The sequence below is a fragment of the Myotis myotis genome, unplaced genomic scaffold (genome assembly GCF_014108235.1).
Source record: "Myotis myotis isolate mMyoMyo1 unplaced genomic scaffold, mMyoMyo1.p scaffold_m19_p_17, whole genome shotgun sequence".
NCBI lineage: Eukaryota > Metazoa > Chordata > Mammalia > Chiroptera > Vespertilionidae > Myotis > Myotis myotis.
In genome coordinates this window covers 31,905,720-32,042,565 of record NW_023416321.1, presented here as the reverse complement: position 1 = coordinate 32,042,565, position 136,846 = coordinate 31,905,720, and the positions used below count along the sequence as shown (strand labels likewise).

General features: G+C 50.6%; 10 protein-coding genes and 2 pseudogenes across 17 annotated transcripts in view; 7 read left to right on the top strand and 5 right to left on the bottom strand.

Annotated features, from left to right (window-relative positions):
* Nucleotides 1-30,063, bottom strand: part of SLC13A2 (solute carrier family 13 member 2) — a 38,846-nt gene extending 8,783 nt beyond the window's left edge. Inside the window, exon 1 of one of the 2 annotated variants that reach the window (XM_036342030.1) lies at nt 29,918-30,063. Coding sequence is in view for 1 of the 2 variants with exons in the window: in XM_036342029.1 (XP_036197922.1) it covers nt 18,467-18,568 (102 nt within the window). In the remaining variant the exon portion in view is untranslated. Of the gene's footprint in view, nt 1-18,466; nt 18,569-29,917 lie in introns of those variants that run through there. The other variant, XM_036342029.1, reaches the window with a different exon arrangement.
* Nucleotides 24,215-24,485, top strand: LOC118672380 (annotated as a pseudogene).
* Nucleotides 30,064-46,835: 16,772 nt separating the features above from the next.
* On the top strand, nt 46,836-47,417 carry LOC118671480 (annotated as a pseudogene).
* A 7,208-nt stretch (nt 47,418-54,625) lies between these two features.
* On the top strand, nt 54,626-61,721 carry SLC46A1 (solute carrier family 46 member 1). 2 transcript variants are annotated; one of them, XM_036340795.1, is made up of 5 exons: nt 54,627-54,920; nt 55,324-56,176; nt 58,546-58,629; nt 60,410-60,566; nt 61,109-61,721. In XM_036340795.1, the coding sequence occupies exons 1-5, from the start codon at nt 54,684-54,686 to the stop codon at nt 61,164-61,166; spliced, it is 1,389 nt and encodes a 462-aa protein (XP_036196688.1). In that variant the 5' UTR covers nt 54,627-54,683; the 3' UTR covers nt 61,167-61,721. The 2 variants fall into 2 exon arrangements, with proteins under 2 accessions (XP_036196689.1, XP_036196688.1); XM_036340796.1 differs by lacking the exon at nt 58,546-58,629 and having other exon boundaries at nt 54,626-54,920.
* Nucleotides 61,722-61,730: 9 nt separating this feature from the next.
* On the bottom strand, nt 61,731-81,366 carry SARM1 (sterile alpha and TIR motif containing 1). Its single transcript, XM_036340794.1, has 9 exons — nt 80,543-81,366; nt 73,795-74,413; nt 71,686-71,898; nt 71,286-71,377; nt 70,942-71,177; nt 68,598-68,700; nt 68,332-68,521; nt 65,155-65,276; nt 61,731-65,068 (listed from the first exon to the last, which is right to left on the bottom strand). The coding sequence occupies exons 1-9, from the start codon at nt 81,010-81,012 to the stop codon at nt 64,939-64,941; spliced, it is 2,175 nt and encodes a 724-aa protein (XP_036196687.1). The 5' UTR covers nt 81,013-81,366; the 3' UTR covers nt 61,731-64,938.
* A 1,326-nt stretch (nt 81,367-82,692) lies between these two features.
* VTN (vitronectin) lies at nt 82,693-85,657 on the top strand. Its single transcript, XM_036341972.1, has 8 exons — nt 82,693-82,861; nt 82,955-83,074; nt 83,150-83,488; nt 83,568-83,707; nt 83,971-84,127; nt 84,293-84,445; nt 84,890-85,231; nt 85,460-85,657. The coding sequence occupies exons 1-8, from the start codon at nt 82,798-82,800 to the stop codon at nt 85,570-85,572; spliced, it is 1,428 nt and encodes a 475-aa protein (XP_036197865.1). The 5' UTR covers nt 82,693-82,797; the 3' UTR covers nt 85,573-85,657.
* A 133-nt stretch (nt 85,658-85,790) lies between these two features.
* Nucleotides 85,791-88,880, top strand: SEBOX (SEBOX homeobox). The gene is made up of 3 exons (XM_036341974.1): nt 85,791-87,301; nt 87,463-87,623; nt 87,787-88,880. The coding sequence occupies exons 1-3, from the start codon at nt 86,971-86,973 to the stop codon at nt 88,165-88,167; spliced, it is 873 nt and encodes a 290-aa protein (XP_036197867.1). The 5' UTR covers nt 85,791-86,970; the 3' UTR covers nt 88,168-88,880.
* Nucleotides 88,881-89,974: 1,094 nt separating this feature from the next.
* On the bottom strand, nt 89,975-94,847 carry TMEM199 (transmembrane protein 199). 2 transcript variants are annotated; one of them, XM_036341799.1, is made up of 6 exons: nt 94,610-94,847; nt 93,285-93,358; nt 92,889-92,978; nt 92,334-92,376; nt 92,009-92,121; nt 89,975-91,154 (listed from the first exon to the last, which is right to left on the bottom strand). In XM_036341799.1, exons 1-6 carry the CDS (start codon nt 94,818-94,820, stop codon nt 91,059-91,061), a joined length of 627 nt encoding a protein of 208 aa, XP_036197692.1. In that variant the 5' UTR covers nt 94,821-94,847; the 3' UTR covers nt 89,975-91,058. The 2 variants fall into 2 exon arrangements, with proteins under 2 accessions (XP_036197692.1, XP_036197693.1); XM_036341800.1 differs by having other exon boundaries at nt 89,975-90,751.
* A 110-nt stretch (nt 94,848-94,957) lies between these two features.
* Nucleotides 94,958-106,187, top strand: POLDIP2 (DNA polymerase delta interacting protein 2). The gene is made up of 11 exons (XM_036340674.1): nt 94,958-95,194; nt 96,539-96,620; nt 97,953-98,050; nt 99,471-99,567; nt 99,735-99,810; nt 100,044-100,151; nt 102,120-102,256; nt 103,278-103,304; nt 103,503-103,628; nt 104,861-104,940; nt 105,711-106,187. The coding sequence occupies exons 1-11, from the start codon at nt 95,037-95,039 to the stop codon at nt 105,823-105,825; spliced, it is 1,104 nt and encodes a 367-aa protein (XP_036196567.1). The 5' UTR covers nt 94,958-95,036; the 3' UTR covers nt 105,826-106,187.
* Nucleotides 106,188-106,916: 729 nt separating this feature from the next.
* TNFAIP1 (TNF alpha induced protein 1) lies at nt 106,917-117,282 on the bottom strand. Of its 2 annotated transcripts, none has more exons than XM_036340675.1 (7): nt 117,112-117,282; nt 113,601-113,917; nt 112,829-112,998; nt 112,073-112,162; nt 111,935-111,987; nt 110,937-111,159; nt 106,917-109,508 (listed from the first exon to the last, which is right to left on the bottom strand). In XM_036340675.1, exons 2-7 carry the CDS (start codon nt 113,803-113,805, stop codon nt 109,272-109,274), a joined length of 978 nt encoding a protein of 325 aa, XP_036196568.1. In that variant the 5' UTR covers nt 113,806-113,917; nt 117,112-117,282; the 3' UTR covers nt 106,917-109,271. The 2 variants fall into 2 exon arrangements, with proteins under 2 accessions (XP_036196568.1, XP_036196569.1); XM_036340676.1 differs by having other exon boundaries at nt 110,937-111,132; nt 117,112-117,278.
* Nucleotides 117,283-117,668: 386 nt separating this feature from the next.
* On the top strand, nt 117,669-124,222 carry IFT20 (intraflagellar transport 20). 4 transcript variants are annotated; one of them, XM_036340681.1, is made up of 6 exons: nt 117,669-117,825; nt 121,149-121,184; nt 121,344-121,472; nt 122,656-122,741; nt 123,332-123,435; nt 123,857-124,222. In XM_036340681.1, the coding sequence occupies exons 3-6, from the start codon at nt 121,346-121,348 to the stop codon at nt 123,936-123,938; spliced, it is 399 nt and encodes a 132-aa protein (XP_036196574.1). In that variant the 5' UTR covers nt 117,669-117,825; nt 121,149-121,184; nt 121,344-121,345; the 3' UTR covers nt 123,939-124,222. The 4 variants fall into 4 exon arrangements, with proteins under 4 accessions (XP_036196574.1, XP_036196573.1, XP_036196572.1 ...); XM_036340680.1 differs by having other exon boundaries at nt 121,008-121,184; XM_036340679.1 differs by having other exon boundaries at nt 120,952-121,184.
* TMEM97 (transmembrane protein 97) lies at nt 124,205-136,469 on the bottom strand. Its single transcript, XM_036340677.1, has 3 exons — nt 136,229-136,469; nt 126,404-126,548; nt 124,205-125,605 (listed from the first exon to the last, which is right to left on the bottom strand). Exons 1-3 carry the CDS (start codon nt 136,355-136,357, stop codon nt 125,346-125,348), a joined length of 534 nt encoding a protein of 177 aa, XP_036196570.1. The 5' UTR covers nt 136,358-136,469; the 3' UTR covers nt 124,205-125,345.
* Nucleotides 136,470-136,846: the final 377 nt, after the last annotated feature.

The window sequence follows — 136,846 nt, the reverse complement described above, 5'->3', positions numbered from 1 at the left end:
TGCACAAGCCCTGACCTGGGCCCCAGGCCAGGGAGGAGCCTGCAATCAAGGTATGTGCATTTGACCAGAATCGAGCCCAGGACCCTTTGGTCTGCAGAGTGATGCTCTATCCACTGAGCCAAACTGGCTAGGGTGAGCAAATCTATTCTGAATAAACGAATCATTGGAGAGTTTGGGGAATGGCTGAGCGTTTCCTTCCTAGCTATCCTGGCATGATCACTGCACTGCACAGCTCTAGGAGACGCCATTCACGTTTTATAGAACATATGAGAGGTCCTCCTATCCCTGCTTTGTGCAGGGAATTGTGGGGTAAACCCTGAGTCATAAGAGTGACTCTTTGGGTACCAGAGGCTCTCCTTTCTGTGACAAGGCCTCCAAGTCTAGAGAGGCCTGGCCTCAGGCCTGGAGCAGGAATGGAAGTCAGTCAACTCCTAATATCAGCGCCATTCCCCCCCCCCCCCCCCCCCCCCTCCCCCCCGCAACACACACACACTCATTGACAGAGCCTCTTTGCAGGGCTGGCAGGGAAGGCGGGGGAATCATTAGCCAGAAGGAAGCCTGCGGAAGCGGGGTGCAGAGAACGGTGCCCACATCCCAGCCTCCTCAGGGGCACCTGCCAATTCTTTGTTTGCCAAAGGGAAGGGAGTGTATGCTGGGGCTAGGGGGCCTCTCCTCTCTTTCCTGTCTCAGTTGCCCTGCCCTCATGTTTTCTCCACCTGCTACAGGCTGCGCTCACCCCTTTGTACCTCATGCCCTAGTACCCTGAAGCTTGGGCTTGGGGTGGGCCCCGGAGGGGAAGAAGAAGCTCCGATGTATGGAGCAGTTTTTAGGAGCTGGTTGTTTTATGGTGTTGCATAAACTCAAACAGCCGTTAGGGTGGGTGTGGTGGTCCCGTTAGAGATGAGCTTGAGAGGGCAAGTGGCTTGCTCAGGCCGCAGAGCCAGGGAGTGGCAGAGGCAGCACGGGACCCAGGCCAGGTGCCCGGACTGTGTAGCTCCAAGAGTTCTCCCATCGTCTACATACTTGGCGCTCCCGGAGTGGTACTGCACTCGGCCCTGCTGGAGAGCCACGTCTGTCCAACTGATGCCAGGCTCAGTTCCTTTCCAATAAACCGCCACCACCGCTCCTTACCCCAGACAAGGACTCCTGGGCTCCAGGGGTGGGGCCACCTTGACCCTTGACCAGAGACCCACTCCTCCCCCAGAGACCCGCTCCTCCCCCAGCAGGAGGCTGATTCTGCTGAAGCTGCAGTTTTCTCGACCATTTTTTCATCTGCAAAGATTGTCCTGGCCAGTTACTCATCCTCCCCTGGGGCTAAGGGCAGGCCAGCCCCTCTGGTCCCTGGCGACCCCAAGGAGGGGGGCTGGGGCGGACCCTTACTGCCGAATCAGAAGAAAGCTCTGCTAATCGCGACAGCAGAAGAACGCAGAGGACTACTTTGTGCCAATCACTGTGCTGTGCTTCAGATGTGTTGTTGTTAATCCTTTAGAAAGAAACTAATATTATGGAGAGGGAGAGACAGAAGCATCGATGTGAGAGACACATCAATTGGCTGCCTCCCGCACACGTCTGACCAGGGCCGGGGATAGGCCTGCAACCGAGGTACATGCCCTTGACCAGAATCGAACCCACCCGGGACCCTGCAGTCCACAAGCCGCAGCTCTATCCACTGAGCCAAACCAGCTAGGGCTCTTGCGATGTTTTTTAATCGCATTTAGTTGCTCTGTGAGGTAATGGCTATTGTTCCCATTTCACAGATAACAAACAAAAGCACAAATACATTAAGTAAATGTCTCAAAGTCACACAAGTAAGTGGAGAAGCCAGGCCACCTGGTTCTTGAGCCCCAGCTTTTACCTTCTACCCTTGATTCCTTGCATTTGAGGGGTGTCCCCAGCTTCAGGCTTGCTGTGGCCACTGGGGTGCATCAGGCCCTATGTACGGTGGGGCCTGCCGTTTCCTGTTGCCTGGCTCTGGGCAAGTTCCCTCACTTCTGAGAACCCATTTCCGCGCTCCAAAGGGAGCTGTTAATAGTCAAACCAGCCCCTGTGAGCTCCGGTGTGTTCAATCTATGGCTCCCTTACCCCATTACAACGTCTCTGTGTCCCTCTCCATGTCTGTCTATCTGTCTATGGACCAAAACCCAAAACTGGTTTCACAGTTCCATCCAGGAGCCTTCCTTGGCCAGGGGGCTGTGGCTCCGGGTCCGCCTCCCACCTTCCTGGGGAGTCTGTCCAGCTGTTGCCTCAGGACTTGCTGACCTGTCCCTCCTGGTTCATGGGGTTCTCCACTGGGGCGTGGAATTCCAAAAATCCGTCAAGTCCAATCAGAAAACAAGTTCACTTTTCTGCTAACATCTAACTGAGGTTGTGAACGTAGGCAACAAGACCGTACAACTGTGAATGGCGCGATCGGTGATTTCGTCCCAGATGTTTGACTGTGGCTGTTAGCTACAGATACCCACACAAATCAGTTGCCACAGTTATCTCAAAGTGGCGTTGACATCCATCACTACTTTGAAATTATGGTGGTTATGACACCAACACTAGATCTTACTCCATGCATTCATGAAGAAGCACCTAAATTTCTGAATTGCAATGAATTATTTTCATATTGTGATAACTGGATTTCAAAAGCATTGCTTTCCTTTGTAACCCTGCACATTTTTATTTTGTGCATTTCAGAGCAATCTTCTGAGAAGGGCCCACAGTTGTCTCCAGACAACCAAAGGCAGTCATGGCTCAGAAATGGGTTAGAGGAGAACCAAGATGGCGGCATAGGTTAATGCCGGAGTTTGCTGCCTTGAACAACTACTTCAAAAGTGAAACTAAAAGACGGAACAAACATCACCCAGAACCACAGGAACGCTGGCTGAGTGGAAGTCCTACAACTAGGAGGAAAGAGAAACGCATACGGACACCCAGAGGAGGCGCAGTGCTGAAGTCAAATTCTGAGGTGCGGAGCGGGCCGGCGGCGGAGGGCACGGTTGGCGTTTTCAATCGGGAGGGTGTCGCAGACTCTGAGCTCCAGATACAGGCGAGTCTTTAGGGACCCAGACTCAAACGGGAGAAGCGGGACTGTCTGGCTTCGGTCAGAGCGAGTGCAGCTTTCTCTCCGAGCTTTGCAGCGGGTGCTGGGACTCAGAGAGGCAGAGCCCCTGTGGACAGGACTGAGAGCCGCCATAACTGCTCTCTCCGGCCCACCCTGTTGATCCTGTGCGACCCGCCCCGCCCAAGCCCTGCACAGAGGCATTTGCCGGATAGCCTCAGGCAAAGGCTAGATTAGCACCTCCCTAGAGGACAGAAGTTCTCTCACTGCTGACACAGCTGATTCTCATAGCCACTTGGCCTGGTGGTCAAACCCTCCCTGGTATTAACTACAACAATCAAGGTTTAACTATAAGACTGCGAACAAAGACCACTAGGGGGTGCACCAAGGAAGCATAACAAAATGCGGAGACAAAGAAACAGGACAAAATTGTCAAAGGAAGATATAGAGTTCAGAACCACACTTTTAAGGTCTCTCAAGAACTGTTTAGAAGCTGCCGATAAACTTAATGAGATCTACAAGAAAACTAATGAGACCCTCGATGTTATATTGGGGAACCAACTAGAAATTAAGCATACACGGACTGAAATAACGAATATTATACAGACTCCCGACAGCAGACCAGAGGAGCGCAAGAATCAAGTCAATGATTTGAAATGCGAGGAAGCAAAAAACACCCAACCAGAAAAGCAAAATGAAAAAAGAATCCAAAAATGCGAGGATAGTGTAAGGAGCCTCTGGGACAGCTTCAAGCGTACCAACATCAGAATTATAGGGGTGCCAGAAGATGAGAGAGAGCAAGATATTGAAAACCTATTTGAAGAAATAATGACAGAAAACTTCCCCCACCTGGTGAAAGAAATGGACTTACAGGTCCAAGAAGCGCGGAGAACCCCAAACAAAAGGAATCCAAAGAGGACCACACCAAGACACATCATAATTAAAATGCCAAGAGCAAAAGATAAAGAGAGAATCTTAAAAACAGCAAGAGAAAGAAACTCAGTTACCTACAAGGGAATACCCATACGACTGTCAGCTGATTTCTCAACAGAAACTTTGCAGGCCAGAAGGGAGTGGCAAGAAATATTCAAAGTGATGAATACTAAGAACCTACAACCATGATTACTTTATCCAGCAAAGCTATCATTCAGAATTGAAGGTCAGATAAAGAGCTTCACAGACAAGGAAAAGCTAAAGGAGTTCATCACCACCAAACCAGGATTATATGAAATGCTGAAAGGTATCCTTTAAGAAAAGGAAGAGGAAGAAAAGGTAAAGATACAAATTATGAACAACAAATATGCATCTATCAACAAGTGAATCTAAGAATCAAGTGAATAAATAATCTGATGAACAGAATGAACTGGTGATTATAATAGAATCAGGGACATAGAAAGGGAATGGACTGACTATTCCTGGGGGGGAAAGGGGTGTGGGAGTTGCGGGAAGAGACTGGACAAAAATCGTGCACCTATGGATGAGGACAGTGGGTGGGGAGTGAGGGCGGAGGGTGGGGCGGGAACTGGGAGAAGGGGAGTTTTGGGGGGGAAAAAAGAGGAACAAATGTAATAATCTGAACAATAAAGATTTAATTAAAAAAAAAAAAAGAAAGAAATGCGTTAGAATCCCCAAGGAGAGAGAAAGAAAATAATTACCTCGTACTAACCCCTGTGGTCTCCCTGAATCACCTTGGGAGTTCTCTAAACTTCCAGGCCCACCTCTGTGTGAGAGGGCGCAGGGGTCTCTGCAAGTCCCAGCAATGTAGAGGTGAGGCAGAGGCGAGCTGGAGTGGAGGTTACAGTGTCCTGCAGAGCACGGGGGGTGCTTTACATACATTTTCTCTAATTTCATTTTTAAAAAAAATATTTTCATTGATTTCAGAGAGAAAGGGAGAGAGAGAGCGAGAGAGAAACATCAATGATGAGAGAGAATCATTGATCCGGCTGCCTCCTGCACACCCTCTACTGGGGATCGAGCCTGTAACCCGGGCATGTGCCCTTGACCAGAATAGAACCTGGGACTCTTCAGTCCAGAGGCCGACGCTCTATCCACTGAGCCAAACCAGCTAGGGCTCATGTCACTCTCACATCTCCATGAGGCAGTGGTTCTCGTTACTCATTGAGAAGTGAGGAAACTGAAACTCAGGGAGTCCAGCACTGCCTTGTTGACATTTACTGGTTGAACCTTGGAGCACTTGGGTTTGAGGTCAGAGAGCTGTTTGTGTGCTGAGCCAGGTGCCAGCCCCTTGGGTACCCACCGAGGAGAGCGCCCTGGGGATCCTTTTCCCTGGGTCCCACATGTGTCCTATGTCAAGTGCCGGGAGCCGGTCCATCCTTGCTGTTTCAAGGGACCTGGCATATATGGCATACTGTTCTTAATATGTTTGCTCACCTTCTTGGCACTATGTGTTTTAACCAAGGTCACCTCTCTGAGAAAGGTTGTTTCCCCAGGTAGGGATTTTCCCCTGAAGTTAGGGAGGGAATAAAACCCCTTAACTAAGTGCCAGGCGGGTAATTAATCATTTTAACTACGAACAATCATGCTTAAGCTACATAATCTTTACTCCCTGGAATGGAGATAAGAAACGCCGTAACTTTTGGAATAGAGGTTGATAGGATTGGAATCAACTGGTATAAATACAGATGTAACAAGACAACAGGACACAGAACCTAGACACAGAACCTAGAGACAGGAGAACTTTGCTGGAGAGAACATGGCAAAAGTTCCTGGACAGAAACTGGCCACAGAACCTAGAGACAGAACCTAGCGAGAGAACCTGGCTGAAGAACCTAGAGACAGAACCTGGCTACAGAACCTGGATAGAACATGGCAAGAGAACCTGACTAGAACCTGGTGACTGAACCTGGCTGGAGAACCTGGACAGAACCTGGCTGGAGAACCTGGCTGGAGAACCTACAGAACCTGGCAAGAGAACCCAACCATGCTGATCAACTGAACGCTGCCTCTGTGTCATTCCTTCTTTGCCGACTCCGACCACACCTTTGGGGACCCCTGGACCCGCTAGGGTTGGACCCCAGCAGCCAAGGTCACTATCCACACCTTAGAAGTGAGAATGTGGGGATCAAACCTGTTCATCAGACACTCATTCAATAAACACCAGCCCCCCTAGGCCTCCAATCCTGCTGGGTCGATGCCTCGGATGCCCCCCATTACTCCTCTCCAGCTCTGGGCCACCAACCTGGTCCAAGCCTCAGCATCTCTCACCGGGATCCCAGCAGTAGCCTCCTGTTCACCCCCTAGTTTCCCCTCTGGCCCTTGACATCTTCTCCTGCTGTGGTCAGAGTGATCTTGAGGTGCAAATCTGTTTAATCCACTGTCAACCTCCCACCCAACATGCACACACTCACCTCGAAGCAGCTCACATCCCTTCAGGGTTTCCTGCTGCCCTGAGGAGAAGTTCAGGGCTAGTCTGTGCCTCTCCTCCTTGTTCTTTCTGCTGCAGCCGCACTGGCCCTCTCCCAGCTCCTCAAATGCTTCACTCTCCCTGTGGCCACAGGGCCTGGGCACATACTTTCCGCTCTTCCCGCCCATCTTTGCCCAGCTGATGTCTACTCGGCGTTGAAATCTCAAATATTTCTTTTGCGGGAAGCCTCTATGGCTTCCAGGCCGGGGTATAGTCACCATATCTTTACGCCCTAAGCCCCCGTACATCCTCTGCCTAGCACTCATCACCGTCTGTAATGAGACATTCAGTTTCATGAATTTCTGGATTACTGTCAATCTTTGTCCTCAGATCATACACTCCAGGGAACAGGGTCCACGTCTGCTTCTGCTCCCCCGGGAGGGTGTCTGGCATCCAGTTGGAGTTGACACTCCGAGTGAATGCGTGTTGGACACTAGAGGTACAGACATGAGTCAGGCCCAGCCCTGGCCCTCGGGGAGTCTGAGTGTGAGCTGGCCCATAGGCCTGCCCTGCAAAGCCAACAGTGGACAGAAGAAATAGACCCTCCCGCCCAACATACACACCCTAACCTCAAAGCCGTTTGTATCCCTTCAGAGTTTCCCGCTGGACATTTAGTTTCACGAACTTCTTGATTACTGTCCAGAAATGTCTACTCAGAGGGCTGGCGGCTTGCTTCTTTTGCAAAGGGAAGCACAGGTCAGAGTTCAGAAAACCTGCGTACCCAAAACCAGCTTTACTGCTGTGTGTCCTTGGGCAGGTTACTTAACTCCTCTCAGCATTTTTTTTTTTTTTTGATAAGCGACACTGAGCATTCCCAGCTGTACACACAAGTATCGCTTTTATGAGGTTTCCTTATGAACAAATCAGAGAAACACCCACTTTGCTGGGTTATTATAAGAATGAGGGATGTGAATAGGTAGCTATACGCTGTAAAGGCCTGTGGATGGCAGTGAGCAGGTGGCAGGGTTGGCACTGGGACAGAAAAGTGTTCTTGGGCTTCTGGGAAATCAGGGTGAATGCAAGAGGTACACATGAAGATGAAGGTGCCAGGGAATCCAGGGCAGACTCTGGACCCTAGGTGTGGGCCAGGTGTGGGATATGCGGGCATTGCGGCCTTTACCCATTACGGGGACAGAGCGATCTGTGGCTGTTGGGCAGCAGCAAATATGCCCACAGTCTCAGAGGTGTCACAACTTATTTCTCCTGGTGATTGAAGGTTAACCTGGGGGGTGGGGATGGGCTAGCACAGAGCGGGCTACTCCCTCTGCCCCTCTGCCCCTCTGCCCCTGGCAAGTAGGGATGCTGCTGGCAGCAAGCACTTCTGGGTCTAGGGAGTGAGGCGAGGCATTGGGTGGCAGCCTGCCAAGCATCCTTGCAAAGGAGAGACCAGAGAGTGAGATCGTAGGAGAAGGGGCCCCTTCCCTGAGCCTCCCTCCTTCTAGGCTGAGGAAGGCTTCCAGAGAGGAGACACTGAGGGGTACTGAGGGATGAATAAGAGTTTAGTGGGTGGGGGAAAGGTGTTGGGGTGAGGAAGTAAGCAAAAAGGGAACAGAACGAGGCATAAAGGATCAAGATGAATTCTCGGAAGGGCATAATGCCTGGGAAGATCCTTGCCTGCCCTGGGAGGGATCAAGGACTTTATCAAGAAGATGGGGTGGAAAAGGGAGGCCCTGAAGGGTTTTAAGCAGAGGGAGTGACATGGTGGGGGTAGTGTTTCTATTAAAAGATTAAACTGATGCTACCATATGTGATCTAAAAAATATGTGTACAAATATATATATATATAATCTTAGAATCATGTTTTTAAATGCATTAAATAAAATGCATACTGCCCTGGCCAGCGTGGCTCATTTGGTTTGAGTGCTGTCCCGTGCACCGAAAAGTTGTAGGTTCGATCCTGGTTGGGGCACCTACGGGAGACAACCGATCAGTGTCTCTCTCCCTCTCCCTTTCTATCTCTAAAAAACAAATTTAAAAAATAAATAATACACATAGGATTATAAAAAAAACCAACTATCTTGAAATACAGTGATTAAAATATGAAAAAGTGGGTAAGGTCGTGATAGATGCGAATTTTTCCTCGTTAATAAGACCAGCACTGGCTAACAGCAATTGCGAAGTCAGGATGGACATAAACAATATTTCAAGGTACTGGCAACAGCTCTAGTGTGATGTAAAAATATGTGTGATTTCTACTTTGCTGGTGGCAAAGTCAAAACTGTCCTTACACTATTGTGGTGTGTCGTCTACATTCATAACAGAAGCAAATGCTACCTTTCCTTTAGCGGTATGGACAATGAGATGTCATTTTTGCCATCCAAGTCCACAGATAGCCTGAGTTGCGCCCACAGATCCCCATGGGTGCGAAGTCCCTGCTCTGGAGCACAGACACCATGCTGGTCGCCAGAACTGCCCTAGGAAGGGCACTGGGCAGAGGTGGGAGGGGGCCTCTCCTTCACTGTTTGTGTGCTTTGAATTTAGCATGACGTGCATGTATCACTAAATCAATCAATCATGGAAATAAGGCGTTCACACCTGCTAAGCGTGGCAGATGGATCCGAAGACACAGGCTGGAGGCAGGGAGGCCACAGGAGGTAGTGCTAGGGACCCAGTGGGGAGATGACAGGGCCTCAGAGCAGGTCATGGCAATGGAGATGGAGAAAGAGGATGGACGCTAGAGATGTTAGGAGGTGGAAGACAAAGGGTTTGGGTGGTGGCTGAAGAGTCGGGTAGGAGGAATGGAGGAGGATACTCCCAGGGGCCTGTCTTGGGCGTCCGAATGACAGTGACCACAAGGAGAGAAGCCAGGCTGAAGAGACTTGCGGGGGGAGGTACAGAGTGGGCTAGGGGTGTGTGGTACCCTTTCTAGGAATAACAAGCCCTTGCCAAATGCCTAAAACTGCTGGGAGACTGATATACAAAGGGAACAATGGCCAGTCCACATATAAAATTGCAACCTCTGCAGGAACCAGCCCAGGCAGCCGAACCATAGCCTCGATAGCAGTTGGCCCCAGTCAGGACTGGCTCAATGACCACCAGCTTCCCTCATTTTTTTTTTTTTACTTTTTTTTTTTAATTAAATCTTTATTGTTCAGGTTATTACAGTTGTTCCTCTTTTTTCCCCCCCATAGCTCTCCTCCACCCAGTTCCCACCCCACCCTCTGCCCTTACCCCTCCCACTGTCCTCATCCATAGGTGTATGATTTTTGTCCAGTTATCTTCTTGCACCGCCACACCCCTTTCCCCCCAAGAATTGCCAGTCCACTCCCTTTCTATGCCCCTGGTTCTATTATATTCACCAGTTTACTCTGTTCATCAGATTTTTTATTCACTTGATTTTTATTTTTATTTATTTATTTATTTATTTATTTTTAATTAAATCTTTATTGTTCAGATTATTACAGTTGTTCCTCTTTTTCCCCCCATAGCTCCCCTCCACCCAGTTCCCACCCCACCCTCCGCCCTCACTCCCCACCCACTGTCCTCATCCATAGGTGCACAATTTTTGTCCAGTCTCTTCCCGCATCCCCCACACCCCTTTCCCCCCCAAGAATAGTCAGTCCACTCCCTTTCTATGCCCCTGATTCTATTATAATCAACCAGTTTATTCTGTTCATCAGATTATTTATTCACTTGATTTTTAGATTTACTTGTTGATAGATGTGTATTTGTTGTTCATAGTTTGAATCTTTATCTTTTTCTTCTTCTTTCTCTTCTTAAAGGATACCTTTCAGCATTTCATATAATACTGGTTTGGTGGTGATGAACTCCTTTAGCTTTTTCTTATCTGTGAAGCTCTTTATCTGACCTTCAATTCTGAATGATAGCTTTGCTGGATAAAGTAATCTTGGTTGTAGGTTCTTGGTATTCATCACTTTGAATATTTCTTGCCACTCCCTTCTGGCCTGCATAGTTTCTGTTGAGAAATCAGCTGACAGTCGTATGGGTACTCTCTTATAGGTAACTGACTGTTTTTCTCTTGCTGCTTTTAAGATTCTCTCTTTGTCTTTTGCTCTTGGCATTTTAATTATGATGTGTCTTGGTGTGGTCCTCTTTGGATTCCTTTTGTTTGGGGTTCTCTGCGCTTCCTGGACTTGTAAGTCTATTTCTTTCATCAGGTAGGGGAAGTTTTCTGTCATTATTTCTTCAAATAGGTTTTCAATATCTTGCTCTCTCTCATCTTCTGGCACCCCTATAATTCGGATGTTGGTGCACTTGAAGTTGTCCCAGAGGCTCCTTACACTATCTTCATATTTTTGGATTCTTTTTTCTTTTTGCTTTTCTGGTTGAGTATTTTTTGCTTCTTTGTATTTCAAATCTTTGACTTGATTCTTGCAATCCTCTTGTCTGCTGTTGGATCTCTGTATATTATTCTTTATTTCAGTCAGTGTATGCTTAATTTCTAGTTGGTCTTTTTTCATATCCTCCAGGTCCCACTAAATTTATTGGCGGTTTCTAGAAAATTCTTGAAAAACCTTATAACCGTGGTTTTGAACTCTATATCCATAGTTTTCTTTCCTCCATTTCTGTCATTTGTGACCTGTTTCTTTGTCTCCGCATTTTTTACGCTTCCCTGCGTTGGTAGAGTGGCTTTCTGTGCTAGGTGTCCTCTAGGGCCCAGTGGCTCAGCCTCCCCAATTACCTGAGGTGGACACTCTTGGTGCACCCCTTTGTGGACTTTGTACACAGTCTTGTTGTAGTTAAGCCTTGATTGTTGTAGTTATCACTGAGAGGAATTGACCTCCAGGACAATTGGCTGTGAGAATCAGCTGTATCTACAGTGGGAGAACTTCTGTGCTGAAGACACCCTTCTGGGGCAACACTTGCTTCATTGGGGCTTTGGTGCTCACTGAGTCTGCCCCCTGAGTGTGTCCCTTATGGATCTGAGGAGTTGTAATCTGGATGTTCCCACTCTGACCACTGGGTACACTGGCTCTTGGATCTAAGGAGGTGCTAATTTAGCCTCTACCTGAGGCTACCCAGCAGGAGCTACAAAGAGATATGCAGATTCCCCTTCCTTGTTTGGGGTTTGGAGGTGCCCAAATGAGGCCCAGCTGTGAAGCAATGCAAGCTGCTGTGGGGCCTTGGGCCTTCTCTTGGAAGTTCTGGGTCTGTCTGGCCTAGCTGCAATTTGTTAGGTAATTTTCAGGTTGCAAAGGGCCAGGGCATTCATATGCAAAGGCCTCTGCTGCAGCCTGGGTGGGGTGGGGTCTCAGGGAATCAACAGGGCGGAGCAAGCAGCTATGGCTGATCCTCAGCCCTGCCCTAAGGGGCCCCGAGTCTCAATGTCCCGGTAATCGGTAATCGCTGCAAGCACCTCTGAGAGAAAGCCGCCCTCGAGTTCAGAGTTCTGTCCGCTGCCAGACAGTCCAGTTTCTCCTCGTATGAGTCTGGGTCCCCAGAGACTCACCCGGAACTGGAGTTCAGAGCAGTCAGGGGCTTGTGACTCCCTCCTGATTCAGAAAGACAGCCGTGTCCTCAGTTGCCAGCCCTTGCAGCGTCCGCCTCCGTACCTCTGCACTTTACTTCCATACCTCCTCTGAGTTTCAGTGTGCTTTTCTCTTTTCTTTTAGTTGTAGAATTTCCACTCAGCCATCCTTCCTGTAGTTCTGGATGATGTCTGTTTTGTCTTTTAGTTGTATTTTTGAATTTGTTGTGGGAGGCAGCAATTTCCGGTGTTTACCTATGCTGCCATCTTGGTTTCTCCAGCTTCCCTCATTTTTGCCCTCCACTCTCTACCCCGACTTCCAACTCAGGGCCAACCAGTGAAAGCCAAATATGCTCCCCTAACCAATTATATAGGATGCCCTGCTTCTAGTTAGCAGCGCCCCCCCCCCGCCCCCCCGCCCCGGCTTTCCCCTGCCAATGCCTCTAATCAGGGAACACCTGGGGCCTTCCCCTTTTCCATCCCAAAGTGTCCCCAGCCCCTGCCTGCCTTTGAGACTCTGCCAAAAGCAAGTGATGGTGGCTGACTCCCTTCCTATTCTTTGCCTGATCTCATTCGGGTTGTCTTGTCTATCCCTGCACCTTAATGTTTATGAATTTGTTGCATCATCTTCTGCTCTAAGAGGCCAAAGGGAAGCAATGGGTTTCTGAGGGTCAGAGAAAACAGAAGTGGGGAGAGTCCCGACCTCACAGTTTGAGCTGGCGCCAGGCCTGCCTATGTCCACTAAAGAGCCAAACAGCAGGCAGGAGTGATGATGAGTGAAGTGTTCCCACCCTCCTCTGTGCGTTGAGCCTCACGACAGCCCTGCGCCTCCCTGCTGGATTACATCCAGGAAACTGTACAGTTGCAGATTCTTCCTGGCCTTCACTTAGCAGGTGCCAAAAAGCTTGCACACCATTTGGTAATCTGGGGACAAAGTTCAAGTTGGGGAACCTTTTCTCTCTATTCCAGGGATTCCCCTGGCCCTGGAAGCCGACTTCTTCTAATTCTACTCCCATGTACCCCAGAAGCCATAAGATTCGACTGTGCAGAGTCCCAGTGCTGCTCGGGGTCACATTTAGGGACCACAACTCACCTTTCTGGTGGGAGTGACCAGAGACACCCGCCTTCCGTTTCATAGGAATCACCGAGGCCCACAGTGGCTTATTTGAACAAAAGAAATCATCGATGGAAAAGAAGTCAGGCATCTGCACAGGGCCTGAGACTAATTGTATATTCCAGGGACTAGACATTCAGACAAGAGGCCAAGGGCACAGGGAGTCGTCCAAGTGCCAGATGCTCTCTGCATTCAGGTTATCGCATTTCATCCTGACACTAGACCCTTCGGGGTGAGAGGCTTGGGTAAGGTCACACGGCTGTACATGCTACCGAGTGGATTTCGACCCACAGCTGCCTGGCTCCCAAATCTCTGCCTTGTTCCCTGGACTCTGCCTTCTCAACCAAGAGCCAGGAAGTTTCTAAAGATAGCGGCAGGTCCCAGAAGTGAGGTCCAAATTCCTCGTACAGTCTTCATGCCCACAGTGAATCACCTGAGTCCTGAGTCTATCTCTGGGTTTCAGGAATAGCTTGCAGGAAGGGCATTTTAGTTACACAGGTTTCTAAGTGTATGTAGGTGGGCACACATACTGGTCTTAGGAGTACAGGTGATTCAGATTAAGGAATTCCACCTATTGTTCTCACCGTAAATACAATGTAGATTTTAGCTAAGCTCTGTCCTGGCAGACACTGTGCCACTGGGAGACTGTTCTTAGGCCCCCTTGGGTCCTGGGAGGCATTTGTATTTTTTTAAAAAATATATTTTATTGATTTTTTCAGAGAGGAAGGGAGAGAGAGAGAGAGTTAGAAACATCGACGAGAGAGAAACATCGATCAGCCGCCTCCCGCACACCCCCGACTGGGGATGTGCCCACAACCAAGGCACATGCCCTTGACCGGAATCGAACCCGGGACCCTTCAGTCCGCAGGCCGATGCTCTATCCACTGAGCCAAACCAGTCAGGGCACAGTTGTATTTTTTATTTGAATTTAGCTGATTGATCCCTGAGCAAATATTTACCCTTCATACGTAAAACTCTCACTCCTTCCCCTAGCCTTGGAAGGCTGCCATAGGCTGACCTCTTCCCACCTCTCTAACCTGAACTTAAGCCATCTTCTCCTCACTGAGGCCCCATCCCACAGTGGCCCTGTTTATCCCTCCACCTTCCAAGTTCAGCCCTGGCCTCAGGCCTTGGCACATGTGTTCGGCCTGGACAGCTTTTTGCCCAGAGCAGTGCTTGGCTGGCTTTTCCTTGCCATTCTGGTCCTAATGTAAATATCACCACCCAGGAGGCCTTCCTGGACCATCCCATCTACAGCAGTCCCTCCAGAAGCCACAGTCACTGCCTGCTGCATGGTTTTCACAGCATGGACAGTATATGCTTTCTGTGTGTCTCTCCACCCACACCCCCCAAACCTAAACAGTGCCTGTCACACAGTATGTGTTCCTTAGGAAGTAAATGAATGGATGGATGGATGAATGAATGAATGAATGAATGGATGAATGAATGAATGAATGGATGGATGGATGGATATAAGGTTTCTGGCAGACTGATGATGCTTCTTCACTCTGCTTGTAGGGTTGGGAGAGTAGTGAGAAGGCCTCAGGCCCCACGGTCCCCCATCTGCTGGGGACCACCAGATGGCGAGCATTTCAAGGATTCTGTAGCTATTCCGTTAACACACCTACTAGTTCCAGCCCCTACACCTTGTTCCTGCAGTCCCTTCACCTGGCCTTCCCTTTATAGATGCCCCTGACTGTTGGAAACTCACTCAGTCTTCAAGGCCCCAGTTCAAATGTCACCTGCCTTGATTCTCCCGTGTCTCAGTTGGAAGGATGTTCTCTCTCCTCTGAGCCCCTGCAGCCTCTGGCTTTACCTCTGTGTAACCACATGCTCCTCTACACTGAGAGCAACTGCAGAAGGTCTGTGTTCCTTTCTGGTAGCCTGCAGCACAGAGCGGGAGCTCAACAGGCATCCAGGCTGATCAACAGAGGAAGGTTTGGCTGACAGCTGGATGGACGTGAGGGTAGATGGCTCAGGACATGAGTCACAGCAGGGCCATCACCCTGCATCCCTGGACAGTCTCAGAGACCCCAATATCAGGTTCCAGTCCAGGCTGCGCCTTTTTCTAGCTGGGACTTTAGGCAAATCACGTTACTACTCTGGGCCCAAATTTGCATGTCTGTAAAATGGAACTAATAGTAGTAACTTCACAGTAACTCAGAGGTTATTTTGAGAAATAAAAGGATTAGTGCTTTGAGAAATAAATGGCACAATGACTAGCATACAAAAAAACCCTCACTAGATACTAACTGTTATTATATGGACACAAGTCTGAGACTAGTGTGGAACTCCTTCCCATGCCAGAGGCCAGGGGCATGGAGGTAAGCTTGGGCCTCACCACAGAGAGCAGGGTGCAGCAGGAATTCAGGACAGGGCCCTCTTTGTCCACATTCATTCATTCATTCGTTTGACAGTTACTTGTTGAGCACCTAGTATGTGCCAGGCACTGGGGATTCTGTATGGAAAAAGACAAAGTCCCTGTCCTCATGAAGCCTGCATTCTAGTATAGGAAATCAGAGAATAAATAAAAAATAAGCAAATGCATCATTTCAGACAGTGAAAGTCCTGTAAGTAAAATCGCAGCACTTTGTAATAAAGAGTGACTGGGTGTGGTCCCAGAAGGCTTTCCTGAGGAGGTGGATTTAAGCTGAAACCTAAGGAATGAGAAGGGGGCATCTGGGAGAAGAACATTCCAGGCAGGGAGATGAGCAAGTTGAGGAGCAGAGAGAAAGCTGGTGGGGCTGGCGCAGAGTGGACAGGAGGTAGGGCATCGGGCATGGGGACCAAGAGGTCTGCAGGGGTGGAGCCCAGGGACTCGGGGCTGCCATGGGAGGTTTGGATGTTAAGTTTGATGGGATGCCTGTAAGCGGTTGTAAGCAGGGTAGTGATGACCTTATGTTTTGAAAAGACCCGGCGGTGGAGTGAAGAATGGTCTTGGGAAGGATAAGGATAAGGTGAGAAACGATGGTGACCCAAATGACAGAGAAGGCAGTGGGAAGTGATCGCATTCAAAGTGTTTTTGAGTCCACAGGACCTGCTGGTGCATGTGACAAGGACAGAAAGTGAGGAACCAGGAATGGCTTCAAGGTAGATGTTTGACTCTATATTGATGAGTAAGACTGCAGGATGAGCCAAGTGGGAAAGATGGGGCACGAGGGCTTTGTGTTGGACGTGTAAAGCGTGTGCTGCTCAAGAGAGAATATTCAGGTGCAAGTGTCTAGTGTGGGTTGGGTAACACAAGTTTCGAGGTTAGGGCTGGGGTTACAGGTTGGGGAATCGTCAGCATGAAGTCGCTTTTTAAAGCAGGAGACAGCGAGAGATCACCTGGGGGAGAGTATGTGAATAGGGAGGGGGAGCCAGGAGAATCAGGAGAAGGTGTCACCAAAGGCAAAAGAGGAGAGCATTGCAAAGAGGGGTGCCCAGCTGTGACAACTGCTGCTGGGGGGTGGAGGAGGGCGAGCATGGACAGGGCTTTGGTGCCGTGGAAGCTGATGGGGCCCTGACAAGAGCTCTCTGGGTGGGTAGTCTTGGAGACTGGAGCTGTCTGAGGGGAGACCTGTGCCCTGCAGACAGTCTCTGAGGCCTTCTCTGTGAGAGAGGGAAGACATATGTGGAGGGAGGCATATGTGGAGGGGATGTGGGGCCCAACGAGGGTTTGCTTGTTTTTTGTTCTTTTCAAAATATATTTTTAAATTGATTTCAGAGAGGAAGGGAGAGGGAACATAGAAACGTCAATGATGAGAGAGAAGCATTGATTGGCTACCTCCTGCAGGCCCCACACTAGGGATCAAGTCCACAACCCAGGTATGTGCCCTGACCGGGAATCGAATCACAACCTTCTGATTCATAGGTCGACGCTCAACCACTGAGCCACGCCGGCCGGAGGTTTGCTTGTTTTTTAAGATGTGAGATACTACAGCACGTGTGTATGCTAATGGGAGAGATCAGGCAGAGAAGGGGAACTCGAGGTAGGAGGGAGATAGGGTAATTACATGAGCAAGGTCCTTGAGGAGCTGGCCTCCCTAGATAGGACTGGGACAGTTAGGACAGGGAGGCAGCAGGGCTGAGTGCAGCACAAGGAAGACAGAGGCTCCTGCCTCGTTGCACTCCCATCAGGAAGCCTGGCTTCTAGTACTGACCCAGGCTTTCCTGTGTGACCCTGGGCAAGTTACCGAATCTTTCTGGGCTGTGCTTTCCTGGGGGTAAAGTGAGAATCCCAGTGCCTGTCTGTCCTCTCTCCCGGGGTTTGCACATGTGGCCCAGCCTGTCTGAAAACCCGTCTGACGGATTCCCAGTACAGAGATGCCACTGACTTTGGCCTGAGACCAAGGTCATCTCAAAGGTCAGCCAAGCCTTGTCGCTTAGCAAGTGTCAGGGGCCCAGGGGTTGTGCCCTTTTATCCCCAGTCTCTCACCCCTTTGGAACAGCAGGAATAAAAAGCCTGCCTCGCCCAGCTGCCGTGGCTCAATGATTGAGCATCCACATATGAACCAGGAAGTCACAGTTCGATTCCTGGTCAGGGCACATGCCCGGGTTGCAGGCTCGATCCCCGGTAGGGGGTGCGCAGGAGGCAGCCAATCAATGATTCCCTCTCATCATTGATGTTCTATCCCTGCCTCAACGTCCCTATCTGTGACCAAAAGGAAGCCAGTGGCTCAGTGGGCAGTCCTGGGGCTGTTGTCTCAGCCTCCAGGAGGCAGTGGGTAGAGAGAAGATAACACAGGCTTTGGATCTAGATCACACCCCAGCTCTGCCACTTTTTAATTGTGTGACCTGCCAGAGGGAAAGATTTACTGTGACGCTTGAGTTCTAGGCCCTTGTCCCCAAGCGCTGTGCTAATTTTAGGTTTATAATTCTGTGTTCTTTTACTTATAAGAGACCCCCCCCCCCAAGTGCATAATATCTGGGGTGGGGGGAGGCAGGGAGCAGTGGCACCTCCCCCTCCACCCAGAGTGTCTATGATGCCCATTGGCAAGGCCCCACCCCTCCTCCTCAGCAGACTTAGCCCTTAGGATCACAGGTGAGGGCCTTCTCTCTCTGTTTATGTTCTTAATGGAACACACTGCCTGAGGCCAGCTTCATCCCACGCCCTTTCCATCCCCTCCAGCAGCTAATCCTGCTCATTAGCCACTAAACTTAGTCCAGGGCAGTGTGGGCACATAGTAGGCAGACAAGCCCATCTGCTTCCACTTGCATCTTTCTTACTGAACTGGCTTCCTGGCTCCCAAGGGAGTAGATGCCAAATGCACCTAAGCAATTCACCTTGGGCCCGTACTCCTGGGTGCCAAGCAAAAGCCCCCTTTGACCTTTTAACCCTCATCCCTTGGGAGGACCAGGAGATTATAGCTTCACTTCCAGGCTAGGAGCGTCAGTAGGTTATGCTGGTCTTAAGGATCCCCAGCCCTGGCCCAAACAGTCCCTCTCCTGCCCCCAAGAACCCCAAGTCCTTACCTTGGTGGGGATGAGGAGGGGCAGAGGCAACAGGATAATGGGCAGGAGGTATACAAACAGGTAGAAGCGATAGGCCCACAGGCCCTGCCAGCAGGTGGCCATGGTGTGGACCCTGGAGTGCTGCTGGAGCCACCGTCTCTCTGGAATCCAGGCAACTGAAGGACTGACTGAGCAGGTAGCCAGCTGGGGCAGGCTTATATAAAGCCCGTGGACTGTTAACCATTGACCCACCCTGGCAGTCAGAGTGTTTTTGGAGTCCGGGGGTGAGAGTAAGGAGGAGGGACTTGCAAGAGGTATAAAGATCAGGAAGACTTTGCAAGGAAGGGGAGGAGGGTGAGATCAAGGAGTAAAAGCTTCAAGTTCTTTCAAGGAGTGAGGCCCAGAGTTAACCCCTTCTGTGTGTGCTGGCTGGGAAGGGCTGCTGGGAGGAGCTGGGGAAGGAAGGGTGCCTGGGAGGTTGCTGAGCTGGCCTCCAGAGGGCAAGTCCCCGAGCTGCCTCCCCAGCCCAACCTTTCCTTCCTCCTTCTATTCCTCAAAGCCAGGTTCTCTAGAACTGTGTGTATCCAGGGCCAAGGGTAGGGCAGCATTCCTCTAGAGCGGCCCTGCCCTCTAGGAGTTTCCAGTCTAAGACTGTGGGACACCCAGGCCCGCAGCAAGCCTTCCTCTTCCTTCCAGGTGTCTAGGAAACCACGGGCCCTGACTGTCGCTTACTCACTTTGTGATGTTGAGCCACTGACTTAACTTCTCAGAATAGCCACTTCCTTGTTCTACTGTAATATCTTCCTATTCTGAGGTTCAAATTAGATAAGTTATGGTGTGTTGAGCCTTGATATGTGGTAGGTATACAACAAAGGTTAGGGTTGTGTTGTTGTTTTTAAGGGTTTTCCCTAAATTGCCATGGAAGACCAGCAAAGATTGTCTCATATTTTGGAAATAATCTCTCCATTTATTCATCATCCATCCATCCATCCACCAAACAAGTAGTTTGGTGCTGATTATATATTTAGCCCCTGTGGACGAAAGGGGCCACATGCTGACCTGACAAGCTCAGGGGAGGCCTGCATGGTGGTCTTGCAAACTCAGAGACCTAAAGTAACCACAAAGGATGGTCTGAAATTAAACTTTAACTAAAAGCAGTTATGGCGGGCAGTTACGTCCTAGGCCAGTATCTTCACTGACAAGATCAACCTTTACCTTAACTGAGCCTATCTGTCTATCTTTTTGCATCTATGATAACATACCCTTGAAATGTCTGGGTAACTTGTAACTTCCCTTTTTCTGGAGCCCCTGGGTCACAACCAAATGTGCTGGGTGCCAGGACAGAGACCACAAATTCCTTCATTATCATGTTCATTGATCCTGCACCCACCTAAGTGTGTGTCCATCATTTTACTTTTTATCCAATCCCAGGGGTTTCCCTGCTTTGCTTTATCCCTCCTCCTTAGTCTGCCACCAATGAATTTCATGTAACCCACCTACGTCCCTCCTTTGATTGCAAATGTATAAATACAGATGTAACCCCGCCATTCTCAGAGCGTTATCTCAATTCATTGAGGTTCTGCTTCCTGGCATATGTCGACAGTTTGGCTCAAATAAACTCACAAAAGTTCTTTACAGGTTTCAGTGGTTTTTACGTTAACACCCCATTCAGTGCTAAAATGCTGCTGATAGCGTTAACATTTGTTCAGCATTTAGTACACAGTGGTTAGTGTGCCGTTGGCATTTACTCGGTAAAACCACACCATGAGTTCAGTGTTACTATTCCATTTTATGGGTTGGGAAACTGAGGCCCCGGGATGCAGAGACAGCCAGAATTCAAGCACAGCGATGCGTCGTTTAACATCGGGGATGCGTTCAGAGAAGTGTGTTGTTAGGCAATTTTGTCATTGTGTGAACATCATGGAGGTACTTACACAAACCTGGCTGGTCTAGTACAAGCTATAGCTCCTCAGCTACACACCTGGACAGCATGTTACTGTACTGAATACCACAGGCAATTGCAATGCCTTGTGCTGTGATGTTACAATGGCTATGGCATCACTAGGAGACAGGGAATTTTCAGCTCCATTATAATCTATAATCTATGGGACCACTGTTATATGTGTGGTCTGTTGTTGATGGAAACATCTTTTTTGCTGTTGTTATTAATCCTCACCTGAGAATATTTTTCCCATTGATTTTTAGAGAGAGTGAAAGGGAGGGAAAGAGGGAAGAGAAGAGAGTGGGTGGGGGTGGGGGGGTGGGGGGGGAGAAACATCAATCTGAGAGAGACACATTGATTGGTTTACTCCTGCACACACTGGGACCAGGGCCAGGGATTGAACTTGCAACCCAGGTATATGACCTTGACCGGAATCAAACCCATGACCCTTTGGTATATGGGCCGTTGCTCTAACCATTTAGCAACACCAGCCAGGGCTTGATGGAAACCTCTTTAAGCAGCGCATGACTGTGCTTTATGAGTGCCCTGGGTGGTCCAAACCAGTGCCTGAACTCCAGGCGGAAGGAGAGTACTGGGAATGCGGAGCAAGGGCTCCTGGAGAAGGTGGCAGCTAAGCTAAAACTTGAAAGTTGAGCCTAATTTGGCCATAAGGTGATGGAGGAAGGATCCCAAGCAGGTGGAGGAGTGAAACAGGCCTGGAGGATAGGGTGTGTGTGGGGTGTGTGTGTGTGTGTGTGTGTGTGTGTGTGTGTGTGTGTTGGAGGTGACGGTTGGGGGTTGGAAGGAATTGCCGGTTGTCTTTCAAGCCAGAGCCTCTGCCTCTTGGTACCTTCACCCCTCCCCACCCCCAATACTGCACTCAGTAGAAGCTCAATCCATGTTTCTGTGGATTATCAGAGTGGGATGATGTGTGTGCCAGGACAAGAAGGCAGAGTGCCAGAGCAAACGCTTCAGGAAGTAAACAAAGCGTGGAAGCCTGGTGACGTTCAGGGAACAGGAGCTTCGGTGTGGCTGAAATGTGCGTTTGTGGGGGACAGGACTGAGAGCTGATCACCACATCTCCAGGTTACGCAATGACCTGGGCTGTGATGCCAGTGAGATCTGGAGCCACCCAGGTCTGTGTGAGAGACATGCAATGCCTTCTGCAGGGTGAGCAGAGAGCTATGGGGAGATCCAGGTGGCAGGACTCCTGGCACCAGGCTGGGTGGGAAGCCACAGTGAGATAGGAAGGACTGGCCACCCCCATGCCCCAATTCAGGCTGTGGCCTCTCAACTCCCATGCCACCTACCAGCCACCCGCTAGGGGCAAAGGTGAGGAGGAGTCAGGAGGCACAGGGATAGACAATGGGTTTCAGAAACCCAAGACAATACCCAGTTCTGTTTCACCCTGGACAAGGCCTCTCCCATGGCCTGAGGCTTTGGAGAAGCACTGAGGGGAGCATGGCTGGGCCTCCCCAGAGGAACAACATCCACTCTCTGTCTAATCTGCATCCCAATTCCCCCAACTCTACACCAACCTGTGGTGCAGGCTCCCAGCAATGCAGCTACTTGCCCAGGGTCGCACAGCTTGTGGGTAACGGGGAAAACCCAGATTCACATCCAAGACTGTCCATGCTCTTTGCCTAGCTTTCCCTGGGCTCCTGTGATGGCAAAACTTGGTGTTTCCACATTAGATGGCTACTCTTTTAAAAAAAATTGATTTCTTTACAGAGAGGAAGGGAGAGAGTTAGAAACATCGATGAGAGAGAAACATCTATCAGCTACCTCCTGCACACTCCCTACTAGGGATGTGCCCGCAACCCAGGTACATGCCCTTGACCAGAATCGAACCTGGGATCCTTCAGTCCGCAGGCCGACGCTCTATCCACTGAGCCAAACCGGTTAGGGCTGGATGGCTACTCTTTTACTAAGACACCATCCCCGCTCCCCAGCTTTGCTTCTACAGCCCCCTTCGGTCATAGGCTCTTGGGACCCTGGCTGATCCTCTTTTGAGGACCAATGTTGGGGTGCTATCACATCCCCAGCAGCAGGTGCAGTCGATGATGACTTCCTAGCAGAAGCCGTGTCCTGAGGCCGGTGGGAGGTCGCCAGCCGTCACAGAGCTTTTCCCTTGCCAGTCACAGCCAGGGCCCCACTCTGCCAGACCCTGTTCAGTGCTCCTGTCGGCCTCACCCGCTCTTCTTTCAATTAACCCTGCAAATAACCGTTCCTTTTGTCATGGCTCCTATTGGACTGTGAGCAACACGTGGCAGGTGCTGAGATCGTCCTTCTTCAGCCTTGCTTGGGGTCTTTCCTGTGCCAGGTCTCTGCACTATCTCAGGGAGGAGTCATAACCAGGAAACACCTACTGTGCACTTTGACCATTGACCCTCCTGGAGAGAGCCACCGAGAGCAGCCGAGAAAGTACTAGGGAGAGAGATGTTCCCAGCTTCCAAGAACCGGCTTATCCTCAGAAGCAGGTGGTAGATAAACTAGAGATAGAGCCGGGACTGAGGCCCAAAGGTAGCTTTTAGGAAGTTCAGACCTGGACACATGAGACAGGCATCAGAGAGAGGCTCCCAAGGCAACCGGGTGGAGCAGGCTTGGCCTGGAGCCCACAGGGGCACAGCCCAAGTGGTCCTGGAAAGACGAGAGGATTGGCCATAGCAGGGAGCAGGAATGAATTGTGAGAGCGGGGATTGACCTGCCCAGCCTAGAGGAGAGAAGACGGGGTGTAGGGCTGGCTGTGAAATCTTGATTGAAGAAGAGGGCAGGAATGTTCTCATGCACAGAGGGCCACAGGGAGCAGGGCGAGGGAGGCACCCTGAGGCTGTTTACCAGGACACCTCCACCCCCTCCCCAGGGTGAACGGTGAAAGGTGATGCATTCCCCAGCACCCGAAGCGCCCTTCTTGGGTGGCTACCTTGCCCTGAGACCGTAGGGAGAGGTGGAAAGGGGTCCCACACGGAGCAGGAGGGCGGGCATCTTGCTCACAGCTCTGAGAATGCTGGACCCAGAATCTGACTGCAGGGTTCCTGACTGCTCCCCGCCTCTGACACTGCCTTTCCAGTTGGGCCCACCCATTTTGTCTCATACCCCCCTCAGCACCTTGGAAGGTGCTCCATAGGTGCTTAAACGACCCCTACAAGACCCTCTCCTTGCCTTCCTCTTTTGCCTCAGCTCTCACCATTCCTGCCTCGATTCAACCGTGTTCAGATCCTCACCTGGCCCTGCATTGTCTAAAATCTCTAGGAGGTGGCCATGCTCCTGCTTCCTCTTGACATGCTTTCCCTGCCCCCCTTTCCCCACTTGATTGGTTAAGTCTTGCTTATCTTTCAAGTCAGCCTAAGACTGAACTTCCTTCGTGAGCTCTCATCACAGACTAACTCAGGCTGCCTGCTAAGTGTCCTATACAGCCACAGCACATATCACACCGCATTTCTCTCTCCTGATAACCTGCCCATACCCCCACCAGACTATCAGTTCCATTGGGACACAGTCTGTCTATATGAATGTCTGTATGCACTTTTCAGCCTCGAGTTGATACCCAACAAAAATGTGTTGAAAGAATGGATGGATGGATGGATGGATGGATGGATGGATGGGTGGATGGGTGGATGGGTGGGATGCCCATATGAAAATGTATAAAGTCCACATCAGAGAGTCTCCTTCCAGCATGTTCTGGAGCTGGTCCCTGGTTCTTCAGCTAGGACAGATGAGGGCCATTGATCAGGTAACAAGGCAAAGAAGTGAATAGGGAGGGGGGAGTGCTTCTGGAGAGGAGCGAGGTGACCTGACTGCCACAGGAATCTGTGGCGACAGCAGCCATGGGGGCGCACCTGGCCAGGCGCTACCTGGGTGATTCCTCAGGGAAGCCAGACCCCCTGCGGATGCCCGCCTTCCCACCCATGGCTCCCCCGGGTACAAGGAGTGCGAGATGGTGGCCACGCAGCAGCAGATGCACGATGCACAGCTGGTGGTTCAGCAGCGAGACTACTGTGCCCACTACCTTATCCTGCTGCTCAAATGCAAGCACGACAGCTTCTCCAACTTCCTGGCCTGCAGCACGACTGGGGCTTCTGCGAGCACCTCGACTAGGTGATGCTCAAGTGGAAGGAGCAGCGGGAGCAGAGGGAGGTGGATCTGGCCAGAAACCAGGGGTCCAGCCAGTGGCCATGTTGTGGGGTCCGCCCGCCACCCTGGAACGAGTGGAGAAATAGAAGCCTCCCGCCCTTAGGCCCCTCCCCCAAAGAAGAGAAGTGAATAGGTTTTCCCCACCATCAAGACTGAAGAGGAGATAGGGAGTAACCCTTCCCGAGGTGGCCCTGCCCATCTGCCTTGGCTGCTGGGGCTCTGCAGGGATCCAGCCAACGCTCTGATGCTGGCCATGAAGACTTGGAGGAACTGGGGACATACTTGTTGCTGGTAATGCAGGGAGGGGGTTCTCGGGCTGACTGTATCTACATCAAGTGGCTGCATCCCGCACTGGCCCGACCAGGGCCAGGGATCAAACCTGCAAATCAGGTACATACTCTTGACTGGGAATCAAACCTGAGACCCTTCAGGGTGCGGGCTGACACTCTAACCCAGGGATGGGCAAACTTTTTGACTTGAGGGCCACAATGGGTTCTTAAACTGGACCGGAGGGCCGGAACAAAAGCATGGATGGAGTGTTTGTGTGAACTAATATAAATTCAAAGTAAACATCATTACATAAAAGGGTACGGTCTTTTTTTGTTTGTTTGTTTTATTCATTTCAAACGGGCCGGATCTGACCCGCGGGCCGTAGTTTGCCCACGGCTGCTCTAACCACGGAGTCACACGGGCCAGGGTGATAAACCTTCCATTTTGTATAACTGTTTGGAGCACAGATGAGATGCTGCCTAATGCATGAATTACTTAATAAAGCCAATTAGATCTTCAAATTCACTCCATTGAATTTTGTTCTTTAACAGATGTGGTGGCAGCATTGAGACCAAAGTAAACTTCTGATGGTTTTGGGGGACAAGAAACATAAGCATGGCCCCCCACAAGCCCCACTATCTTTCTCTCCGTTTCCTAGGGCTGCCGATAAGCCCCTCTAGGTTTGCGCTCCATCCTGTCTTGTGTTCAAGCTCCCGATTTGAATGACTTGCCTTTCCAGGGCAGGTAAGCTTGAGCTGGCAGGTGGTTCTGCCCAGAGCAAGCCCCTAGACAGGCAGGTTAGTAAGAAGCTAGAAAAATTCCTTGGCAAGTGGAACTGGGAAACAGACAGATAGTTAAACAAGGCCAAGCAACTTACAGCCAGCTTATAAATCACAGTCTTATCTTCCCGAACCAAGGACACATAGGAGCAAATGGTTTACACATTCCAGACCGTGCCAGGGGCAGACCCACCTTGGTCCCGGGTCTTTTCTGGTGACAAGACCACAATTTCCCGGTGGAAAACCCCAGGCCTGAGCTCTGTCCTTGGATTCCACGATGGGAACTGCTGACGCTTCAGTCCGCAATCCCCAAATGTTTGGAGTCAGCCCCCAGATTCCACGCTGAGAACTGTTGGTGGCAGCTGCAGTTCTCCATTTATTTTGAAATCAGTCCACAATCCTCATTCCTTGGGATTTTTTGGTTCAATACTTTTCCCCATTCAAGGTTCCATGGGAATTGGTGGTGGTTCCCAGCCGGAGTAGACTGGGTCCAACTTAAGAACTGAACTGGGTTCAATTTAAGAACCAGACTGGGTCCAGGATTGGACTAGGTCTGATTTGAGCTGTACTGGGTCCAGCAGGAGGTCTCAGGTGAATATTAAGAAACAGGATCCGCCCAGCCGGTGTAGCTCAGTGGTTGAGAGTTGACCTATGAATCAGGAGGTTGCCAGTTGATTCCCTGTCAGGGCACATTCTTGGGTTGTGGGCTCGATCCCCAGTGGGAGTCATGCAGGAGGCAGCCAATCAATGATTCTCTCTCATCATTGATGTTTCTCTCTCTTTCCCTCTCCCCCTCTCCCTTCCTCTCTGAAATCAATAAATCAAAGGAAGGAAGGAAGGAAGGAAGGAAGGAAGGAAGGAAGGAAGGAAGGAAGGAAGGAAGGAAGGAAGGAAGGGAGAGAGAGAGAGAGAGAGAGAGAGAGAGAGAGAGAGAGAGAGAGAGAGAAAGAAAGGAAGAAAGGAAGGAAGAAAGAAAGAAAGGTATTTTTTTTAAGAAAGGTCTTTTATATCTAAAGAACCAAGTGTGCCACCTTCTAGCATACTTGCTTATTTTATGTTTAAGAACCACAGTCCTAGAAGCTGCGGATATTTGCAAAGGAGGCAAAATCTTGCTGGACACAGCATAGAGTTGGCAATGTCCATTGCGAGGAGTATTCCAGTTAATCAAAATCATTTAAAAACTGCACTTAGCCCTAACCAGTTGCTCAGTGGTTAGAGTGTCAGCCCTTCGACTAAAGGGTCTCAGGTTCGATTCTGGTCAAGGGCATGTTGCAGGTTCCATCCCTAGTCCTGGTCAGGGTGCATGCGGGAGGCAACCAGTCAATGTTTCTCTCTCACACATCAATGTTTCTCTCTCTCTCTGTCTCCCCCATCCCTTCCACTCTCCCTAAAACCAACGGGGAAAAAATATCCTCAGGTGAAGAGTAACAAAAAATAAATAAAATAAAAACTGCATTTGAATGTAACAGTTTCCAAACTGAGCAAACAGAATGATATACTTATTTTAATTCACATGCAGAAGCTTACAAAAGCCTTTAGTATTCCAAAAGAGCTTTACTAAGAGTCATTACAAAAGGCTAATGAAAAATTAAAGAGGTATCTAAGATAAATAATAGGATAGATGTGATTCCTACTGCTCCTTATCCCTTACTTTCTTTAAAAAAAAAAAAAAGATTTTTTAAAATTGATTTTTAGAGAGAGAGAAAGAGAGGGAGAGAGAGAAACATGGATGTGAGAGTGAAATATCGATCGGCCCCCTCCCAGGGGTTGAGCCCTGACCGGGAATCAAACCAGGAACATTTTGGTGCACAGGATGCCGCCCAACCAACTAAGCCACACGAGCCAGGGCTACCCCTTACTTTTCTCCTAAGGACTCACATTTCACTAATTCTGCTTTTCCACTCTGAAGAGACTACTAGACAGTTACTGTTTAAAATAAAACTCCCTGAAGTTGAGGATGAACCCCTTCAGGTATCTTTTATCCCTGAGTCAAACACTAAGGTCGGTAGTTTAAGAATTTCCTAAACCTAGGGAGAAACCCCAAAAGTTTTTTGAAGACTTTATTAAATGTCTAGATCATTTCCAAATAAGGAAGAAAAAAATTGGAATGTTAATTATAAAACTCAAGGTTATCTACTTTTAGTTTCTTAGTGCAGAATTGGGTCTACTAGCAAACATGTTTTATGCCACACTGAGAAATTTTCTATGATAAAGCACGTTTCTATGCATGATAAAAAGTATGTATATGTTTGCAAAAGCACAGATTGCTAATATAAAAGACAGTTCATAATTGTTTATTTCTTAGTTTTCATTAAAATCGAGGTTTTTAAGGGTTAAAAATTACACTGTATGGAATTAAAACTACTAGAATAACAAGGAAACAACTTTGAATGTAAAGAAGTGTTTTCAGTAAAAGAAGATATAAGAAATGGAAATACATTTTTTTTTTTTTTTTTGGTTAGGAAAAAGGAAATAAATGTGTCCTAGACAGAGGCAAAATAGAAGAGGAAAAACAGGACAAGATCTAAATGTAAGAGAGATATTAAATTAATTGGGCTCGTTTGGTGTGATAACCACCCTTGCCACTGCCTTCCCTCCATCCTGGCCTAAAAGCAATCCTTCCTTTTCTTTTGTTAATATTCTGTTGACCCATCTTTCTTCCTGTAAAAATCTTCCATTTTGTATGACCTCTTGGAGCACCCTTCTAGGTGCTGCCCAATTCATGAATCGCTTAATAAATTAGATCTTCAAATATACTCATTTGAATGTTGTTGTTCTTTAAGTTTTATTTGTTTATTTTATTGGGAAACCAATGTAGCAAACCTAGGCTTATTGAAAATGAAATCAGTAACTAAGGCTGCAGTAAATTTGGTTCTTTAACAGTATCAAACAGACCTGGGTGTGAACGCTGACTTTGTAAGCTTGGTGCCTACATGACCTTGGACAGAGCACCTCTCTGAACTTCAGTTCTGTCTCTGTAAAGTAGAGAAGAAACGGAAAATGGAGCCAGAAGGGAGGACTCGAACGCACCTTACAGAATTGTTGGAAGAACTAGAAACAGCGCAAAGGGCCCACCCTGGGTGGCACTCAATAAAAGGGAGTCATTGTTATTTCTTGTTGGCCAGCAGCTGGGTGGGTACAGCCCTCCTTCAGGTTTCCTTGAGTCTCAGAATCAATAAACCAGTGTGCCCTCTGGGGATTCAGCTTCAGTTTATTTGCCCAAGGGATCATTAGTTGTGACAAATGTGGGCAGGACTCTGCCTGACCAAGCAACGTTTCCCTCTTGTCACGTGGACTGACCTTGAAGGCTGGGAGGTGGGGAGTGGGCCCTGCCTGGGAGGAAGCAAGGAGGCACGTGTTTGGAGCGCACAGAGCCTTTTGCAGAAGAGCTTTCACTGATGACAGCAAGATTTAATCAGATTGTCTTGGGTGTGGGCGTGGTGATAAGGCTAGTAGAGTGGCCCCAGTGCTTGTTTGGATTATGGAACTCTCTGACTAGGAGAGCAGCTGGAAGGCTGCCCAGAAGAGGGACGCCCTCCTAGTCCTTCTCGGGACAAAGGGTCCTCCCCTCCTGCCACTCCTTGAAGCCGAGGAGCAACTTCCAAGAGGTTTGAGGAGGGAGGAGGGGCTGGGGTTCTGGCCTCAGCTTCCCATCTGAGCTCTGCCCTTCACCAGCTGTGCCACCAGATCTGGGTCTTTCTGAATCTCAGAAATAGAATGAGCGTGAGAAAAACCCATGAGGAAGGATTGGGGTGAGGGTTGTGTCAGAGGATATAGGGTGCACAGGAGGTCCTGGGACAAAGGTTGGTTTCCTCCTTCTCCCTTTCCTCATAAACTGCTGGTTCCTACTCAGCTCTTAACCCTCCACACGTGGGTGCAGGTGTGCACCCCTCCTGGCTAAACCTCCTCAGGGCACCGCACGCCCCCACTCCCACAAGGCCGAACGGAGACTTGACTTCTGTAATAGGCTGCCCGCCTCCGTTTCCATTCCACAAACACTCTTCCCCATCACCCACGACCAGATTATGCCCGCCACCCTTGCCTGACATTATGGCCCGTCTTGACCAGAATACTTTCAGGACATACCGGTTACTCTGCTTTTTAGTACAAACTGTACTTCTGGTGGTAACATTTGTCCCGGCCCGTTCTCACTGGACTGTGAGAGCCTGAGGAGCAGAGTGGGGATCTGATTCGCCATCTTGGTTGGTAGCTCAGTGTGTAACCCAGTGCTCTTCTCTCTTCTTAGAGAGGAGGTCTGAAAGTGATGGCTGACAGACAATATATGACTGACAGATGGACTCACTGGGTTCCCTTATCCAGCACCCAGCACTCCCCCCGTATACTCACCCATTTCCTTCAACAAGATGCCGAAGTGTTGTAGGCAGCGGGAAAGGCACTGAGTGGTAGACCCGCGGGGTCAGACTGGACTGGGTTCAGCAACCTCGGTACTTGGGTTCTGGCTAGGGAAGAATTCAGAGCCGATCTAGCTGAGTCCTAAGGGTTTTAAGGGTGGGAATGTTAGAGGAGGTCCCAAGGGAAGATCTCAATAGAATATTCATCAGTTTTCCCGGTGTGTCCTTGCAAGGTTGTGGTCTCCACGGATTGATTGGCTGGCAACCTCGGCACTTGGCACCAGTTACACACTGAACTACCAACCACCCACACTGATTGACTGGCTGGGTCCCACAGCCTCAACCCAGGTCTGCACGCTTCCTACATTGCAATTTTCATCCACACTCTATTTATTCAATAGAGCTGGTCCTGAGGGCAAGCACGGGATTGCTGGTCTGGTTTTACTGCTTTTCTGGTTCTGGAGCTGAAATTCAATTAAGGCATAGATATTATCTCTAGGGAGGAAAGGTCAGGGGGTGCATATGCTAGGGGAGGAAAGGTCACCCTGGGGGGGCGAGGTCCCACCCTGCAATTGTCCGTTGCTAGGCACCTGGGGTCTTCCACCGTGGTGACCTTCCGTACCTGGCCCATAGTCTTTGCTCTTCTCATGTCTGTCTAACTGCCTACCACAAAAGCAGCGCCCCTTACCATTTAATTTGCAAAGCATACAGGTCTCTAGGGTGGGTGGGGACGTCCTCCCTCTGTGTATATCCCCAACTTGGACACTCTTCACACTCTAGATCAGTGGTTCTCAGCCTTCCTAATGCCCTGACCCTTTAATACAGTTTCTCATGTTGTGGTGACCCCCAATTTCACTGTTACAAATTGAACATAATTAAAGCATAGTGAGTAATCACAAAAACAATATGTAATTATATATGTGTTTTCCGATGGTCTTAGGCGACCCCTGCGAAAGGGTCGTTCGATCCCCAGAGGGGTCGCGACCCACAGGTTGAGAACCGCTGCTCTAGATGGATGTGTGCCCTTCAGGGATCAGAGGAAGATATCCTGACAGTTCAGATCACAGGTTTCCGGAATAACAGAGCTGGAAGGGAGGCTGGGGATTATCCAGGTCAATTTTCTCATTTCGTGCTGAGGAAACTGAGGCTCCTCAGAGAAACTAAGAGACTTTCCAAAGGTCATACACATTTGGCGCTCCCTGGGCTAGAACACAGGTGGTTTTCACTCCAAGTGTTCAGCAACATTAACCCCTAGAGTGCCGGGGATCGCGGTCGTGCTCCTCCTGTCTTTCACCAAAAGTGCCGGGAGCGCTATCAAAGCTTCGAAATGGCGTCCAGTTCTAAGTCTGCTTTTCTTAGTGATGATGATATTGCTGACTATGTCAATGTAGTAAAGGTTTCCTTAAGTTTTTGAATATGTAACGTCATTTACTTGCGATTCATAATTTTTTTCCTAAACTGCTGTAAAAATCAGCAAAAATGCCTTGGCAATTTTACCATAGTTCCTAGGATATTGGTTGGCACTCAAAGGGTTAATGAGTCCCCACTGTGGGCCAAGCCCTAGCTAAGCATTTTCACATTCGTTCTTACATTTAATCCTTACTGCACTGCCTGAGGTGGCCATTATCATAATAGAACGGAGGGGCAAACTTGGGGGTCAGAAAAGGGAAATGACTGGTCCAAGACCTCACAGTTAGTAAGTGGCTGAGATAGAACTTGGACCTAGAACCTAGATCCTTCAACTGTCAACTCAGCTTTTCACCAAGCCTGTAGTCCCTTCTCGGCACAGATGATGGGAAGGGGCCAGAACAATGAACTTCTGGAAGAATATGGCCCTCCTTGGCATACTATGCAAATCAGGCCTCGCAGTCCTCAGGAATGCTGCCCAGCAGCTGGGTATAGTTGAGAGGAGGCCGAGTTCCTGACAAGCAGGGTTTCCTGCTAGCAGCTGGGTCCCACAGCCTCAGCCCAGGTCTGCACACTTCCTCCAATGCAAATATCATCCACACTCAGTCCTGGGTGAGTACTTTTACCTCTTGTGGGCCTTGATTTCCTGGTCTCAAATGGGATGCTGATGATGATGATCCACATGAAGGTTATTTTCCTGAAACATCACTTCGTGGAGGCCAAGGCTCCATTTATATACCTTTAGTTCCCACATACCTCATAATAACAACAGTTTTTTGTTGTTTTTTAAAAAATATATTTTATTGATTTTTTTACAGAGAAGGGAGAGGGATAGGGAGAAACATCGATGAGAGAGAAACATCGATCAGCTGCCTCCTGCACACTCCCCACTGGGGATGTGCCTGCAACTAAGGTACATGCCCTTGACTGGAATCGAACCCGGGACCCTTCAGTCCACAGGCCGACGCTCTATCCACTGAGCCAAACTGGTTAGGGCAACAACAACAGTTTTGAGTTGTTATTAAGCACCTAGAACATTCTGGAACTTAATCACATCTTTACAGCATCTCATCTTATAAAAAAGGAAAGGGAAGCACAGAGAAGAGAAGCCGCCTAGTAAAGGGCAGGGCTGCGATTTAATCTCAGGATGATCCAATTTCAAATCCAGGGCTCTTTCCATGACATCATGCCATTCTTGTTCTTTACTATTCAAAGTCCTTCCTCCATTACCTGCCTGAACTTCCCTTTCCAATCCCAGCTTCATCCACATAGGCCTACTCACTAGTCCCATTAATGTTTCCCCATATCTCCAATGGCCTAGATCAGTGGTCGGCAAACTGCGGCTCACAAGCCACATGCGGCTCTTTGGCCCCTTGAGTGTGGCTCTTCCACAAAATACCGACTTCTGCTCATGGGCCACAAAGTTTCAATCGCACTGTACGTGCGCGCCCGCACGTGGTATTTGGTCAGTCGCAGGCAAACTGGGATGGCTGGTCACCCTACTGGCCTGGCAGCCAGCAGGCTGTGTTCCATGCTGAACATAAACAATTTCACGGAAGATCAATATTAGATGATGTTGTGCCGCGCCAACACAGCCAGGTTCGCTGAGCCTGAGAGGGCACGGTGAAGGATTAAGAAAAGACAGACAAGAGAAGAAAGCTGGGTCTGGGTGGGACGCTGCCCTCTCTGATGGAGAGGCAGTGCCATGGCCTGCAAGTCAGGTCTTTATTTTATAGCCAGATTCCACAAGGCAAAGTAACGTTGTGGTTACAACGTTCTCGTGGGTTTCCAATCTACTCAATTACATGCCCCTGACCAAGCTTTGTTTACTTGCTGCACCTCCCGCAGCCTGTGTCACTCAGCCACGTGGGAACACAGGTTCGGACCATAAGGTCAAGCTGACAACTGTAGCCTTTGGCTATAATTGTGCTGGGACTTGCACGTGGCTTTGCCACGAGAGGATCGTGTCCTCTCACTAGTCCCAGGCTTGAACCTGTCCAAACGCTCTAGCCGCTCTCCACATGATGTCGCTCTGTGACCATGATAGAATAAGTCAAAAATAAGGACAGCCACGCTCCCCTCACCGCATCATTGATCAGCTGCCTCCTGCACGCCCCACACTGGGGATCGAGCCCGTAACCCAGGCATGTGCTCTGACCGGGAATCGAACCATGACCTCCTGTTTCATAGGTTGACGCTCAACCACTGAGCCAAGCCAGCCAGGCTTCCTTTGCTTCTTGACAGCGTTCAGCCCAGAACAAAGTTTTGCTTCCTTAAGCACTCTCCAAAACTGCCCAGCACAGTCTCAAATCCTGCAGCAAGCCCAGCCTGTCTCTTACTGAGATGTCCCCCCCAGTTCCCCATGGTGAGCGTGGCCCTGCTGCAGTGAGTAAATAAACCAACGGTGATGTCAGGTGTGCCCCTGGTGCTATTTAGGTCCTGAGCTTTTTCACTGAGAGTCTAGCCAAATCTCAAGTGGGGAGAATGTAAAAAATTCAACTTTTCGTTGCCCAACAAATACCTGCTGAGCACTTACAATGTGCCAGGCACTGTGCTGGGGCATGGGAGCAAACCCATCCCTTGTCCTCATGGAGTTTACAGTGGGTGAGTGAGATAGACTATTTAACAAAGACAAAAATAACTACACCATTAAAGACCATGCCAAATGCTAGGATTCACCTTTAGTGGGTCAGGGGATATTTAACAGCACCTAACCCAGCCCTGCCAATCAAAGAAGTACCCCATTCAAATCTGGATTCTCCAGGCCTGGCCTTGCAGCCTTCCAAAGGGCCTCAGGTTGTTAAAGTTCTACCTGCAACCCCAGATTTGCTTGGGGTTGGAGGCATAATGAGTTAGAAATTTCCTTTCTCTTCTCAAGTTTCCTCCCTAAAATTAGTTTATCGGTGCCCAGTTGGTAATTCCCATCTGAGGAGGAGTTCCAGGTCCTTGTAGCACCTGGAGATTGGGAAGCGAGTCTCTGGTGAGGTGAACCCTGCTGGGTGTGTGTGTTGGGGGGGAGGGGCGGGAGGGGCTACCACAGGGCCAAGGACCCAAGCACTTTTCAACAGTCTATGAAAACGCTTGAGATCTGAAAATAAACTCACAGTGACACCAACATAAAAAATCAAAATTACAAAATAAAATCAACAACTTAAATGTTTTCTCAAAAAGTGAATGGTCACCCTGGCCGGTGTGGCTCAGATGGTTGTAGCGATATCCCATTCACAGAAAGGTGGCGGGTTTGATTTCGGTCAGGGCACATAACCAGGTTGTGGGTTTGATCCCCTGTCAGGGTGCAAAGGGAAGATGGCTGATAGATGTTTCTCTCTCACATCAATGTTTCTCTATCTCCCTTCCTCTCTCTCTCTCTCTCTCTCTCTCAAAAAAAAAATCTATTAAAAAAAGTGAACTGTATGGCAACTCAATTCAATGTGCAAACTTTATTTATGGGGGATGGATGTCTGTAAGCTGCCTGAGCTGGGCTGGCAGGACTCCATGGGTCACTTCTTCCAGGTGTTGTGTTCCCCTCCAAGAGGAGACTTGCTTGAGCTCCAGGAGTAGCTGCAGGTTAGAAGGGTGGGTCCTGGTATAAGATAAGATCCCTGGGACATGCTGTCACCCCATATATCTCTGAGTCACTTCGCAGAGGCAGTGGCCTTCATAGGATTTCCGCCTAGGGCCGCTTAGGGTGTGGTGGGGTGTGGTGGGGCATGGTGGAGAGGCCAGGGCAGCCTCCCCACCTGACACACGTGAGAGAAGTGCCTGAGGGGAGGAGACTTGCCTGCCCTCCATGCCTGCCCCAACCAGGACTTTCCTGAGCAAAGGCGTGAGCTCTCTCCTGGCTATGAATGGACTTGTGCTGCCCCAACTATACTGGTAGGCATCTGTGGCTACGGAGTTGTCTTGGGTTCCTTCTTTATATCCCACCATTAGTCTGTTTTGTCCTGGTCTTATTCTTCATTTTTAGCCTATGACATATTCTTATAAGCCCTCTAGGTTCTTTTTAAACAATAAAGAAACTCGGGATTTAATCTGTACTTACTAACAAATATTTAAAATTCTTTAAGGCTAAAGACTATAAACAAAGCTGACATATTGACTGGCTGGGAGAAAAATACATGGGACATCTATAGCAAACACAAGTTTTACATAAAAAATACTTAAAACTACAAATCACTAAGAAAAAGGCCAAGCCCTAGCTGGTTTGGCTCAGTGATAGAGTGTCGGCCTGTGGACTGAAGGGTCCCAGGGTCTATTCCCGGTCAGGGCACATGCCTGGGGTGCGGGCTCGATCCCTAGTGTGGGGCGTGCAGGAGGCAGCCAATCAATGATTCTCTCTCATCATTGATGTTTCTATCTCTCTCTCTCCCTCTCCCTTCCTCTCTGAAATCAATAAAAATATATATATATTTTTTTAAAAAAGGCCAAAATGTCCAACAGGAAAAGGATTTGGCCCAGCCGGTATGGCTCAGTGGTTGAGCATGGACCTATGAACCAATAGGTGTGGGTTTGATTCCTGGTCAGGGCACTTGCCCCTGTTGTGGGCTTGATCCCCAGTAGGGGGCATGCAAGAGGCAGCCAATCAATGATTCTCTCTCATCATTGATTTTCTCTCCCTCATCCTTACTCTCTGAAATCAATAAAAATATATTTAAAAAGAAGAAAAAGAATGAAAGAAGAAAGGATTTGAATAAGTAATTTGCAGAAGAAAGCAAATGACCAACAAACATGAGAAACTACTGAATTTCAGCATCAAATAGTCAAGTAAAGCATTCTTTACCCAACAGATTACAAATTTTTTTTTAAAGAATTAGTGTGACACCTTGGCCAGGTAGCTCAGTTGGTTAGAGCATCGTCCCCTTAGGCCAGTGATGGCGAACCTATGACACGCATGTCAGAGGTGACACACGAACTCATTTTTTTGGTTGATTTTTCTTTGTTAAATGGCATTTAAATATATAAAATAAATATCAAAAATATAAGTCTTTGTTTTACTATGGTTGCAAATATCAAAAAATTTCTATATGTGACACGGCACCAGAGTTAAGTTAGGGTTTTTCAAAATGCTGGCACGCCGAGCTCAAAAGGTTCGCCATCACTGCCTTAGGCCAAGGTAGTGGGTTTGATCTTCAGTCAGGGCACATCTGAGAAGCAACCAATTAATGCATAAATAAGTGGAACAACAAATCAATGTTCCTCTCTCTCTTTCTCTCCTTCCCTCTCTTTCTCTAAAATCAGTAATAGTAATAAAAATAAAAAAAGAATTAGTGAGTTGCCTGCAGGTAGATGTTGGGACGTGGGGGTGGGGTGCATCCTTTCCCTATCGCAAGGGCCTGGTTTCAGAGCTGGGCTCCACTGCCCGGGAGCACCTTACTTCCCCCATCAGTAGGGTCAGGTGCACCGAGGGCAGGGGATGGGGATGACCAAGCACAGAAGGACTTTGGGGGCCAGGACCCACTTGGCCTTCTGCGGGGGCCAGCAGGTTCCAGACCACGGGCAAGAGATGGGGGCTAGTAACTGTTTCGGCCCTTTTGAGGTCTGAGGAAAGGTGCATCCCAGCAGGGACCCAGCACTCCTGGGAGGATGGTGCGCATCTTGGCCAGTGGGGAAATCATGCAGGATGACGGTCCCCCTGCCCCACCGCGCGGTAGCACCCCTCGGCAGAGCTTGCTCAATAGGGGCCATGGTGCCCCCCTCAGGGGTCCTGGTCTCCGGAAGCAGCAGCAGCAGCGGGGAGCCAGGCTAGGTGCTGCTCAGTCCCCCTTCAATGACCTCAACCCGCAGCTGGTAAACATGGGCTTCCCCCAGTGGCATCGCGGACACCAGGCCTGGAGCCGGTGACCTCCATCCTGCTCCTCTTCTGCTCATGATGCTCGGCTGGTGGGCCTCCTCTACCTGGTGTCCCACCTGAGTCAGTGGTGACCTCTGCTGGGGGGCAGGCGCGGGGAGAGGGAGTTGCCAGGCCTCGGTGTGAGAGCAGGCACATGGGGAGGGGAACCTCGTGGTGGCCTGAAGGTGTGCTCAGAGAGCGCTGTTTCCACGCTGTGTTAAGCTTGATGCAGAGGGAGCCTCTAGTCCAGTAGTCCCAGAGTATCGGGTGGGTGGATCCCCTCCCGCCCTTGAGATGTTTTTTGGGCAGTATCGGGCCTGCATTAAGCACAACGAGCAAGAAAAGGATTCCCTCCCATCCTCTGGCAGTCCTCTTATGCCAGAAGACAGGCTCGGCTTGGCGCCGAGACGTTCTCATGCCTCTGGAGCCCGTGCTGATTTCCCCTGTGACCAGGGAGCAGGCCGTGGGCTTAGGGCCGGCGGGAAAAGTTTCCAGACTTTTATAGCCCTGTTTTTCTTGGCTACCTTTTATTTGTGACAGGTGGTATTGGCATTCTATTTATTGCTGTGGTGTTTTCAATGCATAAATTTAGTAAACATGGAAAAAATAATGTTTGGGAACATCTTATTCTATCTGTTTCAAATTTAGTGAGAGTGGGGTGAGATGGGCTAATTTTAAAGTGTGAGTATAAATTTGTACAACTTTTCTGGAAACCGTTTGTTGCCGACGGGTTTGGTCAGTGTAAAATAATTTAGGTCAGTGGTTGAGCATCGACCCGTGCACCAAGAGGTCTCTAATTCGAGTCCATTCAGGGGTCAGGGCACATGGTCAATTCACAGCAAGGGGATGCGGGAGGCAGCCTATTCAGCGGTTCTCAACCTGTGGGTCGCGACCCCTTTGGCGGTCGAAAGACCCTTTCACAGGGGTCGCCTAAGACCATCCTGCATATCAGATATTTACATTACGATTCCTAACAGTAGCAACATTACAGTTATGAAGTAGCAACAAAAATAATTTTATGGTTGGGTGACAACATGAGGAACTGTACTTAAAGGGCCAGAAGGTTGAGAACCACCGCTATAGATCAGTGGTTCTCAACCTTGGCTGCACATTAGAATCACCTGGGAATCTTTTTAAAATCCTGATTTCTGGGCCTCATCCTCCGGAAATTCTGTTTCTTTGTTACTAATGTTGTGGCCCCACCCCATAACAAAGAAACAGAATTTCCGGAGGATGAGGCCCAGAAATCAGGATTTTTTTAAAAAATATATTTTATTGATTTTTTACAGAGAGGACGGGAGAGGGATAGAGAGTCAGAAACATCGATGAGAGAGAAACATCGATCAGCTGCCTCCTGCACACCCCCCACTGGGGATGTGCTGGCAACCAAAGCACATGCCCTTGACTGGAATCGAACCCGGGACCCTTCAGTCTCCAGGCCGATGCTCTATCCACTGAGCCAAACCGATCAGGGCCAGAAATCAGGATTTTAAAAAGATTCCCGCCGAAACCGGTTTGGCTCAGTGGATAGAGCGTCGGCCTGCGGACTGAAAGGTCCCAGGTTCGATTCCGGTCAAGGGCATGTACCTGGGTTGCGGGCACATCCCCAGTGGGAGATGTGCAGGAGGCAGCTGATCGATGTTTCTAACTCTCTATCTCTCTCTCCCTTCCTCTCTGTAAAAAAAATCAATAAAATATATTTAAAAAAAAAAAAAAAGATTCCCAGGTGATTCTAATGTGCAGCCAAGGCTGAGAACCACTGATCTAGATGCTGATGTTTCTCTCTCATCGAAGTTTCTACCTCTCTCTCCCTCCTCCTTCCTCTCTCTCTAAAATCAGTAAAAACATATTTTAAAAAAAGAATTTAGACCAGGGACACTGACAAAAGCAAAGGTAGATTGATTGAGGCCCTGCAGAGGGTGAGAACACTGAGATAGCTTCCCAGGTTCTGCACCCAGAATGCGGACTTAGGGGTTTGTATTCCCTGGGATACAGCAGTTGCTGGGGTTAAGCAATCGGGGTGTAGGTTGGCTGGCTTTTTCCTTTTTTAGAACACAGTATACGGAAACTGATACCCGGCGTATGTCAGCAGAACCAAGTGTCCTGGCATTGTACAGCACTTATTATGGGGCGCAGGACTTTCCCAACTAGGTTTGAGTTTGTCTTTGGGGTTTGTGGCTTGGCTTTCTTTTTTTTTTCTTTCTTCTTTTTTTAAAAAATTTCTTTATTGCCCTGACCGGTTTGGCTCAATGGATAAAGCGTCGGCCTGCGGACTCAAGGGTCCCAGGTTTGATTCCAGTCAAGGGCATGTACCTTGGTTGCGGGCACATACCCATTTGGGAGTGTGCAGGAGGCAGCTGATCGATGTTTCTCTCTCATCGATGTTTCTAACTCTCTATCCCTCTCCCTTCTTCTCTGTGAAAAATCAATAAAATATATTTTTTTAAAAAAAATTTCTTTATTGATTAAAGTATTACATCTGTGTCCTTATCCCCCCCATTACCCCCCCCCCCCCCCCCACACACACACACACTTACTTTAGATCTGAAAAACAAACTTAAAGGAAGTCCGGGTAGCCCTAGCCGGTTTGGCTCAGTGATAGAGCGTCGGCCCGCGGACTGAAGGGTCCCAGGTTCAGTTCCGGTCAAGGGCACGTATGTTGGTTGCGGGCTCGATCCCTGGCCCTGGTCAGGGTGTGGGGAAGGCAACCAATCCATGTGTCTCTCTCACATCGGTGTTTTTTTCTTTCTGTCTCTTCCCCTCCCTTCCACTTTCTCTAAAAATAAATTAATGGAAAAATATCCTCTGGTGAGGATTAACAACAATAAAGAATAAATAAAAAGAAGAAGTCAGGGTAGTTACTGGACCATTGTTTTATAGCTACCTATTAATAACTGCCTTAGTCCCAGCAGGGCATAACTCGATGGAGCAATTTGTTCCGGTAGGACTTGACTCAATTGAGCAATTTTGGGGAACATATTATTTTGTCTGTTTCAAATTTAGCAGCAACCATCCTAATTTTCAATGCAAATCCCTTTGACTCAGCAATCTTCCTTCTACGAAATTTATTCAAATGTCCAAACACTTTTATACAGGACATTCATAGTGATGACATATATAGGTTATGAAATATCCATATAATGAAATATTATGCAGCCATTAAAAAGAATTACCTATGCCGAACCGGTTTGGCTCAGTGGATGGCGTGTCGGCCTGCGGACTCAAGGGTCCCAGGTTCGATTCCGGTCAAGGGCATGTACCTTGGTTGCGGGCACATCCCCAGTGGGGGGTGTGCAGGAGGCAGCTGATCGATCTCTCTCATCGATGTTTCTAACTCTCTGTCCCTCTCCTTTCCTCTCTGTAAAAAATCAATAAAATATATTTAAAAAAAAGAAAAAAAAAACAAAACGAATTACCTATATGCCCCGGCTGGTGTGGTTCAGTTGTTTGGCGTCAACCTATGAACCAGGAGGTTACGGGTTGATTCCTGGTCGTTTTGTCCAATGTTGTTCCGTTGTAATGATAAGAAAAAAAAATTATTCATATATATATACTAGAGGCCTGGTGCACGAAATAGAGTCAGAAACATCGATGAGAGAGAAACATCGATCAGCCGCCTCCTGCACACCCCCCACTGGGGATGTGCCCGCAACCCAGGCACATGCCCTTGACTGGGAATCGAACCCGAGACCCTTCAGTCCAAGCGCTGACACTCTAAGCACTGAGCAAACTGGCCAGGGCTCAGCTGACAGTCTTTATGTCGTGTCTTGGTGTGGGGCCTCTGGGTTCATCTTGTTTGGGACTTCCTGCGCTCCCTGGACTTGTATGTCGATTTCCTTCCCAAAGAGCCAGGCCACTTCCCACATTGTGGCTCCTTTTGTTTTAGAGATCTCAGGTTGATTTCAATAACTGACCATCTAGGCCGCTTGTTTTCTTCTATTTTCTCTACTCTCACTTTAAATTCCTGCTTTCACTTTTTTTTTTTTAATATATTTTTATTGATTAAGATATTACATATGTGTCCTTGTCCCCACGTTACCCTCTACCCCCCACCCCCCCACCCCCGCTCATGCCCTCACCCCCCCGGTGTCCATGTCCATTGGTTAGGCCTATATGCTTGCATATAAGTCCTTTGGTTGATCTTTCCCCCTTACCCCCACCCTCCCCTACCTTCCCTCCAAGTCCTGACAGTCCAATCAATGCCTCTCCGTCTCTGGATCAGTCCTTGTTCATCAGCTTATGTTGTTCATTATATTCCACAAATGAGTGAGATCCTGTGGTATTTATCCGCTCTCCAGTTCCATCCATGCTGTAGCAAATGGTAAGAGTTCCTTTTTCTTCTTCCTCTTCTTAAAGAATACCTTTCAGCATTTCATATAATGCTGGTTTGGTGGTGATGAACTCCTTTAGCTTTTTCTTATCCGGGAAGCTCTTTATCTGACCTTCTATTCTGAATGATAGCTTTGCTGGATAAAGTAATCTTGGTTGCAGGTTCTTGCTATTCATCACTTTGAATATTTCTTGCCAGTCTCTTCTGGCCTGCATGGTTTCTGTTGAGAAATCAGCTGACAGTCGTATGGGTACTCCCTTGTAGGTAACTGACTGTCTTTCTCTTGCTGCTTTTAAGATTCTCTCTTTATCTTTTGCTCTTGGCATTTTAATTATGATGTGTCTTGGTGTGGTCCTCCTTGGATTCCTTTTGTTTGGGGTTCTCTGCGCTTCCTGGACTTGTAAGTCCATTTCTTTCACCAGGTAGGGGAAGTTTTCTGTCATTATTTCTTCAAAAAGGTTTTCAATATCTTGCCCTCTCTCTCCTTCTGGTACCCCTATAATTCTGATGTTGGTACGCTTGAAGTTGTCCCAGAGGTTCCTTACACTATCTTCATATTTTTGGAATCTCTTTTCTTTTTTCTTTTTCGGTTGGGTATTTTTTGTTTCTTTGTATTTCAAATCTTTGACTTGATTCTTGGGATCCTCTTTTCTGCTGCTGGATCTCTGTAAATTATTCTTTATTTCAGTCAGTGTATGCTTAATTTCTAGTTGGTCCTTTTTCATGTCCTCCATGGTCTCCCTATACTTATTGAGGGATTCATTAAATTTATCGGCGGTTTCCATAAAATTCTTGAAAAACCTTATAACCGTGGCCTTAAACTCTATATCCAATCGTTTGCTTTCCTCCATTTCTGCCATTTGTGACCTGTTTCTTTGTCTCCACATTTTGGTTGCTTCCCTGTGTTGATAGAGTGGCTTTGTGTGCTAGGTGTCCTGTAGGGCCCAGTAGCTCAGCCTCCCCAGTTACCTGAGGTGGACACTCTTGGTGCACCCCCTCGTGGGCTTTGTGCACAGTCTTGTTGTAGCTATGCCTTGGTTGTTGTAGGATCACTGGGAGGAATTGACCTCCAGGGCAATTGGCAGCGAGAATCAGCTGCCCTGATGATGCTCAGCTGTGTAGCAATGCAAGCCGCTGTGGGGCCTGGGCCTTCTCTTGGAAGCTCTGAGTCTATCTGGCCCGGCTGCGGTTAGGTAATTACAGGTTGCAAATGGCCGGTGCATTCATATGCAAAAGCCTCTGCCGCAGCCTGGGTGGGGCGGGGTCTCAAGGAATCAAAGGGCTGAGAAAGCAGCTATGGCGGAGCCTCAGCCCTGCCCTAAGGAGTCGCGGGTCCCAGTGTCCCGGCAATGACTGCAAGCACCTCTGAGGGAAAGCTGCTCTCAAGCTCGCCCGCTGCCAGACAGTCCAGTATTTCCCCGTATGAGCCCTGGGTCCCCAGAGACTTCCCGGAACCGGATTTCAGAGCCGTCGGGAGCTTGTGTCTCCCTCCGGATTCAAAAAGACAGCCGCGTCCTCAGGTGCCAGACCCTTTCCGCGCGCGCGCGAGCCCCCGTACTTCTGCACGCCACCTCCGCAGCTCCTCCCGCTCGCAGTGTGCTTTTCTCTCCTTCTAGTTGTAGAATTTACACTCAGCCAGCCCTCCTGTAGCTCTGGATGATGTCCACCTTGTGTTTTTGATGCATTTATCGATTGTTGTGGGAAGCAGAAATTTCCCGGTGTTTATGCCGCCATCTTAGTTTCTCCCCTGCTTTCACTTTTAAATTCACCAATAAAGAGTAAGCCTGCAAAAACCTCAGACCCCTTGCCCGAGCTGGTTTGGTTCAGTGGATAGAGCGTTGGCCTGCGAACTGGAAGGTCCTGGGTAAGATTGTGGTCAAGGGCACATACCGGCTTGCGAGCTCAATCCCCAGTAGGGGGCGTGCAGGAGGCACCCAATCTATGATTTTCTCTCATCATTGATGTTTCTTTCGTTCTCTCCCTTTCCCTTCCTCTCTGAAATCAATAAAAATATATTAAAAACAAAACAAACACACAAAAACCCAGACCCACACTTTCGACCCTAATAAAAGCAGAAACCCAGGCCTGTGCACTTTCTCTTTACCTGTGACCTTGCTGCATGGCTCCAGGTGTGCTGTGTAATTTCCAGGTCCTGTAAATAATAAACCTTGATTTTTTTTCAAAGTTTCTTTATGGTTATTGCTGAGGTGCATCTTGCAATCATAATAAGAATCACAAGGGCTGGTCCAGCCAATAACATGGGTTATTAATAGGCTGAGACCAGCACAAAACACTTTGGCTTAGTCGCAGGATTGCATGATTGCCCTTGCAATTAACTGAGGGGAATGCCCTTTACCTGCAACTTGCTTACTAACCACCTAACTCGGGTGGATAGCGCCGTCAGGGGAAGGAGCACAGCTTGCTGGCGGGGTCTGTTTCACTTTCATATATCGCCTCCGTCTGTATTGCCTGTAGTATCCAGCCCTAAAGCCATGGTTTCACCCTAGCTGGTTTGGCTCAGTGGATAGAGCGTCGGCCTGCAGACTAAAGGGCCCCGGGTTCAATTCCAGTCAAGGGCACATGCCTGGGTTTTGGGCTCGAGCCCCAGTAGGGGGATGTGCAGAAGGCAGCCGATCAATGATTCTCTCTCATCATGGATGTGTCTATCTCCCTCTTCCTCTCCCTTCCTTTCTGGAATCAATAAAATATATTTTTTAAAAATTAAAAATAAAGTCATGGTTTCCATAATAATCCAACGACCTCCCCAGAGCAGCGTAATCAAGGCCATGTGTCCTAATGAGAAGAATAGACCCCTAGTTATATGACTATTCATGAGGGTAAATGTCATTCACACCTCAAGGCTAAGGAGAGCGAAGGACCTGGAATGCATGGCCAGGCTAGTGTCACCGCCCAAGTAGAGGCTCTGGGCTAAAGACACAAGGGAAAGCTTGCAGCAGGAGAGGAGGATGGTGACCGCTGTACTCAGATTACGTGTCCCAATCAGGAAGAGTGAAATAGCCTTGCAACTAGAAACCAATGGCACCACCCTCTGGCACAAACTGGTTCAGTGGGTGCAGCCATTTTCCCAGGAAGCCTCCCCCAGCCCTACCCCCCACTCGTTGTTCATGGGGTCCCTGCCTCTTGTAGCTGTGGGGTGTCTGGGCCTGCCCCTGTAAGATGGAGGTGTCCACAGGTCTGAGTTAATGTTGTTAAGTGTTTAATACAGTAACTCCCCTCCTCCTCCTCTTCTCTTTGCAAATGACATCTAGCCTGTCTTCTGGGAATGCCTACTCCATGGGGGCTGCAAATGGCAGGTGGTGGATCAAAGGCTGCTGGTGTCTGGAGAAGAAATGCTGGCAGACATGTCTGAAGGCGGTGAGAGGTCTTGTGTGGTCAAGGAAGCCCAGGAAATGGGATGCGCGTGCTGATACGGAAGTTCCTGGTAGAAGGGCATGTGAGGTGTTGACAGGCTGACATTTCAACAGTGTATGCCTTTCTCCCAGTGTTCGGCCCACAGAGCCAGGAGGGCCAGCCTCGGAGGTCACCGCCGCTGTGGTCTGACATTTGCCGCATCCCAGGAGCGTCCTTGTGTCCATGCACTTCTACTCTTTTCAGTGTAACTGACATGGAACGTAGCTCACAGGATATAATCGTTCATGCTTTCATAGGACTTGTAGTTACATTACTTCAATCAATCCATTGGGGGAAAAACTTCTGTTGACAATTCTTTGTTTGGAAAAAATGCTTGCTTAGTCTACTGGGCCATTTTCAGGATGCAGAGCTAAATCCCTATCTGCAGGTTGGGGACTTTTAAAAAAATATATGTTTCTCATTTATTTATTTTTTTAAAAATTTTTTTTTTATTGATTTCAGAGAGGAATGGAGAGAGTGAGAGAGATAGAAACATCAATGATGAGAGAGAATCATTGATCGGCTGCTCCTGCACGCCCTCTACTGGGGATCAAGCCCGCAACCTGGGCATTTGCCCTTGACCAGAATCAAACCTGGGATCCTTCAGTCCACAGTCCAACGCTCTGTCCACTGAGCCAAACTGGTTAGGACGGGGACTTTTTCTTTGAGACGAGAGAGCACTGTCACACCAGGCATGGCCACTAGGGAGCAAACAAGAGCAGCAACTAGGGAAGGGCCTAAGAATTTTCATTAGGAGCAGGACCCAAGGAGAGAAGGAAGAAGGAGGCAGCTAAGGCTCCTAGTCACCAGAAAGCCGGAAAACCTCCCGGGCCATGGAGATTGAAATTGTCTTGCTTCTGAAACCTGTCCCTGGGTGTTAACTGCAGGGTGGTGAGCACTGAGCCCACAAACACTCCTTAAGTCCTAGCCTGCCCCTTGGTGGGGTCGGCTCTGGACTGACTGATGCCATAGTGCCCCCGGCCTGCCCGGTTACCTTCAGGATCACCTGCCACGTGCTCGGCTGGAGCCTGACCCCAGGTTACCCTTTGCATGCTGCACCGACTCTTCCCCGTCCTGGCTTCCTTTATCTCTAGAATCTGTGCAAGTTATAACAAAAGGACAGCAGAATGGAATCCAGTGTTTCCCCCTGACTAGCAACCAACTCAGCATCTGATGACAACATCTAGCTCTGCCTTCCCCACTGGGTGCAGCCTTGGAAGAATCCAGGTGCCTCCCTACTTGCCAAGGGGTGGGCATGTGACCCGGCCAGGCCAGCCAGTCTCTGCTTCCTGGGAACCAGAATCTTGAGAGTGACAGAACAGGGTTACAGCTGATTTCTCCCGACAGCAACGTCCTGTAAAGTGTGTCTGATGGTTCCTGCTACCTGGATTTCCGAAGTGTCTTGCTTCTTTGCCCTAATCGTGACCCGGCTGTTCAGCACTATTTTGTTAATTACACTTCCAGAGCCTCCAAACAAATTATTTTTAAAAAGAGGGCCAAGGCCGGTTTGGCTCAGTGGATAGAGCGTCGGCCTGCGGACTGAAGGGTCCCAGGTTCGGTTCCGGTCGAGGGCATGTGCCTGGGTTGCGGGCACGTCCCCAGTGGGGGATGTGCAGGAGGCGGCTGATCGATGTTTCTCTCTCGTCGATGTTTCTGACTCTCTGTCTCTCTCCTTTCCTCTCTGTAAAAAAAATCAATAAAATATATTAAAAAAAAAAAAAAAAAAAAAGAGGAAGAGGCAGTGTGAGGGCTGCTGCACAGTTAGCAGAGCCAGGATCCAGGCGGCAGCGCACATTCCAAGCTCTCGGCCACCCGCGACCCGCCCCCCCCCCGCCTCCCGCCTGCCAGCCAGAGGCGGCCCCCCACCCCCACCCCCATCCCCGCCTGCCAGCCAGAGGCGGCCTGGGCCCAGCCCATCGCCCCAGCAGTAGTGCCATGACCCGGTGGAACGCCTACCTCAACAACCTCACGGCAGATGGGACCTCTCAGGATGCGGCCACGTGGGCCATCAGGACTCGCCCTCTGTCTGGGCTGCCATTCCCTGAAAAACCTTCATCAACATCACGCCAGCTGAGGTTGTGGTTCTAGTTGACAAAGACCGGGTCAAGTGTTTTTTCTGAATGGGCTGACAGTTGGGGATCAGAAATGACCTGTGATCTGGAACTCACTGCTGCAGGATGGGGAATGTATCATGTATATTCTTCATTCCAAGAGCATCTGTGGACCCCGCACCTTCACCATCATTATTACCATGACTGCCAAGATGCTAGTCCTGCTGATGAGCAAAAAAGGTGCCCATGGTGGTATGATCAACAAGAAATGTTATGCAATGATCTCCCACCTCCAGTTCCCAGTACTGGCCTCGCCTTTCCCTTCCCAATCCCGCCCCCCCTCCCCCCCGACACACACACACTGCTTCTGAACTCCTCTCCTTTCCATACACATACATACACCATGATTATTTCGGGGGGGCCGTTACCCCACACCCCTTATTACTTTCCAAAGCACATGGGCTGAGGGCCAGGGCTGGATAGGCAGACACCTTTTCCAACCCCACCTGTGTGTGGTTGGAAAACTTTTTTTTTTCCTGAATAAAAAAGTTTCCACTAAAAAAAGACAGCCAGAATTTGTTTCTTTTCCTTGCAAACAGAGATTGCTAAGTGACACAGATGGGCTGAATCTAACAAGGTGACATTATATAGAGGGGATAGTTGAATGGGCCTAAAAGTGGGTCCACAACCACCTGTACGTGGGCCAGATGGTGGAAATGGAGCCAGGCAGGAGCAGAATGTGAGGTGAGAACTTGGGGGTTTCAGGAACAAGACAACAGGAGCTGGCAAGGCAGTAAAAGTGCCCTTTCTAGCCCAGTTATGGCTTCATTCATGGGGCCTGTGCCCCATTTGGACAAGCCAGGTTATACTCACGTGGTGTCCCGTGGAATGCTCAGGAAGGCCACCACGGGGAGAATCTGGAAATCCCACCAATGGGGAGGAAATTGGAGAAGCAGAGTTGTTCAACCTTTAGTGGAGAAGGCTTGCTGCCTTAAAATGTTGCTTTCTCAGTCATCTGACAGTTATTCCTGGCACTTAAGTCACTGCTAGATAAGGCAAGGCATATTCTCCTTCAGAGAACTAGCAGTCTGATCCCCCAATGGGGGAAGGACAGGGCTCTGTGACAGTGTGTGCTCTGGGTGGGGAGTGGGCTGCCTGGAGGAGGGGGTACCTAAGGGGAGTCAAAAGGATGTATAGGCCCTAACCGGTTTGGCTCAGTGGATAGAGTATCGGCCTGTCGTCTGAAGGGTCCCAGGTTCAATTCCAGTCAAGGGCATGTACCCAGTAGGGATTATGTAGGAGGCAGCTGATCGATGTTTCTCTCTCATTGATGTTTCTAACTCTCTATCCCTCTCCCTTCCTCTCTGCAAAAAAATAAATAAAATATAAATTTTTTAAAAAGGATGTATAGGAAGGAATTACTCTAGCACATTGGTAGGTTAGGTGGGCATGGGATTGGGGCCTTCTAGGCAAGGACAGTAGCAGGTGCCAGGGCTCTATGGGGGTGGGGTGGGCATACTGTCTTGCATGGAATGGGGAACGAGTGTGAGGGAGCTGGCACCAGATCACAAACACAGATGTTATGCCAAGGGAACCATTGGAGGTTTTTAAGTAGAAAAGTGACAAAATGAGATTTGCATTTTTAAAAGATCACTATGGGTAAAGATTTGGTAGCAGAGGGAGACTATAACATATAAGACAAGTTAGTTAGTTGGAATAGTCTGAGAAGGAAAGGGGTCTGGGCTGGTGGGTGACAGTGGGGACAGGGAAGGAGTTGAGGGGAGGGTAACTGGGGTGGTAGAATAAGGAGGAGAGGAAAAGAAGAGGTCACAGAAAACGTCATTCACCAGGGAAGACATTTAGTGGTGAAAGTGGCAGCTGGTCTTCCAAAAGAGCCATCCTGGCTGTGGCAACAGAAACTTGGGCTGCCAAATGCCACTTCGTCAGGACAGCCAGACTGTGTCTGGTTTTCAGAGACTGGCGCACAGTAACCAAACCCATAAGGGACTGCCTCAAAGTTCCAAATACCAATGTGTTAACTCCCAGTAGAGAATCAAACTTGAAAAAAAATCAAAACAGATCTTTCCAGAGGGACCAGACTACATGTGCCAGTCAACAGGCGCCTCTACCCAGGCATCAAGGGCCCTGAGGTTGGAAGGGTCATCAGAAGTTGCCACAGGAGACCGAACGAAGGTGTGTGGGTGGGTGTGTGGGGAGACATAAGGCCATTCATGACGACCATGAGCTAATTTCTGGCAAGGACTATTGCCCACTGATGTATCCATGTTGCCTGAGTGAATGTTTTCTGTGGCACCTAGAAAACCCAGGTGTCCAGACCAACCATCACAGCGGCCTGGCACTGGAGGGGGGCTCGACTAAAAGACACTGCCCGATGCTACTCTCATTGTCACCCCGGAGCCGTGTCAGCCACAGGGAGCTCCCGCAGGCCCCCCCCCCCTTAAAAATGAACACTTGCCAAGACAGGCTTTTGTAGTATAATTTAAACATTTACATGTAACAAATTAACACATTTTATTTGTGCTATTTCACTGTGCTATTCACAGGATAATTACATGGGGCCTGCCTTTCTCATGGTTCAGAAAGACCTTATCCATTTCTCCTCTGTTCTGGTAACTCCTTTCATCATCTCATGCTTCAAAATTCAGTTCCTTGTGCTGGCTGGTGTGACTCAGTTGGTTGAACATTGTCCCATGCACGGAACGATTACTGGTTTGATTCCTGGTCAGGGCACATACCTGGGTTGCTGGTTTGATCTCTAGTCATAGTGTGTACAGTGAGCAACTGACTTCTTTGGATTCTGGACAGCATTTTTCTCTAAGGCTCCCCTGGCCCTCTCTAAGGCTCTGTCTGACCCTCACTTTAGACAGCGTTGCTTCTTTGTTTTTTATTGATGTCGTGTTTTTTGTGGTTTTGGGGGGTTTTTTTGGTTAATCCTTGCCCGGGGATATTTTTTCCATTGATTTTTAGGGAGAGTGGAAGACAGAGGGAAAGACAGGGAGAAACATCCATGTAAGAGAAACAACATCGATTGGTTGCCTCCTGCATGAGCCCTGACCAGGGCCCAGGCCAGGGAGGAGCCTGCAAACGAGGTTATCTGCCCTTGACTGGAATCGAACCCAGGATCCTTTGGTCTGCAGCCCAACGCTCTATCCACTGAGCCAAACCGGCTAGGGCCAGCATCCCTTCTTTGTAGTGAAATTTCTCTCCACCTTCAAGCTCAGCTCAACCGCAACCTGGACACGCCACAAAAAGCTCAAAGCCACTTACATTTTCTCACTTGATCCTACCAGCACCTTTTGGGTAGATATTATTACTTCATTTTTCACAGACAAGGAAACAGAGGCCAGAAATGATTTCACAGCTGAGAAAACTGAGGCCAGAAAGGGACTTGGCTAAAGTCTCGCAGTGAGATGGATATAATCACAGCTTCTACTTCGGCACTATGAACCCCTTTAGTTGTGACATGAATGCTGCTTTGACTTTCAGAGTTGGCCTGTGAGAAGTGACAACTCAAGACAGAAAGTGGCTTTCCCTCCTGCTCTCTCCTCCCTTCCTCTTCATGTCCCTAAACACCATCAGCAGTTTAGAAGACGTAATTGGCCACTTGTGGGGAGGAAGCACAGGCTTTGGGTGTAAGCTGTTGCCAGATTGCCGTTTCAATGAGGAAGCCACGTGCAATCACGTCTCTCACAGGGGTTGTGCAGAAACTGGGGAGTGAAGAAACCACTACAGCTTCCGAGCACTTCCCAAAGCTTCTCAAGAAAACTTACTGAGCACATATCCCAGGGTAGGACAACACTGTCATTACTGCCAATACTTTTCATTCCTGAGCCCATGGCAGACATAACCAAGGGATCCAGGACTCCTTTCTACCAGGCCAGAGAAATAGCCCATCTCAATGCAGCAATCCAGGCAACTGCAATCAATTAACTGGAGTTGGTGCACACCATCAAACCTATTTAATATTTCATGTTATTGCATACCATCCCTGCTGCTAGGAGATGCAGAGGTGAATAAAATATCATCTCTGCCCTCAAATCTGGAGGTAGGATATGGACATGGATTGAGAGGAGACAAACCTGTAAACACATATTTATAACCAGGTTAAGTACAAATGTATGGGGTTAAGTGTATGAACACAGTATTGTGGAAACACATACGATGCAATAACTAATTCTGCCTAGAAGTATGACACAGAGGTGGGTCTTGAAGAATGAATAGGAATTGAATAGGCCAAGCAAGGTGGGAAGGGTATTCCTGGCAAAGGGACTAACATATACTAATCTTGGGATCCAGGAAACTGGGACAGGTATGAGGAGATAGCCGATACTCAGAGTGGGAAGGACCATTTTCCTGCATCTCTCTAAAACCACAGATACATCATCATAAGGTGTGGTGAGGATTGAATAAGATAATGTGTGTAATGACCTTATATAGTGCCTGGTAATAAAGTCAGCTCTTACTGACATCTCCAGAATACTAAGGGGCATGAAATTGATCTTTAGCAGTTGAATCAGAATAGGTGTGAACTGGAGGAACATCATCTGACTTAAAACATTTTTATATGCTCCATGATAAAAAGACAAGTTTATATTAGAAGAGCTGGAAATATATATATACTAAAGGTGCACTCAGGGTGGAGGGGGGGGTCCCCTCAGCCCGGCCTGCGCCCTCTCGCAGTCTGGGAGCCCATCAGTAGGATATCCGTAGCACTGCCACGGAGGCAGGAGAGGCTCCTGACACTGCCGCTGCACTGGCCAGCCATGAGCCTGGCTTCTGGCTGAGTGGTGCTCCCCCTGTAGGAGCACACTGACCACCAGAGGGCAGCTCCTGCACTGAGCGTCTGCCCCCTAGTGGTCAGTGCATGTCATAGCAACCAGTCGTTCCTCTGTTCAGCCAATTTGCATTTTATCCTTTTATTATATAAGACTAGAGGCCCGGTGCACAAAAATTTGTGCACTCGGGGGGAAGGGGGGGTCCCTCAGCCCGGCCTGTGCCCTGTAGCAGTCTGGGACCCCTCGGGAGATAACAACCTGCTGGCTTAGCCCTGCTCCCAGGTGGCAGAGGGCAGGCCCAATCCCTAGGTGCAGCCCCTGGTTGGGCTCAGAGCAGGGCCGATTGGGGAGTTGGGGCGCTGCCCCCTATCATGCACAGAGCAGGGCGGATTGGGAGGTTGCGATGCCACCCTCAGTCATGCTCAGGGTAGGGCCAATTGGGGGGTTGGTGCACCGCCCCCTGTCACACTCAAGGCAGGGTTGATAGGGAGGTTGTGGCACCACCCCCTGTCACGCACAGAGCAGGGCTGATCAGGGGGTTGGGGCGCCACCCCCTGTCACGCACAGAGCAGGGCTGATCAGGGGGTTGGGGCGCTGCCCCCTGTCACGCACAGGGCAGGGCCCATCAGGGAGGTTGGGGCTCCGTACCCTGTCACGAACAGAGCAGGGCAGATAGGGAGGTTGTGGCTCCGCCCCTTGTCACACACAGAGCCGCAGGGCAATCAGGGGGTTTGGGTGCTGCCCCCTGTCACACTGATCTGGGTGCCGGGAGGCCTCTCGGCTCCACTGATCCCGGTGCTGGGAGGCATATTACGCTTTTACTATATAGGATAGAGGCCTGGTGCACGGGTGGGGGCCGGCTGGTTTGCCCTGAAGGGTGTCCTGGATCAGGGTGGGGGTCCCCACTGGGGTGCCTGGCCATCCTGGGTGAGGGGATGATGGCTGTTTGCAGCTGGTCACACACTCTTCAGGGTGGGGGTCCCCACTGGGGTGCCTGGCCAGTCTGGGTGAGGGGCTGAGGGCTGTTTTCAGGCTGGCGAGTGACCGAAGCTCCCAACCGCTCCTTTTTTTCTTTTTTTTTTTATTCTGGGCATGCTTTAGCTCTCAGGCTTGGCTCCAGCTCTTAGGCCTCCGCTGCTGAAAGCAGGTTTCAAACAATGTTGCGATCCTGCTGGCTGAAGCCCGAAGGACTAAAGCAGGTTTCTGGGGTTTTGTTTAGCTTCTATATTTGTAACATAGTTGCTTAGAGTTGCAGCTCAGAGGCCTGCAGCGGCAGGCGGGGAACATTGGAGTCCTCCATCACTGAAGCAAGCAAGCCTCATGTTTGCTTTAAGCTGCCTGGCTGCCTGCGGCCATCTTGGCTGGCAGTTAATTTGCATATCTCCCTGATTAGCCAATGGGAAGGGTAGCAGTCGTATGCTAATTACCATGTTTCTCTTTTATTAGATAGGATAATTCTAAGATTTCAGCTGGGTACTCCTCCCTCACTGTAGCTGACCTAACTGGGCCAAACTTTTGTGTAGGTGGTGGAGAGGGGAGGGAGCCAACCCATGGTTCCTCATGTTTCATGTGGAATTTCCTATCTTTAGGAAGACTACAAGGTGGCAAGGGTCCTATGAGGAGCAGGCCACCATTCAGTGCACAGTAAATAGCCAACATCTACTTATTCTGAGCGTGGGACTCTTCCTGGCTCCTGGGAAGTGGAGGATTGTCAAAAAGCCAGCAACAAGGCCACTTGCAGTTGTGGTGGCCAGAAATGGAGCCCCACCCACCCGCCCCCAACAATCAGGGCCTGCCTCCAGAAATCCAATCAGCTGCCACGTTGCCACCATCATTCCTGGCTCTGCTCCTCTCAGACCAGGCCCAGCCTCCTGAATTAGCACCCTTGGAGCCCCACAATTCCTTTCCTTACAGCACTTGCCACAGTTGAAATCATACCTGTATTAGTAGGATTCTTTGACGTCTCTCCCTCGCCATTCTAGAAACTACGGGGCCTGTTTCCTTCACTGCTGTGATTCCAGAGGTTCCCCAGCATGGACCCTGACCCATACAGGGTACTCAATAAATGCACTGAATGAGTGAAGAAGGGAGGAAGGCAGATAATACTGTTCTCTTTTACAGGCCATAAAACAGGCCTTCCGGCCCAATTCCTATCAAATACAGAGCCATAGCCTCCAAGGCCCTCCACCATCTCCTCCTCCTCCACTGTCTCTCCAACACACCTCAGAACCAGCTTCCGGCCCCCAAACAAGACTAATTTCCCAGGAAAAGATCCTAGGGCAGGAGTTCAGCAAGTGACAGCCTACTAGTAACAATAATAGCACCTACAGTGTGCCAGACACCGTTCTTCCACAGCAACACTTTGAGGCAGGCTCTTCACCATTTTAAAGGTGAAGACACTGGGCACAGGGAGGTACTGGTTTTGTCCAAGAGAGTAGCGGAGCCTAGGTAACAGAACGGAGTCAGTAAACAGAGCTCCAGGCTGCACCCTCACCCACGCGGAGTTACAGCGCAGAACATCTGCATGGGCAGCAGAAGTCCTGTGTTTCATCACTTGGGCCTCGAGGGCCCCACGTCCTCGTTCCCTCTTCTGCAGTCTATATGGCTAGTCTATATGGTTATTGGGAGGTGAAAGCACAGTTTAGTACAGTGCCCGGCACCCAGTGAACGATCAATAAATGTTAAATGCTGATGTTTTCCTTATTGTTCACCGGGGACTGGAGAGGAGGGCTGCAGGGCAGTATCCTTGTACCGTTTGCAGGTGAGGTCACCTGGGAGCTGGGCGCCCGCCCCCGTCAGCCCAGACAGGGCGGGGCGTGAGTAAGTGGATCTCAGGTCTTGCACACCCGCCCCCTCACCAGACTTTGAGCTGGAGACGCCCGCGCAGGCGCAGAAAGCCGCGTCATCTGCCTCGCGCCAGCTCGAATTGCACGCGCATGGAGCGCCCCGAGCGGAGCGCGAGCTCCGCGGGCGCACCCCGCAGCCGCCCCGCGGCGAAGGTGCTGTTCCGCGGCCCCGTGGGGCCCATCCTCTTCCTTGCCAACTTCGCCTTGGTCCTGCAGGGCCCGCTCACCACGCAGTACCTGTGGCACCGCTTCAGTGCCGACCTCGGCTACAATGGCACCCACGATAGAGGCGGCTGCAGCAACCACAGCGCGAACCCCATCATGCAGGTAGAAGCCGGGAGGTGGCACCGAGCGGGCCCTGAGCTAGCGCGAGGGGACAGACGAGGGGGCGGGGCGGGCGGGAAGGTGGGGCCTCCCAGGCGGTCATGGATATCGGGTGGTGGGCCTGCCCGATTACCGCAGTATGGAGGATGCGTAAAGTTCCTCTAGCTTTAAGAGTTAACAAAAGAGGGCCAAAAAAAAAGGAAGGGAAAAGGACCTAGGACCGTTTTCTATAACCCTCCTTCTAGTGCCAGTTTTTGAGAGCTGCACTGAAATTCTCTGGAGGGTAGGGCTCCAAAGAAAGTCCGCATCCCCGTCTCTCCCAGGATGGGGGTAGTTTCGAGGGAAGTGGGGGTGGAGGGAGCTCAGAGTGAGGAAGAACGCCCTGGTGAGACTCATGCCCCCACAGGAAGTGGAGACCCTCACCTCTCACTGGACCCTCTACATGAACGTGGGCGGCTTCCTGGTGGGGCTCTTCTCGTCCACCTTGCTGGGTGCTTGGAGTGACTGTGTGGGCCGTCGTCCCCTGCTGGTGCTGGCGTCGCTGGGCCTGCTGCTCCAGGCGCTGGTATCCATCCTTGTGGTGCAGCTGCAGCTACACGTTGGCTACTTCGTGCTGGGCCGCATCCTTTGTGCCTTCCTCGGCGACTTCAGTGGCCTCCTGGCTGCTGGCTTTGCCTCCGTGGCAGATGTCAGCTCTCACCGGAATCGAACCATCCGAATGGCCCTGCTGGAAGCATGCATCGGGGTGGCGGGGATGGTGGCGAGCCTCATTGGGGGCCACTGGCTCCAGGCCCAGGGTTACGCCAACCCCTTCTGGCTGGCCTTGGCCTTGCTGATATTCATGACTTTCTATGCTGCTTTCTGCTTTGGCGAGACTGTGATGGAGCCAAAACCTGCCCGGCTCTTCACGTTCCGTCACCACCGATCCATTGTCCAGCTCTACACGGCTCCGGCCCCGGACAAGTCCAGGAAGCACTTGGCCCTGTACTCACTGGTCATCTTTGTGGTGATCACTGTGCACTTTGGCGCCCAGGACATCCTGACCATCTATGAGCTGAGCAGACCCCTCTGCTGGGACTCCAAGCTGATTGGCTACGGCTCTGCAGCCAGACACCTCCCGTATTTCACCAGCCTGCTGGGCCTGTGGCTTATGCGATTCTGCCTGACGGACACCTGGGTGGCTGAGATTGGCTTGGCCTTTAACATCCTGGGGATGGTGGTCTTTGCGTTCGCTACCATCACACCCCTGATGTTCACAGGTAATGTGTGTGGGCTCAGGGACAGTTTATCCCAGAGGTGCTGGGTGAAGATTGGGGGACAGCCACTTGCTGGTTTATGCCTTTGGAAACATCGTTATGTTCCTAGCTTGCACTGGAAGACAGACAACTAAGAAACCTCATAAAAATGGCATCTTTTTAAAAATATATATATTTTTATTGATTTCAGAGAGGAAGGGAGAGAGAGAAAGAGAGAGAGAAACATCAATGATGAGAGAGAATCATTGATCAGCTGTCTCCTACACCCCCCCAACTAGGGATCAAGCCCACAACTTGGGCATATGCCCTGACTGGGAATCGAACCGTGACCTCCTGGTTCATTGGTCGTCGCTCAACCACTGAGCCGTGCCAGCTAGGCTGGCATTTTTGTTATACGTAAAATATTGAACTTCATTAGCCAAAGTAATTAATCCACATTATCAATCATAAATATTGTTAGTAAGACAGAGCAACGGACAAAAGTATGGCTCATGCACTAATTGCTTCATTCCTTGGCCTCCCATAGCCAATATTCATGATATTCTTAGACAAAGTCCATGCTATTACTGTCTTAATACTCACTTCTCTGATAATCACGGGACCTACCTCAAATATCCTTAGTCAGCTTCTTTGGGTGTTTTTAAAAGAGCCAGCCTTTCATACCACAGTTATCAAGTTCTTGCTTGCGTTAGTTCTTATGTTGGTGGGAGAGGGGCAGCTGGGAATGAGGAAGTTAACTTTCTTAAAGGGACAGATTTATTTTGATAAAGCTCTAAAGTTTAGAGTCTAAACTATGTAGTGTACAAAGTGAGCCATTCAGTAATCACAGATGTATTAACTTGGCTGCTTGCCTGGACAGTGAGGCTGAAGGGGACCAGGCACCTTTCTCTCCTGCCCACAGCATCTCCCATCGATTTGGTGCTGGGCTCAGAGATGATGAAGACGCTGTCATTGCTCTGGGGAGCCTCAGCAGAGTGGGATTTGGGAGCCTGACACCCAAAGGGGCCCTGTGGTGCCTCATCATATACCCACTCTGAAGGATCTACTATCCAATCGGGCAGCCATTTTCAACCTTTTTCATCTCATGGCACACATAAGCTAATTACTAAAATTCTGCGGCACACCAAAAAATGTATTTTTTGCCGATCTGACGACAAAAAAAAAATAGGTATAATTTTGATTCATTCATACTGGATGGCTGTTGTCATTTTTTTTTTATTTGACAGTCTAAGGGAAAATAGGTCATGCCCCTGACTACATAGTCAGGTATTGCATGTTTTAAAAATTCTTGTGGCATCATACCAGTGTGTCGTGGCACACTGGTTGAAAATTGCTGCTCTAGGGGCTTGCAGTTTTACTGAGGAGGCAATAGTCACACAAGGGAAAGAAATGGTTGTAAAGGAAATAGCGTACGCCTGTGAGTAACAAAATGCAAAGTGCAAAGGGACTTCCACTCACTATGTGCTTCCTATGCCATGCTCTTCATGGATGTTTTCTGATGTATCCATTTTCTAGGGCTGCTGTAACGAATTACCACAAATTTGGAGGCTTAAGACACAGAAATCTATTCTCTCACAGTTCTGGAGGCAAGAAGTCAAGAATCCATATCACTGGACCAAAATCAGAGTCAGGAGAGCCACATTCCTTTCATAGGTTCTAGGAGGGAATCCGTCCCTCATCCCTTCTGACTTCCGGGGGCTGCCAGCATTCCTTGGCTCCTGGCTGCATCACTGTGATCTCTGCCTCTGTGATTACATTGCCTCCTCATTTGTGTGCCTTTTCCATTCTGTCCGTGTCAAATTATTTAGGGCCCAACTTATCAGGTTGTCATCATCCAGGATCATCTCCTCATCTCAAGATTATTAACTTTATCTCGTTTTCTAAATAAGGCAATGTTTATAGATTCCAGGGATTAGGACCTCATATCTTGAGCCATTTTTCAGCCTCCTAATACTCCAGAATCATCCTGTGGGGAAGGCCTTGTTATCCTTTTACAGATGGGAGTCAGGCCCAGGCCACACAGTGATAACATCAGGTTTTGAACTCAGGACTGCCTCCAAAGTCCGGGCTTGTTTTATGTACCTTGCCATCTACCTACTATGTGGGTGTTACCCAATGGGACCACAAGAGGTGTTCTGACAAAAATGCCATTGGGTGGGAATCAGCATTTATTCATAAAAGAGGTAGCAGGTAGGCCAAAGCTTGAGAAGGGTAGTCTCCATTCCTCCTTAGTCATTGTGTCCTTCTCTATCAAGGAAGTTCTTCCTGTGTCTAACCTGAGTCCCATCTGGGGTGGTCTAGGAGCTCTGCTTACATCTTGGTTGGGCACCCCCCTCCCTAACCCCATCTTCCTGGTGTTTGTTTCTCCACAGGGTACGGGCTCCTCTTCCTGTCTTTAGTCATTACACCCATTGTCCGGGCCAAGCTCTCCAAGCTGGTGAGCAAGTCAGAGCAGGGTAAGTGTCATGGTCAACCAGCATCTGGTTCCTTGTGCCCAATATTCTCGGAACAAATTGCCCAGAGCTGGCAGAGGACCACAGTGCCTTGGCTTTTCAGACCACAGAGTTGGAATTTACAGTCAGCAGAGCACCATTTTGGTCTTTGGGTGACCCAAACGGAGGATTTGCCCTCTTCAGACCTCAGCTTTTCCATCTGTAAAATGGATGCGGTGATGCCAGCATGCCCTGCTTCACTGGGGTCAGAGCGTACAAGCTCAGAGGGAGTGAGCAACTTTGTGGTGTAGGTTTCATTGTCCCTAAGATGAGGAAGCCAAGGCCCAGAGGGTTAAATTGACTTTAAACTCAGGGTCACTCAGTAAGTGGTGGTGCTAGGATGCAAACCCAGGTCTGTTTTTAAGAGCAGCAGGTCTTGGGATCTGGGTTTTAGTCCTGGCTCTGTTACCCACTGGCTGTGTGATCTTAGGCAGGTCCCTTTTCCCTCTCTGGGACTGTTTCCTCATTTATATAAGAGTGTTGTTGTTTTTTTAATGTTTTTATTGATTTTAGAGAGGAAGGGAGAGGGAGAGAGAGAAACAATGATGAGAGAATCTGATCAGGCTGCCTCCTACATGCATTCTACTGGGGAACAAGCCTGAAAGCTGGGCATGTGTCCTGACCTGTGCACGGGATGATGCTCAGCCAACTGAGCACACTGGCCAGGGCAAGAGAGGTTTGTTCTTTTTTTTTTTTTAAATATATTTTATTGATTTTTTACAGAGAAGAAGGGAGAGAGATAGAGAGTCAGAAACATCGATGAGAGAGAAACATCCATCAGCTGCCTCCTGCACATCTCCTACTGGGGATGTGCCCGCAACCCAGGTACATGCCCTTGACCGGAATCGAACCTTGGACCCTTCAGTCCGCAGGCCGACGCTCTAGCCACTGAGCCAAACCGGTTCCGGCAAGAGAGGTTTGTTCTTGATGACATCTACAGGCCCTTCCAACTCTGATGGTCTGACAGTTTAATCTCAACTTCCGTTGGATTATTGCTCATTTCACAAAATTTGGGTTCTGCTGGCATAACTATCAAGAAGAGCTTTTCTCTGGCCTCTGGGTCTTCAGACCCCAGTCTAGAAACATCTGGCTCATCCACTTCTCCCCATCTGCCCTGGAAGGAGGACGTGGAGCCGACCAGGTGCTTTCACTCATTCACTCAATAAGCTTTTTATCCAGCACTTTCACTCTGCCCAGAGGTGCCAGGGGAACCAGAAAAAAGAACAGCCCTTACTAACTGGCTCCCTCCCGGGGCCAGGCCCTGTGATAGGAGCTTTACATGGGAATTCAGTGTTGCCACCAATCTCTGAAGTAGGTAGTATCCTTATGTAACAAAAAGGGTGCAAGAACCCAGAAGGTTAAGCACTTGTTCAGTGACCACACAGCTAATGAGCGTTGGAACTGGGAATTAACCCCACGAGGAACCTCAAGCAGGATATGATTCTGAAGGGGTTAAAACAACAACCATTTTCCTCAGGCTTTTGCTCGAAGATAATCACATGTACTTTGGCTGCATGGATTTAACAACAGCCATTAGTTTCATAGCCCCTGTGTGCCAGGTGCTTTCCATGAATGGCCTCACTGAAACCTTATCACAACACATGACGTAGGCTTTACAGGTGAGGAGGGTGAGACTCCGAGAGATTCAGTGACGTGCCCCAGTTCGCACAGCTGCGAGGCAGTGGTGCCAGGATTTGAACCTACGTCTTCCAGACTCCACAGTGTGATATTTCTTTCTTCGCAGGTGCTCTCTTTTCTGCTGTGGCCTGTGTGAATGGCCTGGCCATGCTGATGGCCTCCAGCATCTTCAACTCGCTCTACCCAGCCACCCTGAACTTCATGAAGGGGTTTCCCTTCCTCCTGGGAGCTGGCCTCCTCTTCATCCCTGCCATTCTGATTGGGTAACTTAGGACTCTGTCCCAGGCCCCTGTGCTCTTTATCCCAAAGGTTCCCTCTTCCTCTTCCTGCCGACCAGAAATGGCTGCCTGGACCCCTTCCTGTGGGTGTTTCAGGCCCAGCCTGACTCTCCCCGTGCAGATGGCTGCCTAATCCTCTGGAGCCACTTTCCAAAGGCAGGACAGAGGGGCAGTAGGGCAAGGGTCAGGCAAACATTGCTTCTTGGCAAGGTTGGTCTCTTCCCTTCATCCCCCTCCATCCGCATTTTACGGATGGAACTATGGCGACAAATCTGCCAAAGGGAAGCCGGAGAGCCTCCTTGGCTGGTTGTGACTGGGCCACAGGCTAGCCTGCCTACTGACTTCTGCCCCCATAGCCTTCCGACTCATTTTCCAGAGCCCTCTTATCAAGACGTTGCCTTTCACCTCTCTGTTGGGAGCGGGGATACCTGTACTGGCCCACCCAACAAAGCCTGTGTCGCTTCTTCAGGAGTTGAAGAGGGTTCCCCCATATGTCAAATCTGAACCCTCTCTCTGGTCTCTTGCAGGATTCTTGGAAAGACTGAGCCTCGCTCTGAATTCCAGCAGTTTCCCCAGAGCCCCTGATCTGCCCAGATATGAGAACAGAGGGCAAGAGGGGCGAAGTGAGCACTAACCAGCTGGAAGTATGCCCCTGGGATCCCACCCACAGCAGCAGCAGCAGCAGCTCCCCTCAAAGGCAGTGTTCACCCTGGATAAGGTGGTCAAGCTAGACCAGGGCCCCCACCTCATCCAAAGCTTGCCAGCCTATGACTCGAGGATCTGGAATTGGAACCCAGACAGTCTGACTCCAGGGCAGGCAGTGGCGGGAGGAACATTTGCAACAGGGGTCTCTGTTCATCCTTTATGCAATTACATAAAACCCTCCAGGGGAGAGAGGAGGTCTTGATGGAGGTGATGCCTCAGGGACCAGTTGAAGCACGAGGGGTAGCATCTCTGCTTCCAACCCAGACTACACAGCTCACAGTTCATCGTGAGCAGCCACCAGCCATGCCTTAATGATGAATATTTCGAGGGGAGGAAGGGTTGTGGGGATGGAGAGAGAGTGCTACGGACTCAGTGGAATCAAGCCCCTGGCTTAGCAGTGCCAACCATCATAATAAATCAGTACAAGCACACTGACATGAATCGTCTGGTACCCAAGGCATTGGGCTGTGGGCCCTTTATTTTCTGTCCCTTCTACCCCCATGAGTCACACAGCAGCTGCTGGGCTGGGCTGGGCAGAAGCCCTTGAGCTGCCATGGGATTGGTCCTGGGCGTGGCCAGCCCAGACCTCATCTGACTGCCCATTCTGTTCTCCTGAGCTGCTGGGAGATGAAGGGCTGCCAGACTTGCATCAAGCCAAGCAGGGAGGCTTGGAGCAGAGCCCTGGCCGCTCATTCTGAGGATTAGATCCGCTCCCTGAAGGCTCCAGTACTGGTCCCCCTGGCAACAACAGCCCAAGCAGAATTAGTTTTTATCACTCAGCCCTGCCAACACCTCCCATCGCCAGGTATTTCAGCCTGGCCTTGTGCTGAGACCGTCCCTCAGCCTGGATCTGAAGTTGAGAAGGCAAAATTGGATTTGATATTAAGGTACCATAATACCACCAGACCCAGATCAGGTGGTACTTGACTCTTCAAACCAGACTTGGCCACAGGGTCCAGCCCCCTAATGCCATTTCCACCCCATTCTCTCTTACCAGCCCTGCCAGTCAGTTTTCTGGCTGGAAATCACTCAAGTAAAATGGGTGTGTCCTAGGGCAAACCAAGGTCAATGTGGCCTTTACAGCCCAGGCCTGTCTCTAGATTCCCACCTCACTGTCCCCTCTGTCACTGGAAGACTGGAGCAAGAAGAGGACAATCCATTGATTGTCCCAGCATGAGGCAGGAGGGGGACGGGGGAGGAAGGCGCTGGGCTGGGCTCTACTCCAGCCACCGCCTGGTTCACGGGTGACCTTGAGCAAGCCCGTCTACGAAAGGCTAGATCTGATCATGGTTGGACAGGTTAGGAAACACTGGGTTAGAGGTAATATTCTGAGATCCTTTCTGCCTCATACGTTCTAGAATGAGATGCCTCTCTTCGTGGACCTGGGGGAAGGATAAATGAGTTGGAGCTGGACTTTCGATCTTTGAGTGTCCCTGAGCAGTTCTCAGTCCCTGGGGAGGCGTGGGATGAGGTGGGGTAGGGACCTAGTTGACTCAGCTCCAACGTGGGGACAGCAGCTACAGTCCAGCCAAGCAGAAAACCCTGGCGCTGGAGACGTGCGTCAGAGCAGGCTTTGGGGGAAAGGCTAATTCTCAGCTCTCTGCTTCAGGGCCAGCCCTGTGAGGCCAGGCCTAGGTGGAAGGTGGGGCCAAGGTGCCTGCCCTGTCACCGCAGGGAGGCAGTCCCGAGAACACACAGGCCTGGCTCGGGGGAGGGTCATCACTTCAGCTGCTGGCGGGTTTGGGGGGTGGGGAGGCTGAGCTCTGATTCCCCAGAGAGACAGGAGGGGCAGCACTGGAGGGTGTGCCAAACAGAAAAAACAGGGCTGGAAACCTCTCTGAGCACTGTCCATGGGGGACCTCAGGAGGAAGTGGGATTGGGACAAAAAGACAGAAAGCTCCTGGAGGGTATTCCCCACACTGTATTGTTACTGTCTCTGCTCTGTGAGCGCAATGTCTAATCTGCCTTAGTCACCATCAGAGCCAGGGCCCGGCAGCGGTGGGCCCCCTGTTGGCATGAACGAGGAAGTGCTGTCAAAGCCAGAGTTGGGGCTAGGGCCAGCTAAACAGTGTCTTTGGCAGGGAGGGGAGTGGGAGAAGTACCGAGGGAGGAGTGAGACCTTTGACTTCCTGACCATGTGGCTCAAGAGCTAAGAGTGGCCTGGCCAGCACCTGCAGGAGGCACTCTGGGAGCTGAGCCAGACTTGAGGTGCGAACACGCTACTCAAGAGGGAAGAGGCAGGCCTGGTTAGCTGGAGCCTTCCTACCCTCCTGGAGGAAGGGGCAGAGAGGTGTTCCTGCTCATTTATTTCCATAGAGCCCCTCGGTCAAAAAACCTATCCCCACTTCTAGATTCTTTGGGGCGAGGAAGAAGCCAGCTGTCTGTGGAGCGGCAGCCCAGCCGGGTCTCAGCCTCCAGCATGATTCTCCGGAGGGCAGTGCCACCAGCAGTGGGCTGAGCACCAGGAGGCCAGGTCTGCCACTGGGCTGGCACCTGGGCTGCCACTCATGGCTTAGAAAATGGTACATCATCTGACTCCTCTGTAAAACAGAGATAACACCGGGTAACGTAAAATGGCTCTGATGATTGCGGAGACCATGGAGCAGGGTGCCGGGGAGCTGGTAAAGGGGGGTGAGGGGTTTGTATTTCAGAGCCTGGCTACTTAAAGTGTCATTTCTTGACCACCATCATGGGCTCACCTGGGAATCAAAAAATGCAGAAGTCCAGGCCCCACCCCAGGTCACCTGAATGGAATTGTAACAAAATTCCCAGGTGGTTTGAATGTACCCCCTGCCCTTCCTCAGGACACTGCCTCCTCCTAAGGAGCTGCAGGCTCTGCCCAGGCTACTGCTGGGAGGGGCTGGGGAGGCCAGCTGAGCCAGGGTGGGCAGGAGCCTGAGGCACAGCACCAAGGCATGGGAGGGTGGCTGGCAGCCCTTTGAGACATGGCCGCCCCTGCCCAGGCCCGAGCAGGGAGTGCCATGACCTGTGAGTGCTTCAAACCCAGCCGTAGCTGCAAAGCAGCCAGAGGAGGGGCTGGCTCAGCCCAATCCAGACCCAGGATGTGGTGAGAGAGGCTGTGCCTCAGGGAGGCTAGGAGGGGACTTGGGACCAGACCAGGTCAGCTAAGGACACTGAGTGATTTCAGGGCAAGGCCACAGGGTGGCAGGAAGTGGTGAACCTGGGGACCAGCACAGTGTAGGTGGAGAGCCACCAGTGGACTTTATCCCTGCTGGTTCCCAGGCCCAGGCCGCTGGGCTGGGAGGGCTGGGCATTGCCTTAATTCCTGTCAGAGGCTGCCTGACATCCCCTACTCAAGCTGGCTGATGTCAGGGCAGGAGAGGGGGTTGTGTGCAGCAAACCCTCGCTCTTCAGTGTCTCCAGAACTGATCTGTGACCCTCCCACACCTGAGACAGAGAACCTGGTGGCAGGGCTTAAGGGTGGTCTAACCCTTACCCAATGCCTCGCTTCCCCTTCTGGATACTGAGGAAGCTGGGTTTGAGGTGGCCCATGGGGGTCTGGGAGAGGGAGAGCCATTTCCTGAGAAGGGCCCAGGCTGTCTCAGCCCAGGGAGGCCGGTGTGCGGAGCTGCTCCTTCCAGGGAGACCATGGAAATGGGGGTCACAGCAGGACGTGGGGACTAGGGACTGGTTAAGTTGGGCCCATGGGTGTAACACCCTCCAAACTGGTGTCAGAGCCTGCAGACGAGTCCCGGGAGGAGCGGCCCTGCAGGAAGCGGATGATCTTCTCAATGGTGGCCTCCTGGTACTCGTGGGACCACCTGTGGGCACAGAGACCGGCGGGTCAGAGGGCCGGGAAGAGGGAACTGCTGGCTGGGTGCCTGTGTACCCACCACCCCCTTCTCACTTGATGCCGTTGAAGCTGAGCACGGCCTGCATGTCCTCGGGCAGGGCCTGCGGTTCTGGCCACTCGAAGCCATCGATGACGGGCACAATGTTCTTGCCACAGCTCAAAGCCGTCACGATCTCCTGGAGAAAGGAGGGAGGAGGAAGAGATCAGGGTCCCCTCAAGTCCACCTGACTTCTCGCTCGCCCTTTGTGGTAGAATAAACAGTATTTGGTCTTTGTCCTCAGTTCTTAGCACAGAGCTCTTCTAACCTCCAGATACCTGGGAGAAGGTGCCTAGATAGCTTCAGGATGGGGACTGGTGGGAGGGGGGGGAGTCAAGGTCTGATTAGAGGGTTGGAACTTACAGCTCCCTTGCCCCAACACACCCCCAGGGAGGGGAGGGGGGATGGAGATTGAGTTCATTCACCAACAGCCAATGACTTAATCATAGCCACATAATAAAACCTCCATCAGAGCCCCTAAACATGGGTTGAGCACATCTAGGTGCTGGGAGAGCGTCCTGGAGAGGACGCGGGAGCTCTGGGCCTCGCCTGCCTGCGTCCCCACCCCCTACCTCGCCCTCATATCCTTTATAAAAATCCAGTAGGTAAAGTGCTTTCCTGAGCTCTTCACATCATTTTAGAAAATTATTGAACCTGGTGTGGAGAGTCATGGGAACCCCTGAGTTTGTAGCCAAGTCAGAAGTGTGGGTAGCCTGGGAACCTGGGACTTTCGACTGGCATCTGAAGTGAGGGCAGACTTGTGGGACAGAGCCCTTCTACCTGCAGAGTCTGACACTCCCTGTGGGTAGTTAGTATCAGAATTGAATTGAATTGTGGGACACCCAATTGGTGGTGAGTTGGAGAACTGGTTATTGGTGTGGGAATAAACCCACACAATTTGGTGTCAGAAGAAAAACATCACAGCCCCCTGCATCCAAATCAATCCATCACAAGCCCTGCAAAGCATGCTCGTTTTTCTTTCTTACTTTTCAAATCCACCCGTTTTCCTCTCCCTGTACCCCACCACTCCCCTGCTCCATCCTCCTCGCTCATCCTCATCCTCCTCCAGGTCTGTTCGCATCCATTTCTTGCTCCCTTCTGATTTGCTCTCTATGTTGCCCCTTCACCCAGCTACTCTGCAAAATGCAAATTTGAGCATGTCACTCCTTACTTAAAACTCCCCAGGACTTTACATGGCTCAGAAAAGAAGTTCAAACTCCTTCATGTCTGAAGGTCGTGCGTGGCTGGCCACAGCTCACTTCTCAAACTCCATGTCTGCACTGTCCTCCCGGCTACACAGACCTTGCAGTCCCTTAGATTTGCCCTCCTCCCTCCCTGCACAGGGCCTTTGCACATGCTGTTTCCTCTGTCTGGAATGCTCTTCCCTGCCTCTTCACTGTATTAATGCCGACTCATTTTTCTGATCTGCAGCCAGGGAAGTCTTCCCTCACTTTCCTGACCAGGTCAGATTCCCCTATTATAGGCTCTCATAGCTTCTGCAGCACATGCTAGAGTTGCAAACTTAAGTTAATTAATGAGTAATTTACTTAATATCTGTCTTCCCTAGCAGATAAAAGGGCAGGGATGAGGTTATATCTCAGTATCTCCCGCAAAGCCATGCCCATAGTCAACCCTTGCTTAATACTTAATGGATGGCTGGATGAATAAATGAATGATACAACATAGCATAGCAGTTAGGGAGCGTACTCTAGAATTATCAGATCTGGGTTCACATTGAGTCTACCACACAGACTTTGTGACCTGAGGCAAAAACAGCTGGCTCTCAAAGCCTCTGTTTTCTCATATATAAAATAGGGTTGCCCTGACCCGTGTGCTCAGTGGTTAGAGCAGGGGTGGGCAAACTTTTTGACTCGAGGGCCACAATGGGTTCTTAAACTGGACCGGAGGGCCGGAACAAAAGCATGGATGGAGTGTTTGTGTGAACTAATATAAATTCAAAGTAAACATCATTACATAAAAGGGTACGGTCTTTTTTTTTTTTTTTTTAGTTTTATTCATTTCAAATGGGCCGGATCCGGCCCGTGGGCCGTAGTTTGCCCACGGCTGGGTTAGAATGTCAGCCCACACACCAAAGGATTGCGGGTTCAATTCCTGGTCAAGGGTAGTACCTGGGTTGCAGGATCCCTAGTTCCACACATGGAGCTTGTGCGGAAGGCAACCCATCGGTGTGTTTCTCTCACATCGATGTCTCTCTCTCACTCCCCCTCCCTTCCACTCTCTAAAAATCAATGGAAAAATATCCTCAGGTGAGGATTAACAACAACAAAAGAGGGTTAATGACAGTCCCTATCTTGTAGGATCACCGGAAGGAATAACTACCATATCCCATGGCAAGTGGTTAGAACAGCTCCCAGCATGTAGTGCGCTTAATAAATAATAAATGCTATTATTTCCTCCTCGGTAAAGGGGATAACAAGCCTACTTCACAAGGTTGCTCTGAGAATATTACTTACTATTAATGGGTGCTCTGGTAAGTGCTTATTGGATGGGTTTTTCCCTTTGAAAAGGGAACCACAGGGATTGGATTTCCCTGAGTGCAGTTCACTTGTGGTTTTCCATATTGATTACCCACCAAATGCGGCTTCGGGGAAAGGAGTCTTAAAACCAAAGGCAATTAAGCTCTAAAAACTACCAAGGAGCGATGATGGAGCCTTTGTTACTGGTCCAAGGCAAAGGCTCCCACCTCCTGCCTCCCGCCGCCCTCCTCCCTCCTCCCTCCTCCCTCCTCCCTCCTTGCAGTCTGCTGGGTGCCAAGACCCTTGAGCACAGCCTTCCTGGGAAAGTCCCTGCTTAACTTCAACCCTGACCGACTCCTGGGGAACCTCTCCATTGCACAAATGAGAAGAAGGTTTGTGTTCTTAATTCCTTTGTGCCTCTCACTCTGCTCCCCTGCCCTCTTCCCTCCTGGAGGTTATATTTCAAAGTGTTTTCATCTCTCTCTGACCCTCGCAACAATCCTACAAAGTGAATAGGACAGGTAAGTTACCCCCATTTTGTAGATGAGAGGCATGGGTCCAGAGAGCCTAAGTGACTTGCTGGAGTCCTGTTACAGTCGGAGCTGTGACTCCTGACTTCCAGCTGGGCCATGGAGGTTGCTGGGATGTGCAGATGAGAAGGAACAGGAGACCCTTGTCCCTGGGCCACAGAGAGGGACCAGAGAGGCCAGCACCTACCTTGTGCACCCAGTCCTTGCAGTCATGGTCCTGCATGCACTTGTCCAGGGCCCCGGCTGACAGCACCAGCACAAAGTTGCGGGCACCCATGACACTCTGGATGAGCTTGTCCTCAAACTTGCCGGCTTCCAGTTTCTCCACATCAATGAAGACATTGAAGCCATGCAGCTGCAGGTGCACCTTCAGGAGGCTGCGAAGAGGCCATTTGTCACTGTGCTGGCCTCACCCAAAGGCCTGAGGCTGCCTGCCTGCCCCCTCCTCCTCACCTGGCCAGCTGGGAGCCTGAGCTCCGGCGGTAGCTGATGAAGACATCCGGAATGTCCCCACTCGGCTTGCAGGCAGTGCAGGGCAGAGGGGAGTGTAGCATTTCTGAGGGGGACAGGAGACAGCTTGGTGAGGGTGGCCCCTCACCATTACTCATAATAAGGTACATCGTCCCTTGGGGTCTACAGGAAGGAAGGCCGCTAACTCTTGGTGAGTCCCTCTCAGGAGGCAGGCGTGGTGTTTTAGGGACATTGAAATGCGCCTCCAGCCCCGCCCTCTCTCTGGAGCTCCAGACCTGCATAGCCAGCTGCCCACAGGCACTCCAAACCCAACACATCCTAAATCCTTCCTCCTAGTTTCCCACCAGAGACCTGGGTGTCAGCCTCAACTCCTGCCTCTCACCCATTCACTCAACCATGTTTACTAAGCGCTCACTGTGTGCCAGGCCCCAGTCTTAGTGCTTGGGGTACAGCAGTGAGCAGAACCAACAAACCCTGCCCTCATGGGGCTGATGTCCAGTGCTCAGCGCCAGGCACCATGCTCTGTGGCTTCTTCCTACTAAACAACTAGACTCCAGCCTCAGGGCCCTCCTTATGTCCCCCAACTCTAGCCCTCTCAGTGGTCTCCCCAAATCCACACTCGCCCAGGCTAATCTGTTGCACAGCTACCAAAGGGATCTTTCTAAAATCCAAGTCTGAGCATGTCATTGCTCCCTACTCCCTGTAAAAGAAAGATCTGTAAGCTATTTTTCCCCTGTAGGATCCTTTATAAAAAAATGATTCTTAAGGGTTTCCTGAGAGCTGCAAAGTAAAAATGACCAAATTTGACCTGCTTTGGTTGAAGCAAAAGCATGGGACAAAGCTCAGTAAGTACTTGCTGAATGAATACATGAATGAAAAGAATCCATCCTATATAATAAAAGGGTAATATGCAAATCGACCAAACGGTGGAACGACTGGTCGGTATGACGTACACTGACCACCAGGGGGCAGACACTCAATGCAGGAGCTATCCCTGGTGATCAGTGCACTCCCACAGGGGGACAAGCCCAGCTGATGGCTGGTGCAGTGGTGGTGGTGGGAGCCTCTCCTGCCTCTGCAGCAGCGCTAAGGATGTCCAAGTGGTGACTTAGGCCCGCTCCCTGAGGGCTCCCGGACTGCTAAAGGGTGCACGCAGGCTGGGCTGAGTCCCCCATGCCCCGAGTGCACAAATGTCATGCACCGGGCCTCTAGTCTTCTCATAATATTCAGACTTAACATCCACAGACAACTTTTATCTGTTTATGAAGCAGGAAGGAAGGGTTTCAAATCCTAATTCTGTTATTTAATGGCTTTTAAACATTGGAAAATATTTTTAAATTCTTTATATCTTAGTTTTATCATCTTTAAAATTAACATCCTTGATGGAAATATTCTTTATCTCTGATTATGATGGTATTTACACAGGAGTAGGCATGCTTCCAAACTCTTCAAACTGGACACTCTTAAGTTAAATTATACTTCTTTCATTCTTTAAACAGTTTTAAAAGTTGATTGAAAAAATAACACCCACTTCATCAAATGGATGTAGAGATTAATGAGACAATGACTGTTCAAAACTTAAGCTCAGTTGGCTTGGCTCAGTGGTTGGGTCAACCTATGAACCAGGAGGTCACGGTTCAATTTCTGGTCAGGGCACATGCCTAGGTTGCAGGCTCGATCCCCAGTACAATCAATGATTGTCTCTCATCAATGATGTTTCTATCTTTCTCTCCCTCTCCCTTCCTCTCTGAAATCAATAAAAAAAAAAATTTTTTTAAACTTAATACAGGACCTGGCATATAGTAATTGACAATAAAGATTAGCTAAATAGTAAATTAGTAAATTAAATAGTAAATAAAGAGGGTTGCTAAAGCCCTCATGACCTCCCTAAAGTACCTCCAGAACCCATACTGTGCAAGTTGTTGTCTAATAGAATAAGCCACCTGTCTTCCCACCCATATCTCACATATGGACTCCCCATGCTCTGTCTCACCTGCACATGCGGCTCCCTCTGTCCTGCTGCTGCTACCCCGACCCCCACCCACCCAGTATATCCTTTAAGACCTGGTCAGACATCCTCTAAATGCCTAGACCTGGGTCGACAGGGCATCCCTCCTGCTGTGGTCACCCCCCTTTTATATGCCTGCCTTCCTCCTACCCACAGCAGACTGGGAACTTCTTGAGGGCAAAGTGCAACACATTCATCCTCGCATCTTCAGAATCCAGTCTGGCACAGCGTCTGACTCCGGGGCCCCACCACATGTCTCCCCTCGCCTCTCCAGGGATGGAGATGGGACAGGGGCGGGTCTCACGCGGGCAGGCTGACCTCTGGCGGCCATGAGGATGCGCATGCGGTGCACGCCCAGGCGGATGCCGCAGTCCTCTAGCAGCTGCTGCTCGGACACGCGGTGCAGCAGGGAGCGGTCCAGGCCGCAGCTGACCAGGCCGTACGTGTACTGGCGGAAGCGCGGGTCCAGGCTGCCCAGCCAGTCAGCCAGGTTGCTGCGGTCACACGTAGCGTAGTTGGCGAAGGTCTTGAGCTCCCTGAGTTCCCTAAAGAATCTGCACCCCAGGGAGGAGAGGTCACTGAAGTCCTGACTCAGACCCGCTAGTGGCCGAGGGGGTGTTTAGAGTGGGCGGGGGGCGGGAGGCAGGCAGGAGGCTCCATACCTCTTGCGGGTGATGCTGGATATCATGCCCAGGTCCGTCTGGAGCTCCTCTTCCGTGAGCCGCAGAAGCAAGTCCCCATCTACCTGCTGCTCCTGGGGTGGAGTCGGAGGTAAGAAAGAAGGAAGGGCTCCCCATCTCAGCCCTGAACCCCCAAGCACAAGATGCAAGGGGAGGGAACTGGAGACGGGGGTAGGGGAAGAGGATAAGACCCCGATTAGAGCCAAGTGACCCTGAAAATTGCTGAGTACAGGCTCTCCACCCCAAAAAGGCTGTGCTGGCACCTCGGGCCTGCGGGACAGGAGGGGGCAAGGTCGCCTGTGCGCATGGCGCCCCAGGGGCCACGCGTCCTTGGGGATGCACAGGCTCTGACTCCGGGAGGCAGCCCTATGCGCCGCTATACCCGGAAGCGTTCGCAGTACTGGGAGAAGCCGATCTGCTGCAGCCACGTCTGGACCTCGGCCTCCTTCCAGCTGGGCACGCAGGGCAGGATGGGCCTCGGCACCTCCTCGCCCAGCAGGCGCAGCGCACGCTTGGCCAGCGCTGAGGTGGTGCCATTGGTGGAGTAGGAAACCAGGCGTTTCAGGCTCTGGGTGGCACCGATGTCACTGAATACCTAGGGAGAGGTGAGGAGAGGGTGCCTTGTACCCACCAACTTTCCAGCCAGCCACCCCCAAATGTGCCCAGCTTCTTCTCACTGTTGAAAGTCCCACCGTCTGCCCTAGCCCTGCCTTCATCCAATAATCATGGAGCCTGAACTCCTCCTCCTGAAGCGCTCTCAAAGCTCTTGACTCCGTGTCTCCCCTCCACAGCTTCCGTCTGTCCTGCGGATAAAGTCTGAGCTCTCAATATGGCGGCCAGGCCTGGCACAGTGCAGCCTCTGTCCACGACTCCAGCTCACCTCCCCTTTCACCAGCCCACACTTGTCTGACACCCCCCACAAAGGTTCTCCCACCTCTGGCCTTGGCCCAAGGTGTTCCCAGGCCCTTGGTTCCTCCAGCCTGTTTGGGGGAGTCCTATTCATCCATTGGTATCCAAATCGATTCCTCCCCCAGTTTGGCCCGCATCTCCAGTTTGACCTTGTACCACACTCTGAATGCCACTGTCATTAGTTGATAATGCAACTGCCACTGGGTGATAAGCTGAGGTCATGTCTTAGTCACCCCAGGAGTCCTGTGCCTGGCACATTGCAGGCCACAGAGTGGGGGCTTACTATGTCTTTACTGAACTGCACTCACTAGCTTGGCTGGGAAAGGGTGGTCATAGCTGCTGCCCAATACTTCCCTACTCCAACTCCCCTCAAGGCTCTTCTCCCAAAGCAAAATGACCCGCTCTATAAAGCCAGTCCTCCCATGGCCCATCTCTGGAGCAGGCACAGAGAGGAGAATCAGAAACTCCTAGAACACTGGACCTTGGAGGAGGCCTCAGAGACCCCCTAACACCAAGCATCTCCTTGATCTGTGAGGACACACACAATGCATGACAATCATCTGAGAGACACACTCCTCTGAGCAGCCCCAGGTGACAGTTGTGGTACAGACAGGGTGGTTCATGTGGTGTGCTCCGCTCCCTGTGCACCAGCTGTCACCAACCCCCCAAATTCCCAAAGGAACAGAAAGTAGGGAGGGTGACACTATAGGGATAATCTTGATTCTGTAATATTTTAAAAAATAAAATTTCAAACTTTTGATAATTTAACTATTACTAGTCCCATATCCAGGGTAAGAACTACTGCTGTGGTCCGTCCACTCCTTCAATTTTCCAGAGGATAAAAATGAGACACAGAAAGGCCCCGAGAAGGGAAGCCAGATATCCACGGTCACACAGCAAGTTAGAGAAGAGGGCAAAGGTTTCAGATCAGGCCCTGGACACGGGGACCTATGGGGACTCCGGTGGGAGTTCTCTGGCGGACACACTGACAACCTGCTCCTCTGTCTCTACACTCCCTTCCTTCCTGGACTCCAGACCCAAATGACAAAATGGCCCACGGGAGCTCTCTACCTGCTCATCTCTCATGCACCTCCGATCCGATCTGTCCCAGTGAACTCACTTTCTGACCCTCCGGGACTCCAGCCTGCCTCTCACACGGTTCACCTTATTTCAGTACCTGGTGCCACCATCCACTGGGTCGCCTATGTCCAAAGTCAGGAGTCACCCTCAGCTCCTCCCTCTCCTTCACCCGGCCACCCACTGAGTCCTAATTCTAGCTCTTCAGCACCTCTGGAATCTGCCTACTTCTCTCTGCCTCTCTCTGGACTAGTCCTGACCCCCACCATCCCAACTGCACCCCTGCCATGGCTTCCTACCTGGCCCCCTTTCCTCCAACCTCACCCTTGCCAATCCCATCTCCAGGCAGCACCTGGGTAATCTTTATAAAACACGTGTCCCACTGCTTAAAACCTTGGTCTTGCCTTCAAGACCAGAATAACTGGTTCCTCATCCTTCTCCTTGCTTTGGGAAGCCTTCCCAAATGCTGTCGAACACCCGATCCTCACTCCACCCGCATCCGCACCTTGGTCTTGCCCTGCAGACTCTTGATGGCAGCTTCCGCGCACAGATAGAACGCCCCGATGCACTGGGCCTCCAAACGCGAGGAGTCGAGCAGCGGCACGAGGCGCTGCAGGTCGTCGGGCCCGCGGCCCTGGCTGGTGTCGCTGGCGTCCACCAGGCAGCGGGCGAAGCGGCCGGGGTCCAGGGAGGCCACGAGCGGCTCCACGAGCTCCAGCGTGCCGGAGCGCTCCACCTCGCGCTCCACCTCCTTGTTGGTCGCCAGCACCGCCACCGCGAGGCAGGCGTGCAGCCGCAGCAGCTCGTCCTCTTTGGAGAAGGCGAGAGGGAAGAGCCACTCGGCGGCGCGCTTCTCCACCATGCGGCGCTGCGCCGCCTGGCCCCCGTGCAGGGCGCAGTTGCCCAGCGCCAGCGCGCAGTGGCGGAGTAGCGCCGTGTCTGTGCGGCGGCACCAGTACAGCACCGCATCCAGGCCGCCGGCCGCCACCAGCCGCTGGCACGTCTCCTCCGAGTGCTTGAACATGTGCTCCAAGATGCCGGCCACACTCCGAGCCAGCTCCACCGGCTCGCGTTCCTTTGCCAGGTTCAGGATGACGCCCAGCCCGATGCGCGCCACGCGGTCCCTGCCGGAAGAAAGTGGAGGGGACGGTGGAGTTGCCGTGTCTGGCTTGCCCCCTGGTCACTAGTATATTCTGTGGACCTCATATAAGACATGAGGGAGAGCATTATTCTCCCTGCCTCCCCACCCCCACCCCCACCCCCCACCTCTTGCCTGGGAGGACCAGACTTCTCTGATTATAAGGATGCTTTCTCCTGGCCTCACCCATTCCCTTTCCTATACCCTCCCTTGGAGAAGCTGTATGGGTCCTGATTAAGAAACCTAGCTCTGGAGCAGATCCCCTGGGTCCTGCTTTCAAATTCTTTGCCATTTTCTAGTTGCGAGACCCTGGGTACCTCCCTTTATCTTTCTACCTTAGTGTCCTCATCTCATAAATAGGATTATAAATACCTACTCTATAGGTTTATGATGAGAATGAATGTGATAATCCGTGTAAAGTGCTTGCCACAGTGCCTGGCACATAGGAAAGACTCAATGTTAACTTATCATCATTTGAAGTGTCACTTGAAGCACACCACTTCTGGCCTTGCCTTCAAACTTCTCTTCAGTCCATGCTGCATGACTGAGTGTATTTATTCATTCATTCAACAGACATGTATTGAGAACCTACTGCGTGCCAAGCACTGAGCTAGTGGCTGAAGTTAAACAGTGACTAAGAGTGACTCAGCTAATATGGAGACAAACAGTAAGCAAGTAAACAGGGAATGAACAGGATAACAGTGATATGGCCAGAATGATAGCAAAACCAGGTGACATAAGGGAGAGTGCTTGGGTGCAGGGATATGTCTGAGGAGATGCCATCTGAGGGTTAAATGTCCAGAAAGCCCTACCTGCAAGTATCTGGGAGAACATAATAGGCAGAGAGGACAGCCACAACAAAAGCCCTGAGGGCTGATGAGCCTGACATATTTGAAGAATAGAAAGCCAGAGATATTTGCAGTGTCTAAAACCAACAAGGAAAAATACAAAACCAACAAGGGATTCATATATAATCTATACAAGTAAATATAAGTAAATATTCGAATCCACAAGAAAAAGGCGACAAATCCAATAGAAAACGGGCAAACGACACAAACGAGCAACTTACAAAAGAGGAAATCCAAAATGCTGACAAAGAGATGCTCTAACTCATTATTAATCAGAGAAGTGAAAATGAAAACAGCAATGACTTTACACCTATTAGCCAGGCAAAAAGCAGAAGCTGGGCAACACGAAAGATTAGTGAAGTGTGGGGCCATGAACACCCTGAAGCCCTGTGGGTGGAGATACAGTCTAGGACAGTCCATTTGGGGAGCAGGCTGGGATGAGTGGATGAAATTAAGGTGATACACACCGAATGGACCAGAAATTGGGGCTCTTAGATTTCTATTTCAAAGAGATTGTAACACAGATCCACAAAAGGACATAGCCAAGTTCATGCTCTGCCTTTTTATCTGTGGTGGGGGGAACTGGGGACAGTCCAGTATCAAGCCTGGGAGAGTGGAGAGATAATATGGGCAGGTACCCAGTCTGGAGGACCCTGGAGCAGTTACAAGTAACTGAGCAGATGATAACATAGCAACATGAAGGATTTTAACATAACACTGAGTGGGAGAAAGTAAGAAATGGAATATAATTCAACACAATTTGTGAAAATTAAAAATGTATGCACAAAACAAGAACAAAGATTTTACCAGAATACAGATAGGAAGATATGTAGTATATGTTGAATGGCTGCCCATGGGATTAAGTCAGAAAGATGGTGGGGACATTAGTCAAGACAAGGGGAACTTCTGGTCAAGATGGCAGCATAGGATCAACCAAAGGACTTATGTGCATGCATATGAGCAAAACAAATGGACACAGACTGTAGGGGGGTGAGGGCTTGTGCTTGGGGGAGAGGGTGGCAGGGGAGAGGTCCATGGTGGGAAAAAGGAGACTCATGTAATACTTTAAACAATAAAGAATTTTTAAAAAAACTAACATAATAGACTGAAGGAAAATAAAAGATGGCAGCATAGGAAAACATGGTGGTACTCCCCTCATCTCAAAACCACATCAAAATTATGTACAACTAAACTACAGAACAACCATCATTCAGAACCACCTGAAAGCAAGCTGAATTAAAGTCCTACAGCTAGGGAATTAAAGAAGGTGACACATCGAGACTGGTAGGTGGAGTGGAGACAAGTATGAGCTGGTCCCACACCCATGTGTATCAGGTGAAAATAGGGAGGAATATCTCGGCTGTGGAGGTACTCCATGAGGAGTGAGGTGTCCCAGCTCCACACTAGACTCCCCAGCTCAGGGCTCCAGTGCTGGGAAGAGAAGACCCTATAATTTCTGGCTGTAAAAACCAGTGGACATTGAGGTTGAGGGAGACAGAGGCTGTTGGAGTCCCAAGCAGTTCCTCTTTAAGTGCACAGACTAACTTGAACTCACTTCTTGTGAGCTCCAACATGGGGGTTGAGGGGTAGCAGCTTGAAAGGCACCAGAGACAAATGGAACTGAATTGACCAGCATCAGGGCTGGGGGTGCAGCTTTCTCCCAGGCAGACGTCATTGTTCCTTTGATGAGCCCTCCCTCCACAGAGCCATATCTGAGACCCCATTAACCTGATTCCCTGAGGCTCTGCCCTACCCAATTTTCAGGCCCACCCAAGTTGTTTCTGGTGGCTTTTCCATATGATTGGCCTGACCTGGTTCATGCTTCAGACTTTGCTAAAATCTTTGAAACAAGCAGCATCTGGCCTCAGCGAGCCCCATACCTCTCACTAAGTGGCCCTAGGCCCAGCACTAGCAGCAGCCAACCTTGGTTCAGAGCTTGACCTCACTGGGGCACCTCCAAGCCCATCATAAGGAGAAGCCATATGCAGATTGCTTTGTAGCTCATGCCAGGTGGCCCGGGGCAGAATACAGGTGGCGGCTGACTTTGGCCGGTACTTCCCAGGAGGCCCTAGAGCCATCACACCCAGTGGACAGCTTCATACCATGTTGAAGCACCATCCCCCAACCACCTTCACAAGCAACACACTCACAGGGTAGACTCAGAGGGCACCAGAGCCCTGCTTAAGTAAGTCCTGCTCTGTGGGGTGGGCCCTGTACAGCTGATCCTCCATGGTGGTTGAAGGTTGAAGCCAGTCCTTGCAGCTGATCGGCCTGGGGGTAAATCCATCCTATGGACATGCCAACAGCAATCAAGGCTCAACCACAAGAGGAAGCTATATGCAGCCCACACAGAGGGCATACCTTGAGTGTCCAGCTTGGGTGGTTGGGGAGGCTGTGCCACTGGACCCTACAGGGCACTGCTACATTAGGCTACTCGATCTAGCCTGGGAGACGTAGCAGCTCTACCTAACACATAGAAACAAACACAGAGAGGCTGCCAAAATGAGGAGACAAAGAAACATGTCCCAAATGAAAGAACAGACCAAAACTCCAGAAAAAGAACCAAACAAAATGGAGACAAGCAATCTACTAGACGCAGAGTTCAAAGCACTTGTTGTAAGGATGCTCAATGAACTTAGTGAGCACCTCAACAGCATAAATAAAGAACCAATAAGAAATTAAGGACACACTAACTGAAATGAAGAATAATTTACAGGGAATCAACAGTAGAGTAGATGAAGCCAAGAATCAAATCAGCAATGGGAATATAAGGAAACAAAAAACACCCAATCAGAACAGAAAAAAGAGAAAATAATCCAAAAACAAACAAACAAGGATAGTGTAAGGAGCCTTTGGGACAACTTCAAGAACACCAACATTTGCATTGTGGGGGTGCCAGAAGGAGAACAAGAAATGGAAAACCTATTTGAAAAAATGATGACAGAAAACATCTCTAACTTGAAGGTAATAGACATTACAAGTCCGAGATGAATCCAAAGAGGCCCACACCAGGACACATCATAATTAAAATGCAAAAGGTTGGCTTAGCTGGTTTGGCTCAATGGATAGAGTGTCGACCTGAGGACTGAAGGGTCCCGGGTTTGATTGCGGTCAAGGACACATGCCTGGGTTGTGGGCTCGATCCCCAGTAGGGGGCGTGCAGAAGGCAGCCGATCAGTGATTCTCTCTCATCATTGGTGTTTCTATCTCTACCTTCCTCTCTAAAATCAATAAAAATATACATTTTTTAAAAATTAAATAGAATAAAATTCAAAAGGTTAAAGACAACAAGAAGCCCTAGTCTTGGTCGGGTAGTTCGGTTAGTTAGAGCGTAGTCCCAAAACATCAAGGTTGCACTTATCCTGATATTTGAGGTGAGGGAAGCTGACACCTGGGCTCCTGGGAAGTGGGTGTGGCAGCATCTTGGGAAGGAGAGCTGCAGAACTGAGAATGGCAAAAGGTGTGGGGAACTGATGGAAGAGCCCTCTTTAAGAGGAAGTTGGTTGGCAGAGGAAGAACAATATTTCATAAACACACATCATCTGTGTGTCGCTCCGTTCTTTCCCTTCCAGCCTCCTCCAGGCACAGTCCAGAGGAGTAATTAGATTCTACCTTTCTTTGGAAGGACTCTGATCCCCAGCAGGCGCGCTGGGATCTGTCCTTGGTCCTGAAGTGATGCCTGAACCAATGCCTCAACCAGTACGTGGTTTCTTGGGACCAAGGACACTGGTTAGTGTGATGCCTCTCTCAGTAGTTCTGAACCACGTGAGAAATGTTATTTCCAGCCTTAAAAATAGCAGCGCTTTTTGCATCTTGTAGCCCTCCTCTTTCTAGGGTGCTCGCTGCACCCACTCTCCAGGAGTTCTAGTTATAGCTGCCCCATCCCGCATACCAGGCCTACAGGGCACACCCACCAACATGGGCCCACACATCCAGTGAGCACCCACTCTGTTTGCTAGCGCTCTAAATTTATGGTCCATTCCCATAAATTTAGGGCACGTGATGTTAGATGAGAGGTCAATGACTTGCTGAACAAGCAGAACCAAAACTTGGGTTTCCCAATTTATATGTCTTCATTCATGCATTTTTGAAAGTTGCACAATTTCCATCCCCCACAAAGTTATTTTCACTTTTTGAAGATGGCAAGAAAAGCACCACTACCCTATGATCATCACACTTGTGAGAGCTGCATGAACTGAAAGTGACCCTTCCAAACCTGAGGGGCTTGAGAATTCAGGTTGAGCCTGAAGTGTGACATCCTGATCTGCGCTGGCATCAAAGGAGAGAGAACGAGAGTGCTCAGGGGTTTTCATATTTTAGGGGAGACCCCAAGAGGCAGCCAAGAGAGTGGCAGTCGGGCCTCAATTGGACCCCACCTACTCACCTTGACACAACTTGGGAAAGGGGAGAGAACATATACTCTGTCTGGCCCTTGCCTAGCCCTCCACCTCACTTTCCTCTCCCCCCACCCATGCATCTCAGCAGAAAACCTTTTTCCCCCTCCTTCTTTCAGCCCAGCCTGTGGTGAGACCATTTCCTGTTGCCTTCATTGGGAATCCGTGTCTCTTTGCTTGCTGGTCAGGTAGGGTTAGGGGCTGTTTGAAACAGAGAGGAACTCTGCTGAGATACCAGCACCCTCAGTGTCTCAGCAGAAAACCTTCTGATTCCTATCAGCAGCTGCAGGATGAGATCATGCCTGGCCTGTTACATGGACCAAAATGAAGGAGGAAGCAGGAGGGGGATTTGGGATGGCATGAAGAGGGTAAATAACCCTTAGATTGGCACTCATTTCAGCCTGGGGAGAGAGGAATGGGGGGGTCCATTTTCTGAGTATTGTGTTCTCTCCCTCTCTCAGGAGGAGGGAGATGATATAGGAGAGAGAAGGTAGAATAAAAAGGCATTCCGGCTTGTGGGGAGGAGGGCTATTGGTTTAGGGGAGCATTGGCAATAGGATCCTATTTCCATCCTCAGAATCAGGGACAAGTTCCTGTTCTACCATTCCCCCTCTCCCTGTCTCGTTCCTCACCTCACCAGCCCCGGGAGTGAATCCTGGCTGCACCATTATTTCACTGCATGACGCTGGGCGAGTCACTAAACTTTCCCATCAGTTTTCTCATTCATAAAATGGATATGTTGATCCCCACCAGGGATGTAGTAGGGTGAGGCAGGGAAGGAAGGCACAGTGCAAGGCACACGGGCGACCCAGGCACCCCACAGCCCTTGCTGCCCCACACCACGCGGCGCTCTCCCCAGCCAGGCACCCTCACCGATTCTCAGCCACCAGGATCTGCTCCAGCAGGCGTGCGGCCTGCACGCGCGTCTCCAGCTCCGTCGCCTGCAGCAGCCGCAGCAGCAGGTCGAGGCCGCCGTCCAGGCGGATGGCGTCGCACAGACCCTGGGCTACCTCGCGGCCCACGGCCGGCAGCTGCCAGGCCTCCTCTACCAGATGGAAGACCTCCGCCAAGCCGACGCCGACAGCCCGCGCACTACCCGCCAGCTTCAGCGCCGTCAGCGCCTGCTGCAGCTCGGGCAGCGCACGCTCCAGGGCGCCCTGCACCTCGGTGCCCACCCCAGGCGACACCTCGCGCGGCCCGCGGCCGCCTGCGACCCACCATGGCCCCGCGCTGCCGCTCCCGTCCGGCCCCGGCACCACCAGCCGGTCGGCGCCCGACTGTGGGCCTGACATGGCGAAGAATCGGCACAGCTTGTAGGCGGAGAGGAGCAGCGTCAGGACCATGGGCGCGGGGCTGCAGAGGGCATCCCTGGCCTGGAGGGGCGGGACCTAGCGGAGCGGAGCGCCCCGGACCTTGGGAAAAAGGGGACCCGAGAGGAGGTCAGGGGGAAGAAGATGCAGGAGGGAGGGATGGAGAGCAGGGTACCAGGCAAGGGCGCTGGCCAGTAATTTGGGAGAGGGAAGGACAGGATCTAGGACGAAGCGTTTGGGAAAGGGAATGCAGGCCCAGATACAGGGGATGGACGGGAGGAGGGAGCTGAAAAGCGAGGGGCGGACCCAAACGCCGGAGGGTGCAGGCAGCAGCCACCAGAACAATGCGCGGCTCCAGCTCCGGCTTGGCTGGCAGAGGTGCTCTCAGCAGCCACGCCCCTGAGAAGCCGGACCCAGAGCCGACGCCCCGCCTCTGGGTCTCGCGGGGCTCCGCCCCTGCCTCCTGCGTAGCTCCACCCTCAAGTCCTGCCCCGCCCCGCCCCGCCCACGCCCTCGCCAGACCTCTCCCCCCTCGTGGCATCCCCCCCCCCCCCGCCTCCCCTCCGCCCCCCACTCCTCCCCCGGGTGTAGGGGCAGCGGGTGGAGAGCGAGAAGACTGCCTCGGTTTTAACCGTGACACTGGTCATGTGAAGGCAAGCAGCATCCTTGTGTGTCCCCTCCCCCCTACTTGTAGTTAAAGCGATCATAATAACTCTAGAGGCGGTTTATGCCTGTTTCTCAATTCAGCCTTACAACCTGCCTCTGAGGGAGGAATTAGTGTTCCCATTTAATAGGCGAACCGACTTAGGCCTAAGGAAAAGAGATTGCCCCTAAGTCACACTCCCCTCTGATCAGAGAACAGAAAAAAAAATCAGCTGGAAACTCTCAGGATCACTTCCTGCAGGTGGCGGAGGACTTCAGGAGTTCTGTGGACTCCTGAAAGTGGGCACAGAATCGGGCATTCTGTGCTCGTGGGCATTCTGTGGGTAGAGGGATCCTACTTCTCACGAGAGTCTTAAAGTGGGAGGAAATGGGGGGTGGGGGGGGTGGACCAGATCACTCTTGAGGGTGGGGACAGGGAGTGGCCTGCTCAGGAGCAGTAAATTAGTGGAAGACTCAGGAATCAAATCCAGTCCAAAGGGTTAATAGTCACTCAATTTCCTGTGTTGTGAAGACCAGCTTGGGAAAATCAATGCACCCAAGGGATGAACCCAGAAATGAAACTTTGTTCTTTCCTGATAAAAAGATTTCCCCAGGGTGCTTACCAGCATTCCTCCTCCCCTCCTCACTTCACTGCCCTAAATACACAATGAGTGGGTGTGCCTGATCAAACAGATCATAGATCAATACCATGTATGGAGATTGAAGTCGGGGCTACTCTAGGCATTGGGCATTTTGTCTGCTTAACTCATATAATCTCCCAAGTATGATTAGTCTCATTTTACCAAAAAGAGAACTAAGGCAGGTAAAGCAGATTGCCCAGGGTCACACGGCCAGTAAGTGGTGGGGTAGGCCTTCTTTCTGCCTTCCAGACACACTGTACTATTTCCCTCCTGAAATAACCCCAAGCTTGGCAAGGATCCTGTTTGCAGCTCTCCCAGGCCCAGAGTGTCAGGAATGTGACCCTGTGCAACAGCAACCTCTCAGGGTCAAGGCACAGGGGGGCTGGGCCAGAGGTTGAACAAATAGAGCAGCAGGAAAGGCAGCTCCTCTTCTCTGGTTCCCTCCCTTTCTTTCCCACCGCTCCCTCCCTTTCTCAGGCATCAGAGCAGAGAGCACAGAACCCAGTAAGCCAGGCTCACGGCTACAGGCCCTGCCATGGCTCCCCTTAGGCCCCTTCTAATGCTGGCCCTGCTGGCCTGGGCTGTTCTGGCTGACCAAGGTGCAGGAGGGTGTTGGTGGCCAGTTGGGCTAATGTAGGGTGGGCAAGAGTGGGCCTGTCTTGGCTGTGCCAACTGAAACTCCCTCCCCACAGAGTCATGCAAGGATCGCTGCACCGAGGGCTTCAACCCGGAAAAGAAGTGTCAGTGTGATGAGCTCTGCTCTTACTACCAGAGCTGCTGTTACGACTTCGTGGCTGAGTGCAAGCCCCAAGGTGCGTTCAGAATGGCTGGGTGGGTCTGGGGTCCCCTCTGCAGCCGGAGACTCACACCACCCACTCTGCCTGCAGTGACTCGCGGGGATGTGTTCACTATGGCAGAAGATGAGTACGGGGTTGATGGCATCGATTCGGAGACAGAAAATCCCAGTGTCCACACACGGACAGAGAGCACTCTCATTAACAGTTCCCCACAGCCCCCTGAAAGCATTCCTGAGCAGGGAATTGTTCTGAATCCTGAGGAAAAGGTCCCAGGACCAGAACAGGAGATCCCAGGGCCTGACATGGAGACCCTAAGGCCTGAGAGCAACCATCAAGAAATCTTCGAATCCTCAGCAGAGGAGCTGTGCAGTGGGAAGCCCTTTGATGCCTTCACTGACCTCAAGAATGGTTCCCTCTTTGCCTTCCGAGGTGACTCCAGGGGCAGGTCTCTGGGGCGGGGGTCTGCCCCAGGAACATTCCGTCCCTCACACAGCCTCCTCCACTCTAGGGAAGTACTGCTATGAGCTGGATGAATATGCAGTGAGGCCTGGGTACCCCAAGCTCATCCAAGATGTCTGGGGTATCGAGGGCCCCATTGATGCTGCCTTCACCCGCATCAACTGTCAGGGGAAGACCTACCTCTTCAAGGTGCCGGGCCCAGGGGCTGTGGGTGAGGGTCAAGGGTATCCAGGCAGGAGTTGAGAGCTGTTGTGCCGGGGACCAGGGTGGGCAAGGAGGCTGAATCCCAGCCTTTGGTGTCTGGCTGAAGCTCTGGGAGGTTAAGGAAGCCCAAGGTTCCAGGTCCTGGGTGACAAGTCTAGAACTGAGACTGCTGCCTTGGATGGGGGGACTCTGCCTCCGTGCCCAGCCAGCCACCTCCTCACCTCCCTCCTCCTTCCCTACCCCCTTAGGGAAGTCAGTACTGGCGCTTCGAGGATGGTGTACTGGACCCCGATTACCCCCGCAGCATCTCTGAAGGCTTCACGGGCGTCCCAGACAATGTGGATGCAGCCTTCGCCCTCCCTGCTCACAACTACAATGGACGGGAGCGGGTCTACTTCTTCAAGGGTACTCAGGGGGTAGAGGGGAGAATGAGCAGGCAGTGGAGCAGTCTCAGTTTTGGGGGACTGGCCTAGATGATGCCTATGTCCATCCTCCTTCCACCCTGCCCTGGCCTGGAGCTCCTAACAGCCTCTGGGCTTTCCAGCCTTGCTCATGCCCACCCCTCCCCAGGACAACAGTACTGGGAGTACGAGTTCCAGCAGCAGCCCAGTCGGGAGGAGTGTGACGATAGCTCCCTGTCAACCGTGTTTGAACACTTTGCCATGATGCAGCGGGCCGGCTGGGAGGACATCTTTGAGCTTCTTTTCTGGAACAGACCCTCTGGTATGGAGGGAGGGCAGGTCTTGTTTCCCCTTCAAGAGGGCTGGGATCCCGGAGACAGAGGGAAGGCTGGGCTGGCCAGAAGGGGAAGTGATTGTAGAGCTATCCATCAAAAGCTGTTTGCTCAGGCCAGACTTTGCATCTGTTTTGACCTTTGGGGGGAAGGCTTGCCTCCACCTGGACCCCACACCTTGGACTTTGCCTAGCATGCCCAAGGGCACAGCCAGCAAAAGGAGGGGCTGTGGCTGAGGTAAATAGGGCGGGACATGGTGGAGGGAGGCCAGGGGAAAGGGCATTAAACAGAGTCAGAAAGCCAGGGTGCTGGCCTCTTCCGCTAGCTTGCTGTGTCCTTGGGCACCTGATGAACTACCCTGTAGGGGGCGGGCGGGCGGGGGCGGGGAGGGTCCAGGCTCTCAAGGTTCCCCATTAACCCCTTCCCTGCTACAGGTGGTACCAGACCGCCCCAGTCCATCAGCGAGGACTGGCCTGGTGTGCCCGGGAAAGTGGATGCAGCCATGGCTGGCCGGATCTACATCTCAGGCTCAGCTCCTCGCTCCTCCTTGACCAAGAGCACTAAGTCTAAGCGTCGCAGCCGTAAACGCTACCGATCACGCCGTGGCCGCGCTGGTGGCCACAGCCCCAACTCCCACCGGAAATCCCGTTCAATCTGGCTGTCCTTGCTCTCCAGTGAGGAGAGTGGCCTGGGAACCTACAACTATGATTATGACATGGACTGGCTTGTGCCTCCCAAATGTGAGCCCATCCAGAGCGTCTACTTCTTCTCAGGAGGTAGGCGCCCCTGCCACCCCTGTAGCGGGTTCAGCAGTGGCCCGCCCTGCTCTCTCTAGTTCCCATGAGCTGAACTCGGCCCTTGAGCAGTGACTCCGGAAAGCCAGGCCAGGAGTCCTGGCCTGCATTGTGATGTTCACTTACCCTCCCAGGGGAGACTGGGTTTTAGGGCAGGCGTGGGCAGGGCCAGGCTGGGCCTCACTCACTCTCCCCCAACCTCTCTTCCAGACAAGTACTACCGAGTCAACCTTCGCACACAGCGAGTGGATACTGTAAGCCCGCCCTACCCACGGAACATCGCCCAGTACTGGTTGGGCTGCCCAGCCCCTGATCACCAGTAGGAGTCGGAGCCCATATATCTGGGCCCTCCGCTGCTTCCTTCTCTAACCTCCTCCTCCCAGCTCAATAAAGATCCCTTGGCGCTGAGTTTAAGATTGCTGTCCTGACTGGGGTAGACAGGAAGGAGGCAAGGCTCTGCCTGGGTAAGGGAGGCGAAGCTGGGCTGTTAGGGTGGCTTGGAGAGAAGAGCCTTCCTCTGTCCAGCCCATGTTTGGCTCAGGGCCTCCTAATGAACCACAAAGCTGTGGGCTGGAGAAGGCCTCGTGGGTGCTAGCCCTCCTCCTGAGCTAAGCAGCCCCTAACAACCCACCAGTAGCTAAGCAGGAGCTCGGATGATGATAGGAGTCACCAAGCGCCCCCTCTCAGCCCTGGGCTTGCTTTACCTCTTGGAGTTGACCCCTAGGGTCTTGGAGGACAGAGAAGGGGTGAAGGGGATGGGCTTCTGGTTCAGTTTTCTGGTCATCTTGAGCCTGAAATGTGGTTATCTCAGAAGACCTGAGTCCCTAGGGAACTGGTCACTGGTGACCCCTAGTGACCCCTAGTGACCTGGCTCCCCTAGTGACCCCCCATCTGTGAGGACTCTGCCTGGGGTTTGGGTGCAGGGCACTGAGGTTAGGAGAGATAGGAAAGGCAGGGACCCAAAGGAAATTCAAATGTTCCTACATCTCTTAGTAAGTGGCCCAGAAGATTTCCAAGGACCAGTGCGCTGTATATACAAATATCTTCCTTAAAACCCCTCAGTTGTACCTGTGGAACCTCCTCTGATTTCAGGTTCCTGGACTCTAGGAAGCCCACCTGGGCTTTTGAGGGGCCAGAGAGAAAGGGTTAGATGAAAACAAAGCTCTAAAGCAGACCTGAGGGAGATCTGGTGGTGACAGCTGCTTCCCAGCCCTGCTGCTGTCCCATCATCCTCTGCACCCTGCCCAGCCTCAGCAGGTACTTCTCCCATATCCTGGAGAAAGGGAATCCTTTCTGCTTTTTGGAGGCTTCAGAACTAAGTTACAGGCCAGCATCCAGGATGTGTGGAACAAGGATGACGGCTGATTTGTACACTTGGGCAAGTTCAGGCAGCATGGCCCACTTCCAGGAAGGCCTGGATTCTATTTACTCTCGATGGAAAACCCCAGCCCAGCAGTGCCTGGACTGGACTGGAGAAGGCAGACAGGCATCAGGATTAGGATCAGGTACCGACAGACCAGGTCTGTTCAGTTGTTGGAGTCTCCTCTGCTGCCCCCTCTGGAAATTGACAAAGGACTCCTATGGAGCCCAGTCCTCAGCTGGGGGACAGGACTGCACCCACTCTCCCCTGAAGGCAGCCAGCACCTTCAGGGCTGAAGTCCTGGGAACACTGCAGAGAGGGATTTCTTTGGCTTCCTGGAAGAAGCCCTGGGAGAATTTTTATGAAGTACCCGGATTTCAGACACAGACGGCCAAACTGTGCAGTTCAAGGAGTGGGGCTGGGACCAGCTTCCTTTGTGGAGCCCTGGAGGAGCAGGGGCCCCAAAACTTGTGCCCCACCTATACCCTGCCAAGCTCCAACACTGCCCCTGGCCACCTGTGTCTCCTCAAGCTGGATGATAAACCTCTATGCTCCTGGAGGTGGAGCCAGCCCTCTGAGCAGGATAAAACCCCAATCAGAGGAGTCTGGTGTGGGCACAGCCTGGGAATGGCCCTCTGGCTCCTCACTCTCTGCCAGCTCCATGGCCAACCCTGTGGATGCATCGCCAACAGGTGATCTGATGGGAAAAGGGCTGGCAGGGAAGGATGTAAGGGAGGGTATGATGGGGGAAATTTGGGCAGGCAGCAGATGCTTCAGGGTCTCTTGAGGGCTTTGAGGTTGGGGTGGAGGCTCTTGAAGCGAGTCCTGGCTTGATCTCCACCTCGGCCCACAGGCCATGCCAGTGGGTTGGGTCCCCACCGGAGAAAGCGGACCACCTTCAGCAGAGGACAGCTGCTGGAGTTGGAGCGGGTGTTTGCAGCACGGCCCTACCCTGACATTGGCACCCGTGAGCATCTGGCCCAGGTCACCTGCCTTCCTGAGGCCAAGATACAGGTGAGCTGTGACCCCCCTCAGGGTGGGGATACTCTCACACAGCCAGCTTCTGGGCTTGACCCACAGCTCCTTCTGAGTATCCTGCCTCCAAGTTCTGCTTTCCCTGTGCTTGGGGGGAGGGGATACTGGAGCCAAAAGAGACCTCTTCTTCTTCCCTTCCCAGGTGTGGTTCCAGAACCGGCGGGCCAAGAGAATCAAGAACAGGAAGCCAGGAGGCCTAAACTCCAGGCCTGAGCCCCCCCAGAGACCCTGTTCTCTTTCAGATGCCCTCCAGCAGTCTCAGGAGCCCCAAACACTAGGCCAGCTTCCACTCTCCAGCAGCACAGCTCAGTGCACCTCAGGGTGTCGACATGCCTCCTGTCCGGCTCCTGGCTTGGGTCCAGGGCAGGGCTGGGTGGGGGCTAAAGCTGTAGCTCCTTGGGGACCAGCTGGGGCTTCAGGGGTCCATCTTTCTTCAGAGCAAACTACTCCCCAGACCTCACTGGGCAGCCTGTCTGAACTCATCTATGCCTCGGCCATTGTCACCAACCTGGACCACTCCTAATCTAGGTCAGAACTTGCAAACCCCCACCTCTAGCTCCTGTAGCCCACCTGCCCCTTGAGCTGAAACACATCACCCTCTTCTTTTACACAAGGGCATTCTCTTATGGGGAGAAAGTTTAGTTCAGGGATCCCTCCCTTCCACTGTCCTCCAGGCCAGCCTAGATGCGGGACCTATGGAGTAAATGGGACCTGGCTCCTGCTTCCCAGCACCCTGCACCTCCTGAGGCATATGCCCATTGTCTTGGCAGGAGAGACCTTCAGAGGGATGAGGTATGGGGCCACATTTTCCCCCTGTCCTGCCAGGCCCGGCCCCCAACTCTTCTCACCCAAGCAGAAGACACCTCCTCCCTCTAAAGGAAAATGGGCAGGAAGCTGCCTCTCACCTTCAGGCCAGCACCTCACTGCTGTGAGCTAGGGGAGGAGAGTGTGCTGGTCCTAATTCTAGACTGCAAGGGACCAACCCTTTCATAGTCGAGGGTCTCTCCTGACCTCCTACCACCTGGACAAATTAATCAGAACCATGAATCTGAAGAAGAAGCGATATTAAAGTAATAAAGTAGAAACAGGAGCTTGTAGTTTACATTGATTTAATTTTCATAAAGATCAGATCAGTTGCCCTCTGATCTGGGGGTGTGGAGAGAACCTGACAGATTCGAACAGGGTAGGGTGGTGTGTGCACGGCAGCGTTGGGTTTTGCTATCACTGTCATCTGTAATACCAACTAATCTCCAAATAAAACCCAAACTCTGTACCTTAATCTGGATTGTTGTGTGATACAAACGAACAGGGACGAGAAGGCCCTTTGCTTGTGAAATTTATCTCCATCACCTAATCTCTAAATGGGCCAAGTTCCACAGATTCTGGTGGGGGAGGTATTACCCAGGTTTCTGCTGGGATTAGTTAAGAGGGACAGTTAACTGAAGGGCTTAGGGCTCTCACTGACAGACTCTGGGGAGGTGGGAACCTCTGCTGGCAACTCCTGCCCTGACCCTACTGGTTTCAGGACAATCTGGCTGCCTCCTGTTCTGGAGCTGCTCTGCAATCCTGGCATTGCTAAGTAACCTTGCAACTCTCTCAGTCTATGAGCCTGAAGATGGGGATGATAATACTTGTCTCCTCTCTGTTTTGGAAATGAGAGCCAGGAATCTCCACAAAGCTTTTAAAACTTAATTTTAAAACAGTTTAGGTTGCCCGGCTGGCATGGCTTAGTGGTTGAGCACCAACCTATGAACCAAAAATCTGAGGTTCGATTCCTAGTCAGGGCACATGCCTGGGATTTTGGGTTCAATCCCCAGTGTGGGGCGTGCAGGAGGCAGCTAATCAATGATTCTCTCTCATCACTGATGTTTCTACCTCTCCCCCCTACTCTCCCTTCCTCTCTGTAATCAATATAAATATTAAAAAAACAAAAAACAGTTTAGGTTGCTAGAAACGCTGTAAAATGCCACCTACATTTTTCTCCTGTTTTCATTCCTGCCAACCAAATACAGAGATCCTAGGATTTTTCAATGTGATCTATGGTGAACAGAAGGGCCTAAAACCTCCTCCTCTCTCATGTAGAATACTGCGATGACAGGCTCAGACTTGTTATAACTGGCAAACATTGTTGAGGGAATGTCTACTCAGCCAATGAGTATATAATTTCTAAAAATAGAGGAATGCCTGGGGACGGGGTGGGGGGAGACCGCTGGAGCTTATGCAGTGAACAAATGGAAACATGGACTCTACCATTAGGAGCAGACTCTGCACAATTTTCAGAACTATAAAAATCTTTGGGCTTTTGTGTTTTCACAGATTTGAAATAAAAGTACACTGAATACAATAAATATTTATTATGCTTTATACAGATTCTATCATCACACCACTAATCTAAGTTCCAGAAGTTTAATATTACACAGAGACTTCAGGACCATCTAGGAGTCTTTGGCTCCATTTATCAGAGGAAGGAACAAAGTAGATCATTTGATCTCTCTCGGCCTCAGTTTTGTCATCTGGAAAAGGGGCCTAAGACCATTTCCTTTTCTAACCTCCAGGACTATTGTAAAGACCAAAAACAACTATGTAAAACAATTAATCAACTGTGAGCATTTACATATTATTTTTCACACTCACCCAAACATGTTTAAGAACCCCACAGAAAACACCTTGTATTAGGCTCACATATAAAAATATGTATACATATTCATGTGTATGTTTATTCATAGTTAAATCTGAAAATCATCCCTGTCCCTCCCTTTACTAGTTGAGGCAATCTCACAGTAGGCATACTCTCCCCACAAACACAAACAAATACAAGGGATTTTGCAATTAAAAGCAGAAACACTGTTTTGCGACCTGAATTGTTTTCATTTTTGGAGACAGAACAAAAGGTGATGAGAAGACAGGAAGTTTAAGAAGGGCTGGTGGGTGGTAGAGACAGGCAGAAGCATATAGAAACCCTAACAAAGACAAGCAGAGGGAAGAAAATGTAGATAGAAACTAAGATTCCAAAAAATAGCTGCCTTACATCCAGTTCCGCCATTCTGTACAGACCCATCTTCCTCCTCTTCTTGTTTTATGTCCTCCGATCAGTTCTTCCCCATAACCTGGAGAAAGGGAATCCTTTCTGCTTTTTGGTAGGCTTCAGAACTAAGTTACAGGCCAGCATCCAGGATGTGGATCAGGAACCGACAGACCAGTTCTGTTCAGTTGTCGGAGTCTCCTCCTACTGTCCCCTCTGGCAACTGACAGAGGATGAGGCTGCCCACAGAAATAGCAGGTAGCAGGGGCGTGGCCCTGACTGACTAGAGCTGAGTACAAAGAACCTGATGGATTGACTGAGAGTCAGTATTTGGCAGCTGGGGGCCTGGAGCCCCTCCAAATCGTCTCCAGACTTTGATGATGAAGCACCAGTTATATCTCTCCCAACTCGCCTTCCATCACCCGCACCATGACATACAGCTCAGCCAGACCCACCACAGAGGCGACAATCACTGCAGCCAGTATCCGCTGGGGAGGGAAAGGACCAGGCTCAGGGGGTGAAGACCAGCCACCAGCCCTGCAGCCTCCAACACCTCTAATAAGGATGAAGAGAACCCCAACCCAGCCCATAAGTTGGGGGGAAAGGAAGAAATGAGGATCTGAATTCTCCAGAGGTTATTAACCACTCCCAAGACTATTAAGCTCAAATGCTCCTCTTTTTTTTTCTTCTATATTGATTAAGGCGGCGGTTCTCAACCTGTGGGTCGCGACCCCTTTGGAGGTCGAACGACCCTTTCACAGGGGTCACCTAAGATCATCCTGCATATCAGATATTTACATTATGATTCATAACAGTAGCAACATCAGTTATGAAGTAGCAACGAAAATAATTTTATGGTTGGGTCACAACATGAGGAACTGCATTTAAAGGGCCAGAAAGTTGAGAACCACTGGATTAAGGTATTACACATGTGTCCTTATCCCCCCGTTGTCTCCCCACGCCCATCCCGCTCATGCCCTCACCCCCTTGGTGTCCGTGTCCATTAGTTAGGCTTATATGCTTGCATACAAGTCCTCTGGTTGATCTCTGCCCCTTACCCCCACCCTCCCCTACCTTCCCTCTGAGGTTTGATGGTCTGATAGATGCTTCTCTGTCTCTGGACCTGTTTTTGTTCATCAGTTTATGTTGTTCATTATATTCCACAAATGAGTGAGATCATGTGATATTTATCTTTCTCTGACTGGCTTAGCAAACGCTCCTCTTGTTTACTGCACAAATATTTATTCATTGCCTAACTTATGCAAGGCACTTTCACATACATCCTCCCTTTCCCACTAACACCCGCACCTGGAGCACCCTACCCTGCCCAGTGCTTACTCACCGAGGCCATTTCTGTGAAGATATACTGGCTTCCAAGGTAAGTGCAGACAAAGGCGGCTGCCACCGTGACAATGAAGTTGAAGATGGTGATGACCACAGCCTTCACTGACCTCACTTTGGGGAGGAACCCAGGAAAGAAACCTTTAGCTCAGCATCCTCCAGGAGGTCCTCCTATCTCTATAGCTGCCTCCCCCATCTACTGGGTCTCCCTTAACCAGCAAACCTGAATAGCTCAGGCTTAACCCCAGAGTACTGGGATGGGAAGGAGTATCATGGCTGAGCCCTCGCAGGGAGAGACTTTAGCACCTAATATCTTAGTCTCTCACCTTCCTTGCCCAGGTCACTTAGAATCCCACCATGCCTTGAATCCTGGAAAAAAGAAAAAACAAATGATTTCAGAATGGAAGCAGATCAGGGGCAGCCCAGAGAGTAGCCATTTGTTAGTCTGGGCTCAGCCCTTTTTAATTCCCCGAAGCATTGTAACTCTTTCTTATGCATGGATTCTTTTGTCTATGACCAGTTGGATTCTTTTCTGGACCACAGATCAAGCATTTCAAAGAAAGGACACAGGCTCCCAGTATTCGTCTACCCCTCGACTGTTCTGGGGCAGGAGCACGCCAGAGAACAGTAGGGAGCCCTGCTGGAAGAAAGGCTCCAATGCTCATTCCCATCTCTACAACCTTGAAGAATCAGTCACCATCTAAGCCCAGAGTCTCAGTGAATAAGTTGGGAATTATATTTGGTTTTTATGTAACACAGAGCTGCTCTCGTCCCTGAAGAGTATACAGACTATGTTGCTTCTTTCCTCTGTGCCTCTTCCCAGTGCAGGGCCCTGCTTTCTGGGGCTACTCAAGTCCATGTATTGAAGAGCAGGCCCTTACCTGACAGGTGACATTGCGGGTGATCCGCTTATATTCGTCATTGGCCAGCTGTATCTTAATTTTCTCCAGACGGGCAACTAGCTCTGGGTTCTAAGGCAGGAAAATCAAATGAGAAGAATGACATTCCCAGCTTGCTAGAAAACATGTCACAGTCATTGGTTTCAGGGGGCAAAGCACTGCTCAGGGTACTAGGAGACCCACGTACCAGTTCCGCCTCCATTGCTTTGGAAACTTTTAGGTCAAACATGGAGGACCAATATCTGGTTCCCCCACCCCAGCTCCCAAGGATTTAAAAGACAAGTTTTTGAACTCAAAAGTTGACCTATAAACCTGGCTGTATCACAGATAAGCTCAATTCAGCCAATATCCACTGTCACAAATATACCCCGTACATACCCTAGGAGGCTTCACCACCTCTGGGAGATAGATTTCACTGCCTTCTAGGAGCTCATGAAGGTACAGTGTGGAATCTGGGAAGAAAAAGATTTCCACAAACAGAATGATCCATAGAGCTGAGCTCGAAGGATTAAGATCAGAGAAGGATCTAGTCTTTCCCCTAAAATAAAGCATGGCCATTCCTATACCAATTCACCTCCAAGACCATTTTCAACTGGGAAGAATATAAGACAATTCCACATAATCATCTCCTACTGCTGCACAGCTGCGTTTAACTGTCAGCTCTCAGTTACCCTGGCCATGTCACTGCTAACCCGTAAGCCATTTACATTTGCCTGTAGGTGAAGTCATTTCTGTGGCCACCACAGAACTGCCCCAATGAAGTTAGTCACAGTGGTGTGGACTACTCAGAGAAGAGGATCTCTAAGGTCCTTTCAGTTCCAACAGTCAAGCAGTCTATCCTTTGTACTTCCGGGGAGGCAATGTTCATTTTAGCAAAAGACCTTACAGGCCAGTGTGTCCTATTTCCTCCCTTTACAGTGAAGGAAACTGAGGTCCAAGGAAGAGAAATGACTCCTCCCATGGGAGTCAGTGGCAGAGCTCGGACTAGGGCTCAGGTGCCAGTTCAGACCTTCCCACACAGCTGTCTATCATCCTATCTAAAGTCAGATGTGCCTGGCCGGTGTTTCTAAGTGGTTAGAGCACCAGCCTGCAGCCTGGAGGGTCTCGGGTTGGATTTCTGGTCAAGGGCACGTAGGTGGGTCCCAGTCGGGGCGCCTGGGAGAAGGCGACCAAACAATTGATGTTTCTCCCTCACATCGATGGTTCTCTCTTTCCCTCCCTTCCTCTAAAAATCAATGGGAAAAATATCTTCGGATGAGGATTAACAACAACAACAAAAAAGAGTCCGATTTGACGACTTTTACTTCTGAGATGGAAAGAAATCCAGGCTCGCAAACAGGACAAGCTCACTGTGCTTACGGTGGCTTAAAAGAAACTGAACCTGTGACATGGTACTGGGTCGGGACTTGGGACTTTTTCAAAGGTCAGGTGGGCCTCCTTGGGCCCGGAAGTGAAGTGGAGACTCTGCAGAAAGCAGAAACCGCACAAGTGCATGTTGCCATCCAGTAGGAACTCCGACGGAAGTTGTGAGGGAGTAAGTCGCCCTGGGATTTAATGATAAGGTGAGTCCTGGCTTGGCTCGGTGACCGCTCCGCGGGCGAAGGAGCGTGATGGCTAAAGATGCTTGACGTGCGATCAAGGCCTCAAGAGGGAACAGGCTCTGGAGGAAAGGAGGCGACTCCGGACTGGAGAGTGGGCCTCACCCCGTTCTCTCAGGTGCTGGTGCAGGTCCCGGACCAGGCGGAAGGGAACCAGGCGTGCGGGACCCCGGGGGCGGTCGCCGCCCTTGTGCTTCTTCTCCACGGCGGCCTCCAGCTCCGCGCGCAGCTTGCGTGGAAGCTGCTCGGGCTCCAGCTCCCCGCCGGGGGCCAAGGCGCGCACCAGCCGCTCGCCGGCAATCAAGTAAGACGCCATTTCTGGCCCGCTCTACGGTCACGTGACCCCCCCCAGGCGGGACTTCCGCCAGCCGTGCGCCGGAAGGAGCTCGGAGCGGGCGGGGCGGCGCGGGGCGGGCCGAGGGCCAAAGGGGCGGGGCGCGGCGCGGCGCGGGGCAGTGTGGGGCGGGGGCGGGACGCCGCCCGGCCGCGGGTCGGGCCCTGTGTCAGCAGCACAGCAGACGCTCAGGGGGACATGGCGGGCTGTGTGGCCCGGCGGGTCCTGGCCGTGGGCAGCCGCTGGTGGTCCCGGTCGCTGACCGGGGCCCGGGGGCCAAGGCCGCTGTGTGCGGCGGGTGGACCTGGGGCCTTTCTACCAGCGGCGACCACGACGCGGAGGCACCTCTCGTCCCGGTGAGGGACCGGCCGCGGGGCAGGGGCCCGGCGCCGAGGGAGCGTGTTCCCGGCCGGGAAGGAGGCCCGGAGGTCCTGCCCCCCGAGGGTGTTTGGAGTTCGACCCGGGAGAGGGTCCCGGCCGGGAGCCGACCTGCGCCGCGTGGGATGTGTGCCAGGAGCAGAGAGGGGGACGCGGTCCAGAGCCTGGGGTTGTGCGGGGCTGGCCCTGGGGGGGAACTCGTAACCCAGAGTGGATCCTGCCACCCCGAGCGGGAATCTTCGCGAGCCGCTGTGAGCAGGCAGCCTTTTCATGAAGCCCTCGGGCTTTTGACTTCGAACTCCCGCGGAAAGATGCTCGAAGTTGAAAACAGGACTCTTGAGTCTGAGCCCCGCACGGGTCCCCGGTTGCAGTGTGACCTTGGGGAGACTGGGTCTCTGTGTGATTTGGGGAAGGGGGCTTGAGGTCGTGGGTGGGGATGGTGTGAACGTTGTCATAAGCAGCTTAAATTCGGGCCAGTGAATCAAGTTGGGAGGAAACATCATGTTCACATGTCAACAATGGTAAGAATAACGGTGCTTTAAAGAGCCCCCTAGAAGAAGCACCTGTCCAGAGAGGTCTCGGGGAGAACTGACCTTTTAATGGCTGAGCTGAGACACTTACATTGGGGAGAGATGATAACTGTTTGCATTTTCAGACCCCGGTGCAAATTGATGTAAATCGGAATGAAAACTAGATTTCAAGACCACTGGGTGCAGCGTAGGGAGTACAGCAGGAAATCTAGAGAGGATGAGTAAGCCCTCCCAGGGTAGGGCGAAGACTGCCGTTTAGAGGGGGGAGATGCACGTGGACGGAGAACAAATGTTGTTCGGGCTCCTGGTATTCATGAGGCTTTGAGGGGCAACACAAGCTAATCAGGCTCCCAGGGAACGTAGTTTCTAATGGAGATAAGACATGGATACAGATAACTGAAATGCAAGGTGGGAAGGACAGTTAAAGTGCTGAGGGAGGTCATGAGGGTAGCTCAGGGAAGAAAGGGAGGCGGGGAGCACAGCTGAACAGGGTATGAAGGCAAGATGTGAAGAATGCTGAGAATGATGAGAAGGAAGCGACCTGGGAGCTCAGGCCTAACCTGGACACCAAGGAGGGGCCTGTGGCCGGACCTGCAAGGAGGACAGGCAGCTCCGTGGAGTGGCGATTTGGCAGGACCTTACCTGTTTCAGCTGGCCCCACTGACCTGACCCTTCTCTGCCGTCGTTGCCGTGGCCCCTCGGTGTCCTAGTAGCTTTTTTTTTTTCTTCTGATGGATAAGCCCTATTACCTCCTCAGCTGCTCAGTGGCTTGTTCTGTTCCTTCCTAATCAGAAACCGACCAGAGGGCAAAGTTTTGGAGACAGTTGGTGTGTTTGAGGTGCCAAAACAGAATGGAAAATATGAGACTGGGCAGGTGAGTGCTGGGCTGGGTCATCTTCCATGTTCATGGTGTGCTCTGCTTCTGAAAGGGTCAGAGCTGGCCGTAGGGCTGCATGGTACCGTTTGCTGCCTTGGCGTTTGGTACCAGACCAGAATCACAAGTGTTTAAAGGTGGGTTTCTTGTTTTCCTGGATTTGAATGCATTTCATGTATCAGTGGGTTCTCTCTCTGAGTGAGTGTGGACAGAGATGGTTTGGACTATAGTGAGGAAGAGCCGAATGACTGAATAGTCCTCTAACGTAGTGGGTGCTGGGAAACCAGTGGAGGGAGCTTTCAGAAAAGCAAACCTGCCTGGGTGGAGTGGCTCAGGTGGTTGAGCGTCGTCCTGTGCACCCTGAGGTTCAGTTCCCGGTCAGGGCATGTTTCTGGGTTGCAGGTTCCATCCCCGGTTGGGATGCATATGGAGGGCAACCTTTTGAGGTTTCTCACATCGATGTTTCTTCTCTCTCTCTCTCTCTCTCTCTCTCTCTCTCTCTCTTTTCTCTCCCTCCCCCTCCCTTCCTCTCTCTAAGGATGTCCTCTAGTGAGGATTTAAAAAAACAGAAAAGAAAGCATACCTTTGGCGTTTTGTCATAATTGAGCTCTTCGCAGTGCAATAAGCTCTGGGTGTGAGGTTCTTTTTCTGTATCAGCTTTGTGCTAGATCCACTAAGATGGATTTAGGCTTCTTGTAGATAAGGATGAATTTTTGTTTATTGAACATTTGTTTTCTGTGCCTACAATGGACTGGGCATTGTGCATTGGCATTAAATCAGGAAACAATGCCTTTATGGCGTTGACAGTTTAGAAAGGAATTATGATATGCAAATGGTCAGTGGCTGTGCATTGTGCTACGTGGAGGTGGGGAAGGGGAAGCTAGGGAACACTTTCTAGAGGCCAACATTGTGGCCTAAAGGATGAGTAGAAGTCCGCCAGGTGAAGATGGGGTAAGAATGTTCCCTAGTGGGGTAGATCACAGAGTTCAAGGAAAAGGAGTGGCCAGACTAGCCGTGGGCAAACTACGACCCGCGGGCCGGATCCGGCTCGTTTGAAATGAATAAAACTATTGAAAAAAAAGACCGTACTCTGTTATGTAATGATGTTTACTTTGAATTTATATTAGTTCACACAAACACTCCATCCATGCTTTTGTTCCGGCCCTCCGGTCCAGTTTAAGAACCCATTGTGGCCCTCGAGTCAAAAAGTTTGCCCACCCCTGGGCCAGACCTTGTGCTGGAGTTGGCACACCTGTGTTGCTTTGTGGTCTGGGTCCCACCTGGATGGCCTTGCTGGATTACAGACTCACTGAGGCTTCTCTTTCCTCCCAGCTTTTCCTTCATAGTGTTTTTGGCTACCGTGGTGTTGTCCTATTTCCCTGGCAGGCCAGACTATATGACCGGGATGTGGCTTCTGCAGCTCCAGAAAAGTAAGTTGCCCTGCATTGTGCCTCACAGTGTTCTCAGGAGGGGGCCTGACTCATGGCAGACATAATTAGGATCCTAGGAGTGAAGATAGCATCCTCCTGGCCCTTAGAAGCAGCCCCACAATACTAATACCCATGGAGACAAACGTGCTGAGTGCGGGGATATCTGTAATACTTTCAACAATAAAGATTTTAAAAAAGAAGAAAAAGCGCTGAGTGCCAGGGACAGTCTTAAGTCAGAGGGTCCCTTTAGAGCTCCCCAGGATACTCATTCTCAGTTTGTATTATAATTACCACAGAAGGCATTGGGAGACTAGACTTCTTGATTTCTTGACGGGCAGTTAGAATCTTTCCGTTAATCTCTTATCACCATTAGAATACATTAATAAAGAAAAGGCTTGCCCGGCCAGTGTTGCTCAGTGGTTGAGCCTTGACCTATGAACCAGGAGATCCCCGGGAGGGTATACAGGCTTGATTCCCAGTAGGGGGCATGCAGGAGGCTGCACATCAGTGATTCTTTCTCATCATTGATGTTTCTTTCCCTCTCCCTTCCTCTCTAAAATCAATAAAAATATATTTAAAAGAAAAAAAGAAAAGTCCCAATCAAAAAAACAAAAAAGAAAAGGCCCAACTTCATTCAGTGATCATAGCCCTGGGATGTAAGAAGAGTGGGGTACTCTGGGCTCTAGGGACTGAAGCAGCAATTTGATTTTTTCAACATCTCTTTCTAAGAGGCAGCCAGAGAGTAGGGCAAATGATACTCCATGCCATGGTCCTCCACATTCCATTGTTTGCCCCTGACTGGGGAGTGGAGGGCTGCGTTTTGCTAAAACCTTCAGACCAGGTACCAGTCAGTTTAATTAATTAATTAATTAATTTATTTATTTATTCGAGGGGATTTTTATTTTATTTATCTTTTATTTTTACAACATAACCAAGTGGGATTTACTCCAGGGATACAAACTTGATACAATATTCACAAATCAATTAATGTGATACATCACATAAACAAAATGAAGGATAAAAATCACATGATCGCCGAAACCGGTTTGGCTCAGTGGACAGAGCGTCGGCCTGCGGACTGAAAGGTCCCGGGTTCGATTCCGGTCAAGGGCATGTACCTGGGTTGCGGGCACATCCCCAGTGGGAGATGTGCAGGATCGGTGTTTCTAACTCTCTATCTCTCTCCCTTCTTCTCTGTAAAAAATCAATAAAATATATTAAAAAAAAAAAATCACATGATCATGTCAATAGATGCAGAAAACAAAATCTAGCACCCAGCCCTGACCAGTGTGGCTCAATTGGTTGAACATAGTCCCGCAGGCACCAGACAGTTTAGATGAGGAGGGGCTGGAGTAGGGACCTGGGGCAGGCACTGATTCTATTTCTCTCTGGATGCTCTTCGGCTTCTCCTACCCTGTAGAGCAGAGAATCCTGCTGGCCACGGCTCTAAGGAGGTGAAAGGCAAAACTCACACTTACTATCAGGTGCTGATTGATGCCCGAGACTGTCCACATATAGTAAGTAAGCAAGAAGGCTGGACCTGGGGTTCTTTTCCATGGGAAAGGCCTGAATCCCATAGGGCACAAAGGGAGGGAGAGGACTCAGACAGCCCAGATCAACACTGGGTCCCAAGTCCTTAGGACTGGATAGTGACTAAGAAAGTCTGACTCGCTTCTTGCCTTAGTCTCAGAGATCTCAGACAGAAGCTGTGACTTTCTTGGCTAACCATGATGACAGCCGGGCCCTCTATGCCATCCCAGGTGAGTAGAGCATTTGAATGGTGCCTGTCAGTGAGGGGTCTAGTGTGTCTCAAGGAGAGGATTCAGATGCCTTTCTGATGTCCTTTAATCTGCTGGGAGGGATTATAGATGCTGAGAACAATGGGACCAGGGTTATCCCACCCTGGGACAAGGCCAGGAATTGTATTTCTTCTCAGCCCTGTTCCTCCCCTCACCTACATGAGTTTCACTGTCTCTTTGCCTCTGTGTGCCAGGCCTGGACTATGTCAGCCATGAAGACATCCTCCCCTATACCTCCACTGATCAGGTTCCTATCCAGCATGAGCTCTTTGAAAGATTTCTTCTCTATGACCAGACAAAAGGTAAGCTCTCTCAAGAAGAGAAGCTGGAAAGGGAGGGCCCTTTCTTCAAAAACAGTATCATAGAAGTAATTTCAGAGCTCTGTTTCCACAACCTTGTTCAGCCTCCCATTAGACATGTCAGGTGGATGGCTGTCATCTCTTCCAGATATGGAAACTCAGGTGATGAGAAAGGACTCAAGATTGCTAGTTAGGTCCAGCCGGCATGGCTCAGTGGTTGAGTGTCAACCTGTGAACCAGGAGGTCACGGTTCGATTCCTGGTCAGGGCACATGCCTTGATTGTGTGCTCGATCCCCAATGTGGGGTATGCAGGAAGCAGCCTATCAATGATTCTCATCATTGATGTTTCTCTCTCTCCCTCCCCCTGCCTCTCTGAAATAAATAATAATATTAATAGTATATACACTGAGTGGCCAGATTATTATGACCACCTGACGTTTGTAGGCAAATTAGCTATAATTTCGTGCTGAAGTTGCTTGAGAGCCAGACCATTATAAATAGGGAAGCAGGTTGTTTACCACGACAGTAGAAGTGATTTTGTTCGGAAGATAGGGTAAACAACGTGATTTAATAGCCTTTGAACATGGGATATATGTGTGTGTGTATGTGTATGTGTGACACACACATACACACACACACACACACACACACACACACACACTGAGTGGCCAGATTATTATGACCACCTGACGTTTGTAGGCAAATTAGCTGTACACTGCATCGTATGGGATATGGAAGCCGAAGGCCTGTTCGAACACCTTTGCTGTCTGCAGTTACCAAGATAAAACGTCTTCAATTCGCACAGGAACACAAGGCTTGGACAGTCGAGCATTGGAAAAAAGTCATGCGGTCTGATGGATCGTTTCCAGTTACATCATGCAGATGGCAGAGTGAGAATTTGGCGGAAACAGCACGAAAGCATGCACCCCACATGCATGAGTACAACCCTTCAAGCTGGTGGGGGCAATGTTACGGTTTGGGGCATGTTTTCCTGGCACAATTTGGGCCCTTTAATTCGTGTGGAACAACATCTGAATAGCACAACATACCTAAGTATCGTTGCTGATCAAGTTCATCCTATCATGTTGATGGCGTATCCCAATGGAGATGGCTTCTTCCAACAAGACAATGCGCCTTGCCACGGTGCTCGTATTGTGCAGGAGTGGTTTCAAGAACATGAGGGAGACTTTACCTTGCTTAGGTGGCCCCCATAATCACCAGATCTCAATCCAATTGAGCATTTGTGGGACGAAGTTAAAAGAGCCATCAGGCAGCTGGTTCCACAACCATCAAATCTCACAGAACTGGACAGTGCTATTCATCAGGCATGGTGTCAGATTCCTCGCATCACCTTTCAACATCTCGTGGAGTCAATGACAAGAAGAATCGCCACAGTATTGAAGGCAAAAGGTGGCCCAACGAAGTACTAATAGGGTGGTCATAATAGTCTGGCCACTCACCTTCAAATATATCCCACGTTCAAAGGCTGTTAAATCGCGTTGTCTACCCATATCTTCCGGAAAGTATCACTTCTGTCGTGGTAAACAACCTGCTTCCCTATTTATAATGGTCTGGCCCTCTAGCAACTTCAGCACGAAATTATAGCTAATTTGCCTACAAACGTCAGGTGGTCATAATAATTTGGCCACTGAGTGTGTGTGTGTGTAGCAATCCTTTAAATATTTATGTGTGTGTGTATTTATTTATTTATTTATGTAAAGGATTGCTAGTTAGGGGCAGAGCAAAGTCTGAAAACCAGGGCTCTTAATTCCCAGTCCAGTTCTCTTCCCACGATGCTACATACCTCCTCGGGGCTTCTTGGAAGCAGCTCTGTGCTTTCTTCCAGCCTGTGCTTTGCTTCTTGTGTATCTGAGCCACCACCAGGAAGGGTTTTCTAGGAGGGAGAGTTGGAAAGTGAGTATAATGCCCTGGATTCTGGCCTGGACTAACCAGTCATTCTCTTGCCCCAGCACCCCCTTTTGTGGCTCGGGAGACACTAAGGGCCTGGCAAGAGAAGAATCACCCCTGGCTGGAGCTCTCCGATGTCCATCGGGAAACAACTGAGAACATCCGTGTCACTGTCATCCCCTTCTACATGGGCATGAGGGTATGTGCCCGGCGTGGGCCCCTTCCCTCAGGGCTAGGTCCCCAGATTCTGTATGGTCTTCCCAATGTGACTGCTGGAGCAGGTTCCAAATTTCAACCATGTGCTGGTGCTTCTGCTTCCTAGTCCTCCACTGCGTGGGGTTGAGCAGCCTCTTGACAAGGGCTGACACCAAGACCAAGAGCAGGGAAACCTTTGGGTCCCAGGAGAGTCCTCTAGGCTGACTCCTCTCTTCTGACTCAAAGGGAGCTGTGTTTATGAAGAACATACACATACTTGTCTAAATTGTAGGCTGATCTTCATACTTCTTATGCATTAGTCAAACATTTATTGAGCTATTTCTTGCCTGGCTGTAAGCTAGGTCCTGGGGATACAGATAAAAATGAAACATTGTCCCTGCCTTCCAGAGTTTGTGGTAGTGAGGGATGTCAATATACACCACACCAAGAATTGTAATAAGGTTGGGCTATGGTAGGGCCGAAGAGGCGGGCAGTGGCCTGGGCCAGCAGTGAGGGGTAGGGAGCAGCAATTGTCAGGGAGGGTGGTCCAGAAAAAGGGACGAGTCCTGTGGCCGATAGGATAAGAAGGAGGAAGGCCAGCACCAAGCCAGTGCTCAGTGGTTGAGCATCGACCTATGCCCCAGGAGGTCACAGTTAGATTTCTGGTGAGGGCATGTGCTCGCATTTTGAGCTCGATCCCCAGTAGGAGGTGTGCAGGAGGCAACTGATCAATGATTCTCTCTCATTGATGTTTCTATCTCTCCCTCTCTCTTCCTCTCCCTGAAATCAATAAAAACATTTTTTTAAAAAAAGGAGGAAGGCTAGGGATGGACCAAGGGAAGGCTGCCCCCCACAGTGGGCTTGTTGGCCATAGTTCAGTCATCATCATCCACAGATATTCGCAGCATTATCTGTCTCTGCAACCTTCCTGGAATACATCTATTCCATTGGAGAGATGTTGAGTGGAACAGACTTGGTCCTGCCCTCTGTTCTGGGACTTAAATTCTTTGTGTTTTTTTCCCCAGGAAGCCCAGAATTCCCACGTCTACTGGGTGAGTGTCTCCCTCGAGGAGGAGGAGCTCAGGAGGGGTGCATGGTGGGGCAGGTTGGGAGGTGGGGGAGTTTACCTCTGGGGAGCAGGGGCCTGTGCAATGCAGGTGTCAGCCTTTTTTGCCTTTTGGTCTCAGAATTCTGGGCACACTAGCCCAAAGTTTACTTTCTCAGATGTGAACTCTCTCTCACTCCCACAGTGGCGCTACTGTATTCGCTTGGAGAACCTTGACAGTGACGTGGTACAGCTCCGGGAGCGACACTGGAGGATATTCAGTCTCTCTGGCACCTTGGAGACAGTGCGAGGCCGAGGGGTGGTGGGCAGGGTGAGCATCATCATTCATTGGGCCAGTAATGCCCAATTCCTGGTCCTGCACAGCAGGCTTGGGGGCTTAGTGTGTGGTTAGGGACAGAGACTCTGGGTGTGAATGCATTGGTGAGAAATCTTACAACAGCCCTGTGAAATAGGTTTCTTACAACCCATTTCACAGACGAAGAGAATGAGACTGTGAAGTTTAATAACTAGCCCATGGGCCCATAGCTAGCGGTGCAGGGCCTGGATTGGAATCCAAGCGATCTAACATCAAAGCTGATGTAGCAGTGGCTGGTGTGGCTTAGTTGAGCATCGTCCTGTGCACCAGAGTCACATGTTCGGTTCCTGGTCAGGGCACATACCTAGTAGTGGGTTTGATCCCCAGTTGAGGCGTATACAGGAGGCAACCGATTGATGCTTCTCTCTCACATCGATGTCTTTCTCTCCCTTCCTCTTTCTAGAATCAATGAAAATCATATCCTTGAGTGAGGGTTAAAGAGAAAAGCTGGTGTAGAGTTTTTTGTAGCTAGCACAGTGCCTTTTTAAAAATCTGAATCTGAATGCCCTTGGATGGGGCATGCTCCCCCTACTCCTGTTGTCCTTTCTCTACCTTTTACATGCTTGCATCTTCTGCTGATCCTTGAGGAGATCTGCTTTTGCAATTCCTGTACTACCCCACCATTTCTTGAGAAATAAAGTCACAAGAAGTGGCAGGGGTCTCATTGAGCAAGCATTTATGCAAGTTAGCAGGGACTTGGGGAAGCAGGGTGGGATAGAGAGTAAGAATGGGGCTTTGGAGTTAGTCTGATTTCAAATGCCAGCTGTGTTCTTTACTCACCACATAACTTGGGTAAGTTATTTAACCAAAATCTCGTTTTCTTACTCTGAAATGGGGATTACACCTTTTCCTTACGGAGTACTTGGAGACTTGAGTCAGCAAAGGTCTGCAGAGCACTGCCATGGTGCCTTGCACTTAGGCACTCAGCAAAGGGACACTGGAAGGGTATTTACAGAGTAGGCCCTGTGCCTAGCATCTTTGCCCGGTGCCCTCGGACATTTAGTCTACGATGACCCAGAGGCAGAATAAGAGGCCCAGGTCCATGGCTGTGCAGTGGAGGAAGCACTGGCAGGCAGTCATTGTGGGAGGCATGAGGAGGCATCCAGTCCTGATGAACTGGCATAGCATCTGGCCCCAGGGTACAGGGAACTTGTCTGGCCTGACCTATTTTGCCTGAACCCTAACAGGAACCGGTGTTATCCAAGGAGCAGCCTGCATTCCAGTACAGCAGCCACGTCTCCCTGCAAGCTTCCAGTGGGCATATGTGGTAAGTGAGGGTGTGCTGGGGCAGGGGCAGGGGTAGGGGCAGGGGCAGTTTAATTCCACAGACACAAGCTGCAGGTCAGAAAAGTGGGGGCTCATAGCTTTTCAATTAATTCTGGGCCAAGTTTAGTCCTGAGATGGAGCCTTGCCTGCTGTCCATTGTCGTGGGACTTGTCTGATGGTTTAGGACCGTTTTCCAGCTCCCTGTGGCTTTGCAGAGTGAGGACTTCAGCCAGAGAGGCCTGGTGATCTGATGGTGCCGTGTTGCCTACGTAGTTGACTCCCCGCCCTCCCCTCTCGGTATTTCACTCCTTAACCTGAAAGTGTAATTGGATTTTTAAAAATACGTATTTTTATTGATTTCAGAGAGGAAGGCGAGGGAGAGAGAATCATTGATCGGTTGTCTCCTGCATGCCCCCTACTGGGGGTAAGGCCTGCAACCTGGGCATGTGCCCTTGACCAGAATCGAACCTGGGACCCTTCAGTCCACGGGCCGACGCTCTATCCACCGAGCCAAACCAGCTAGGGCTGTAATTGGGGTTTTTATGCAGTGTGCATCTAAGGGCCAGAATCAGGACAGCTGTATTTTTTCTTTTCATGTAGGGGCAGGAAGGACTATGGCTCTCTCGACCAGTGTTAGGCTGGCATGAGCCAGGCAGAGGAGAGCCCAGCCTGTCCTCTGCCTTGCTTCTGGAGCTGAGGACATAGGGCTATCCAGATCCTCAAGAGGGCTTCAGCCCTCACTCCCTCTAAACCAGCTTCTCTGACCCACAGGGGGACATTCCGCTTTGAGAGGCCGGATGGCTCCCACTTTGATGTCCGGATCCCTCCCTTCTCCCTGGAAAGCAATAAAGATGAGAAGACACCACCCTCAGGCCTTCACTGGTAGGCCAGCTGAGGCCCTGAATGGGCAGGCTCAGTCCTTGAACAGCTGTCATCCCACAATTGCTGCAGAACTCTCTCCATCAGTGGGCCACAGTGGGTCTCTTAATTGGTTGCGCCATTTGAATGTGGGGTTCTTTCTTTGGTGGGAGGGCTGTAACTTTTCTCCCGAAGACCCATGTAGGACTCCTCCAAGGCTGGCCTCCCCTGTAAGCCCCGCCTACACTGTGTTCCAGTAGCCCTTCCCACCAGGAACTCGGTCCAGCTGCCACAGGCTCGGAAGTTTCCTAGTTGGTCACACAAGTTGTTTGGAATGTGAGGTTTGGTCAATAAACCAGTGCACGCTTGGCCATCCTCGCCATTTCTGCCCCCAAGGTCTCAGGCTCCCTTTTTGACCCAGTGACAGCCCTTGATTGCTTCCTTTTCTACTAGGGTATGTATGTTTCCCTCTTGAGGCTTGGGGTTGGCTAGACATCTCCCAGGATCACTATGCCTCTCAGTGGGGTGGGGGCTGGGCTAGTTCTCTTCTTTACCTTCTGCCAAGTGCAGAGTAGGAGGCCAATATCAGGGTCAGAGGCAGCCTGGCTCGTAGTGCTGGCCAACCATTGGCATCTCTGGCCTCATTGGGCCTGGGAGAGAAATGAGGCAAGCCAACCAGGTTTCCTGGAGCAGTGGGCCTGCCAGCCTTGAGCACAGAGCTGTCAAGCTTCCAGACTACAAATGCAGAAATTCAGCCGAGGAGCTTTAGGTACGGGCGGTGACTAAGCCAAGCTACTTTGTGAGCTTTTCACACATCTCCAAGAGCCAGAGATGAAACATGCTGCATTTTGCCCTGATTCTTAGGGTTCCTGCTTCCCCACTACCATAGTGATTGCTAAAGCAGTCGTTTTATTCTTGAATTAATATTAAATCTCAGTTCTGGCCCTTATTAGTGTTGTCCTTAATCCTCCACCAGGGGGAGTCTGTGTTGCAGGACAACTGAGTGCAGTTGGACTTCAGGGAGAACGTGAGGTCAGGTGGTGAACACAAATACAAGAACAACATCCATAGCAGCGAGCTGACCGAGCTGTACTCACTGTAAGCATGGCTCTGTACCACTGCAGTGTAACAATTTTATTAGAAGTTAGTGTTTGTTTCCATCACCTGTGCAGAACAACAAAGAATTGTAGTTGTATGATACAGAAGAAGTTCCCTCATGCCAGGACCTGTGCCATCCATTAGGCAGACCCTGGTCAGATAACAAACTGAATAAAACCCAATATTCATTCATGTCCTTAACAGCAGGCTTCCAGTTTTTGGAGAAACTGATGAGAAGGTTTGACCTTCATCCACACTTTTTGTTTACATTTCCCCTGGGCTGCTCACAGTTGAAAAATTCATACAAATAGTGTTTTCTGAATGGGGCTAGGAAATGCAAAATTCTCCAAGTCCTTACACCACACAGTCTGATTTAAAAAACTAAGATTACTTAATTGAGCTTAGTTTTTCTTAACAAGGAAATATTTTCAATCAGGGAAAAGTGTCTAGAGTTCCAGGAAGAAAGACTAGTCACTGAGCAGAGAATCTGAATGTCAAAGCAGTAAAGAGGTTACAGGAGCTGTGAAGGTCAAAGGACAATCATTAAAATCCTTCAGTGGAGATCTGGGACTTTGAGTATTAAAGGGCATCAGGAGGACAGTGGAGGAAGTAGGCCAGTGGCCTCAGAATTGTTTTTAGGCCAGTAGGCTCTGAAAAAGCCAAAGCCCGAATCTGGCCAAAGAAGTGGATTTGTCTTCATCTTATTACTTCACTGAGGGCTGGAAGAACTGTTTATAGCTGATCACGAGGGTGCCTCACCTGAAAGTCTTTATACATTGTGACAAGTGTAAAATACCTGATTAGAATCACATTTCCCTGCCCCATCCTGTCATTTCAGGTCCTTTTTGAGTGTCTATTAACCCTGGCCTGGCATTTGCCCAGAGACTCTGTGGAATCAGCCTTGAACAGCCACTTAAGGGCTTATTGTAAGAGTATTTGAGACTGAACTTGATAACTTATGTCCCTTCCTGAATGAGTGGGTACTGCTAAGTGGCTATGCTGCTTTATTATTTGTTAGGCTGGCTGAACATTCCTTCCTGATGGCATTCCTTTGGAAAAGAATTCAGATAAGAGCCTCCCAAGGGCCAAGCCAAACAGAATGAAAACCAAAGCCCTGAAGAGGAACTCGCATCCTTGCCTAAGAGCTGGTGTGTGGCATCTCCATGGCTAAGTTACCCAACAAGAAAGAAAGGAAGAAACCTTTTAAGGGGCTTAAGCTGCTCACATTATCCTGTGTTAGAGACTCACACTGGGAAGAACCCCCATCCCCAACCAGGACACAAAACCAATAGCATTAATTGGGGGGTGAGGGGGGCAGTGTACGGCCAAGCACATGCCATTTCTGCACAGGGCTGCAGAGAATGCAGGACTGTCCAGCGGTCATGGGCTCCACAGCCTTCCTGCTGTGGCTCATGCTCCTGGCCCCTAAAATGGTTTTAGCTTTATAGTAAGGACATCATTCCTTGGAGCTGACAGCAAGAGAATCAAAAAGAGCAATCATGTTAGCCCCTAGGAGTCAGTTATGTGACGCTAAGATGTTGGGGCAAAGTGTCCTTTCTCACAAGGGCGTTACTAGGACCACAGGTCCCATCTTACACGTCCTTTCTCAGCACTGTCTGGGCAGGCTGTTTGGCCAGCTTGGCAAAGCCAAAACTGGTCAGTGTTTGCTGCTTCTATTTCCTCCCTCAGATTGATTCTGCGGGAAGAGGGGATTAGGGTCAGAAAAAGACAACATAGGTCAGGAAAGAATACAAATCTCCTGAACAAAAGAACAAAGTGCTTTAAAGAAATAGATCCCAAAGGCATCGAGACAGGTCCAGGGTCTTAGCATCCTGGAGGGGTAGCAGGAATACCCAGTCCCCTCATTATTAGACCTATAACTATTCATTTCCTAGATTATTTTAAAAAGACACCTCATCAAGCCTGTGCTTAAACATCTTAAGAGAAAAGGAGCCCCACCTTCCAAGAAACTGGGCCTCCACAGCACCAGCAGCACCTTCTCCACAGAATGACCCCACTTCCCATGGGCCTCAGCTAAGCAAAGGGGCGTTCAGCAAAGGGCCAAGGGGATGCTCTTAGCAGGACGTGGGCACATTAATCCACTCAGCCCGGGGGCAGAAGCAGCTCCCTGTCAGACAGGAAGGGAGCTGCTGAGCAAAGGGGCCAGGACTCAGTCATCTGGAAGTGCTCAGGGAGCAGGGCAAAGGAATGTGGTCCCTCCCCTACTCAGGCCCTCTGACCTCGCAGGCAGGGCCTATCATGCCTCTGGGTGCTGGAGCAGAAGCCCAGCCAGCAGCAGCGTGGGGTGGCCAATGGGGCAGGGTTCCACAGGAGGGGAGACAGGGTGTCCCATGCCCTGACTCCCTGAGGGTTTTGTCAGTCGCGATGGGCAGACTGGTGGCCGAGCTGGCGGTCATCATAAGTGCTGTAGCGTTTGACATGGATGCGACGGACACGGTCCCGTAGTTCAAAGGTCTCTTCATCTTCACTGGGGGAAGCCTGGCTATGGCTACGGCTTGTAGCCTCCAACAAGGAGTTGTCAGGGACTCGCGGGGTCTCGTAGAGTAAGACGTTGAGTGTCTCCTCATAGATTCGGGCCTCTGGAAATTCCACCTAGGGTGAGGGTGACAAGACTGACTGAACAAGATTTCATCCCAAAGAGGGAGCAGCATGTCAGGGCCCCTGACCCTGTGCTGGCTCCTAAGGCCTCCTGACCTCTCTGAGGAGACAGCTGGCTTTCTGTTTCATGAGGCCGAGGCAGGTCTCTCACGGAAGGCGGTGCGAGGTGTACCCTATGCACATAAGAATGCAGAAGACTAGCACCATCCATGTCCTCCCGGGTCCCAGACCAATGGACTAGTATGTGCAGAGGTTAGGGCCTTGGCTTTGAGGTTAGCCTAGGTACAAATACAGCTCAAGTACTTAATAGCTGTGGGGCCTTGGGCTTCACCTTGCTACACCTGAATTTCCACCTGTATAAAATCATGGTTAATATCTACCTCGGAGAGCTGTGAACATTAATTGAAAGATGGCTAGGCATTCATTCAAGGCTCCTGAATTCTAGACTAACTTGTGTCATCTTGAGCTTCTGTTCCCTCATCTGCCAAATGGGGAGAATGGCTCTAGTCTTGCCTCTCGCAGATGTGGTATGTGAGTCAAAAAGTTCATGGAAGAGAAAGCACTCAGGAAAGTAACAGGTGCTGTTGCCACTCCCACGATGTAACCAATCCTCCCAGAGACTGCCCCCTGAATCCTCACCCCATTGCTATCTGCACATGGGAGCTCCCAGCCCAAAAAATGACAGGAGGAAGCAGGGCCACCTCCTTGAGCTGTCCTTCTCTGACCCTCTAACCGCCCAGCTGTAGGCATTTTAGTAGCCTGGGGTCAGAAGGTAATACGTGAGCGTGGCTGCTTTGAGCCCTTCACATGCACATGACTCCCCCAGAGCAGCTGCCCTTCCACACCAGCAAGGCCTGGCCGTCTCCGGAACATACACTCTGCTGGGCAGCTACTCTCCGGGGAGGACACCAACCCTCACAGGGTGGGAGAGCGGGGTTAGCTGAGCTTATGATAACTGTCACCTAACACATCCTTCACGCATGCCTGGCACTCTGTTACTGCAGAGGCTGACTGAGCAGGAAACCCAAGTAGCAGAGGCCAGAGATCTCAACAGTTATTTCCACTATACTGCACTGCCTCTCTTAAGAATTGTCTCATTTTCATAACAACTCTTAAATTTGCACTATCATTCCCCTGTTTGCAAATGAGGAAACTGAGGCTCAAATGGTTTAGATGGCTTATCTAAAGTCAGAAAATTGGTAAATTGTGGCACCAGAATTCAAACCTGAACTGGGCCAACTCCAAAGACCCGGTCCTTCCCAGTAGCCCCTTCCCAACTGACCAGAACAAACAGTTTCATGCCATTCCCAAGCCCCCTTATATTGTTTTTTATCCTTGCCTATCACCATCACAGCAAAATTGATGCCCCTTTCACTCCCTGGTGTGTGTCCTGCCCCACCCATGCAGAGGGAAGCCCCCTACCTTGGTCTGCTTCTTCTCCGTAGCATACACAATGGAGGTACAGCACACCTCTGCCAGCTTGCGACCCTGGCCATAGAATGACCAGCAGCAGATCTCATCACCGATGACGTCCTTGATGAAGAGCACACGACCGTTGAAGCGCAGGGAGAGCTTGTCAAACAGCTCAATGTTTTTCAGTAGGTGGTCGTCGGAGTTGCTGAAAAACCCAGGGGGGCCAGCAGGCCTGGAAATGAGGTTCCGCACAGGGAGGACACTAGCTAGGCTCTCCCGCCCCTCCCCCAGCATGCTGAAATGAGGAAAAGTCAAGATGCCAGAGGGCACAGGAAGAGAAGCCTCAGGGCACCATCTGGGTTTGGGGGCCTGCGCAGAAAAGCAGTCGAGTTGGTTTTAAGTTAAAGCAGAGAGAACTGAGGGAGGGAGGTCTCCTCTCATTAGGCCTGGAAAGGAGGAGGCTTGCTGCTATCTTAGCAGGATTCTTCCCTTGCTGTGAGGGTGATGCTGGCAACAAAGAGTCACTGGGAAGATTTGGGACTGACTCTGAGCCTGCAGTCTCCTACAGTCTAACTGACCTGTTGGGGGGGAGGGGGAGAGTGCGGGGAGGGCAAGGGGGAAACTGGCCTGGGACAAAGGTTGGCTTAGGAGGAGTCCCAGCCCACTGGTTTCCCAGTGTCCCTCCTCCACCCCACATAGGATAATGCTGGGAAAACACCTGGCATGCAGCCTGACATGACAGGTGTTAAAAGGGTGTTACATGCTCAGTCTCGTCCATTCCAGCCAGGGCTCTGCACCAAGTTCCAAATGCCTCTGCCCTGATCTCCCTTCTACTCTCTGTCCTTCCCTCCTTAGACCCAGACCTGTGCCAACCATGCCAGGAGTGCAGGTGGCTTCCCTTGGTCTGCTGCCAAACTTCCACTCTGACTGCTTGTCTCTTAGCTGCTTCTGCAGCCCTTCCTCAAGGCCCTCCCCTCCACCCCACCCGCCACTGATGCCCGCCTTACCTGGTGTAGGAGTACTTGTTGTTGCTTCTGTTGTACAGCAGCTTCACCACAGGCTGTGAGGGAGGAGAGTGTGAGGGCTGGGCCAAGTCCCGGAATCCCCTGCCTGAGCCCTCAAGAGTCCCTCCGAGATCCCAGTACCTTGGTGGAAGATTCGATGAGCCTCTCCTCCTCCTTCAGGGAGGTGATGATGGGGATGTTGCACACAGGCTGGTAGGAGTCCTTCTTGTCCTGGGTGACACAGTGAGAAGCCTCTTTGAGGTCTGTTTGCCAGGCTTTAGCCAGGCTTTCCCCAGGAACTGTCAAAGCCCCTGTGCCATGGCCAGCCCTGCTTGCTGAGGCATCAGACAGATTAGGAGCCCCTGGTAATAGAAACTGCCAGCTGGCAAGCAGACTCCCATTTCTAGAAAAGCTAAAATGCGGGTATCTAGGCTATAAACTAGCAGCAGGGCCTAGTCATATGGCTTCAGTGCACCACCTTACAAAACTGACTGGCTGCCCACTTGCTTGGCCTGGGCAACACTTGGTATGTATGTATGTGTGTGTATATATATATATATATATATATATATATATTTTTTTTTTAATATTTTATTGATTTTTTACAGAGAGGAAGGGAGAGGGATAGAGTTAGAAACATCGATCAGCCCCCAACTGGGGATGTGCCCGCAACCAAGGTACATGCCCTTGACTGGAATCGAACCCGGGACCTTTCAGTCTGCAGGCCGACGCTCTATCCACTGAGCCAACCGGTCAGGGCAACACCTGGTACATTTAACTAGGTTTGGACTTGTCAACCATACCTGCCACACAGCCTTCCAGGAACTGGACTCTTATGTCCCTGAAGGAGGGGGCCAACTCCCAACCATGTCAAGCAGCCCCAACTCTGCGCCGTACCTGCAGGGCACTCTGGCACATGTTCACCAGGCCCTGAATGAGGTAATATTTCGCTTCAGCCATCAATTCCTTGATTTCTTGACGGTTCTGAGGGAGGGTGATGGTGTCATCACGGAGGTAATTCAAAATGGTGCCGAAGTGCTTTCCACATCGGTCTATGAGGATCCAGCCTAGGGATTCAAATGGGCCCCAGAGGGTGACTGTTTGCCTCCAGGAACCTCAGAAGCAGGCAGTAGCAAAGGCCATCTGACAGCCTGGTGACCGGTGGCAGAGAGCCCACAGCATAGGGTAACAGAAAACCTCAAGCTCTTCAGGCCATTGTTGCTCTCACTCCTCCCCGTGAAACCAAGAACTGGCACATACTGTAGGAGAGACAGGCCCCCAGGCTCTGTGGAGGCCGGCAGAGGTCGAAGCACAGGAACGCTCAGGCCCACCTCCTGACAGCACAGAAACCACCAGCCCTGTTTGCCTCTGCCCACTGCCCCGCCACTATGGTGATGCTGCTTATGAGAATCTAGTCCTATGTGAAGAGAAAAACAAAGTATGGATAGCCTTGCTGGGAAATGGGTGCGTAGCCATACAATAATCTATGTGCAATGCCAAATAGAATTCTGACGCTTGATTAAGGATGCCAGGTGGAGTCCTGTACTAGGTGAACTGGAAAAGTGAACCTAGAGTCTATATATGCCAGGCTTAAGCCCTGCCCTGAAGTCACACCCCCAGGAACGCCTCCTTCCCTTCCCACCTAGCCCAGCAAGCCCTGATACCTCACCTTCCTTGTCAGTCAGCACCTCCATGCGCCCGCTGAACATGGCCTTGAGCATGGTGTCATGCCGGGTTAGTGCCCGCACCGTGGTGTAGTACAGCGAACCGCCCACATTGAGCTGGACATATTTGTTGCCCAGGCTTCCTCCCTTGAAGCCGCTTAGCTTGGGCTTGGCCCCTGAGGCTGGGCACAAGCAGGTATCCCCCGACATCTCCCGCTTCAGGTAGATCACCACACGGCAACAGGTGGGCTTGGAAGGTTCCGCCGTGGTGAAGGGTCACGAGTGAGTGGCCAATGGAGGTGAGAGCCTCATACTCTCAAGGCTGTGAGCAGGAGATGGGAGAGAAGAAAAGAGTCAGCAGGGGACAAAGGGAGAAACACTGACCATCCAGTCATTCTCTCCTTGACAAGTCAAGACTCCCTGGCAGAGATGACGGCCCTGGGCAATGGTAAGAAAGATGCTCCTGCTGTTCTGTATGTACCAGGAACCACATCCCAGAGCCCAGAGCTGGTCACGTCACCAGCCTCCCCGAGACTCAGCTCTGGGCGGCAAGGAGGACAAGCAAGCCCTTGGAGCCAGTCAGGAACAGACTGGGCAGAAGTCCTTACCCTGGGGATCTGCCAATCAGAGCCCAGTTATTTTCTTCTCAAGATTCCCAGGATTCAAGACTTCCAGTCAAACCCACTGGGAATTCAGCCTGCTTAGGAGTTTCCAGGAGCCTGAGGGACAGGGTGCACTTCCTTTGAAAGATTCCAGACTCAGGAGCAGCCTGCACCAGTGCTTGTTTTGAGTAACACCGGAGTCTGGCTTCAGGAAGGCAAGTAGAAGCAGCTCAGGAGAGCATGAAGCGAGTCGGGCTGGAGGGTCCCAGCCACTGTTCCTGGCAGAGGTGGCCCTGGCTCCAGCAGGCGCTTCCTGACCTTCCCGTTTCTTGGCACCAGCCCTATCCTAAGTTCCTGAAATTGTCACCATTTTTCAGGATTGAACAACTACAGGATGGCTATTTTTGCTTCTTTTCCTGAGGGGCCCAGCCCTATCTCTTCCTCAGTTCCCTTCCAACAAGAATGGGAAGAAAGGGCTAGAAAAGACCAGATGATAAATCTCAAATCAATTAAGTGATTTGGAAATTGAAAGTAAAAGCGAGGTCACCTCTTTTGATTTAGACTTTGTTATATGTTTTGGTTTTCTAAAGAATCCATACACTGAAGAAAAAAATAATAGAAAACATTCATTGCATTAAGTGTTCCAGGCATTTAATATTTATTAACGCACTGAATTCATTCAGCAATAAAACAATATTGAGTTCCTATTAGGTTAAGCAGTAGGGATAGAGAGATGAGAAAATATCATCCCTGTCTTCGAGGAGTTCAAAGCATCATAACGTTAACAAGAATAAATATGGTAAGAATTACCATTTACTAGTATTTCCCCCTGCTACGTGCCAGGCACTGGAGATACAGAAGAGAACACGGAATGGCCTCATGGAGTTTACATTCTAGTTGGTGGATACAGAAAACAAGAAAACAAATAAGCAGGTAATTCCAAAAGTGAGAAATGCAATAAAGATAAAACAGTATTTTTTAATACATATTTTTTATTGATTTCAGAGAGAAAGGGAGAGGGCGGGGGAGAGAGAGAAACATCAATGATGAGAAAGAATCATTGATTGGCTGCCTCCTGCAGGTCCCCTAATGGGGATCAAGTCCACAACCCGGCATGTGGCCTTGCCTGGAATCGAACCCGGGACCCTTCAGTTCGCAGGCCGATGCTCTATCCACTGAGCTAAACCAGCTAGGGCTAAAACAGTATTAAGAAAGTGACTAGGGAGATGCACTAATCTAGATAGGGGACCAGGGAAAGCCTGTTTGGGAAGGTGACATTCCAGCTGAGGTCTGAGAGGATATTCCAGACGAATGGAAACGTAAATGCCAAAACGTCAGGTAGACACACGTTTTAGGAACAGAGTTAAGGCCACAATGGCTGGTGCATAGAAAGAAAGGAAGACCAGACCATATTAAAGAATTGCAATGGGAATCGATTGGAGAGTTTTAAGCAGGGGACTGATATGATCTATTTACATTTGGGAATGTAAAGACTTCCAGACAAACCTACTGTGAGTCCAGCCAGCCTAGGAGTTTCCCAGGAGTCTGAGAGTCAGGATACACTTCCTTTATAAAGGATCCAGGCTCTGGCTGCTGTGCAGAGAATATATTGTAAGGGTTCAAGAGATCCAGTGGGAAGACCAGAGGAAGCAGTAGTCTGGGCAAGAGAAGGATGGTGAAGGCGTGGACCACAGTGGTGAAAATGGAAACAGGAAAGAGTGGAATTACTTCATTTAATCATCACAACATTCAGAAGTTTACAGTTGCACATCATCTCTTGTAAGTGCAACCCAGAAACAGTGCACTGATTTTCCCAAGTTTACTGCTCCATTCTCCAAACTTAGCACAATGCCATTCACACTTTAAAGCACTGACTATATGTTGGTCTGTTACACTGAAATCGTCCCTGATAATTTAGGTAGGTCCCTGGGAAGGATTGCCCAGGAAGGGCCGGAGCAGGTGCTGTGAGGTACTGAATTCCTCTGACGGCTTGTCCAGGTGACTCTCATTTGCTTCAAGGACACAAAGAACCCTCCCCTGAAGACCGCCCGATCAATAAGTAACACTAGTATGGGATCACCTTACCTTCCTCAGCCCACCCCAAAGGAACAAAACCACCCCTTAACAAGTTTCAACCAGTTCTTGTGTGTTTTGTGTCTAGCATCCATTTCCCCAGGATCAAAGAAAACACACACTTATTCTGCCAAAGCAAAGGAACTCAAAGGCTAGGTTGTGGCCAACAGAGAAAGACAAACCCAAAGTTAATCTATTCTTTTCCTGCAAAGCAATTGCTAGGAGCCCCTGGGTGACGTCAGCTCAGATTCTGTCCATACCAATGGGTTCCAGGAATTCTCTGGCAGGTAACGCCCAGAAAGTAATTCCTGTGAGAATGAAGTTTCCACTGGAAGCCTCAGTGCTCTTCCTTCCGGACTTTGTGTGCGGGTATCTGGGGGTGCCTGAGGCTGGGGGCGCATCCGCGTCACACTCAGCGAAGCTAAGGGGAGCCCGAGCAGAATCAAGGGCAAACCACCTCGGCGGTGGGAGGAGGGAGGGGTCCTAAAGGAAGAACACTCAGCAATTAGTTACACACGGGCAAGCGGGACGTGCGGAGAGACGGCGGGTCTAGCAGAAATCCTAAGTGTGAAATCGTAGGCTTCATCCAAAGGGTCTGGAGAAATTAAAGAAGACCCAAACTCTGTGGCCAGTGTGGAGTCTTTCCCAGCTCGTACCCCCGCTTACTACCGAGAAACAGAGACCCGGACACAGAGACACAGACAGACACCCACCCCACCCCACCCATCTCCCCTACGCTGGCCCACGCCTTTTCCCCAGGTCCAGGTGGGGCTCTTTGCTCCAGCGCGAGGCCCGTCCATCCCTTCCCCTCGCCTAGGGTATCGGCAGACCCGATTCTTACCGTCCCCAGCGGCGCCTCTCCTGCCAGGTGGGTTGCAGGCCGACACCTACCGCCCTAGGATGTGGCCGCCCTTGAAACAGCAATCCCGGGCTGTGAAATCACATCCTCCGACTGCACACTCCCTCCCGAGCTGCCGCCCAGCGGGGCGGGCCCAGGAGCCTGAGACTGTAAGTCCCGGCATGCCCAGCATCCAATCAGGGGAGAGGGAAGAGCCCCTAGCAGCGGTTCTCAACCTGTGGGTCGCAACCATCAGAAAACACATATAGCATATCAGATGTTTACATTACGATTTCTAACAGTAGCAACATTACAGTTATGAAGTAGCAACGAAAATAAATTTTATGGTTGGGGGGGGTCACCACAACACGAGGAACTGTATTAAAGAGTCGGGGCATTAGGAAGGTTGAGAACCACTGCGAGAGTATTCCCTGGAGAGCCCACAACTACTTCCGGAAGACTTTCGGTGCAAAGGCCTCTGGATCTTGTAGGCAGGGTCTCACTTCTCGGGCCTGTGTTTCCCAGCAGGCTCTGCGGGTCGGGCGGGGTAAATGCTTCCGGTGTCAAGTAGTGACGTTATGCGTACACAGGTCCTGTAGCCGTGGCAGCGGCTGAGGCTGGCGGGCCAGGTACCGCTGCCGCGGATCGAGAGAGAAGCTCTCTGCCAACCTCAGCCTGGGCTGCCGCGCGCCGCCGCCGCCGCCGCAGGGTCGGAAGGTAGGCCGTGACTCCGGTCGGGAGACGTGGGCGGGCCCGGGGCGAGATAAATCCGACAGGCCCGCGCCTCGAGGAAAGATCGTCCCAGGCGGAAAGAAACGTGGGAATTCCGCCCAAGTCTTTGGGAGCGGTATTACACGCCGCGTGGGCCGGCAGCTTTACGCGCGGGTGCTCACAACAACCTTGTGAGAAAACTGGCTCAGATAAGTCCAAGGAGTTTACATAGTGAAGACAGCCAGTTCCACCACCCAGCCCTTTCTGACTTTCTGCCCAGTGCCCTTTGCCTGTGCCCCATGGATGGGCTTCCTCGCGGTGCCTGGCGTGGACCTGGGGGAGCCGGGGGCGGGAAGCGTGTCGCCGCCCTCCTCCCGGGGAGCTCAGCCCGGCTCTTGCGCCCGGTGTTGCTCTGAGGCTCAGATTCGCGAGCCGTGGGAGTTGGGAGAGACCGGATAGTCAGCTGTGAACCCTCTCCCTTCACCCCTTCTCCGGTCTTACTCATCGCATTCAGCCCTACAGTTGTCTCAAGCCAGAAACACGGGGATCTTGTCTGACTCTTTCCTTCCCTCATCCCCGAAGCCCCTGCTACATTCAGTCACTCTTACTCAGTCCTAACAACTCGACTTACAAGACAGCTCAAATCGGAACACTTTTCTGCAGCTCCCAGCCTCGGGGACTGTAATCACCTGCTCTGTTCTCACAGTCTTTCATTCCACAGTTGCTGAGTGCCGGTTATGTGCAGGCCCCCCGCTGGATGCTGGGGTTACCGTGATGAACTCCCACCCTCGTGTCCTCCAGCCCAGTCTCCGTCCTGGGTCACGGTGGCCTCTCTAAAGGCAGATCTGACCATGCCACTCTGTTGAGAACCCACTGGCTGCTCATGAAGCCTCTGATAAAACCCAAGGCCATTCCTGCAGCTTTCAGAGCCCTTCCCGCTCCAGCTCCCTTCCCCAGCGGCGTCCTGTCCCGCGCCCCCTCTCGTCCAGGTGTTGGGATGTGTTGAATGTGTCCCAGCTTCAGGATCTTCACACGTGCTTTCCCCTCTGCCGGGAATGCCGCCTCCCCCCTTCACTTGACAAACTTTGGGGCATCTCTTAGGTCTCAGCTTCAGTGTCCCTTTTGCAGAAGGCGTTTGTGACACCCCCACCCCCATAAGAAGCATGTGCTGCTGCTGCCGCGTCCCCTGGCGCCCTGGGCCTCTCCTCACACTGTTACCATCATTGGTGATGATCTGTCTACTCTTCGTCCAGAGCTCAGGCGCTATAGCATGAAAGCATTTTCTTCACTGTTCCGTCTCCGGGGCAGGGGCCCAGTAGGTGTCTCAATAAATTCGTGCTCTCAGGGAAGGGGGCAAAAGTTGACGCAGATGTTTGCTCCCGCGGGTCACTTGGAACTTTCTAGAGGAGTTGATCTGGTTAATCCCCCGGTAGGTGTTAAGTACTCAGACTATATGTGTAAATGTAACAAGTAGGATATTAAAAAATATGAACACATATTTTTTAAAAGCCTGACCAGCAGAATTGGTGTGGCTCAGTGGTTGAACGTTGACCCATGAACCAGGAGGTCACGGTTGGATTTGGGTCAGGACACATGCGGGGGTTTCGGCCTCCATCCCCAGTGGGGGGCCTGCAGGAGGCAGCCAATCAGTGATTCTCTCTCGTTCATGTTTCTGTCTGTCTCTCCCTGTCCCTTCCTCTCTGAAATCAATAAAAATATCAAAAAAAACCTGATCATAAGGAAGCTCTGGATGATTAAAATGTTTCCAAAGGAAGATGCTCGCCAGCTTACTGGAGTGGATTCCAGGGAGGCCACAGGCTGTGGGCCCCAGTCATACACGGACAACCCGTGGACGTGCATTAGTTGGCCCACACAGTTGTGGATGTGTTCCGTTCCTTACTTTGGATTTTTGAATTAGATACTTCCCTTTAAAAATCAGATTCCATATGTAAATCTGGACTTCTGGTCCTCTTGAAAATCAGTTCTGGCAATGGTGGGACTTAATCCCCCCCCCCTTTTTTTTCTTAAGATTTTATTGACTTTTTGGAGGGAGAGGGAGAGAGAGAGAAACCTTGTGAGACGAAACATTGATCGACTGCCTCCCACACACCCTCTACTCGGGATGGAGCATGCCGCCCGGGCATGTGCCCTGACTGGGAATCCAACTGGCCACCCCCAGGCACATGGGCGATGCCCAACCAACTTGGCCACCCCAGCTTTTTAAACCATTGATCTTCTAATGGTACACGTGGTCTGGGCAGTCAGTCCCAGAATCACCCCGTTCAGAACAGAACTTCTCTAAGGAAGCTGGGAGGGGAGGGTTGGGCTGGAGGAGGTGGGAGCAGAGGGCGGGCTGGTGCGGGGCCAGGTGGTGGTAGCCTTTGGAACACCTGGGGTTTTGGAATTGGTATGGCGGCCAATGGCTAGTCCTGAATAGCATCGCCTTCCTTTCTAGACAGGTATGTGTTGTTTTTGTGTTATTTTAAAGCCAGAATGAGGGTGAGGTTTCAGTGTTTCTTTCCAAGAACGGAGGCATCCTTTAGACCAGGAATGCAAGGTGGCCTGGGAAGGGAGATGTCTGTGCTGGTTCTCTTGCCGACAGAAGAACCCTAAACTCTTCAGCTTGGCACACAGGGTCTCTGATCTGGCTCCTTCTGACCTTTCCAGCTCCACCCTCTGTCCTTTCATCTTCTAGGCCCTTCCAGTGACGTCAGGCTGTTGTTCATGCTGTTCTCTGCTTGGAATGCCTGCCCTGACTTCCTTACTCTGTTTTCTGCTTGAAAGAGACCAACCCAACTCTGGGTCCCGGTTCAGGCAGGCGCACAGTACCCCTGGCATACACTGTGGGCAATATGCTTACTCCTGGCGTATTTTTTTTAACCCTGATTTGTAATTCATCCAGACTTTCTCTTCACTTGCTTTTTGTGTTGTTGCAGTTCTGCATTTGAAAAGCTTTGTCGTGTCCTTTTGGGTATATAATTGGGGATAAATAAATATGCTTATGGCTAACAACTTAATTCACATGTGAACTTCCTCAGGCCAAGTTAACTGTTCTCTAGTGCTTTAGTGATATTTCTGTAAAAGCACTTAACACAGTATAATTTTTCAGTTTACGTGTCTGTCTTCCTCCAGCTAAACTGTGCTCCTCCAGGGCGGGTACCATGTTGCACTCATCTTTGTACCCCCAGCATCTAGCGATGTTGGCATGTAGTAGGCACTCAAGAAATATGTGTTGAATGAACGATGCCTGTGACAAGCAACTGGACTTTATTCTTTCCTGACCCTTGATCCTATGACACATCTCCTCCCGGCTGCTATCACTCCTTCAGAGCAGATCTTCTCTAGAGAACCTGGAAGGGAAACAGGTGAGGCTTAGAGAGGTGGAGGCAGAGGGACGGGGGAGTCTTCGGAACAGCTGGGGTTTTGGCATTGGTATCTGGGGGCAGGAGTGGGGCTGGGCTGGAAGCAGGTCTTTCTTTGGATGGCTGGGAAGTGATCATGGATTGGGGTTGGTTTCTTCACAGCGATGGCCAAGGACATCCTGGGTGAAGCTGGGTTGCACTTTGATGAACTGAACAAGCTGCGGGTGTTGGACCCAGAGGTCAGCCAGCAGACCACAGAGCTCAAGGAAGAGTGCAAGGACTTCGTGGACAGTGAGTGTCATTTGGGGAGACATGTTGCTACTCAGCTTTGAATTATTCCAGCTGTGCCCCATCCCTGCCTCCCGGCTGTTGCTCTTGGCCCAGCCAGAATGGAGCTGCTGGCTCCCTGAAGGTTGGCCCTGACCTTTATGAGTTCCCATGTGCCACCCACCTTATCTACCTGCCCTCTTATGCTCTCATGTAGTCCCACAGGGAACACCAGTCAAAGCAGACGCTGAAATGCTGAGAGGAGGGTGTGTTTTGAGATATGCCATCTTTGATTTTTTTGCTCTCAGAAACCTTAAACTTCATGGGAGCAGAACTGTGGCTTGGGAGTGGGAAATAGAGTTATGTACTGGTGACTTGATTTCTTGGGAAATCAAGAAATCAGTAGTGGGCTTGTCTGTATTGGGAGTAAAAGTTGATTAACTGGAGTCCCTAGAAGCAGCTCAACAGACCCCATGAAAACATCTTTTAACAGGAGATACCCAGAACACCTCCTGTCCTGGCAGCCAAGCAAGACCAGTGGCGCGAATAAAGAGCAGGTCTAGCTAGAGCAGGGATTTCCGAGCCTTCGGGGACTGTAGGCGTGGAGAGCTCACCTGGTGAAGGTAGCATGAGTTCTATTGCCAGCCTTCTGGATGCTGGGAATGTTGTCCCATCTTCTTGGGCCTTAGCTTACTCCTCAGGAGTGGGGGTTCCACCACACCCAAGGATATTGAAAAAAGGGAATGGGAGATTAGGCACTTAAATGCTTTGAGCTCTTTATTAGCTGTGGTCACAGTGGATAGCCCCACCATCAACTGAAATCTAGTGTATCTGTGGCTACAAGAGGCAGCTTCCTGTCCTGAGGCAGTCCTTTCATGAATGTGGCCCTTTGTACCTTCTGGGGGTGGGGACGGACGGCAGGATGGGGTCCACCCATAGAATAGGCCCACCAGGGCCTTCATAGCCTGAGGTAACAGCAGCTGGCTGGTCGTGGGGGCTCAAAGTCCAGATACTCCCCAGTCTAGCTCTGGACACGGCCAGTCGTCTCTAGGTCCAGACCAAGGGGGACAGACTTCAGACCCGCAGGCACCAAACTGTTTGGATGCAAATTAGCAGGGCAGTCAGTCCTTCCCTCCCGCTGAAAGGGAGCACTGAGGGAGAGTGATGACACCGAGGAAATAAAAACATTTTCTTCTTTCCCCCAAAGAAATTGGCCAATTTCAGAAAATAGTTGGTGGTTTACTTGAGCTTGTTGACCAACTTGCAAAAGAAGCAGAAAATGAGAAGATGAAGGTAAGATCAGGCTGCAGTTTTATCTCAATCTTGGCCTGGGATCCTCATTCACTAGCCTGTCATCTTCTGCCTTCTTGACTGTGTGTGTGTGTGTGTGTGTTGAGGAGGATGTTCTTCTAATAAAACAAGATTTTAAATAACATTTCCTGTACAAGTATCAACTCATGTTGTACACCTAAAATATCACATGTCAATTATACCTGTGTTTTAAAAACAATTCCTGGTCCAGTTAACCTACTTTGAATTCTTATATGCCGGTACACTTTGTCATTATTTCCTTTGTCACGTCACTGAAATAGATGGTTTTATCATCTTATAAATGAAGATGTGCAGAGTATAGATGACTTGGTGAAGAGCACTAAATGTTCCAGACCCTGGGGATACTCCTAGGTCTGCCTCAGAGCTCTAGGCCAGTTCTGACTTTGGAATCCTGAGATTAATCCTTTCTTTCCCAAAGCTCTGGGGTTCAACCTTCTTTTCCCTTCTGGGCAGTGAGGTAGCCCCCAAGTGGTGCTTACCCAGTTGAGGACTTAACGCTGAAGATGGTTTGAATGAAGCCATGACCTTCTTTGGCAACACTGTTCTTCTAGGCCATTGGTGCTCGCAATTTGCTCAAATCTATAGCAAAGCAGAGAGAAGCCCAACAGCAGCAACTCCAAGCACTAATAGCGGAAAAGAAAATGCAGCTCGAAAGGTAAGACGTTATGTAAAGCAAGGTCTTTACTCCTCTGCAGTTCTATTTCTCCTTAACAGTCACCTCTTATCCTTATTCTTCATTTTTCTCCTAGAAATAGTGTCTCACTTGTCATCCTATTTGGAAGTTTTAAAAATAAAATTTGATGGAAAACATTAATATCAAATCACCTGTAGTAGTTCGGGAGCGTGAAGACTCAGGTAGCTAGTGGCAAAGGTGGCTGGCAGAAGGCCCTCTAAGGGCGGAAGATTTCTCATGGTGGCCCTGTGCAGGGCTCTGTACATCTAGTCTTTTCTCTTGCCCTAACTTCACTTAACACCGTTTCTTGGAACCATTTAAGTCACCTATATTCTTCTCTAGAAGAATTAGTCCATGGTTTATTTCATCCATTTTTAGGGCTTCTAACAATTTTGTTTTTCAGGTATCGGGTTGAATATGAAGCTTTGTGTAAAGTAGAAGCAGAACAAAATGAATTTATTGACCAATTTATTTTTCAGAAATGAACTGAAAATTTCATTGTATAGCAGGAGGGTAGAAAAACAAAAAAACCTCTGTACCATTCCAGTGACTTTGACTAATGACCCAAGTATATCATGTGAGATGGTGTGTGAAGGATGCATCGTCTCTGAAGGCAATAAAACAAATCTGGGGCGGAGGGCTTGTTTCAGATGCCAGTGCATATCTGGTAGACACCCCGTGACCGTGGTGGCCCAGGTTCTCACCTCTTGCATTCTTATTCTGAAATAAGCAGTCTGTAAACTTTGATTGGTTTTTTTTTTTTTTTTTTGTAAATTCACAAAGCTTTGGAGAAAAAAAGCAATAAATTATTGTTTTCAAATGGCTTATCTACCTCTTTTCCTGGTGCCCTTAAAGTGTACACTTAATCACTTGTAAGAGAACCTTGGACTCTCCAGCCCCTTGTCCACAAAACAAACCAGGCAATGGCCAGCAGCTACCTTTATTTGGACTGGACACGAGTCAGAGGATACTCCCAATAATTAGAGTAATATGGCTTGTGAGCAGAACAGGCAAGAGGGAATCGACTGGAACCAATTTCTTCTGTTGTCCATGTGTTCATAAATCTTTTTTTTTTTAAGTTAGCTTTGAGTATGAACTTAGAGAAAGCTAATGTAACACAGGTACTAACATGAAGAGACCCTAGATGCATACAGTGGACATGTTATGCCCAGCTGTCCCCCCATTTGACTGAGACAAACACGGGGAGGAATGATTAAACTATTAGGAAGAATGTAGTTATCCAGAAGGCAGCACACTTCCAGGTCAGGTTTGAAACACCAGACCTCAGAGTACAGTGACTCCTGTCTGGTGGTCTGTAAAAAGACAGGACTAAAGTTTAGAAAGAAGATAAACAAGGAGACTTAAAAAAATCTCTCCTTCTGGGACGAGCCGTTTAAAACAGAAACAAAGCACCTTCTGGTTTAACCCACATCTGACTGAAAGTCAGCCAGGGCTGAGCCTTAAGCCTGTGGCAGACTGTGTTCTCTCCTCCCCACCAGGGGTGCAGGCGAGAAAACAACATAGTTCTTAATGAACATTGAAGAGGCATAATTTGAAACTTAAAAATGGCCTGAAACATCATACTACTCATTTTGCTGAATAGGGATTTGCTGTAGAGAATCTTGAGTCAAGGGTTTAGTCACATGCATATTGAGATCAAATAACTCATGAAAATGCCAAGCAGGGTGTTTCTTAGAAGTTTATCCATTTCTGGTCTGGTCCTGTTTTTGGTAATTCTGCAATGGAACGTGGGCACAGGGGGAACGCGGCCCGTCCTCAGGTGATGGTCTGTGCCAGTGCCCGAGGAAGGTGACAGTTTATGGCTCCTGCTGCTGGTGTGTTTCAAATGCTACTGAAGACATGGGTTCTGAGCACTTTTCCTTGTGTAGTTCTCATTTTTTCTTTCTTTTCTCCTCATATTTGTAGTAGGGGCTCCGCAACATGAAAAGCAGAAGCATAAGAGGGATGAGGAAGTAAGGGGCGTAGACAGATACGAGGGTTAAGCGTTCACGTAAAGTCTTAGGCCCTTGTCCTTTGAAACCACTGGCTTTAGAGAAATCCTCCAACAGAAACGTGCAGAGAATTGGAATCAGGGTTGTCATGGTGTGGGCTGAGTAGACGATGGCGGCGGTGCGAATCCACTTGCAGCCTCCTGCAGTCGTCGGGGAGAGAGATCAGCGTTAGGTCTGCCCATGACACACCCCAGGACACCTGACTGCTCCTTTCAGCTGAACCATTCTACCCCCTTTACCAAGTGGAAACAAATGGAAAACCAGATGTGCTGTAATGCTGCCTAAATGTGCAAATTTTCCAAAGAGCCAGGGTGGGAATTGGAATTTAATTCAGGAAAACTCTAGGGCAGTAAAAGTTAAACCTGTTTGGTCTGAAGTGTGTGTGTGTGGGGGGGTGACAGCAACATGTTTGTTACGTAATTATAGTACATGTAGGTGAGAAGATCAGTAGATTCTGCCCAGAGATGGACTGGGAGTTGCAGTGGGAGATAAGCTCTACAAGCTTAGTTACCACATATGTCGGTATGACTACTTTCTTTATAACAGCAGCAGACATATGGGGACACTGTAAGAATCATTTTTTTAAAAAGAAGTTAACCCTTCGGAATTAGCTTGATGCTACTACTTATAAGCCAGCATGATACTACCTAAAACAGAAAAATGAAACCCACTGATAAAGAAAAAGCAACAAGTTCAAGCTTTAAGTTTCCCGTGTGTGAGCTGTCCAGTTGGCTGAGCAGTTACGCAGCCCAGCCGACCACAGACATTAGCCTGAGCCACATGATGTCCCTTTATAGGAGCCATCCTGGCCGTCCCACCACATCCTCCACCCCCTCACACAACCACAGGGGCCCCTCCCCTGCCCTTTGAAGATACTTTCCCAAGGATTTCTGGGACCTGATTTGAGCAGGAACGGGATTTCCCCACCATTCACCAACCTTTGAAGAAGGCATATGTTGCAATGGGAAAGAAAGGCAGCTGAAACACAAGCTCGCAAAACAGGAAGGATTTAAACCACACCGGGGGGTCCTGCAGCAGAGGGTCTTTGAATTCCTTAGCGTACCACTTCAGCAGGTTCCTCAACTGCAAAAGAACAAGATCACAATGAATACAGCCGCCTGGCGGGGTCGGCGCAGCAGCTCCAACCCCCTTGGCAGCAGATGGCACAACCGCTGACTGATACAGCCTAGGGGTCATTTAATAAAAAGCTCACTAGCTCTAACCCAAATGTTAGCTTCTCCAGGAAGTTTTCCTCAGCTCCTGCAGCCGCTTTGTGCCACCAGCCTGTGTGTGACTCCATGGCAACACTACCTAGGTGTGCGGCCCTCTGTCAAAAGCAGTATCTGGCACTCAGTTTGCCGAATGAACACAAACGTGACATGTCTGCCAACAGTGTCATTCCATGTAAAGGAATGCGAAAGCCATCCCGACACCTGCCCTTTCACAACAGCAATTGCATGCCGAGCTCTGAGGGCCAGATATCCTCAACTACAGAAATGAACTGAATCTGACTGGGGAGGGGGCAGTGATGGAAAGGCGGTAAATCGAACCTCTGTGAGGACGCAACTTTAGACAATTTAAAATTGTCGTTCCTCCCCCCACCCCCTAAAATATATTTTTATTGATTTCAGAGAGGAAGGGAGAGGGAGAGAGAGAAACATCAATGATGAAAATCACTGATCGGCTGCCTCCTGCACGCCCCCTACTGGGGATCGGGCCCACAACCAGGGCACGTGCCCTGACGGGAATCAAACCCAGACCTCCTGGTTCATAGGTCGATGCTCAACCACTGAGCCACGTAGGTCAAGCCAAATTGTCCTTGACTCTAGTTTTTTCTTTTAGGAAACCAGTGGTATATTTGTAGAAGAACAAACACTGCTCCAAACCACAAACTATATAGCTTCTAGGCTAAGTCAAAGCCTGAGTAGCAGTCTTCGGGCCCCACCCTCATGATTATGCTGTCAAATAAGAAGATACAGATCCATGCTGACTTGGCTACAGGCAGAGAAAAGAGGGCTGGAGGCTGCCCATTCTGTGCTTTTTAAAGGCCCCGCAAGGCCTCGGGCTCTCCACATAAGTCTGTTGCATTTAACCTCCTGGAAATGGCATGGTTTCAACACACCTGCCATCAAAGCCAAATATGTATTTATATTAATAAATAAAGGCAACTTCCCAAGTAAGAATTTAGCTTACAATGGAAAATCTAAAGATATTCCTGTTAATTTTTAGTCAGAAGATAAAGGCTCACTATTGTTAAATCAGGGTCTCATTGCTGGGAGTGAGCTTTAAGCAAATATCCAGGGACAAATGTTCTGTTAGCACATTAACCGGGCTGTGTGGCTCAGCTGGTGGAGCGTACTCCCACACACCAGGCTGCCGGCTGCAGTCCAGGTCAGGGCACATGCCTGGATTTCGGGCTCGATCCCCAGTAGGAAACATGCAGGAGGCAGCCCATCGATGTTTCTCTCCCTCTCCCTTCCTCTCCCTGAAATCAATTAAAAAATATATTTTAAAAACAAGATGGGCTCTGTCTAGATGACCAATTTATTGACCAAGTGATCTCTTACTGTGTACTTGACTTGAAATTTAAATTCGCAGCAATACCCTTGGCTTCCTCCTGAGCGCTTTTCGGGATAGTAATGCAGTAGAAAACGTTCACAAACAGGTTAGGTCACTGCACCTCTCCTGGCCTCTATTTCCTTGCCTGTAAAACAAGCAACTTGGGTCCTAGCTGGTTTGGCTCAGTGGATAGGGCGTCAGCCTGCGACTGAAGGGTCCCAGGTTCGATTCCGGTCAAGGGCACATGCCCAGGTTTGGGGCTAAATCCCCAGTAGGGGTGTGCAGGAGGCAGCAAATCAATGATTCTCTCTCATCATTGATGTTTCTCTCTCTCTCCCTGTCTTTCTCTCTGAAATCAAAAGTGTATTTTTAAAAAACCCTATGCTTTCAAAATAAATAAAATAAACAAGCAAGTTGGATTAAGTTTTTGAAGATTTTCTTTGCTTTCCAGATTTACTTAGAAAAAAAGCTTTAAAAGATTTACTGCAGAATTTAAAAGGCATTCTGGTTCATCTGAACTTCATTTTCCATTCCATTTGTATACAATCTCTCAGATCTACCGATCTCATAAATCCAGGCAGATTTGTACAGTACTGTAATTTCTAAGGGCTGCAGGATGGGATTAGCAAAATTTCAAATAATCACTCAGCTCTCGGAACCAATTAGAACACAACCACCTGCCCGCAGTCACCTAACAGCCACGTGACGCCAGGAGGAGGGCTGGGGGAAGGCAGGGCACAGGCCTCCGGCAGGTGAAGAGCATGGACCTGAGTGCTGGCTCTGCAACAAGCACTTAATCCCACTACGTTTGTTTCCCAGTTACAGTACCGACCTCACTGCTGGTAAAATAAAGTGAGTTAAGACATACAGTCTTTAGAACAATGGCTAGCACAGAAAGATTATTTGATTGTAATTAATACATATCTGGAGATGTTCAAGTTTAATCCTGTTAACATCTCAGCATGCAAATGGTCATTAATAAGAACTATTCTTATTAGGTAAAAAGACCCCCCAAAAGGTAATAATAAAACTGTTTCCATTTATATATCTGTCACATTTCACTCAACTTAACATTGTTATCCATTAAAAACATTTACCTGGCCTGCACACATGGGATTCTCAACCAGGAGCTGCTGAACCAATTTTGTACTTCTCTAACTTAGAATGAGATCAGACTGACTGCTCACCTGTTTTTCCTTATTTTAACAGAAGCAGTACCACCCAGCTGCCAATGATACTATAAGATGCTTCCCATCCTCTCCATGTTCTAATCTAGTGATTTTCAATCTTTTTCGTCTCATGGCACACATAAACTAATGACTGAAATTCCAAGGCACACCAAAAAAAAGATATCGTTTGTCAATCTGACAAAAAAAAAAAAAGTCTAATTTTGATTCACTCACACTGGAGAGCTATTGTTGTGTTGGCTGTTGTCATTTTTTTAATCTGACAATCCAAGGGAAAAGAGGCCCGTGTCCCTGACTAAAAAGTCAAGAATTGCATATTTTAAAAATTCTTGTGGCACACCGGTTGAAAATTGCTGTTCTAATCCAAAGTAAATTCTTACTGTTTCATAATAGTTTTTCTAAGTGCTGGACTGGTTCAAACCAAGAAAGATTTTTTAGCCCAAACATTATGTGGGCTTTTAAGTTCTAGGGGAAAAATTCTACTTGAGGAAAAGCAACAAATGTTAAATTTTGGCATATTTTCAAAGAGAATTTGAGAATAACTCAAAGCTTCTATTATTTTCCACAAAGAGAAGCAACAAAACTATCATTCCCCACCCCAGAGTAACAAAATGACTAGAGACACAGGCCTTCCACGCCAGGACGCCCGTTTCTAATGCCTTTAAAACAGCATCACACACTCAGTCTCACTCTCACACACACACACACACACACACACACACACACACACACACACACAGGGTTTCTGGCCAGATCCTGCCTACATTGGCCCTTGACCTTTTATATTAAGTCAAAATTAAATAAAGCTAAGAAAACTTTACCCAATCAAATATATAAATTTAAATGGGGCTATGCTAGACATATTTTAATTGTATTTTGTGAGTGGTGAGCAAGGACTTGTGGAATGGCACACCCAGAAAGGATACAGAAACTAACAGCTGTTAAGTCTGGAATAACCTGGACTCATAACATTACAGATTTCAAATATGCAGCCTGTCTGAATTTTGTGGGCCACAGACTTTGACAACCACAGACGTGGCTCTCCTTTCTTCAAGGCAACTAAGGCTAATGCAGAGCGTGGACACCCTGTTTGGAAAGAGTATGTGCTGTCTAGGTCTGTGTGGTAGGCTGAATGGCCCCCCCAAAATATCTGCATCCTGATCCCTGTGAATGTACCCTTACTTGGCAAAAGAGAGTTTGTAGACATGATTAAAGATCTTGAGACAGGAAGATTACCCTGGGTTATCTGGTGGGCCCTAAAGGCAATCCACATGTAGGGCAGAGGGACGTTGGACTAGAAGAAAAGGAGGCAGAGTGATGACAGAGCCGAGACGGGAGTGTGTGGCCACAAGCCAAGGAGCACTGGCAGCCACCAGAAACTGAAGAGGCGAGGAACAGATTCCCAGGACCTGCCGAAGGATCCAGCTCTGCAAGATTCGTTTGGAATGCTGACTCCAGATACAAGAGAATAAGTCTGGGTTGTGTTAAGCCACTGATTTTGTTAATCTGTTACGGCAGCAGCAAGTGAAGCTAACACATTCTGTGTATACGTAAGCTTGCAATTTAGCCCAACTCTCCCACTTGACAACTGAGGCTACAGAGCCCCGACTTGCCCAAGACACCCCAGCATTTCTTGGAATGACCGTCCCCAGTCTGAGTCCACCGCATGCTCCTGTCACACACTCCCTAGGGCAGTGACGGCGAACCTTCTGAGCTCCTGTCACACACTCCCTAGGGCAGTGCTGGCGAACCTTCTGAGCTCCTGTCACACACTCCCTAGGGCAGTGCTGGCGAACCTTCTGAGCTCCTGTCACACACTCCCTAAGGCAGTGCTGGCGAACCTTCTGAGCTCCTGTCACACACTCCCTAAGGCAGTGCTGGCGAACCTTCTGAGCTCCTGTCACACACTCCCTAAGGCAGTGCTGGCGAACCTTCTGAGCTCCTGTCACACACTCCCTAAGGCAGTGCTGGCGAACCTTCTGAGCTCCTGTCACACACTCCCTAGGGCAGCGATGGCGAACCTTCTGAGCTCCTGTCACACACTCCCTAGGGCAGCGCTGGCGAACCTTCTGAGCTCCTGTCACACACTCCCTAGGGCAGTGACGGCGAACCTTCTGAGCTCCTGTCACACACTCCCTAGGGCAGAGCTGGCGAACCTTCTGAGCTCCTGTCACACAATCCCTAGGGCAGCGATGGCGAACCTTCTGAGCTCCTGTCACACACTCCCTAGGGCAGCGCTGGCGAACCTTCTGAGCTCCTGTCACACACTCCCTAGGGCAGTGACGGCGAACCTTCTGAGCTCCTGTCACACACTCCCTAAGGCAGCGCTGGCGAACCTTCTGAGCTCCTGTCACACACTCCCTGGGGCAGCGCTGGCGAACCTTCTGAGCTCCTGTCACACACTCCCTAAGGCAGCGATGGCGAACCTTCTGAGCTCCTGTCACACACTCCCTAGGGCAGCGATGGCGAACCTTCTGAGCTCCTGTCACACACTCCCTAGGGCAGCGCTGGCGAACCTTCTGAGCTCCTGTCACACACTCCCTAGGGCAGCGCTGGCGAACCTTCTGAGCTCCTGTCACACACTCCCTAGGGCAGTGCTGGCGAACCTTCTGAGCTCCTGTCACACACTCCCTAGGGCAGTGCTGGCGAACCTTCTGAGCTCCTGTCACACACTCCCTAGGGCAGTGCTGGCGAACCTTCTGAGCTCCTGTCACACACTCCCTAGGGCAGTGACGGCGAACCTTCTGAGCTCCTGTCACACACTCCCTAGGGCAGTGCTGGCGAACCTTCTGAGCTCCTGTCACACACTCCCTAGGGCAGCGCTGGCGAACCTTCTGAGCTCCTGTCACACACTCCCTAGGGCAGCGCTGGCGAACCTTCTGAGCTCCTGTCACACACTCCCTAGGGCAGTGCTGGCGAACCTTCTGAGCTCCTGTCACACACTCCCTGGGGCAGCGATGGCGAACCTTCTGAGCTCCTGTCACACACTCCCTAGGGCAGTGCTGGCGAACCTTCTGAGCTCCTGTCACACACTCCCTAGGGCAGTGCTGGCGAACCTTCTGAGCTCCTGTCACACACTCCCTAGGGCAGTGCTGGCGAACCTTCTGAGCTCCTGTCACACACTCCCTAGGGCAGTGCTGGCGAACCTTCTGAGCTCCTGTCACACACTCCCTAGGGCAGTGCTGGCGAACCTTCTGAGCTCCTGTCACACACTCCCTAGGGCAGCGATGGCGAACCTTCTGAGCTCCTGTCACACACTCCCTAGGGCAGTGCTGGCGAACCTTCTGAGCTCCTGTCACACACTCCCTAGGGCAGTGCTGGCGAACCTTCTGAGCTCCTGTCACACACTCCCTAGGGCAGTGCTGGCGAACCTTCTGAGCTCCTGTCACACACTCCCTAGGGCAGTGCTGGCGAACCTTCTGAGCTCCTGTCACACACTCCCTAGGGCAGTGCTGGCGAACCTTCTGAGCTCCTGTCACACACTCCCTAGGGCAGTGCTGGCGAACCTTCTGAGCTCCTGTCACACACTCCCTAGGGCAGTGACGGCGAACCTTCTGAGCTCCTGTCACACACTCCCTAGGGCAGTGACGGCGAACCTTCTGAGCTCCTGTCACACACTCCCTAGGGCAGTGCTGGCGAACCTTCTGAGCTCCTGTCACACACTCCCTAGGGCAGTGACGGCGAACCTTCTGAGCTCCTGTCACACACTCCCTAGGGCAGTGCTGGCGAACCTTCTGAGCTCCTGTCACACACTCCCTAGGGCAGTGACGGCGAACCTTCTGAGCTCCTGTCACACACTCCCTAGGGCAGTGCTGGCGAACCTTCTGAGCTCCTGTCACACACTCCCTAGGGCAGTGACGGCGAACCTTCTGAGCTCCTGTCACACACTCCCTAGGGCAGTGCTGGCGAACCTTCTGAGCTCCTGTCACACACTCCCTAGGGCAGTGACGGCGAACCTTCTGAGCTCCTGTCACACACTCCCTAGGGCAGTGCTGGCGAACCTTCTGAGCTCCTGTCACACACTCCCTAGGGCAGTGACGGCGAACCTTCTGAGCTCCTGTCACACACTCCCTAGGGCAGTGCTGGCGAACCTTCTGAGCTCCTGTCACACACTCCCTAAGGCAGTGACGGCGAACCTTCTGAGCTCCTGTCACACACTCCCTAGGGCAGTGCTGGCGAACCTTCTGAGCTCCTGTCACACACTCCCTAGGGCAGCGATGGCGAACCTTCTGAGCTCCTGTCACACACTCCCTAGGGCAGTGCTGGCGAACCTTCTGAGCTCCTGTCACACACTCCCTAGGGCAGTGACGGCGAACCTTCTGAGCTCCTGTCACACACTCCCTAGGGCAGTGACGGCGAACCTTCTGAGCTCCTGTCACACACTCCCTAGGGCAGTGCTGGCGAACCTTCTGAGCTCCTGTCACACACTCCCTAGGGCAGTGCTGGCGAACCTTCTGAGCTCCTGTCACACACTCCCTAGGGCAGTGCTGGCGAACCTTCTGAGCTCCTGTCACACACTCCCTAGGGCAGTGCTGGCGAACCTTCTGAGCTCCTGTCACACACTCCCTAGGGCAGTGCTGGCGAACCTTCTGAGCTCCTGTCACACACTCCCTAAGGCAGAGCTGGCGAACCTTCTGAGCTCCTGTCACACACTCCCTAAGGCAGTGCTGGCGAACCTTCTGAGCTCCTGTCACACACTCCCTAGGGCAGCGATGGCGAACCTTCTGAGCTCCTGTCACACACTCCCTAGGGCAGCGCTGGCGAACCTTCTGAGCTCCTGGCACACACTCCCTAGGGCAGTGACGGCGAACCTTCTGAGCTCCTGTCACACACTCCCTAGGGCAGTGCTGGCGAACCTTCTGAGCTCCTGTCACACACTCCCTAGGGCAGCGATGGCGAACCTTCTGAGCTCCTGTCACACACTCCCTAGGGCAGCACTGGCGAACCTTCTGAGCTCCTGTCACACACTCCCTGGGGCAGTGACGGCGAACCTTCTGAGCTCCTGTCACACACTCCCTAGGGCAGCGCTGGCGAACCTTCTGAGCTCCTGTCACACACTCCCTGGGGCAGCGCTGGCGAACCTTCTGAGCTCCTGTCACACACTCCCTAAGGCAGCGATGGCGAACCTTCTGAGCTCCTGTCACACACTCCCTAGGGCAGTGACGGCGAACCTTCTGAGCTCCTGTCACACACTCCCTAGGGCAGCGATGGCGAACCTTCTGAGCTCCTGTCACACACTCCCTAGGGCAGTGACGGCGAACCTTCTGAGCTCCTGTCACACACTCCCTAGGGCAGTGCTGGCGAACCTTCTGAGCTCCTGTCACACACTCCCTAAGGCAGTGACGGCGAACCTTCTGAGCTCCTGTCACACACTCCCTAGGGCAGTGCTGGCGAACCTTCTGAGCTCCTGTCACACACTCCCTAGGGCAGCGATGGCGAACCTTCTGAGCTCCTGTCACACACTCCCTAGGGCAGTGCTGGCGAACCTTCTGAGCTCCTGTCACACACTCCCTAAGGCAGTGATGGCGAACCTTCTGAGCTCCTGTCACACACTCCCTAGGGCAGTGCTGGCGAACCTTCTGAGCTCCTGTCACACACTCCCTAGGGCAGTGCTGGCGAACCTTCTGAGCTCCTGTCACACACTCCCTAGGGCAGTGCTGGCGAACCTTCTGAGCTCCTGTCACACACTCCCTAGGGCAGTGCTGGCGAACCTTCTGAGCTCCTGTCACACACTCCCTAGGGCAGTGCTGGCGAACCTTCTGAGCTCGGCGTGTCAGCATTTTGAAAATCCCTAACTTAACTCTGGTGCCGTGTCACATATAGACATTTTTTGTTATCTGCAACCATAATAAAACAAAGATTTATATTTTTGATATTTATTTTATATATTTAAATGCCATTTAACAAAGAAAAATCAACCAAAAGAATGAGTTTGCGTGTCACAGGTTCGCCATCACTGCCCTAAGGTTTTCCCAAGAAAACATAGGTCAGAGGACTTCCCGGTTATGCTTGGATCTAGAAGTAAACAAAGAAATATTATGGAATGGGGGTACACTGCTGAGTAATGGCTCCTGACCTTTTGAGGAGGGTCAGACACCCCCTTCCTCCCCGGAAAAGTTGATGGAAGCTATAGATTCTCCTCTCAGAAAACGCAAGGCACACACATGTTGCATACGCCACCAGGGGTTCACGGACTTCAGGTTAAGAAGCTGCTCTGCACAGAACAAGCATTTAAGAAGAAACAGAGGCAAAATCAAACCCAAAGGTTTACAAGTCAGTCCTGCCCACAGTTCTACGGACAGACTGCAGACACACAGAACCGAGGACAGGGATCTCATAGAAGAAAGTTACGCAAGGTCCAGGCGTGAAAAGAACTGGAAAAATAAAAGTCTGGAGAAATAATAAGCATTGAAGCAAAGTTTGGGGTAAAGAAAACTCTCCGCCAACCAGGAAAATGAGGCTTTGCGCCTGTTTCCACTCAGGTGACCCCAATGGAGAGGGTCGATTTGAAAAGGCGTCACTATTGCTGAGCCTTTGAAGTTGCTGGATTCTGATCTTGAATGACTATCTGCAAATGCCCTTTTGAAGAATCTAATTCTACTTGTACTATTTCTTTCGGATAAGACGGTATTTTAAAGCTCTTCCAAGAAACATAACTTTAAAACAAATCCAACGCGCGATTTACACACGGATTCATCCACGCTGCTTCCCTCAAATACTGACAGGTGACCCGGGTGGTGCGAGCCTTTAAACACGTCCGGGGATAACTGTTTCTGCAAGAACAGCGTTTGCCCCCGCGCCTGTGGGAGGGTCTGGGGGAGACAAAGAGGACCCCGAGGGAGACGTCGGGCTGAAAAGTAAGTTCAGGCCGCAGCGCCGGCAGGAAGGCCGGGGAGACAGAACGAAAACCCCGCCGCGGGGGCCGAGGGCGGGGAGAGGAGCCGTGGGAACGCCGCCGCGCGCGGGGGGAGGCCCCGCATTCGGCGACCCGCGGCCGGGACCGACCGGCGCCCTCACCTCGACGGGGTAGAGTTCGCGCGGCAGCACCGCCTGCAGGTCGAAGAGCAGGGTGATGGGGATGTGGGAGAGGAAGTAGAGCCCCAGCAGCCACTCCAGACCGCGCCGAGCACTCGGGGTCCCCATCATCCGTTGGTTGGGCCGCGGAGGAGCGAAGGCTGCGCTCGCCGCCAGGACCGCCGACGTGGGAAGAGCGCCGAGCCCGCGCCCTCCCGGGACCCGCGCCCGGCCGCTCGCCCCGCCCCTCCCGAGGGCTACGCAGGCCGCTGCCATTGGCTGCTGAGCAGGAGCGCGCGTCTATTGGCTCGTCTGAATGTAGCGTGTCGGGAAGTCAGGCAGGGGCGGGGCTCCTGGCCGCCACGCGGAGGGTGGACCGAGGGGCGTGCGGGGTGGGGAGGGCGGGCGCCCACCGCGTGGCCGGCGGGCGGCTGCCCACTGTGGTCGCCGGTCGCTCGTTAGTCCCTTCTTTCATCCCCTCGGTTCAGCGCTTACAGAGCGCCTCCAGGGTGCTGGGCCGTGGGCGTTTGTGGAGATGGAGCCCCAGTGCGTGGGACTGTCCCTGGCAGGGCCGCAAGGACCGTGCGCTGTGATCCACGGGCCGGGAGAGTGAGACGGGCA

Bases quoted from the DNA above. Each gene is read 5' to 3' on its own strand.
- SARM1 (XM_036340794.1), bottom strand. From the start codon at position 81,012: ATGGTCCTGACGCTGCTCCTCTCCGCCTACAAGCTGTGCCGATTCTTC. The intron at 68,701-70,941 runs GTCAGCCTGCCC...TGTCCCCCTCAG, and splicing joins CATCCTCATGGCCGCCAGAG to AAATGCTACACTCCCCTCTG. The intron at 65,069-65,154 runs GTGAGAAGGGGG...CTGTGCCCACAG, and splicing joins CTCAGCTTCAACGGCATCAA to GTGGTCCCACGAGTACCAGG.
- TMEM97 (XM_036340677.1), bottom strand. From the start codon at position 136,357: ATGATGGGGACCCCGAGTGCTCGGCGCGGTCTGGAGTGGCTGCTGGGG. The intron at 126,549-136,228 runs GTGAGGGCGCCG...GTTCTTTTGCAG, and splicing joins GCGAACTCTACCCCGTCGAG to TTGAGGAACCTGCTGAAGTG. The intron at 125,606-126,403 runs GTTGGTGAATGG...CGACGACTGCAG, and splicing joins AACATATGCCTTCTTCAAAG to GAGGCTGCAAGTGGATTCGC.
- SEBOX (XM_036341974.1), top strand. From the start codon at position 86,971: ATGAAGTACCCGGATTTCAGACACAGACGGCCAAACTGTGCAGTTCAA. The intron at 87,302-87,462 runs GTGATCTGATGG...CTCGGCCCACAG, and splicing joins TGTGGATGCATCGCCAACAG to GCCATGCCAGTGGGTTGGGT. The intron at 87,624-87,786 runs GTGAGCTGTGAC...TTCCCTTCCCAG, and splicing joins TTCCTGAGGCCAAGATACAG to GTGTGGTTCCAGAACCGGCG.
- SLC46A1 (XM_036340795.1), top strand. From the start codon at position 54,684: ATGGAGCGCCCCGAGCGGAGCGCGAGCTCCGCGGGCGCACCCCGCAGC. The intron at 54,921-55,323 runs GTAGAAGCCGGG...ATGCCCCCACAG, and splicing joins GCGCGAACCCCATCATGCAG to GAAGTGGAGACCCTCACCTC. The intron at 58,630-60,409 runs GTAAGTGTCATG...CTTTCTTCGCAG, and splicing joins GGTGAGCAAGTCAGAGCAGG to GTGCTCTCTTTTCTGCTGTG.
- TNFAIP1 (XM_036340675.1), bottom strand. From the start codon at position 113,805: ATGTCGGGGGATACCTGCTTGTGCCCAGCCTCAGGGGCCAAGCCCAAG. The intron at 112,163-112,828 runs GTACGGCGCAGA...TGTGTCACCCAG, and splicing joins TGTGCCAGAGTGCCCTGCAG to GACAAGAAGGACTCCTACCA. The intron at 109,509-110,936 runs GTAGGGGGCTTC...CCCTCACCCTAG, and splicing joins CGGAGAAGAAGCAGACCAAG to GTGGAATTTCCAGAGGCCCG.
- TMEM199 (XM_036341799.1), bottom strand. From the start codon at position 94,820: ATGGCGTCTTACTTGATTGCCGGCGAGCGGCTGGTGCGCGCCTTGGCC. The intron at 92,979-93,284 runs GTATGTACGGGG...TTCCTGCCTTAG, and splicing joins AGGTGGTGAAGCCTCCTAGG to AACCCAGAGCTAGTTGCCCG. The intron at 92,122-92,333 runs GTGAGAGACTAA...TCCTCCCCAAAG, and splicing joins AAGTGACCTGGGCAAGGAAG to TGAGGTCAGTGAAGGCTGTG.
- VTN (XM_036341972.1), top strand. From the start codon at position 82,798: ATGGCTCCCCTTAGGCCCCTTCTAATGCTGGCCCTGCTGGCCTGGGCT. The intron at 83,075-83,149 runs GTGCGTTCAGAA...CTCTGCCTGCAG, and splicing joins GGCTGAGTGCAAGCCCCAAG to TGACTCGCGGGGATGTGTTC. The intron at 83,489-83,567 runs GTGACTCCAGGG...CCTCCACTCTAG, and splicing joins TTCCCTCTTTGCCTTCCGAG to GGAAGTACTGCTATGAGCTG.
- IFT20 (XM_036340680.1), top strand. From the start codon at position 121,112: ATGACACATCTCCTCCCGGCTGCTATCACTCCTTCAGAGCAGATCTTC. The intron at 121,185-121,343 runs GTGAGGCTTAGA...GTTTCTTCACAG, and splicing joins AGAACCTGGAAGGGAAACAG to CGATGGCCAAGGACATCCTG. The intron at 122,742-123,331 runs GTAAGATCAGGC...CTGTTCTTCTAG, and splicing joins CAGAAAATGAGAAGATGAAG to GCCATTGGTGCTCGCAATTT.
- POLDIP2 (XM_036340674.1), top strand. From the start codon at position 95,037: ATGGCGGGCTGTGTGGCCCGGCGGGTCCTGGCCGTGGGCAGCCGCTGG. The intron at 96,621-97,952 runs GTGAGTGCTGGG...CTTTCCTCCCAG, and splicing joins GAAAATATGAGACTGGGCAG to CTTTTCCTTCATAGTGTTTT. The intron at 103,305-103,502 runs GTGAGTGTCTCC...TCACTCCCACAG, and splicing joins AGAATTCCCACGTCTACTGG to TGGCGCTACTGTATTCGCTT.